Genomic DNA, 144,179 nt, shown 5'->3' with positions numbered 1-144,179 from the left:
TATTTTGTATTGTTTTGCGTATCTGTAACTGTGTTTGTGAGTGAGAGAGAGTTTTAAAAGAATATTTTGTCTGCACATGATTTAAAATCATAAAATAGCCCTGCAGAGGCAGATCAGTATGTTAGTCATTTTTCTTTTGATTACTGAAATGTTAAACCACTAATCCTTAGCCGTATTTTAAGTGTAACCCTTCACCATAACATACCACTAGTGTTTTTATCAGTAAAAATCAGGGCTGGACTGGCATTTTTGGCCATGGCGGCCCACTATGATTGGTGATATGCCATACTTACACACTACGCTGTTACCAAAATTAAAATAAATCTTAGTTGTACCCTGGAAGAGAGTACCAAGGCTAGAAAATCAATGTGCTCATTCACTTCTCATATATCCATCAGTGGTTTATCCATCAGTGTACGTTAGTAGGCTACACACATAGACGTTGGAACTAGGGGTACGGGGATTTAAACCCGTACCCCTAGTTTTTCAAACATTTTTCAATAAGTTGGCTATTATAATTAAGAGTATTAAACCACAATTCTTGTTATTTGAATGACAGAAATATCGGATCTTAATGAATGGTGCAACACGGAAGCATGATTATGTAATAAAACAGGTGTTTATTTTAGGATCCAGGTGGTGAAGGGCTGTGCGTGCACAGTGTCCCAACAGGGACAGCCCTTCATTCCGAAACCCGCCTCCGAAACCCCCCCACTCTGAAATTGATTTCAAGTCCATATCGAGTTTCCTGCATCAAACACTGCCGCCCGCTCTCCGGCCACACTCGCACAATTCTGAAATTCGCTGTAGGCTACTACAAAAGCTGAAATGAAATGAAATGAACGTTCAGCTCAAAATATGTCACTGTCTTCATTTATTATGTATAATTTCTCTAGCAGCAAACACATTTCAAGGAGACGCTTGTCAAGTCTTTTATACGTGCGCTGTCTGGTGCTGAAATCCCCGCTGCAGCCGCCGCTCCTGCTGACAGCAGACCGGGGGAGAAAAAAAAACAGACATTTCTTTGCTCTTTGCTTTCAGAAAATAACCAGGGTTAGGGGAAGAAAGACCAACGGTCTGTACAGCAGTCCCACTGTGTTTGCCAGGGCATATCAGGCTATGTGATTAGACTGGTTTAACGCATTGGAGCAATTTCATACAATTTCAGACATTTAACGTGATAAACTAATTTCAATTCAACATGGTCATTTGCTTAGAGGATTCAGCTGAAGCATAATGAGTGTTATATGTCATTAAGATGAAGTATTTGCTTGTTTTGTGGTTAATTATGCACATGATCCGTTTGACTCCATCATGCGTCCCTGCAGACATGGACAAAACGGTCAATGCGCAGCCTCCGTTTACTTTGCGTCCGTCTCGTTCATTCAAACTATGTAAACACTGTTGGTATATTCTGCCATCATAACTTGGCTCTCAGAATTCACCAGATTGATGCCTTTAAATCAAATATATACAAAATACAAAAACAAAGCACGCCCCCGGACCCCCCTAGAAGGTTCGGACCCCCCGCCATAGTCTCCAAAAATCCTGTGGGAAACACTGTTCTCCGCTGAGGCTCCTCTCCTGAGGCCCGGTTTCCGGGTTGTGATGCAGAGCCTGTGAGCGTGTTTTCTTTTTGTGTGCTGCTTTCTATAAAAGCGTAGCTTGTATTGTTACTTTATACTGTGTATGAATAAACAGCAGCTTGCCTTATTCAATTTACTTTCATTGTCTGGTTTTATGTTGCTTCCCTTACCCCTAGACTCCTACTGGGTTGTAATAATGGCGTTGGGATGTGAGGCCATTGAATACATTAGCGCATGTGGACAGAGAATCCTTTTCACTATATTACTGATTTGTTCCATTTCACCATTTTTTTAAAGTCACTGTCATCTCCTACGGTCATATCTTGCTTAAAATAGGCTAAACTGTTCCCACGATCTCTAGTGGTACTGCTCCATTCCATCCATCCTAGGGATCAAATAAATAGTAGTATAGTATGGACAGAAGGCTCTGTCTGTCTCCATTTACGCATCTAACGTTGAGCATAAATGAGCCCTTAGCTTTTTTGTCAGTAGTAGGAGGACAGTAAGCTCACCTACCAGCCCTCCCATTACTGCCTGGGGATGTGCGCCCGCATGACTGCAATGTGGAAAGTATGTTTGAAACTTAAATGTCTCCTTGCAGCTATTGCCTCCACTGGAGATCAGCTTTTCAAATGGCAGCTTGTCCAGGGGCCATAAGACCCTTCACCAATTGTTCTTTAACCAGTTCACGCTCTTCTCGTAGGATATATTCTTAAATGTTCCCACACTTAGCCTTGCTGAACTGTGATCCTGCTCCCTTTTAAGATAGCAGCATGCAAGCAAGTCTTTTCCGACCCCCCGCAATCATGGGATGACCAATATGCTCTTGCAGTCCACTAAGCCGGCCGTGTCCTGTGGTTGCACAGCATGCTAATGTTGACACACAGCAGTCAGGATATAGTGATCAAAGTAAATCCCAAGTCACACATGTGAACCCGCTGAGCCACTGGTATGTGGTGGCTTAAAAGCAGAAGAGAGAAAAACAACAAAATAAATAACATACTGTGCTTCATCCAATCATCACTTATGGTTCTTTGACCTTCGATAAAACATTGAGTTAAATGAGCAGTTTCAGTTCCATCCGCACAGGTGTCAATGGGTTTCTGGCATGTATGTGATTAATGAGACTCTGCTTTGTAAAAAAAAAAAAAAAAAAGTATAGTACAACTTCCTATGATTTGCTATAATGTAGGATTTTTGTGAATTGCAGTGAGGCTATATTGTATATTACTGATGTTGTTAACTGAACGTTCATGAATAAATCAATCAATGAGTTAGTCAAACAATTGGTCAACTGAAATAAAAAGGTAAGTATTAATGCAGTAAATTCATATAGAAAGGGACCACACTGTATTTACAGATAGTTTACTCACTAGAGCCAGAGCAGCAGCTTCAAAAATATCAGCTAGCATAGCCTGTGACCATTTATTAAAGTGACAGCAAGTATTCTCCATTTATCTCTTTGTGCCATGCCTTGCATTTTTAATGGCAATCCTGTTCGTGCACTCATGCTCTTACTGTATCTTCGTCTTTCAAAGTAACCTGACATTTCAGCAGGTACAAAAACTGCTAAAATAGTTATTATTATTGACCAAGCTTTGCCAGTTTTTCTTGCTCTACATAAAGATGGTCTTTGATGGTGTCCTATAAAACTCTGTATACTCCCCTAAATTGGATTTTATATAAAATCTTGAAAAAAAGATGATCCTGTGAGGATCTGTTGTAGCAGGAATGATGGGATTTCCACAGCCTCTCTTCAACCACCATGAAAGAAACACTGACGATCATTTTTAGCAGCATTTTAGAGTTGTGCCTCTCCTGCAGCACACCTTTAAATGCCACTGAAATAAATACAAAGCGACCATTTTTAAACCTGAGACGATGCTCCTTCTATCACTCATTCATGCTGTCATATCATTTTTAAAAATCGTTTCTTGTTTATTTTGTGGCTCTGCAGTTCACTCACTCACCACTCTGTTCTGTGTTTTGTGCAATTTTGACAGCTGGCATTTATGTAGCAAACAAGGAAGGATTGAGATATCTGGTTTTACCAAAAAAAATACCTGGAACGGCCCTAAATGCAATCCTGTGGATTGGTTTCTACTTTCGCTTTGCTCTCAAAGGGGAGACCATTACAGTTCAGTATACTGTTAATTTTCTACTATGTCAATTGAGTTGAAGTCACTTGCACGAATGGCAGTGGGTTTATATGCACACTAGTATCTAGGTTATGAGTGTTATTCTGACTGTAAATGGTAAATTGACCTTTGGTACTGCACCTTTGTAGTCTCCCAACCACTCGAGGCACTTTAACACTTCATGCACATACACCCATTCACATACACTGGTGTACAAGGCTACCATGCAATGTAGGTAGGTCATCAGTCAAATCAAATCAAATCAAATCAAATCAAATCAACTTTATTTATATGGCACTTTTCATACAACAGTAACACAAAGTGCCTCACAGAGGTTAAAAACAACAAAGATCCAAACAGAAAACAAAAAGAAAAGAGAAAACCCAACCCTCCCACCCAACAAAAAGCTATTTAGCTCATAAAATTGAGTCAGTAGCTAGGTAAGAATGATCTAGAACAGAGACATAAAATGTATAAAAACTAAAACCTATAGGCTAACTAAAATAACAAAAGATAAAGGTTAAATGAGATAAGAACGTAAAAAGAGGAAGGGTAAGAATATAAAAGATAAATAAAAAATAAATAACAGAAGGATGAATCGGTTATAAGAGGAATTTAAAATAGATAAATAAAGAGATCAGTTAAAAGCCTGATTAAAAAGATGAGTCTTGAGCCTCTTTTTAAAAACAATCACACACACTCACACTCACAGGTATGTGGGATTCACTATCTTTTAGACTGGAGGAGCCAGGGATCGAACCGCTTAGAGGACTGGATCAGTCTACCCCCTGAGCTACAGTTGCTCAGCTGTTATCCTATGCATTATGTGATGTTTTCAGGAGGCACAAATAATAATATCAGCATTAAGATTATTAATTTTCTATCTAGATCACCTTTGTCTAAACGGCCCAAAGTGATTTCAGGATGTTTGTTAGAGCTGCTATTAGTCATAGTGACTGGATCCCTGTTGACCAGTAAAGTAGTTGTTTTAAATCCACGAGGTTGAATGTGTTTTGAAATGCCAAGCGATTCATTCAAAAGCTTCTATTTTGGTAACATTCTCAATAGAAATAGAAATATAGAAAAAAAATAGAAAGTGCAAAAACCTGATAAAGACAACTTCTCACATTGCTAATTTCCAAGACTTAGAGTAGGTTTTAAAAGTGGTACCATAGGCCAGAACATTTCAGAAACTGGTGAGGAGAGATATCCCCAGCATCCACATTGTAAATGATGCATATTTATGCATGCATGACAAGTTACTTTATGACATCCTTCTGTCATTCTGTGAATCTTAATCTAATCATTGTTCTTTTCATTCTCTTAATCATTTTCATGTTACTCATCTCCATAACATTATTATTTCTTGCAGACACTAAATAATGAGATCATTTCATGTAAAAGGACATTATTTCATCTTCTAAAGCTCCTCATGATGCTTCTCATAATACAAGAGTGTGGGTTAATTTATTTTACCAGTATGAAGTCCATAAAGTAGTAAATGTGTTACACATGGCAGATATTGTATTTTTTGTCCAACCCTCAAACAGCTCGTACAAACAAGGTTTAAGGGCAGAACTCTCCAGGTGCTGTTACGGCACAGAGAAACAAAAAGTGAACTCTCAAACTTGAGATTCAGAAACACTTTTAGGTTTGTTTTCAGATTAGCAAACTGTGGGAAAATCCATCCTTGACAAAATGCAAGTTTCTCTCTAAATGCCCAGAGATTACTTCTCTATTGTGCATCAGAGACAAACTTAAGTGCCAACTAGGGATGATCCATAACTGTCAGTTAAACCATTTCACTGTGATGATGACATGCAAAGCTGAACAAATCCCTAGACCTTTATTTCAGAACTGAACATGAGAGTATGCCTAAATGATAATTAAATGAATATTGCCTTAATTGACAAAATGAAGAAAAATACATCTGTGTGATATTGGAGCTGAGGCACACGGGATGCACACTAATGGAAACAGCCATACTAATTGAGCTAAGACAAATATGTGCTTTGTATGATTGAAACATTAAGGCAAATGACATTCTAGAAGTTGGCAGTGAGTAATGGTCATTGATACTATCACTATATTTTTCTGGTTTCAAAATTAAAAGCTACAAGTCAGTGTGCTCGGGTCCCTGATCTGAGAAGTATCTGATTTAGCTGCACATTACCCCAAGACACTAACCACTTATTATGCTGCATGCTACAGTTTTAACATGAAAGTCGTGTCAGTGGTCTTTAATTTAAATAGAAAACACTTCTGAATTAGTGTCAACTCCCCTAGGCTTATGCATCGCCTTGGGCACCAAAAATAAATAAATGCCAAAGCAGCTATATGCATGTGCTACAGTACTATGCACAGCATATAATCCAACCTGAAATGTGCAATTTGCAACTTTGCCCTGAAGTGCTATGTGATCAAAATGCTCATGAGTGCCAGACGTACTCACAGTGCTGAATAAAACTCATCTCTAAGCTAAGGCTTCTGCTTTCCTCTCTGCACAAGGCGATTGATTACAGAATAGTAAATACAGTGTGAAAGATGGCAAAAACTATTTTGTTTATGCCATGCAGGGCAGAAAAAGATCATGAATATTAAATACTTGCATTGCACTGTACTCTCATGGTAGAGGGGGATGGAGAGCAAGAAAATCAGAGAATGAAGGTAAAGGGAGAAAAGGTTCAGAAAAGAAATACAAAAGGAAAGATCGTAGAAAAACTATGGATATACATGTGTTCCTGCACGGTGAAGAACAAGAAACCTTTATGCAACAACAACATGTGGCTGTTAACTGAAGCCCAGGTCACTGAAGCATGTCACACCTTGGATTCTCCCTGAACTCAGAATTTCAATGACAAAACTGGGGATAAAACATTTGTCTCAGAGAGTCCTCCACTGCATGGCTCACAAAACACCACTTGGCATGTCATGTTCCCCCTCTTAGAGGCAGTTTAAAGAATAATTACTCCCCGAGAACACTCCACGGCTCCGATGCTGAACGTGATCTCTGAAGCTGTAAACAGGTCAAATTGACTTTTGCCTCTCTCGCGGGATCCACTCCAAAATTACTACCTTAGCTTCTTAATAGCATCACGTCCCTGTTGTACCAGTGGTATAGATTGAGTTGCTTTGACCACTCTGACAAACACTAATGTGTTTTCAAGGACTGTTATGCCTCTTCTGTCAAACAGTGTAGAGACCATTCTCAATTCCCAAATCCCTCCCCACATGTTTTTAAAATCTATGTGCACAATGATCCTTGGTCAACATTTTTTTAAACATACAATATGCAGTCCAAATGTTGCAAACAAAACTACAAAAGCAGTCAAACTACCCAAATTCAAAATGCAGGATTGGAACCTGTTATCAATTCCACATTAAAAATATAGCCGCAATTCCGGTGTTCAGGCCAGTGTTAAAGTTGAAACCTTTAAAGAACCAGATTACGCTTTACTAAAGAGCAACAGAAAAAGACTCAGACGATTGATATTATATGTCTTAAGCACCATTTGCACACAACATCCAGTCCATGGTGGAAATTTCATGTCTCTACAATGTACCATCTCACAGGTATTTGCAAAAACATTTCCCAAACATTGATACGGGCTTGAACTTAAAAGTTACTGATGTTTTCTTTGTGTCTAGGGAAATATTAGAAAAAAATAGTGTCTGCATTCTATTATGACCAGTTAAAAACAAACACCACTTTTTTGTTGATCTACACGTCCCACGTTTGAAAAGACATTAGCATATATTCCTGCAATTTATAAGATCGAACTGAATTACATCTTGGATTTTGGGATTCGTCCCAATAAAAATCAAAACTTAAGCCTGCAGCTCTTTAGAACATTCGCCCACTGTCTTTATTCAGCAAATAAGTTGCTGTTAAAGAGAGGTAAAGGTCTAGAAATTGGACCAGATTCCAGAAATAAAATTGTGACCAGTTATGATTGAGGCTTACATTCTTACATCTGCTCATATAAAACCAGGGACAACAGCAGCATGTAACAAAGGTAACGTTACAAAATTTGGCTCCATTACAACTCACAACATTCACCAACAAAACAAGTTTTCCAAGCAAATACAACATGCTAACGTTATTAGCGCCAGCCTATGGCATTTTACATGGTATACATTAGCCTAGCAACGAGCGGAGATTTCCTCTGCTCATATGAAGCCCTAAGTATAAATCCCTGAAGGATAAATCACACACAAGACTTAAAATGCTATTTTAGTGGAGGCTTTACTGTCTTCACAATTTATTGTTTATTATCTGTGAAATACAAGTAAATACAAGCTTCATTTCCACTGAGGGAAATGGTGTCAGTATACAGAAACTGACAGGAGGTCTGCGTCACCGCGACACTGAGCGTGAGGTTGGGCGAGTTCAACTTTCTGTCAACAACGGGGGTGTTTTGAAAACACCCCCTATTTCACAGGTAACTTGCCACTGAATCCTACACACTGGTCCTTTAATTATAATGTCTAGCTATAGTTAAAATGAAGCATAACACAGTAGCAGACCCACAAAGTTAGTATGTGTTTTTTAAGATAAAATGTTCCTTCTCAAAATGCTGCCTCATCCATCTCATCCATCTCATTATCTTTCAAAATTATGCTTTTAGAAACTTAAGCTGCTGAGTGACTCGATAAGCCCCCTGAATTTTCACCCAAAATGCTATCAAAGCTCTCATTAATTATTTCCACTGCAGCCTCAACAGCTCTTCAAGAGGAAAAAGAAGTGCAGAGAAAACAAGGAATTCTAGCAAGATGCTGATTCATACTTAACAGATTACAGACATGGCAGGTTTGTAGAGAACGCAGACCTCACAGGGGGGGAAAAAATCACAAGGTCCTGAGCATTCCTGACCAAAATAGGCAATGCTGTAACTTAAGAATAGAAACACAGACTTGTTGGAGAAGTTCATGCTTGAAACAAATGCTCCAACGCATTCTTCTAGCCCAGAGGTACGCCCACAGTATGTAAGAGGCTTGACCTCTGAACGATTCTCTGGATATGTTCATCATAACACGGATATCTAAGTATTGTTAATGTATGTTGAGCTGGAACAGAACAGTCTGATTAGGAGATAGTGGAATGCACAGAGGAGCTGCAGCAAATGCTTTGCATGTTAATCAGCTATCATAAATGTCTCCTACATTGGCACACGCATATGCAAAACCCCCAAACACACCAACGCAAGTGTATAAAATCTGTAAACAAATGTGCACACACATAAGCGCACTCCTACACAGGAACACACTCCCACATAGGTTAACTAATTCAGGCTTGTGATGAGGAGAAGCAGAAAACAGTACTAAGCTAAAATAGATAGGCCCAGTTAAAAGAAAGTCAAAAACTCAAACAATAAGAGTTAACAGTGATTGGCATCTTTGTTGTCAATAACTCTGTAATCTTTCATAATCAACATTATACACAATGAAAGCCAATACGGCAACAAAACATTTGAGACAACCAGTCATTACTGGAGACAAGCATGGCATATAATTATAACTGTCAAATCATTAAAATCACTTTCCCCATGGTTCTGTTTTTGTGAAAGAGTATAGGAAAAAAAAATCTGTTGTGATTGCCTTAGAGCCCAGGCTAATGATTCATTTTCAACAAATTGCTGGCTTTGTTGAGTTGTCTTGATGCTCACTGATTTGCTATTCTGTTACTTGGTGACATTTATTCAGGCACACAGTGGTTCTGACTATCTTGACTTGAAGCTTACTATTCCAAGTATGTGTGCATTTGCCTGCCAAAAGTTCACTCGACATAAATAAAATGTGTCAGTAAGTGGGCGAGCTTCTACTAGCTCTGAGTTGGAACAGGTGCACCAGCTGGCACTGCTGGAGAGAACCAAGTCGCCTCTCTACCTCCAGCTGGTGCTCCAAACTCAACCACCCATGCCACAAATAAATACCCTCAACTTGCATCTTCATCACTTCCCTCTTTCAGACATGCTCCTTTAAACCCTTTTCTTCATCCCTAACCTCTTCAAAAATCACTGGATCCTTCACTTTCCTGTCTATATTTCATCTTCACTGCTTTCCCCTTTACAATGAAACTGTAACCTGGCTAAATACCAATGGTGGTATTGAGGAGGTGGTATTTTGCTTTTCCGCTCTTTAATGCAAGACTCTTACTTGTAATAGAGTACTTTAACATTTTACATGTAATGTTTAGAGCCTACGCTACACTTTTATTTAAAGGTCAACTCCTGCTGCATTTTTTTTATGGATTTTTAAATGGAAACACCCACTCTGCTGTTAGCAAAAAGCAGTGATGTATGGTGATAATGATAACGTAAAAGGACCACCTAACAGAATGCACTTTAAGTTTAAATGTAACTCAGTCAGTTCAAGTGTACACTATTCACCTAGCCATCCAACAGCTCTTTCCAACAGGAACTGAAGCCTTTATATTGCTCCCTTCAAAGCCACCAGACTCCTTTGACATGTCATTTTGCCATGCGGGACACGGGGGTTGTTGGTTTGCGGCATCAACTGATTAGTTTGTTCGTGTTATTGTGTGACTTTCGGATCCGAACTAATGTGGTGTCCACAACAGTACAATGCTTAGCCTCTGTGCAGGTTAGGGGGTTGAAGGAATATAGCTAATTTGGAAAATTGATAGAACAATTCTTAAAGAAGGCCTGGCTCAGTCAAATAATTCATTCATTCACAAAGAGGTACCTTGATACCTTTGAAGTATCAACCGAAATAACCCAGTACGAAGTAGTATTGAAACATCTCCAGTCAAATAATACCTGCATTTGATCCTTTTTGATCGACATCTTTGGTTACAGCCATCTCTAGAACCACTATCCTCCAGGCCAACGGTCAGTTCATCATCTGCTGGGTAAGCATGAGCTACAGCAGCAACTCACATCCAACAACTTGCCATTAAACAGTCCCAACAAACTCACGCCGACACTGAAACGCCTCAACTCGTTAAACCTGTTGATGAAAGTCTTGTGATGCTAACAGTTAGCTCTGTCACTGGGCTCTAGTTCGCAGGGTGGCGAACCCTGCGCAGAGCTAGTTTCAAGCAGCACAACCTGAGGCAAGCTCAGTTTGGTAGTTTGGTAGACCAAGGTGCGCTGAGATAGGTGTGACGGCACAGCAGGGGGAGGTGTCAACAGATGCAGCTTGGCGCAGTGACAGTTTCGTGCCAAAAGGCTTCGCCGAAGGTGCGCTAAAAGCTCGCCAGCTGAAACCAGGTCTACCGTCAGCGCAGGCGGAGCGCAGCTGGTGTAAGCCGACGTTTGGCTGACCGGCGGACAGTGCGCACACGTCACCAAAACCTCACAGGCAGGTTTCCAGAATGTCAGGCACATTAACGATGCAATAAATACCCCCCAAAAAAAAACACTATTCAATGCACCTATCTGCAATCAGCACATAAATATATCTCTATATCGTCTGTCCCGTCTGATCTGATCTGATGTCAGATCAAAGGGGACTGGCACCGTTTGGCACGCGTAATGGAAACCCAGCCTGATTTGATTAACAAAACTAATGAGTTCACATCCCTCTCAGCCAACGACAAACAGCCACAGCATCAGATAGGGAGTATATATTCAGCATCTGTCATCTTAGAAAAGTCAAAAGAAAAGAAACAGAGTGAAACTGCGAGAGAGAAAGAGAGAGCGCATGCGCATGAGAGAAACGCATCATTGATTTACAATTGTGGTGACCTCCTCCCAGGCTACCTTTGCATCATCAGCCCGTGGAGGTCTGCTCGCAGTTCTGTATATTCGGACACTGCGAGCTTGGACCTCCCGGACCAAAACATCAGTTTCCTCCTGGGAGAAGCCATCTGACGCTGCTGCTCTCTTCTGCCATGGCAAATTGAGTAAACTCTCATTACGCCATCACGCGGCACAATTAAGGGCGAGGAGAGGGGCTCATTTGGTTGGTGTGATGTGTGTAAAACCCACTCCACGCCTTCTCTCCTCCCTCTTTCCGACTTACGCAGGTAGGAAGGACGGAGGTGGGAAAGAGGAGTAGCTGCGCCAGCGCACACGGTGTGCCAAACTTGCAAAATCCGCCTGGCCACACCCAGTTGGTGAAGCACAGGTGCGCTGCGCCCGCGCCTCGCCCGGTCTGCGAAACTAGATCCCACTGTGTGTTTGTGGCTAAGGACTCTCATATGGTCCCCGGTGCATAGGTCACACTTAGCAGCAGCAGCAGCCTCAATTTCTTTGGTCACTTGACGTCACAATCATTAATTCAACAAAACATTAATGCCTAACGTTGGTGGCCAGCTGGATTGTTTCAAGAGGTAAAAAAGGGCAAGCAAAATTGGTATTGTAACTGAAATATCCCTGGTTGAATCAATATTGCATCCAGTCAATTTGGAAATTTAATTGAATCAGGACCTTGTTAATCAAAATTGAATCGATTTAGGGAATCAATGGCAATACCCTGCCCTAACCAATTATTGACATTTGCCAATGCTAAATCATCCACGTCCACATCATGATTTATTTAAGAATCTATTTCCCTATCTTTGAAGCAACAACATGATATAACCTCAACCTAAAATAATCCAAAATAATTCCACCACTACCTTAAACCAACATTCTGGAAGGGTAAGAGTCAGGCACAAGAGAGGCCCCATGAGTAATATGTCTAGGGACACCAAACCACTAAATCGGCCCTAGCATCGCCAACGTGTCATCTCCCTTATCCTCCTTCTTCCCTTGCTGCTTCTTCACCTTCCTTTTCCCCAATGTCCTCGCCATCCCTCTGACTGACATTTGCTGCCAAAGGAGAGGAGGAAAGAGTGGAATTCAAACAAGTGAAGCAGTTCCTGTGCTGACAGCCCACTGGCCGTCCATCCAAACACAGGTCAGGTGTGAAATAAGGACTGCTCAACCAGAACTCTCTTTTTTTTTTCCTGTACTGCATGTGTGTTGATATCTCTGTGGTACTGCATGTATGTGGGAATACATGGCTCTGTGCACCTTCATGTGTTTGTGTGTTTTAAGCATTTATACACCCACTGTGTTGATGTATGTGTCTTCAGACTGTAGGTTTCTTTGTCTTACTGCCTTGACAGTGATTAACAGGAGGATCTAATTACATTAGGCTGTGCAACAGTTCATAACACACCAAACCTCGAAATCTGAACATCTCAGTTATTATGAGAGATGACAATATGACAAATGGCTTTGTTCTATAGAGAGGTATTAATGGCAAGTGACTGGACACAACACTGACCTGGTTCTTATTTAGTGAGTGTGGTGTCCACAATAGATTTTTATTACTTTATCGATTCCTGCTGGGAGGTCTCCCCCAAACCCCGTTTCTGTCTCCTCTCCATCTCCCACTTCACAGCAACAAAGGGTATCATGTTGACACAATAAATCCTTGTTGAGACATGCCAACAACTTGCTTGCTTTAATGGAGTGATCTTTGTTAGTGCATCATCAAGCGATTGTTGCATTTATTGTATAGAGTGATTGGAGACTCCTGGATTTTTAGACTTGTGTCTGAAGCAAGAGGTGACAGATTTGACAAGGATATAAAAACGGATTAAAGCGTAAAGCAGTTGGGCTGTAGTCTTAACAAATCTGAGACTGAAATAATGAGCAAGGCCACTGATTCCATTAAGTGAAGTTTAACAGAAGCGTGTGCCTCTGGGAATGATATGCACCCCTGCTGATGTGTAACTGGACACATTGCAGTGTTTATCGATTTGGCTCTACTTTCAAAGGCTGGCTCCGTGGGACTTCAAAACTGAATGGAAAACAAAGGCAGATGCACTTTACCAAAACCAACTGTATGTATCACAAAATAATCCAAAAAATACTCACTAAAACAAATGTCTTTCACAATTGTCAGGAAATTTCCAACAAGTCTCTTGTTTTGTTTATTTACTTGACTCTTTGGCTGATCAGCTGTTATTCTGCCTCCAATCACTCCTTTGAAAGTACAATTTGTACGCCATGGTAACTGCCCCACAACTCCACAACTCAGTCCCTAATTCACCTTAAACACTACAAGCATATTGATGTCTTGGCCTACTCACACCACAACCACCCACCCACCCACAATTCACCGCATATTAGGCAAAAATAGCAGTGCGTTAATAAACAGGCAAATACGCACAAACATGCCAATGGATGGCTCAGTAGGAGGACACCAGAGGAGCCATATGAAAGCAGAGTGGAGCGGCATGGATGTTTGGATTCAAGTGCTGTGGCCTCCTGTGGGAGGCTGCTCACCTGAAAGCCACAGCATACCAATGAACACGCATACACACACCGCCTCACAAACACACTGAGGAATACTTGTCAGATTGACAGGATGCCTGGGGACCTTTCCATTCTGGGAAAAGGCTTACACAGAAGCAACACAGCCAACTTGCATGAGCAAACACACACACACACACACACACACACACAAAAAAAAACAACACCTGCAGAACTTGTCTTAAATGAAATGCTGACTCTCACCATGTAATCATTTATATCTACATCAAAATTCTAACATTTTTTAATGGGGGGAAAAAAGTACATTTCTACCAGATTCTTAAGAATGCTAAGTGGAAAGCCACGCTGTCCTTAAAAAAATTAAGCATTCACTTATTTTAATTGTGCATCAGCATTATTCAGACTAGGTAGGGAGTTGGGCCAAGCTTCTGCACATTCATTTGGCAACAGGACAAGAATTTTCTTTTGAACTGGAAATCAGGTAACAGCAGTTTGTTGGATAATTGGGTTTCAGGGCCAGCTGTTGCCTTTTTAACTGCATTCACTACATTACATCTGCAAGTCAAATTGTTAAAGTGGAAACAGGCAACTTTTAAAGGTCTAGTTTGTAGGATTTAGAGGGATTTAGCAGTGAGGTTGCAGAACTGAAACACCTGTGTCCTCTAAACTGGCGGACACAAAAACACAAATAGCCCTATCTATCAGCCAGTGTTTGATTTGTCTGTTCTGAGCTACTGTAGAACAGCAATTTTCAGGCAATTATAAACCAATAAAAGCATAGTGATGAATACTATATACTATTTCTGCCAACAGACCCAACTTAATCCAACACACTGGCCCTTTAAACTTTTCCCCTCTTGCATTTAAAGGTGATATTTTTTGTTGGTATTTTTCTCAGAGTCTAGCAACTGCCAACAACACAGGACACACTGCATTTTGCTTTTCGCAGTTACTTCAGCTGTTCCACCATTATCTGCTACAGTGGATAGTAAACGCATAGAGCTTTCATTGACACTGTTTGTAACTTGGAATACCGACAGCAGCTGGGTAAAACAACAGCGCTGATCTCTTTCTGTTTTGGTGGTTGCAAAATGGTTGACAAACTTCCTTCGCGCCGTAAATCAAGCCTTCATTTTACAGGGACATCACCCCCTGTGGCAGACAGAATAGCATAGTCAATGAAAGGCTTATAGGAAACCAATCTAAACAGCGATAGTGACATTATTCTATAGCCACATTGTGCAATTAACATTTACTTCACAATGATTAAGCAAAAAAAACTCTATTTCCATTTTAATGTGTGAAAGAAATTACACCTCCTAAATCCTTTTGATCCATTAGTCCTAACATAACATTAATAAAATAATATTTGTGCATTCGTACTGCGTACACCATAAAGTTTTGCCCTGAGGATTCTCATTCGTAAGTATTTAGCCTACGTGTTGTCAGCAAAAGAAATTACAGCAAGTAATTAAAGCTGAGTCTGAAATGGCTTGTCTGTGGAAAGCTTCGCCAAAAGCTTGTGCGTTACTGTTGTGTGTGTTATAGCTCATAACCAAGAGGAATTAACTGCTTCACATACTAATAATAAAATGCTTAATGTACTGCACAAAAATGGCCTGTTTTATCATACATGGTTTAAATCACTTGTATTGTGCTGCATTTTAGTCATGTAAGGTCAAGTGAGACACAACATGAAGACACTGTGAAAGCCTGTGACACACTGGACTGATTCACATAGTCAGTCATACACAAACTGCAACAGACACTGCAACTGAACTCACAATACTATAACTGGAATACATCATGCTGTGCAGGGGTTAGAATTATATAAATTAATGACTTAACTAAATAATTAACTAACACCTTTATATAAGTGCCATACAAGTGTCTCTCACGTCCTGCATTCAAAATTCCATTTAAGTAAAAGTACAAAAGTATTTGGAACAAAATGTATACATTGTTAAAAATAAAAGAATAATGTTTTTCATTGGATAATAGTTATCGATGCCTGAACGTGTACATCACTTTAATGTTAATCACCTGGCAAAGACAGAGCTAATTTCAACTGCTTTATAAACTCCAGGGTATTCATTCATTCATTCATTTATCTTCCGTAACCACTTATCCTGTTAGGGGTCACGGGGAGCTGGAGCCTATCCCAGCTGACATTTGATGAGAGGCAGGGTACACCCTGGACAGATCGCCAGACTATCACAGGGCTGACACATAGAGACAGACAACCATTCACGCTCACATTCACACCTACAGTCAATTTAGAGTCACCAATTAACCTGCATGTCTTTGGACTGTGGGAGGAAGCGAGAGTACCTGGAGGAAACCCACACTGACACGGAGAACATGCAAACTCCGCACAGAAGGGATCCCTCACTTTAAGTTCGAACCGGAAACCCTCTTGCTGTGAGGCAACAATGCTAACCACTGCACCACCATGCTGCCCCCAACAGTCTATAATAATCTATAATAACATACTGTAATTTATTAGATGACTATATTTAGTATTATTTATCTTAATCTGCAAAGTAACAACCCTAAATCCAACAAAATAAATATAAGGGGGTAAAAAGTACAATTTTTCCCTCTGACATGTAGTGGGGTAAAAAATAAAATGCAGCAAGAAGAAGTGAAGATTAGGAAATGTTTTTATTTCTACCACTGATTCTATCAGATAAATACTTAATAAATAAAACATACAATGCTGCTGTATGACGTTGGTTAGCATTTAACAAAACCATAGCCATATCAAACATGTTGTGAACATGTACTGTAATCTACATTCATCTGTCATATCAAACAGACTGGGATGTAAGATGGCACTTTGTGTCCTCCTCTGAGACTGGATGGAAACGTCCATGCCAGATCTTAAACGAGCACAAATAAACCTCTAAGCTCTGGTTATATTTACATCCTGTCAGACCCTCCTGCTTTTATATCAGACTTGTTGATTCTACTTTTGAGGTTGTAGTTTAAAGTGTAGATGATTTTTTTTTCAAGTTGCAATTTCTTTTTAAAGTTGTCCTGGCATGACATTAACATGGAATTACCCTTGAGATTGTAATTTGCTGTTAATTACATTAATCTGCTGTGTCAAGTGTAATGCTGCCCTTAATTGGTTGAGAGGAATAACAATCAGCAGGGCTCTGTGTCCTGAGAAGTACTATTAAAGATTCAGATGTTACTCCCCTAAACAGGGAGGTCAGAATTCAGGGCAACTACAGACAAACATTCTTGCGACTGACAGACATTCAGCATCTTGCTCAAGGACACATCAACAGGGAATACATTTACTGACTTGGAGATGAAGAGGCTGCAGCTTCAAGCTGAAGGGCGGGGTTTCAACGTGCTCCACCACCCTGCTGCCCAGAGCACTGTCAGTATTCATATCTGCAAATTGCTTGAGGGACTTGGAGCCCATAAGGCAGGGAGGGGGTGTAGCAGAATGTTGAGATTTTTACAACAGTGTCCACATGAGATCAAGTTAACAGGATGAATTTGGCATGCTCAATTTCATGCCATACTGTGAAAATTACCTAAACTGATCACATTTTAAAGCCTCTCCATCAATGCACTTGCCAGAGTTTTCTGACACCATTGTAGTGCTACTGCCAGCTGAACCCTTTTTACAATGACTTTCATACAGACTACATCATGTCTTTGTGTATTGTGACTTTGAAGGTCCATTGCTATTAGCTTTATATTAACTTTAAAAATTGTACCAGAGGTAGCCCAGTTCATTATCACACAATATTTTAATGGTGGTTTAAAGCAATGGATCTTGCTATTTGGATGGGGAGTGTAAAAGTTGGGGAGTTCATGCCCTCCTGGTGAAAAGCAGAGAGGGGATAGGACAAGGACTGCAGTGCCTCGGGATTTAGTAATTCCACTTGTGTGTGAAAATGTCAGATTATCTTGTAAAAGTGTGGTGATTCTCACTGTCAAGCCTTTGGTTCCAGATGTGGCCCAGAAAAATTGATTTTATCAGCTTTAGTGCAGATTTTAAAAATGTTTAATACAAATGTCAAGCAGCTATTTGGGACCAGTTTTACTATGATAAAGCAGCAGTTATTATGGATAATGTCTGCTTTGGGGTTTTCATAATAAAACATTTTAGCTGTATCTGTAATAGTTATATAATATGTGTAATTAACATAGCATGCATCTTTTACGTACCAAAATAACACACTGCACTACAAGGTTTACGCATGTTGCATGTTGATGAGACGTCAACTTGATGTTGGATGATGGGGAACAGACAACTGCATCCTTGGCTGTGATCCAGCTTAGCTGATTATACTGATACTGGTATTTAATTGGTGTTCATAAATAAATGCAACAGAAAGGGACTGCCTGGTTTCACTTCCTTCCCCACCTCATTCTGATTATAATCCAAAAGACTTTGAGGCATGATGTTTAGGTTGATCAAGATGCATAGCATGATCTATAATGCTGAATATTAAAAAACATCCCATTGCACTGCAGCAGTTTGTTACTGTGTGTATAACTCTCTTAGCAATGTAGAAAGCATTTCCCCATTGGCTATAACAATCCAATTACCGCAAAAGGTAGGAGCTCACTAATTAATCAAAGTTGGATGCCTTTTTAAGGGATTGATGAATTTCCCATCACATGTGCCTTAATTAAACTGTCTTACGGATATGTTTTTTTTTTCCCCTTTAAGGTTGCATTGTGTCTTGAATCATCCCCCACCGCTCGGCATACAGAAGTGGGTTACGTGTTATAATTAGCTTCTAGATTGGCTTTATATATTGGCTAATTTGTCCCCAGAGGATAAATTCAAGTCTTACCGACCCGTGTTTTTTCTCTCCTTTGTTTGAATATGTATACTTAGAAAACAAGATAATTATTGTGATATTGTGTTTTCCTACCTATACACAGCCATTTGTATGAGTAAAAATATGAGTACAAATGTTTATTCTGCTCTTGCTACCAGGGCTGTTGGAACAGATTTTGGTGGTTGAATATAAATCCAATTGTAAAAAAAAATGACACAAATCTAATGCTGAAATTATTTTTAATGTGTATTTATTTTTTTTTTTTAACATTTTTAATAGATGTATTGTATCACAAATTCGAGCCTGAGACCAGTAAACTCTGTGTTTGAGCAAGGGGAAACCCTAATGCAGTTGTCTGGTCTGCCGAGTGAAAAATAAATGTAATGTCTAATGTAATATTATCTGTCTGTCTCACCACCAAGCACTGGACGGGACTGGTGAGAAAAATCCTGCGTAAACTGCCATTGCAACAAGGGCTACAGCAGCTAAGCTACAGCAGCAGAAGACCACACCAGGTGCCACTCCTGTCAGCTAAGAACAGGAATCTGAGGCTACAATTCACACGGACTCACCAAAACTGGACAATAGAAGATTGGAAAAACGTTGCCTGGTCTGATGAGTCTCACTTTCTGCTGCCACATTCAGATGGTAGGGTCAGAATTTGGTGTAAACAACATGAAAGCATGGATCCATCCTGCCTTGTATCAACGGTTCAGGCTGGAGGTGGTGTAATGGTGTGGGGGATATTTTCTTGGCTCACTTTGGACCCCTTAGTACCAACTGAGCATCATTTAAACACCACAGCCTACCTGAGTATTGTTGCTGAGCGTGTCCATCCCTTTATGACCACAGTGTACCCATCTTCTGATGGCTACTTCCAGCAGGATAACGCACCATGTCACAAAGCTCAGCATCTCACACTGGTTTCTTGAACATGACAATGAGTTCACTGTACTCCAGTGGTCTCCACAGTCACTGGATCTCAATCCAATAGAGCACCGTTGGGATGTGGTGAAATGGGAGATTCGCATCATGGATGTGCAGCCGACAAATCTGCAGCAGCTGTGTGATGCTATCATGTCAATATGGACCAACATCTCTGAGGAATGTTTCCAGCACCTTGTTGAATCTATGACACCAAGAATTAAGGCAGTTCTGAAGGCAAAAGGGTCCAACTGGGTACACTGGGTAGCAAGGTGTACCTAATAAAGTGGCCGGTAAGTGTAGAGGATGATTGACTTTAGTCACTACACTCTGACATATCATGCATAGCTATCCTTGTTTTTCAGTGTAAGTAATTCAGTCCTTGACTGCAGCATGCGAATACTTGTTTGCCTGTGGAAACAAACACATCTTTAATAAAAGTGTCAATTACATTTCACTGTCTCGTGGGGGTGAAAAAGGGTCAGTGATGAAGCAAAATTCGATCCAGGGAAGAAATAATAAAATATTACAAATGTAAGATAGCACAATATGCCAATGAACTCAGGGAAATAGCACTGCAGGGCAAGTCTAATTGAGGTTAGAATATTTTAAACTTAGTTTCTTTTGAGATGTGAGGGGCACACCAGCAATGACTTTTTCTAATTTGTTTCAAGCAGAGCAAATTGTGCTGATGACCTCTGTGACCGTGCAAAGACTGTAGGTAGGTCTGTGTTTTATTGCTCTGACTACCAATCTCGTCTTTTATGCGACCCAAAGGAGTGAGCCTGATCACAGGAGTCTGTGTTTAGTGGTCATCACATGACTGGTTATCTATAGTGGAAGAAATTAGGAACACAATGAGCGATGAGAGCGTGGGAAGCTGAAGGTCACCTTTTGTTTCATAGAGCCATGTGACAATAGGAAATTAGACTAGACCTGATCTGTTCTGAAGTCATTTTCTTTCCATTAGGGCTGTTCAGAAAGAATCACAAAAAGTGCCACTTCATACATTGAAATGCAAATTCACCTAATTAAGTGGTTTGTTCACATTATCAATCATTCGTTTCAACCTTTTGCTTGTACTTTGCTGTCATTCATCAGCTTCATTTCTTCTTGAAGCAAGGAAAACAACACCAGAAAACCTAATTTGTAACTGATGTTGAAAGTTTTCAACACTAAAACGGGTTTATTGTGCACAAAAGGAATATTTTACATTATGCCTCGAGAGGATCTGCTCAGTCAAAAGTTTACAAAGGCCCAGAAGCACAAATTACTCTTTGATTCCTCAAGTCTACTGACAGTGTGTGTCTTGCTTTCAAAGTCAGCACTCGAGAGAAAAGGGAATGACAGGCTAAAACTCTGTTCAAATTAAGAGATCAGGCAAAGACAGATCAAGCATTAAATGAAAATATGTCAGGGAAAAACAAACAAACAAAAACAAGAAAACAACAAAGACAACATAGAATGTGTAATATTATTAAGGCACAATAAAGTATCCTAAGCCGAGAAAATTCATAAAACAGCCATGTTGGCTTTAAAAATAACTGCACTGAGTTTGTAGACCAGTGACTGATAGATTTTTTGCTTTGTTGGAGCAACTCTATTTCCCTCGCTGCAACCCGGCTTGTTGTCGTCGCTGTGCATACATGCACACATTTCTGTTGCTGTAATATGGCCAACGCGGCTGCAGGAGGATCAGAGCAGCCAGTTCTGGTCAGAAATGATAAAGGAAAAAGCACTCTTTGGAAATATTTAGTGAAGTGAACAAAGCACGCTGCAGACGGCAGGTACAGCCCCTCCCCTCACTAGCAGCTGAGCAGCTGGTGTCGCCAGCATCAAACTAAAATATAACTTCTAACGTTAATGTGGGAGCTAAGCAGAAAACTTTATCAGTCATGCCCGTCTGTAACATTAATAGACAATGTTAGTTTAACAGGACAACACAATTATGAGTGTCTGAAAAGTTATGTTAACTGCAAAGTCACAGATTGAAGATGAAAAAACGTTTGGTTTCTCCCGTAACCCCTGGTTCTCTATTGAATATTTTCCTGGGTATCGATATCGAGTTTGAAATTTCAGTATCGTGACAACCGTAGTAGAGAGCATCTGTTAAACATACACATTCTTTTAATGAAAGGGATTCTGCACCCAAAAATGAAAATTCAGCCATTATCTACTCACCCTCATGCTGAGGAAGGCTCTGGTGAAGTTTTGGAGTCCTCACATCCCTTGCGGAGATCGGTGGGGGGAGCGGCTAGCACACCTAATGGCTGACGGCGCCCCAGACTAACGTCCAAGAACACAAAATTGAAGCCACAAAATACCTCCAACATGCTCATCCGTAGTCATCCAAGTGTCCTGAAGCCCCGACATAAAAAGTTTATTTCAAAAAACATCATTTGAACTCTGTTTTTAGCCTCACTGTAGCCTGTAGCTCTGACTGCTTCTCTGTGCTCCGCGCTCACGTGTGCGCGCTCAGGGTGATCTGTGATGCACGGTCTCTGAAGAGCAGCAGTCTCGTCATTACTGATGTCCAGATTCTCAAGTGCAGGCATCACCAATTCCCAGTCTGAGCAGCAAAGACTTTCCTCACCCGTTGGCATTGCTTTGCATTTGAAACAACTACACCACCAGGTTTCCAGTGCTCGACTCCGGTATTCTGCGGCTGGCTGAGGGTTAGGCTCATGAGCTGCGGCGGCTGCTTCGTCCAGTAGCCTGAGTTCCGTGCGTATACTCGGGCTCAAACAAATACGGCTCAACAAAGAAATGCTGTTCCTCCTCAATTTCAAAGTCTTCAGACATGTTGGGCTGTCCTTTGCTAAAAGACTGTAGTGCAAATTATCTTTTAGCTACTGTGGTTACCGTTGTCTCCCCCTGCAGTGAACGTGTCACATGATGAAAACACAGGTAAGCAAAGCTCATGCTTTCGCTGGTCTCGCACAAGCGCGCACACGTGAGCGTGGAGCACAGAGAAGCAGTCAGAGCTACAGGCTACAGTGAGGCTAAAAACAGAGTTCATAGTTCATATGACGTTTTTCAAAATAAACTTTTTATGTCGGGGCTCCAGGACACTTGGATCACTACGGATGAGCATGTTGGAGGTATTTTTTGGATTCAATTTTGTGTTCTTGGACGTTAGTCCTGGGGCGCCGTCAGCCATTAGGTGTGCTAGCTGCTCCCCCCGCCGATCTCCGAAAGGGATGTGAGGACTCTAAAACTTCACCAGAGCCTTCCTCAGCATGAGGGTGAGTAGATAATGGCTGAATTTTCATTTTTGGGTGCACTATCCCTTTAATCCTACCTACCTTACATTTTGAAGAATATTGTTGTGAATGAACATATTCTCTGTCCACAATCCTGTTGCTAAAAGACAAACTTTCCCTTTGTTCGATCAAACAGAACATCTGAGGGTTTTTCTTCTATTTGAATTATAAAACATATTTTTTGTTTTTTGGTTCTCTCTCTTTAAGCAGGGTGAAACTATAAACATCTCCTGTTACATACTTATAGGAAGTGTCATGCTGTCATTGTGAATAATGCTGGTCTGTTACTGCTTACATAAACAACCAAAGATGGATGTGACGGATCCCATTTAAACCCATAGATCCCTTAAGTAGTTCTCCACCTCAACCCTCAGAGAACTGCAACTATGGCCCTTTTGCATTTTAAATGCTGCTAGAAATGTGGAATGCTTCAGAAATATTTCAATAGTGCTAACCCATAAATGTGGGCTCTGATTCAATTTTCTGACAATCCACATGAGGGATTTACTCTGTGTAAGACGTCTTGTTGAAAGCTTTTCTCCCGACTTCTCATTTCAGACTCCCATGACACCCCAAAGAACAAACACAATATTGCCAACATAGTTTTACAATTGAAGCTAGACACCAAAATTGGTAGATGAGTCCAGGCGAGAGACTGTTTTCTCTTATTCCTCGTGTTTTGGGGCACATGAAAGAAAAGGTAATGCTTTAGTGTTTTGTATTGTATCTTCATCTGCATCTGTTCCAAATGCATGCTGCCTGAGCTTGCTTCAATAGGAAATGTTATGCTGTCACCATGAATAAACCTGATAACAGCATTCCTGTGATGGATATTTCAATCTGGGCCTTGAGTGAGAATAAAAGAGAAGCCTCCCGCAGCAATAAGTAGGGCACTCACACTGTAATATATTTAGAAATGATTCTTTTCCCTTCCTTTTGTTCTTCTTTATTATTGCAATATGACAAATCATATGTCAACAGGACAGAACACAGCAAAGTGTGTGTGTGCGCACTCATGTGTGTATGTGTGTGTACATATATATGCTATTATGAACAATTTGTGATTTGTGAGCAAGGATTAGTTATAAAAATGTGGTGCCTTATTAGGTTTAACAGCCTTTTTGCTTTTTGTAAGGTGCACACTTTGATTCCCGTTTTTTTTTTTTTTAAGAATCTGGTAAGTTAAACCACATTAGTGATGGTTGCACTGGAATCATGAATTTTAAAAAGGCACCAACTTTGACTTTTACATCTAGGTCAGGGGAAATTCTTAACTCTGAACTGCAGCACCTGAACCTGATCTGTGAAGAAAGAAAATGTCATCAAGTAGTTTGAGATTTAAGAGAATTTATTTAAAAGTTTAATGGTTTCTTGTGATGAGACTTTTGGGATCTATAAATAAAGTAAGATCTCATCTGTGTATATACTTATTCTTTGCCTTACGTGGTAGTTGGCATATTTAATATTGTGTCTCTGGACAGCTGCAACAGGGGAGTTGAAGGCAAAGATGAGAAAAGGAGAGTCCTTCCCCCCAAACTCTCCCCCTGTACTGTAAAGTTTGTGACTGTTGCCCTAATTTAATGTACTGCCAACAATGCTAGACAAATTGAGTATGCTTTATGAATCAAAAGCTATGTGTCATCATTTATCTGTTTGCTGATAATGTGCATGAGGTCATAATGTCAACAAACTCAATGAGGAGAAGATGAACTATTAAGTACTAGGGGTGTAAATCACTAGTTTCATCATGATACGTTATCATCTCAATTCTTTGGACAACGATTTAATATCTGCCAATATTACAAAGTCTGCCATGATACAATTTCAATTCAGTGAGATTGAATTAATAGATTTGAGACAATATTATCTGCCCATTTAACACAGTCAATTACAGAAGAAGCTGCCACCCCCATCTTTTTGCTTTTGGCCAAAAATAACACATAAATAATGTAAATAACTGTTACTGATTAAGCGCAGTAAAGTTTACTTTAAACTGACACCGCTAATAGGGCTGGGTATCGATTCAGATTTTCCAGATCGATTCGATTTGATTTTCAAGGACTCAGTTCGATCCGTTTCACGATTCGATTTGATTCGATTCAATTCAGTTCAATATCGATTCAGTCAAGTATATTTCAATTATGATACAAAATTTGCTTGGATAATAAGATATTTTCTGAGAATTAACGAAGTATATTTAACAAGGAACCCTCTGACCTGGTGCATTACTATTAAAAATACTGTTTACATTAAGAATTGACCCCAAAGCAGTACATTAGTCATCATGTACTTTAATTTAACATTACCTGACCGACACATACAAAATAAATATTTTAAGTTAAATCTAATCACAAGGCAGACACTTTAAATGAAGTGGCTACAAAAAATATAAACAAAGACATCCACAAGTTTGCTGCCTGTAACCGTCTTATAAAGCTTTTGTGCAATACACTACAGTGGCTGTGATGCACACACTGTATCAGAAGAGCTGTATATACAATATATGTAGGTGAACCCTGCAGCAAAGTGAACCCTCTTCCTCAGAGAAGATCATTGCCTCCCAGTTTGTTCCTGGCGGCAGAGCAGAGTGAACCGTCTTTCTTCTCAGAGGATCTTTGTCCCATGAGAGTAGGCACGCTGCTCTCCGTGTCTGTGTAAACAATGTTCGCTGGCGATTTGACAGTCACTAGAAGCACATTATGACCCTTTGTAAAAGTTTCTGTGTTGTACATGAGCTAATGTTAGCGGCTAAGGAAGGACTGAGAGGCTGTCCAGTGTGTATGTGTGTGTGTGTGTGTGTGTGTGTGTGTGTGAGTGTCTGAGGAGCGTCAGTACATTAGCTTGTTAGCCGTAACGTTAGCCTTGCTGTTTGTCATGTTAACGTTATCGTCGGCAGCCTTGAATAGCTTGTAAAGCTTTAGCATAGTTAGTTAACACATTTGTTATCGGCCCATGTGTTTACTGCTACAGAGAATTAATATATCTTTGGTTTATTTGCACAATGTCGTCCCTCTGCCGTCTTTTATCATGCTTGTTGAAAACAGTGACATCAGTGGTCAACTTCTAGATTGCAGGACTCACTCGCTCACCCCTCCCGTCGGGTAAATGACGGTGGCCTCGTAGGGACAAAAAGCCTTGCGCACGAGTTTTTCAGGAGTAGGTCTATCTCGTGACAAGGTGATTATTTATTTAGAAATCTAAACCATGTTACGATATTGTAATGAATCCCTCACGAGCAGGAGACCAGAGGAGCGTTTGGGAAAAAGGCCAGTTTATTTGAGCACTCCAAAAACTACAGTAACACTCCAGGGGGTAGAAGACTCCGCCCCAAACTCTGACTCTTCTAGCGTAACAGAAACACTTCATACACACATTCTCATTTACCATACTGAGTGGGGACCCCCTCCCCTCTCTGCTCCGCCAATCTCCAGCCCGCACACTGACTGACAGCGTAGCCGGTAAACAGAGCTCAGCTGTTCATTTAGCCTAGCAATATCTCCGGACTATAGTAGCTGCAATGGACGACTTTGAACGCGATTTTGAAGAGTTTCTTGTAGCAGACACAGACCCAGAGCCATACCTGTTTGAGCTGGAGCATACAGATGAGGAACTCCATGTGTTTGATGCTGAGCGGGCGAGAAGAGAGGCTGAATGCACAGAATGGGATTCGGTGCTACCATCTTTGGGGAGACATATCATCAGGAGGAAAAGCGCCGCAGAGAGTGCATCACAAGGAGTGAAGTTGCGTCTTCTTTTCCTCGCAGATGACGGTTCGGGTTCATTCTCTCCTGTTGCGTGGTAAGTGTGGTCCATTCGCAAACTTTATAACTAAAAAAACTTTTCACTACTCTCCACTGACGAACTACTAACACTCTCTGCTGTTTCCTCCTCCTTCTTCCTTCCTTCCGCTGTCTTCGTTGGTTTATTTATACACGCGAAACGCATTCTCTGGCTGGCTGGATTGTCCGCTCGGTCTGCCGTACATACATGGCGGCACAAGATGGCGACCTCTCTAAAGCAAGGCCCTTGCTATATATATGTATAAAAGCATAATTATAAGGCTACGAAAACCAAACGAATTTTATTTTATAGCGATTATACACTTATATAAACATATTGATGGGTAGAATATCCAGATTCAGATTGACAATAAACCATGCCAAATATTACACACTGGCCCTTTAATGAATCGATATTGTGCCATTTAAAGGAAAAACGATTCGAATCGATTAAATCGATTTTTTCAACCCAGCTCTAACCACCAACACACATAAAACAGCACATTGGATAAGTTAACGATCATGGCTTTCTGCCAGAAAGCTCTTTATGGAAGAAATATTTTTATTTTAACCCAAACCATGATCTTTTACCTAAAACTTAATGGCTTTATACCCCGAAGGCTAATTTCTCCCAACAGCCATAAGACATGGATTAATAGCAAGGTAATTTAACAAAGGTATAAAATTCAGCTCAATAAAAACCATCAAGGTTCATAGACATGCCATTTATGTTAAGTCCAAAGATAAGTGAGAGATCTATGTTGTTGTTTAATGATAATCAATCTGCCATCTGGGTCAATAATGGTCGACTTATGACTTCCATGATGATCCCATCGACTTACAGATTTGAAGGAGAAAGTGGAGTTGGATTGGACACACCCTCAGGGAGCCTGCAACAACCATCACCTGACAAGCCCTAATGGAATACCCAGGGAACAAGGCAAAAAAGTCGCCCCAGGAACAGCTGGAGATGAGGTGTCTCGGCAGAAATGTGTTGGAGTGGGGTCGACTGGGGATACTGCAAAAGAACTGCCAACAGCCGAGTTAGGTGGAGGCCATTTGTCAGTGGCCTAGCTCCCTAGAGGAGCAAAGTGTTTAAGTCAGGTATGACTTCATGGGACTTTTTTATGAATCGATATGGACACACTTATTCGCCTTGAACTGTAGTGAGCAGAGAAAAAAGCATAGGCCTAGGAGTACATTTATCTAAATTAATACTTTATTCCTTTTAGCATGAGAGCCGACACTGCATATGTTCCAGTTTGAGAATTTAAGTGGGGCAGTGATTAAGGGTTTTTGGGATAATCGTCCCGGTAAGTATTTGCCCTGAGTAATGTATGTTTGTGTTTGATTATGCAAGCTTGTCTGTGTTGTACGTGTGTGAATATGTGTGTCAGGTTGAAAAGATCTTTGATTTTAGCATGCTGGCAGTGTCAATTAAATTAAGACAGAATAACAAGTATAAAAAATTCAAACTTATAAACGAACATGGTGCCAGATGATATGCATCTGAAAGGTATCTGTTCACATATAGGGCACTGTGGGGATAGTCTGGTACTTTTATGTGCTTGAGAAGGAAGTGCCCAGGGAAGGTGGTTCACATTTGTTGATTTGTCTGTAATGTTTTGTGATGGTTTGTTCATTCCTGGTTATGACGTCTAGTACATTTCAGTTCCATTCCCTCGCTATTAATCAGTTTCTTGTGTTTGAAATTTTCAAGGTCTGAGACGGTGAACTTGGTGGAAAGTGATCTATTTTATAGTATCCATAGGGGAGTTTGAGTTTTCATGGCGTTTTATCAGCACTTCTGTGCTGTCAGACGGGCAGACAGAATGTCAGAGAAAACCAGATTATATTGCATGCTCCCAGTTTGTAAATCCAGTCTGGTTTCTTTACATTATGTGTTTTTCTAATTAATTATTTTCTCTTAAACGTTAGCATTAATATAAGATCACATAATGTCCACATCCATGTGGTGTTTCATGCTATTTCCTGCCATTGCATTGCAGTGCCATATGTTGTTCAATGGTTGTGGCTGATGGTTCATTTAAAGCACTTGGCCTGTGATTACCAACACCTGTTACTTAACAGGAAACACCTGTGTTTGCTTTATGCTGATAGCCAACATACTTAAATATTAGTATGAGCAGATCAAAAATACAATTCAAAACAAGAATTCAGAATTCCATCTGAATTTTAGCCTTTTTTGTGGCACCATTTTAAATTTATTCTTATTCTGCCATGCCTGCCATCTCTAAATGTCCTTGTCTCTGTCCTCAGCTTTCCTGACATTCCTGAGTAGCACTTGCCCCTCATTCCCCTTGATCAGTCATTCACTGCATATACCTGAAGTGCATCCAAAGTATCTCAAATTGCATCCATGTTTCCCTCACTTAAGTCTTTTCCTTGCGTCTTAGTCCCTCTCACCAGGGATGCATGGAGAGAAACAAGGAAACCATGCGAGGAGAGAGGAAACAAGGAAATATGTTTTTAGAGCAATGAGATATCCTTTCCTCAGAAGCGTCACGTGAAGCGATGTCCATTTCTGATGATGACAGCTGAGGCTGATCGCAGCTGGATCGGCTTTAACAGCTGTAAATACTTTAAATGGAGTTTGTGTCTGCATACATACAATGTGCTAATACAAAAAAAAAGGCACACAGTTATCACTGCCAGAGCAGCAATATTTCCTTTCTGTTAAACACACACCCACACATGAATCACCTGTGCTCTGCATTTATATTGTGTCTCGCTCAGAGCACAGAGCACATTTATATTATCTAGGCTATTCATTATTTGCATCCATACTTACTGATTTTCTGAATGTCAATTCATTATTTAATAACCCAGATTATGATTATGTATTTTTAACACTGGAAATTATTTATTTGGCTAATTGTTTCAGAACAAATTTAAATTATGTAATTCATCAAATCCAATGATTTATGATTTTTAATGATGTATAAATGTTTCCTGCTGACAGACACACTCTCTCTGACTTCAACCATTTTCATAATGAAAATAATGCAGTAAATAACAGATCGAAAAAGAAAAAGTTTTCTAATAAATGAAGAAAGTTGTTAATAGTCATTTGGTTGTTCAGATTTTTAACTAGATAAGATAACAAATTAAATATGAAACTTGTGAGTGATACACTAGAGTTTAATTTGTAATGCGTCTTCACTCCGGTAGCGATGTAGTGATGAATCAGATCAGTCTGATCAGCTGCAGCGTGTCCAATCAATAACTAATATCCAATCAGGAGGGTGTCGGCCGAATAAAGACTCATGTGAAGTATGCTCTCATGTATCCTCCCCTCATCGCTCCTCAGAGATTCCTCCTCACTCCTCAATCCTTGTATCTCCTCAGAGCAGAAATTAAGATTTAGACAGCCTTAAAGATGGAGCACAAGAACGAGGATCAAGGAAATATAAAATAAGAGACTTGGGATGCACCTCTGCCCTCCAGCTTAAGTCATTCGCCACACCATCTATCGTGCCTCGTAACCTAAAGATGAAGACCAGGTTTTGGGCCCCATGCTGTGAAGAGCAGGGTTTGGTGTATGTCCTTCCAGTTGCAATTAAGTCTGATTCATTTTGTCACATGAAATTGTGAGGGTCTATAATGTGCAGCTAGTTTGAGCTGGTGGGACTGACCTATTAATGAAATAATAAAAGCAGCTCAGAAGAAAGATTTCTGCTTGGTGGCAAGGAAAGTGCCAGAATGTAACGACAATTAAGTGTTTAATAGGAAGCTGTATAATTTACAGTTTTGTGGATAGCTGTTGTTAGCACGCTAGACATACTCCTTCAACCCATTTCCTGCCTCGCCTGCTTTTTGTTTTTGCCATACTACACAGGTTTTGCTCTGTGAAATCTGGTCTGACTGCATTTTCAGTTCCAGCCCACAGCTGATGATCTCTGCCTGCTTCTGACTTTTGCCTGACTGCTCCTGTTTTATTTTCACTGACCACCTATTTATTATCGACCCTGCCTCTGAACAAAAATCAAGTAGATTGGCTTTTTATTCTACCTGCATCTGCCTTTGCACCCTGCATCTGGGTCCTCACACAAGGCCTTGTTCACATTTTGACTTGTAGGAAAAGCACAGGTGTTACTAATTACATTATCAATGTCCCAGGGAGTCACGCAAGTGTGACTGTGAGTCAGCATGCACAACACCAGGACACTGAAACTGAAGCAGCTCAATAGAGTTCAGCAATCATTAAAGGTATACTTGTCGGTTATTGTTTGCAAAAAACTATCACAAGTGAAAGTGAAAGCCAACCCCAGCTTTATACGCTTGGCGATTTGCCTCACTATATTTGTGTTTTCGGCACTGCTGTGTGCGATTTTCGTATGGCCACATCAGCCAGCCCTACTAGCCACAGACCAACATATTCAAAATCTGTATACACTGAGTCATATCATGCACTCATTGTCTTTCCTTTGCAGCCCTACTTATTTCCCCTGTAATATACTGGCCTGCAAAGCTTTATCAGATCAGCCTTGGTGCTTTGTTACTTTCTAACACGCAGATACACATGACGGTCCAATGTCTAGATCACCAGCCATCATCACTGTCTGTCCTACACTGATAGGAGGCTGATACTGTCCTGATGCTCCAGAAAATCTGGAAAGCAGGTTAATCATTACACTTGTTAGCCTGTAAACCACAAGTCACATTTAGCTGTGCGGCATTCGCTTCTTGAGGGGGGCATGATGACAATGCGCTGAGATACTGTTTATTTATATCAACTTACTTTAGATGACGCTTTTTTTTCTCTTTCCAGTTATTTAAGCTCATTTTAGTTAAATACTGTGTTCATGTCATGTTTACATGTCAGCTTTTTTAGGCTCTCTGTTCACATGGATAGTATGAGATTCATAGAAAAATCATTCAATAAGCTTTATCCTTCGGTGTCATAAGTAGTGCTTCCAAGATAATACCAATAATTTGAATGAGAGACATAAAATGCAACAGCCAGTTTTAGTCAATGCATATAAACAAACTGCAGTGAGGATGATTCTAGTGGTCCTATGATGATGATGATGATGATGATGATGATTATAATGCAGACTTATTCACTGCAGTGTGAACTCTGTGTGGCTGAGGCCCGAGACGCCTTATAAATAGGCAATAACCAATAATCAAAACCCAGCATAATGCAATTGCGGCCTGCTGGAAGCAGGCATGCTGAGAATGAGTATAGAAGCAATGGCTGACGTGAGCCTGCTGCCACTGATGAGCAGTGAAGAGGGGGCACTCAGCGGGAACCGTCTGTGCTATGGCGCCATTGCACCATTGGCCAGTTAAATGGCCAGGCATCCAGTAACCAAATGGCCTTCAGGAGGAGCCAAGAGGGTCTGGCTAACTGACCGAGTGAATGACTCATCCCGCACAGCCACATGGTTTAATCAGAGAGCACACAAACATGAGGCTAGATGCTGTGGGGGGGATGCGAAGCACATTAGCATTCACATCATTTGTCACATAACCATGCATGCATAGCCTATACCACACTCACCTCATCACATTCAGCAGGACAATCAGCATGCGCTGGGTGGCAGTGGACAGTTACTGAAATTTCAGAGCGTGGGGGAAAACATTCACACTGTAGACATTGTGAAATAAAACACATTTGGCAACTGTATCAGGACTCTGCAGTGCAAGCATTGCCAACATAGTTTTACAAATCATTTGGGCGTACTGGTGCAAGTGACTCCAACTTCTGACAACAGGGTTGGCAAAATACTCAGATTCGCTGAGCTTCACCACAAACAAATCTGTTATTGGATCTTTTATCACTCCAGTCTTCACCTCTTCTAATTAGCAAAGGTCATTGTAAAAACAAAACATTTAGGTTACAGGCTTCACATTTTTAGCCGTCACTGAGCATCACTTTCATCACCTACAAATGACAAAACACCTCAGGTCGGATTATATCAGCTGTCACTAATTAGAGTTAATTATGTGAATAACTAAAAAGGCCAAAATTGAATTTGTGCTGACTGCTACAATTGGGTAAGAGTCTGACACTAAAAGAAGGCTAGACAAAAATAACAAAACAGAATTGCAGGCTATTGTAACAATTGGGGATCCCATCAATAATCCGGTTAATGAAGACAGGGCTTAAAGCTGAGAAAACAATTTAAATCCCTGGTGTGTTATATCCCTATGGATTGCTATTAAATTTTGTAGACATTCATGATCCCCAGAGGATTGATTCTATCGACTTTATCCTCTTACTATTCATCTCGCACCATCATCTAATCAAATTTTCAATTTGACAAATACTTTGGTTTCCACATCCCAATTAGTCTCAGCTGTACATTGTGTTAAGCACGAATTTGAAAATGTTAGTATGCTAACTCTCTTAACTGAAATGGTGATCATAGTAAATGTTATACCTGCTTAGTAGCAGTATCTTTAAAAGTGTTAGCATCTAGCTCAATACACTACCGTGTCTAAATACAGCCTTAAGCGGGATTTATACTTGTGCATTAACTCTAGTATGCAGAGCCTATGCCATAACCTACACATGTGGCATATGCCGTTGCGAGAATTTATAGTTGAGCAGTGGTGTGTCTGTGTCATTCTGCAGTTACACCTCCAAAACACTAGTTGGCAGCAGGGTTTATGTGAAGTGATGTGTTTAGTTGACAGCGACAATTCCAAACACAAGTACACAAATCAGCTTCACTATAACTCACAGCATTCACAGACAAAGCCCTTGTCTTTTGCTGGACACAATCTCCCCACAAATACAACATGCTAATGTTTTTAGCACAAGCCTATAGCATTTTACATTGTATAAATCAGACTAGCGGCTAGCAGACTTTTCCTCTACTCATATGGAGCCAGGGACAACAGCAACATTTAACAAAGGTAACATTACAAAATTCGGCTCCACTACAGCTCACAAGGTTCACTGACAAAACAACTGTCTTATACTTAACCCGTTTCCCAAAAAAATGCAATATGCTAACATTATTAGCACAAGCCTACGGCATTTTTACATTATATAAATTAGCCTAGTGACGAGTAGAGATTTCAGCTCATATGAGGCCAGGATAAATCTCACACAAGACTTAAAAAGCTACTTTTTGTGGAGGCTTTATTGTCTGCACAATTTATTCTTTCTTATCTGTGAAATCAAAGTAAATAAAAGCTTCATTTCCACTGAGGGAAATGGTTTAAGCTTACAAAAAAAGACAGGAGGTCTGCACTGCCGCGACATGTAGTTACATCTTTTGGGGAGATGCACGTCAGGCTTCGGCGTAGGATCTACGTCAACGCAAAGCCTATGCCATCTGCGCTTCATCAATTCAACACAAAAGTTTAAATACTGCTCTAGAGAGCTGCTAGAGTGGCTGTAGAATTTAGTCTTGTATGATGCAAGGGGTTGGCCTAATAACCTCAGAAGCTATGACTGATCTCATTGCATTGGATGACTGGATGTTTGCAAGCACCACAGGACACAGGATAAGCCTTCAAACATATTTTGATAGTAGTTTCAAAATCATTATGAAAATGCTTCCTTTGACATAGCTGTATTTTGTACACTCAGTAGATGCCAAGTACATTCTCACAGGTGCATGATGCACAAAATGGATTTTTCATTTCATGGGACCCTAAATATAATCCAGTAAATAAAAGAATGAAAAAAAAAATAGAACACTTTCCCCTGCATCTGCTATTACTGCTACCACATGAGCCTCCATCTGAATGGGTATAAAGGAGTTCAAGGACTTTCTATTTCTAAGTTGTATAAGACTAACTGACAAGGTGTTGTCTTGTGCTCATACAATTCAGTCTTGATTTTTTTAATCCCCTGGCATTATCACTGTCACAGCTAAGATCCATCCCATATCTCATTACTTTCTTCAGTGACTGCATATACAATATTGACAACCCGCAGTTAAAGACTCTTTAAAGGAAAATGTCAGCAGCAGGATTATTATTATCAGAATTATTTAAAATGCATGCTGCGGGAAATGTCACTGACTGACTTTTAATCATCTACACGCAAATAAGGATGTTTATTTGTGTTAATGGGTGACTCCTTACGCTGGAGAATAAAAAAAAGGAAGGGAATCAGGAAACCAAGATTAATTGTTTTTTACTGAGCACTGTCAGTGGAAGAATTGCTACTCTCCCAAACTATGTCTTAGATACAGTGATTGGTGTTTTGGTTTTTGCGTTCGATTCAGGACTGCTTACAAAATGAGGTGTCAGCATTTCAATATATTCGATCACCCTATTATCAACCAGTCCACGGCATTGCTTATTCATCTTGGTGATGGAAGGGCTGGGAAATGTGGCTGTGTCTATTTGATCAAACACTGGTATGTTACATCTGTTATCTGTCATGCAGAACCTCAGTGTAGGAGAAGGAAAATACAACCCGTCCAAATATCATCATGGATGTCAAAATACAGCCAGAGGGAGACAAAGCATCAAATCAAAAATAATGAAAAAAAATCTCAAAGGAGAAACAAAATCGGTTACATAGTGCTCGCTCTTACCTTTAATTTTATGTCCAAAGCAATAACATATTGTCAAAGAGATGCCGCCTGCCTCACTACAGAAAGTGAACGTGTTTGGAAAGTAATGATGAAAAAAAATATTAGATAAAGCAAGAGATATCAGCTTACATAACACACATGCTGGCAGGCTGTCAGGAACTGCCATGCTGCCATATCAACTGTTCTCATGCACATGATGAATGTCCAAATCCACCATACAGTCTCAGATCAAATGCTTTAATTGGAATCGTATTTCAATCAAGTTCTGACAGACAGGCAGCCATCCATTATGCAAAAACTCCACATGACAATGTAAATGAAATGAAAGCAATACACTGTTCCATGTTCACATCAATGCATGTATGAATGGTTTTAATAATGGAGGAGCTGAGCAGCAGGGAACACTGTCACTGGCATCTGGAATGTGGTCTATTTTTCAGGCACGTAGATATTTGCTTTAAAAGTCCATTTTATGCAGAATTAAAACTAACAAAATGTGATTAAAATGTCCCATAAAACTGCAAGAGAAATGTCATTTACTTTAATCAAATGTCTGTTAACTGTGTGGGGTAGCAGGGAATGAACTGAAGGCTTTTAAACACCAAATCACATGCAGTACAACATGTTAAATGGTTACATCAAGGACTCGTGATTATAGCACTTTGTGTTTTCCTTTTATGTCTCACTGCATATAAATAGAGCCTTGTTGACTTAACTAAGGCAACATGCTGTGCAACACAACCACCATCTGTAATGCCCGTTTTACTGTATGCAAATGAGCAGCTCACACCCACCTTGTTCATTCACAGAAAAAATGTTTAAAACAAATCCCCACTGTAAATCATTCTTTAGAGGATTCGATATTCACATCCTGTGGGTTTGAAAGGTTCATTTTAAGAGTTTGTGGCTTGGTCCTTCACGGTGAAAAATAAATAACATTTTTTGATATGATAATGCTATAGTTTAGGTTTGATTAGGTTTAGACAAAGAAAACATTGGGGTTTGGAGGAGAGCTTCACTGCCATGGTGCAACAATAAACACTGACCTCGTCCCTATATTGTTGCTGTACTGTCACCTGACCTCTTCATTTGCTCCTGTCATAATTACTCTGGCTGTTCAAAGACATAATCACAAACTGAAAAATATCCTGCTACCCCAAATAGACTAAAACTCTGACATCACATTCTATATTTTTCTAAACTTTTTTTTTGTTTTATATTTTGTTTTGGGTTTTTAGACACTACAGGTAAATAGGATCAAACTTTTAACTAACAGCTCTCACAATGAATGAAATGTCTCCACTTGATTACTTAAATTAGGACAGTTTTTTGATTAAAAGTATTCATATTGTTCAATGTTTGCATATGCAAATTAGGTGTTATCTAATTAAATATGCATTAATTTGCATACATTTCCAGATCAGAAGTCTGAACACTGTAGGCCAGGTTCAAAAATCTTGTTTAATGCTGTTGACATACTATGAGTCAGAGGTTTGTGTCACTCCATAAATTGGAAAATATTGTTGCCATTGAAAAAAATCTATTTTTGCCATGTTTTTTGGTATAAAAAATTAAATCAATCAGGCTATGAATAATATTTAGACAATCCCCTTTGTTAAAACCTTAACAAAATAGTTTTGATAGGAATAAAACTAGAACGTCTGGTGTATGAAAGTGATATTGAAGCAAGGTTTCTGGTTCAGAGGATGAGGAAAAACTCATTTTTTAAAAGTTATTTTAAAATTTCATGCATCTATAAACAAAAAATAATACACAAAAGGTGAATAGGGTAAATAAATGAAAAAGATATCAGCACTGAGCCTCCCCAGTTAATTAAGTATTATTTTTTGTATTAGTTCTCTGAATTTTTTAATATATAAAACAAACCATTATTCAATTTAATATGTGTTTTTGCATAAATTGTCAGAACAGAAATAAACATGTATTTTGGACATTTTCTTTTTACTAGAAGAAGATGTATTTCATTACTTCCTCGAGGGGAAATTCAATTTTTCACTCTGTTGTATATACACACAGGCCAAAAATACATACACATGACCTACACATACATTAATGAGAGATGTCAAAGTGACGGGGCTGCCCATGGATGGGTGCCCCAGGCAGTTGGGGGTTCAGAGCTTTGCTCCAGGAAGCAAATTAGCACCTCTCCAGCTATCAGTCCATATACGGAATTGAACCCAAGTCCCAAGACTGAGCTACTGCCGCCACTAGTCTGAATGTCCTGTGTTGTTCCTGTGTTACGCAACAAATATAGCCCAAAATCTCAAACTTGACCAGTCCCTTGACCAACACCTGTAGTGTCTCCCCTTAAGTGAAGTTTGTAGGAGAGAGTCAGTGCAGCTCGGAAACATCTCATATTTCCATATTCATGTGTAACCACAAAATAGATCTAAAAATAACCACATTTGTCTATGTGTGCACTGCCTTTATTATCATGCCTTCAGATTCCAAAATCCCTGCTAATGCAAAGAGATTGTGGATCTGTTCTCCCACACATGCATTCCTGTCTTGTGCAGTTTTTTTGTTCTCCTCGATCCCTCCAAAATGAAATCAATCAGAGGCGCAGAATGCCTAACTTACTGAAAAATATTTTTGGCAGTGTAAAAGGATTTTATAATTATAGACTTGCTGGTGTTTTCAATACTTGGCATCACACGCTTTTGAAAGATTAGGGACAAACAAGAATGCATGTGAGTGTGTGATGTCTATATTTGTCTATAATCCTATTCAAGCCAATTTGTTCACTAAACTTAAACTCACTTAACTAGGGAATAAAAAACATTTTTATTTCGACTGGCACAGATTGACACACATTCGCACTCTATCCTAAAGATGTATTTATAAGTGCAGCTTAACAAAGAGATGCTTTGGTTAAGATGTTCATCAACAGTCATTAAGCAGTTCCCAAAGCCACGAAATTAATGTGTTCTTCTGTCTTTCCAATAACTAACTGTCTTCTTCTATGCATTTAATGTTGTGTAAATGAGGCTTCCTGCCACACGTGCTGTTAAGTGGAAGTGGAGCTATTTCGGACATCTCCAGCCATATAATTTAGCGCTTATGTGGCTAATGTGCAGTTTCCTCGGTTTTGACAGACAGACAGGTTAGGTTCAGCTTGTCTTTCCTATCCACACAGGCAGATTAACACGTAATTATACAACATTTGTGCACAGCAAGGGCACCCTGTGGGATCCACCTGGCATACGAAGCCCACGGTGTGGGTTTCACAGTGCCTCTCTTCCTCTACACATGCTACTCACAGGAAGTGGAGGTCATGTTAAAAGATGACCTCATCCTCCTGCTACTCCATGGGCTTTATACTGTATACTGTACACCAGTGACGATAACGTTATTGACGTCTGTTTTAGAAAGCAGCGCCAGAGGGGGTTTTTGGAAGGTTATCTGCAATTTTCCATCTGTGCTATTTTTTGGTTGTTTTTTGTTATTTTTGTCAGGGCACATGTGCTGAATTCCATCAGTGACTGTGATAAGATGGGTTGTGTTTATGGACACTGGTCATCATCTGAGCATTTGTGTGTACTAAATGACTGTTTGTTCTAAATTGCCCCATAAACGTCTGGACATGGATAACTGCAGTACAGATTCGGTGATAATGATCATCAAACACCCCAGAATATTCTGTGTCTTTGTTTTAGTAACCCCCAACCCATCATTTGTCCACAGCAGGGCTAAACAATCCTCCTGCATGTGTAGTGAGAATAAATTTCACACCAACTTATTTATGAATACATTTTGCAACCTCTCCATCATTACTGCCAACAAGTTTGACATTTCATTATGACCACTGTCAACTCATCAAAATCTCATTCCTTCACATCTGTACTACTGACAGGTAGGTTAACTTCTGTTGTTGTGGTCCCACTGCAGAAATAACCAAACACATCATTTTTCAGCAAGTGGCGGAGAGTTGCAAACAGAGTGTCTCGAGTTTTGATGAGTGTCTCATATACTGGCTTATATTGCATTTTGTGACATGCACTTATTCTGCATATCCTAAAAAATGTATTATCACAAATTAGGTGCTGCGAGAGAAGTCCTTGGAGATCAGGGCAGCCTGTGTGAACCGAATATAAATGTTACGTTTCCATTTCAATAATGAAGGTACAATACAGAAAGAAATAAAATGTCTCATATTTCAAAGAAAATACAGAAGATCTTGGCTTCTAACCTGCCCTTCAAAATCTTTTTTGTTTTTGTTGCCCCTTACAAAACAACAAAACAAAGTTATATTTTCAGAAATGGTGGATTACAGTATCAACGTCATCAGTTTCCAGGCTAACAACGGTTTGTTTGAGTATATGCCAGTTTGACATGCTATGGTTCTTGGTGTATGAAACACACCAGCATGCCTTACTTATGCCTCATAGACATTCAACTTGCCAGTGGCTTTTGCTGGCATACGCCAGAGAAAATGTGGGTGCACTGATCCTGAAGGTGTGTGTTTGTGTGGGTGAAGTCAGCAGATGGTGAAATGATGTGAGAAACCATCTGGACTACCTCATCTACTCTGTGTGTGCACACAGATATATTGTTTATATGTTAAATGTAATGTTCGTATTTTAATGTTGAGTTTAAAATCTTGAGTCATACAGATAATAAGGTGTAATCATAGAACATAAGCTCTCTTGGAAACCTCACATAGCACAAATCTGAGCAGAGCAAGCAAAGTATGCTGGATCATAAGGCACCCCAAATGTTGCTTTTTTATTTATCTGACCAAATTTTAGCAACTGTGAGAGTGGGGCAACACATACACTATAAATAAATCTGTTATGTATAAGACAGAAAGGAACGATAAAATTTATGGAGTCAAAGGAACATAATAACAGTGTTTTATTAAGTCATGACTAATAATTTTCAAACAGAGTTTGTTAGTTCTGTATCGAGCTCAGATAACTGTGGGAAATTTTGCAGGCTATATCTGTGCTTAGATCAGGTTGAGTTTGTTTTGATGTGTGCACATCTTAAAAGATCATCTACAGTGTTGGCGAACCATCCAAGGCAGACCTAATCTCTACAAACAGATATGTGCATATGTATGCAGAATCTGTAGGCAAAGGGACATGGGTTTGGTATCAGAGGCGTTTTGGTTTCTGTTTAAAGTCCAAGTAGTATTGACCAGTCAGGTTAAAGCAGCATGTAAACAGTCCGTGTGGGAAGGTAAAATGCATTGAGTATCGTCTATGGACAACCTAGCTTTATGTTAGTTTTTTTTATATCAACTGCATTCATATGCATATATCTATTAAGAGAGATTAGCCGGCATAACTGTCGCACAAAAGAGGAAGTCTAAGCCCAGATACCTGCTTGCTACACTGGATCTCCCATAATATTGGCCTAAACCCCCAAAGGCTTATCTTTGTCAGATGATTGTCGATGGGTTGCGAGATTGACGCAGACCACTTACTGTATGTTATCGATTTATTGTGAGAAAGTGGCAAGTGATAAAAGGTTTATCTTCTCCTTGCTCCTGGAATTATTTTTGTTAGAAATTACAATTTATACAGTATTTCTGTAAAGCAACTGGGGGCAAGATACACATAAGAATAAAGATATCAATCAACTGCTCTTCAGAATTCAAGATTGTTACTAGAAACTGTGACCTTAATTACCTGCGCCTTCCTCTAATTAGCCCTACTGGGCTTCTTGACCCTGAAAATGTAGGTTTAGCCTCAAGATTAATTAGCATGGGCCATATAGAAGCAAAGACAATAAATCCACATCGAGGTCATTCTTGACAACTACAATCATCAAGAAAGTTTTGCAATTCTCCAAAAGATAAAATCTGACTAATGTGTGTCTGAACTGCACATTTCAATCCTTTATAACAGCTGCTTCTGTAAATACATTCATGAGGGTGTATTTAACTCCTTTTCTCCACATGCACCTCTCATTGTCTCTTTGCTTCATCAGTAGTGACCTATTTACATAAACTCTGGGCAACAATCTTCCATGGTTGGCAGCACATATATAAACTACACATGCTGTTACATTTATGCTTGCGCTATAAATGTTTAACATCAAAGGGCATGTGATTAATATGCATGATCAAGGCAGCAAAGGGGGTCGCATGCTTCACGGAAACGGTGAACTGGAAAGACCATCTCGTGTGTTTTGTATGCAGGTGCATATGTCCATGTGTGTGCTTTGCCCTCTAGTCCCTCTGGCCCTTAGTTGATAAATAGGCATTTGGCTTTGATAACTGGTATCCATTAATAAGAGAATATACCAAATGGGTACATCTATCATGGAGAAAATGGCCTGTTGTTTGATATTTACTTAAGTCTGAATCATTAGAACAGACCAGCTTAGCCTTATTGAAATTCATATTGGCATTAGGATGCAAAAGAAGATGTTTTTTTGTCATCTGTTGAGAATTCTTCTGCCAGTCTGAAATGACAAGCAGCGGGTGGAGGAGATGAGTGGCATGGCTATGAGCGGAGATTTTCAAATGGCTGCAAAAGCCACCTGGTGACAGACAGCGTGGCTTTAACCCTGTTTCCCGAGCAGAATCAAGCAGACGGAACCCATTTTAGGATAACTAGAAAGAACAGGATGTGTATGTGCGTCAGTGTGATGTCAGCATGTGTTGTCAGAGGAGGGTGTATAATAATGAGAGAATAGATGGTGGTAGGTTTTTTAGCTCCCCTATGGAAAAATATCGCCTGGATGGCTAGGCACAGTGTGTGGGATGGCTCTGTTTTTTTTTTATTTCTCTCACCTAAACTCCTTTTGTATTTTGGTCACTTGCTGTGAGGTGAAATAGGGACTGTGTCAGCAAGCATCGAGCAGTGCATTGAAATTTTCGTGGCGAGGATAACTGGGATTTGCTCAGGATTTGTGCTTTGTGTTGTTTCTGTGGTATGAACACATGTCCTTCAATCTCAGGTTTCACACTCAGCCACAATGACCCCCCAGAACAATAGAGTTGGGTTGATTTCTGGTTTTGCTGGTCTGGTCCAGTGTACAAGCCTTAATCTGTTTGATTTTATGCAAATGAGCTGAACAGGCATTTATCATTATGATATGTTTTGGCAGGTTTAAAAGCAGCCTCCATTAGCAACCTCTGCTGATGACATCACAGTGCCAAAACCAACCCAGACTGCACTGGTAATGACAGCATGATTAATACAATATAATGTTTCAGATTTATAGAGCCACTAGTGTCTGACAGGCCGTGTGCAATTTAGTGCAGAGCCAAGGCCAGTATTGGTTACATGAAAGAGATCAAATTTAGTAGAGGAAGAGTGGCGCACGAAGCACTCAAACGTTCATTTGTTTTGTTGTTTTGGGTGATGAGAAGAGCTAATATGACAACATTTCAGATTTGTAGCCGACCAAAGAGGTCTCCTAACTGGCTGCATCGGGGGTGTCAGTGGCTCAGTGGATAGAGCAGGCGCCCCATGTGCAAGGCTGTTGCCGCAGCGGCCCGGGTTCGAGTCCAGCCTGTGGCCCTTTGCTGCATGTCATTACCTATCCAGTGTTTCCCACAGGACAAGAATCTATTCGTGGTGGTGTGGTCCTAGGAGGGGGGGGTATTAAAAATATTTTTCAATACTCATCTGTGTGAAGAAGTAAACATCCAACGTCAGAGTTAATTACTAACGAGCAGAACCACACGGCCGGGCTCCACCGGCTGCAAACCTACGTCACGTCAGCGTAGCGTCGCGGCGTTTTCATTTGGGCTCCACTGACTGTGTACGGAAGCGACACGTAGAGATGCCAGCGGGGTTGTTTACTGTTTGCCAAGCCGAGAGGCTGCATGTAGGCTGCATGAAATGTTAAAGCATTTTCCACCAAAATTATTACATATATTTGAGTTATCTACAAGTTTACTGTACTGTTTGTCATCTACTCACTTTCAAATGTCCACCACAGACATTTACACAACGTCACGGATAAACATGGGTAAATGCATGGAAAAAATCATCACATATCACCTCTGATAATGGTTTATTCATTTAAAAATACATTGTGCTCGTTTAGCACACTATTTCATATAGTTTTTATCTGCTGGAGGGTCGCGTAGGGGAGCATAGCGTGACAAAAATAGGAGAGCCGCGTAAAATAGAGAGTTGTCGCGCAACAGACGGGGGTTGTCGTGCCGCTCCCGTTGCCAGTGGAGCCGCTGTAACTGATTAAGAGGGTGGCGAGCTGCTACGGGACTCGCGCTGCAGTTAACACTACTAACGGCGTGAGTTAATGTCTCTGCACATGTTGAGCTTCCACCTATGTTAATACAGACACAGGCTAATAAAACAGCTATAACATGATGAGTTAGAGTTGTTTGGACCACTTTTGGACTTGTTTGCCCACATATTTGTACCGAGAGGTCTTTGGATCCGTTCTGCTTCTACGTCTGCTTCTTCTTCTTCTGGTGGACCAGGTGCGTTAAGTGCGTCTTTACAATGCATACCGCCACCTATTGCACCGGAATTGTAACGACAAACTACATTCACAGACACTGAGTCCCATTATAATGTGTTTATGAGCGAGGTCGAACAGGTAGCGCCAAAAGCAGAAAAATCTATATGTGGCGGAGATAATTTATTCGTGGCGCACCGCCACAGATAAATGAATGTATGGGAAACACTGCGATCTCTCTCTCCCCCTCTCACACTTGGCTGTCCTGTCCATTAAAGGCAAAATGCCCCAAAAAAATCTTTTAAAAAAAAAGATTTGGTTGCATCTCCAATCTGATCCTCAGCACACCGCTGATAGCTACGTAGTTTGTTTACATGATGTAACTGTGCATATTTAATGGATTCAACACAGACGAAGAGCTCCGATGTAACATAATGTTACGCAATGGTCAGACGCTAGTTTTGTGTTGGGACAGTGTCATTAAGTTCCATTCGGGAGCGGCTGCTGAGTCAAGAATCAAGAGTCAAACTTCTTTAAAAATGACCCAAAGCTACACAGTCCCTCCAGGATTTGTAGGCTGTCTTTGGGATTGTTGGCGGCCTGAAAACCCTGACTTCACGACAGCTTTTCTGAATTGCAGGGGCAGGTAAAAACTGCAAAAATAGCTGTGATGCTGTTACGGATTCTGGGCTTATTATTATGAGCTTTCAGTGTTTCCAACAGAATTAGAATCTATTTGTGATGGTGGGGTTGGGTGGGTCAGGGACGTCAACAGCTGACTGCAGACATCCAGCACTGAAAGACTGTCCACGTGAGACAACTCCTCCTGCTCTCTCTGCACATTTAGCACAAGCTAACACAGCACAACATGATCTCATCCCAACTTGTCATATTTTCTCGCTTGCGCAGTGCAGGAGTGATTAACATTCGACACAGAGCTGTTAATCTCATACAGACACTGAAGTGGCTCAACTCTGTCAATAAACTTGTAAAGAACCATTAGGTAACGTTAGCCATGTGATGCTATCCAGGGTTTTGCCTTAATTTGTCAAGCCTATGTTTTCACATGTAGCACAAAAAAACTACAAATATATCAGAGAAGAGAATATATTAAATATTAATTAGATATTAAATTATTAAATATTAATTAATAAGCCAGGCATTGTTGGAGTTTCAAACTTTTGGTTCTACTTCAAAACCATCACGAGGATTTGGGTCAGGTGCAAGGAATAAACAGCTAGTAAATACCAGGTGTGCCAGTAAATTACTCAGTAGCATCAATTAGACTGATAATGTCACAGTCCTAAACTGTAAGCAACATCTGTCAGTACCCAGTGCTCTCAACATCATGTGAAGTACTCCAGTTCCTAAAAGGCTTTTAGACCGCTGCTCAAGGAAGCTTCATATCTGCTAATGACAAACAGCAAATCATTGTCCATATGTTTTATGTGCAATGATCTAACTGACATTATAAAACGATCAAACTTACAGACAAATCATGAAAAAGGTAATTGATTAATCCACATTTTCCAACAAATATGAAATAAAAATATTGGAAAGTTGCAGCAATAATCATGTTGAGATCAATTATCCGCAGTTCTGTTTTTAAATCAGAATGGATTTATGGCAAGCGATACTATTCCCAGAAAGAAATCATTTTAAATTCACAGGAAAACCTTTGCTACTACCAGTGTTTATTAGGCTTTTGGCCTGGAGTTACTTAACAGTTCCTTACAGTGGGCTGTGCCTATTCTGGGACCAGAGCGATGCATTTAGCAAATGCGTTTTCTCCTCCCAGGCTAAACAAATGTGAGGTGTTTTATCTTCACTCATTGTAATTCTGCACCTCCCACACAAGGACATCAGCGGTTATGGCAGGTCTGTACTAAATTGTTGTCTTTCATCCACCAAACTGTCAGAGCGCTATAGTGCACTTTTTAGAGGTATGCTCTGATGGCTCATGACTAATGGCATCCCCCCACCCCAGCCTCTGATAATGAATTTCTTCTAATTCAGCCCGTTTTTCAAACAATGCTGTATGCCTGTGAGTGTGCATTTGGGGATGCATTTATTGTATTAATGCAAGGCAGAGATCAGTTTCTTTAAAATAGGTTGGTTTAATTTCTAACTTTTCAGACGATGTGCTTTCTTGCTACTTTTTTGTGAAGTGTCAAATGCATGTCTGTATTTATGTCAAAATGTGTGTTCAGACGTGAAGTTTTCCAGCTGTGAAAGAGTTTACAAAGAGAAACATTTTGTCATTTTCTTACGAGAAAAAGTAGTATAACTCCCCTTCATAGCCAGTGGTTGCTGGAGAACTTCATATTGCTGTACTTAAATAATTTTTTTGTAGGTGAACTAGTATTTCATACTCTCTAATGAACAATTTGTGTGCACATTTTATCAGAATAACTTGTTATTCACTAACAAACAACTATGGGGTGTCAAAGATAACACCACAGTGTGTCCAACAGCTGAAACCTGAGGTATATTCATGACTTTCACAGTTTGTTTAGCATTCATATGCTCCTAGCAACGAAAGCTAGCCAGCATAGAGCTGACACAGAGTGCTGAAACAATAAGTGCATTTCCATTAACCCTAGAAATGCACAAAAGGGGGGGTCGCGTAGGGGAGCGTAGCGTGACTAAAATAGAAGAGCCGCGTAAAGTAGAGGGTTGTCACGCTGCTCCCATTGCCGGTGGAGCCGCTGTAATTGATTAACTGGGGGGCAAGCTGCTACGGGACTCGCGCTGCAGACGTGTCGTGCCGCTGAGCCCAGCCATACGGTCCCTCGCCACCTCCTGCGTGCCTCGCTCTCAAATGACTGTGCATACTTGTTGTAGACTTGTGATACGCAAGCTTTGCCTCACAGAGTTTGCACTGCACCTCATTTTCGTTTATTTTGTCGAAGTTGTTCCACACGGAACTTTTTGATGAATGAAGTAGTCTCTGCATGTTTCTCCTGTTTGTAGAAGAGCATCAAACTAGCTGGTAGCCCATCTCACACCACTGTAGCAATCCTATACTGCCCTCATGCGGTTAGGAGCTGAATTGCATGTCAAATAAAGGGGGGGAAATAAGACGGCGAATAGTAATAGTCGCATTAAAAAAAAAAGATTTTTCAAAATAAAACGACTATGCGAAAATTCAAAAACCGTGACCCATCCCTAATTGGAAACACTTTTTCACAAATGTACGTCACTGAACATTCAAGTCCTCTGTGAATTCCTCGTGCACAAATAAAGTTTTGAAAAAATAAATAAATAAATTCCTCGTTCACGATGCTCTCCCAGAAATCCTTTATTCATGGTCGATGCCACACATAAGGACTTTGGAATACCACTCGCTCTCATTGTCTTCGGTTGTAGACTACTGCAACAGCAGCAGTGGGAACTGAGATGATTGTTCCAGCTCGCAAGAGATTTGGAATGTCCATCTTACTTCCGCAAACAAAGTGGAGTCTCGCAGGACGAGATTTTAAGAGAATTAGGGCTCATATATAAAACACCTTTTAATGGAAACACCTGCAATTCGCAATTGTACTTTGTCGAAACTTTAGAAATATCGCATTTATTTTGTGCAAAACTGTAATGGAAACGCAGCTAATGTCTACTGTGGCGTCAAAACTGTATGGGTAGGAGGGTATGAAGGGGGCACTGTGACATTTCGGTGAGACAAAAAGTAAGGTAAGTAAAGTAAATAAAGTAATTTTGGGCCCAATTTAGTAAATGTTCAATTGTTTAGTTTTGTTTGGTTGCGTGTTTTAATTTGCATTTATTGTTGTTGTGTGTTTGACAACATGTCATGCCTTTTGCCTGCTGGGCTCAACAGTATCACAAAACCTCATCACAAAGTCCTGTTTAAATGCAGTGGTTAAAGCTACAATAAGTGCTTGTCCTAACATTAATCTGTGCTAAATGTTTTATGGCCCCAGTGCCTACTTTGCACCATACAGTCTTTATTAATCTTCAGACTGAAGCTGTGAGTGTGCAAGTATAACATACTAATGCGATTTATTATAATTTGCCCCTAACCTTTTTAAACAACCTTAAAATGTTGCCATTTGCGCTCCATAGCCATACAAAATGTCACAGCAAACAGAGAGGACTTCATCAATCCATTTAGAGCATTTCAGTCTTTGATGAACATAAATCTTAATTCAAATGATGATTTATGTCCAAACAACATGTCACATAGTGCAATCTCTCCCTGCTACATCCTACATGGGCACCACGTTACTTCTTCAATGGTTAGTGAAGCTCACTATGTGCAATCAAAGTGACTTCAAGCAAAATATCTCTCCCTGTCATAAATTAATCTAATCTTTGCAGTTCATTCTTCAGCGCATACATCAACGCTCGCATCAATCATGGTGTGCATACTTTATGAGTGAGCCATTTGTGAAGGCACATAGTGGCTCCTTTTTTCTATGCAGAGGAGCTCCCTGCACCAGAGGAGCATCACTCTTTCTTACAACCTACAGATGCTGGATGCTCACTTCATCTTTGCTATGCACATGGCACAGCATGTGGGCAATGCTTTAGATAGACAACTGGAGAAAATCCATTAGAAAAAAAAATGTGATGAAACAAGAAAGCTGAAAGAGTGGGATGAAGTGTTAAAGAGAAATAAATAGAGGGAAAGAAAAGGAGTGTGACTCACATGAAGAGAAACCGAGAGGGAGAAGGCAAGACAGAGACAGACAAAAGGAATTGTTAATATGACTTTTTTTGGCTCTTGTCAATACACTGTTGCTATGGCGCATGTACAACATTAAGGAAAATCTTGGATTTTCTTCCAGCAAGAAGAAGCATAGCCTTCCTGCACACTGTAGCATAAAAGGTTCAAAGTGATGCAACACAAGAAAGTGGCACGAACACACACAGAGACAGGCACATGCACACACCCACACACACAAATAAGCCCATCATTAGACGGATCATTGTGTTCCTAACTTAAACACAGCCTGTGGTCTTATTCAAGCCCAAATCAGAGGGTTTGCACTCTTTGCTACAACAAATCCAACTCTATGTTCGCTGGCTGAAAAAGTTAATCAAGCTCCATGTTTTTTGTTTGGTTGTTTTTTTTAATAAAATGGTAATTCACCATTGTAGCCAAGAATCCATTTCATTCTCTAACCAGAGAACAAATATATACAGTACATTGTGTAATCTGTTCATCCAGTGCATGTTGGAGCTGGGGTGATTTCCTCGACAAGCGAGCCAGCAGCAAGACACACACAGAAGCACACACAATCACACGAGCACACACATCGGGACTGGCTGACAGTATCTTCGCTCTAATCAGAATCTTAATTAGTCTGCTAGCAGCGTCCCATTAACATATATTCCTCCTAATTAACTAAGGACACACACATACAGAAGGGGAGAGGCTGAGACAGAGAAATTAAAGATGTTTCTTGAAGTCTCATAAGATGAGGAAATAAATTAACAAAGCAGAATAACAAAAGTAAAGCTTTAATCTGTCAACCCCGTTCTGCCTTGCTGACAGAAAAAACACTCAGCTCAGCTCAGTAGCTGTGGTGGGCAAAGACCTTGCCAACCAAAGTTAACAGAAATTAAGTTTTATCATTACAGCACTCTGTTCAGGGGAATGTTTCTGGCCTTGTAAAGAAAGCCGAGTTATACCTTTGTATGTCTGCATAGTACCAGACTATCTCTAAACACAGGACGGACACCAATCACATCACTGACTGAAAGGCCTCTGACTGAGAGCCAATGGACAAGAGCAGAAAGATCAGGGAGGTCATTGGCACAAACTATCAGGGTTTATGAAACTAAACTTCATGCATTGATGAAAGCCACAAGCCAAAACTGATAAATCCAGTAAGTCGACCTTGAGTTAAGAATTTGAGAAATGAATTATCATTCAAACTACACCTGTGACTTCTGTCAACCCGACAAGATGACAACAATTTTTATAGTTCTGTGTTAAGTGGCCTGAATCTTAGTGTCTAAACATGGGTGTTGTTGCTTTCTGTTATGAACAATGACTTTTCAGTGATTTATTTTTTTTATTTCTTAGCTTTAGCTTGTGGTGCTTGATTATCAGTTGTTATGCTAGTCTGTTCCGTAACTGTCATAAGCCTTTATCTGTTACATATCTAACATCCATTCATTCATTTTCTGTAACCGCTTAACCCCTTGGTGTATGCAGGGGTGCTGGAGCCTATCCCAGTGGACATAGGGTGAGAGGGGCTTTTGCCGTATACAGTTCGCCAGACTACTGCAGGGCCAACACATAGATTGTGGGAGGAAGCTGGAGTACCCACAGAAAACCCACACATCCTTATATGCTATGACCTTAGCAATAAGAATCCTTTAGAAAGAAAGATTAATTAGACCTTGTTTATAGTGGGCTCAATTATGTACGGTAGACAAATGTGGTTATTGTACAGTGGTACTTATCATTTATAATGTGGAACCATATTGACTGAAGGCACAGTTTATAATTTAATGTAAACAACACCTGTCATAACTTATTAGTTTTCGTTTTGGCCTACAACCTGCCATTATTTGAACAGGACTTCTACTCAACAGACTAAATACTAAATCAGCTTTTTTTTCTGACGCTGTTGTTTGGATAAGTAGTAAAATACATCAATTTTTTTCACCCGAGGTTAAATGGATAGATAAAAACTGTGACTGAGTCACTTTGATGAGACAATTTGATTATTTATGTGAATACACCTGTTATTTTTATAGTCCTGACATTACTGTTTGGGTCTTTAATTAAATGTAAAATCCACAAATACTAGATGGTTGTAACTGATTTATCCAGTTTATGCATTGCTCCCCAGTCTCTGCTATTGTGTTATTTTTATAAAGTGTACTGGGTCACAAAAGAGGCTTCAAAACAAAAGACTAATTGCGGATATAGGAAACTATTTGACTGTTTGGTCATACAGTATTTCCCTGTGTATCTGTTGGAGTCCATATAAGCTCCCTGTGGCCAAAGGTACTTCAGTGGAAGGTACATTAACCACACTAATTGGTTAGTGTTGCTAGAATATTCCTTTGCAGTGTCAAACACAACTCACACAGGCTATTACTAAAGTGAAAAGCAGGCTTTTATATGAGAGAAAAGACACACACTTACTAACCAAGGGGTCACCAGCGACCGCTTTAGCTAGTTAAAAGCAGCTTAGCATTAATGTTACACCAAAACAATGTGTAACTTTGCACTTTGTCAGTATGGACATGCTACACATGGCTAGCACGGCTAGCTTCTCCGCAATTTAACCGTTAAGTTCATTTTACGGACGACAGGAGCACCAATAATTAACGTTAATTCAAATTTACATGCATGGTAAATGACAGAGATAAAAAAAAAGTGATGACTTCTTACCTTTGAAGCCGCCATTAAGTCCAGATATGTATCCACTCCTCTGGTATTTATACTCCTTTAGTCTGTGGGGGTCCACCGGTCAAAATAATTATAAGAGTTTCTCATAAAAATTAATCCAAGTTGTGAATCAGTCCTGTAAAGTCCTTAGCTAACTTAGTTGTCAAGGGAAACTGCAGCGCTCCAATGGAAAAACTTCTTTCCCGTCCTCGCGAGCCATGTTCGTGGATGTGCTTGTTTTTCTCACCTTGCTGGCCACAAAATAATAGCGTCACCAAGCTATTCTGTGTGTGTTTTTCCCGGGACATCCCGTGAACTACAGCAAGCGCTCTCACTTCGAAATGCCAATCAACCGTTGTGCTGTCATGGTAAGACGAGCTGTGATTGGCGATCAACAGGTCAATCACTCAGAATTGTAGCCAATCACGTCTCTGGGCCACGTGTGACGTAAAGTAGTTTAGGTTGTGTTAAACCACATCATGCTAAACAAACGCCTAAACTAAGGCCTGATACACATTTTGGCCTTCAAGTTCTTCTGTCATAAACTTTTCCCTTTCCGTAGGCTATGCCAAATAGATGAATACTAAAAAATAAATACATTAATTTAAAAATATATATATTTTAGCACACTTCCGGTGTCTCAGTTTCAGATGCAATTTCTTACAATGTCATGCTTTTATATTACAAATATCCTTCAGAGGTGAGTCACCTTCCGCAATAAAGCTGGTGTGATATCTTGGCTGAACAAACATTAGTTCCCTTTGTTAGTTTAATCTGAAACACCGGATGATTTAGAAAAATGACAACGTGGGTTCTCCACAGACACACACACACACAGGCTGTGGGTGATGACCAAAAAGGGGTGTTGTGGGTGAAAGATGAAAAGGAGCATTTTGCATTAGACTCTAATGTCTTTGTTGTAATGCCAGGCCTGCCTACAGTACTGTGTCATGACTCATGTCCTATCCAGAGCCACCAGAGCTCTATTTCTTCAACACTGTGGCTCAGATTCAAATTCAGCACCATGCTGTGCTCAAATGAAAAGGCGATGCAAATTTGAAAAGATCCATGTTGCCATGGGATGCAGATTCTTCTGATTAAGCTGGCTTACGCTGTGCTACATATGCAATTTGAAAACGCACATTATAAGCTTGAGATGGTACGATATCTGCCAACAAACAGCTTCCACTGGAACCGACAGCTGTTTTCCAGAAACTATACTCTCTCATTAACAGCTTCATGTTAGTAACAGGATTTGAACCAGCACAAGACCACCAGGAAACAGATCACACATGGCACTTTTTCAAAACAGTCAGTTTCCAGTGATTCAGCATTCCCATTTGTCACACTGGGAATCTTTGATCATGTCCACATGAGGATGCCTTAGCATGTGTAACATGGTGAGAAACTTTTCATCTGTTTGACTGTGATATAACGGTCCATAGCTCAGTTGTTTCTTGACAAAACCATCTTTCAAATATTGCACCAGTATTAAGACAGCTGTAGAGCTATCACACTATTCTATCAAAACTCTCAGAGTAAAATTGAAAAGACCTCACATGGCACAGGATGCACAGTCTAAATTGCTATAATAAATGCACGTCTATATTCAGTGGCTTGATTAAACTGTATTTTGTTCTGAAAATGAAGAAGAAGAAGCAATATTAGGTTGCACTTGTGCTCGGTCCAGTTTCTCATTTGGCTCCAATGAGTTCAATAAGTTTGTATCAAGTCTGAGGAGAAATTGTACATCAAGTCTTACATCAAAGTTTATTCAGGAATGATTGGAGTGCACAACTCCAGTGTGACTTGGGTCTCCAACTCTGAATGCAAGTGAAGGACTCTATATGTAAGATAAAATATTTTTTTATTTTCTAGACAAAACTACGTTGTAAAAAAAAAACTGTCGTTCCATCTTAAGACCTTGACAAGCAGCTGTATTACATTCTTACAGATTTAATGAACCAGGCTGTCAGGCCTCTTTGCTAGGTTAAAACCTCCATAAAAAAAACTCACATATGAAATCACTTTTTGATTTCGTTCTTTGACCTTTGACAGCACATTTCTGCAAAAATACACGATTTAGCCTTTGATGGCAGTCAGACTTGCCGTGCTATACAAAGGCAACAACTGCTATTGATGAGAGTCTGTTAACACGGGGCTTCAAACTTGGAGAACAGTCGTTTGTTATGAATTATAAAAGAACGCTGCAGCTAAAAATTGATCAAAACCTTGATGTGAATTGAATGTGTGAACTCCAACGCGCAGTGATAAATGTACTTTTTATTTTCATCTTTTTCCCATAGGTAACTGCTATTGCGTTGCTTCATTGTGTTAGGATGTATTAGAAATATACCATGCCTTTAGAAGCTATGTGAAAACAGAAATATTAAAATGGAAGTATTTATGTAATATTGATGAGTCTCTGAGAAGATGAAGATCCCAATACAAAGAGTCTGAAAGTCTGGCTCTATGTTGGATTAATGTGAGACACAAGCTGCCTCTGATTCACATTTAGCAAGATGAGAGGAATTTGTACGTAACTTTGCTCCAAAGGTTCAGTCAAATTAAGATCAACTTGTGAGAGCTGATCAGCTATGTGACCGCTACCCTGCAGAACGACTTTTTATTTGTTTGAACTGTTCCCATGCAGTGTGCTGATATCACACAAGCAGTAGTAGCATCTCTCAGCACCAGATAAGCATTATTTCCCTCGACATTTTAATGTGTATTACTGATCTGTGTGATGTGAAGCCTCGAAATTGAAATGCAAATGCATGAGCAGCGGTTTGGAAAATTTGGCCACTCACTGCCAGAAAGTGTAAGAGTGACCTTGTAGCTACTCAGCTTTGGAAAGTTATTTGAAAATCAAACAAACTTTGGCTGTCAGCATTGAGTCCACGAATCACATAAAAGTACAACTCCTTTAAAAACTCAGTACACTAAATGTTACCATATTACAAAGGCGCTCCCCATGTCATATATTTTAAGTATAGTTCACTTACTGGGATACAGAAAAAATTACAAGTGTACGACTGGAGGCAGTCCTAGACTGTAGGGGAGCTCCAGGCAAAAAAGGCCACCAAGGCCTTCTGCTTTTCACTTTGAAACCAAATTCTCCGCTATCTTTTGGAGCCCCCAGCCAGATTATATCTCTGTTTTCCAAAACATTCTCACTCCAACCTTGTCAGGTATTGACATTTGGTCATGGACTTTCCATGTCCAGATACGGCATGCAAAGTACCCTGGGTGTGTTGGTTGCTGACATTCTGGGATGCCCTGTCAAGTTCTGCCTGTTACATACATTGTCTTCTTTCAGAGTAAATGCACTATGATGGTATAACACCACAAACTGACATTTTTTTCTCTTAAACAACGGACGCATGTGTTTAGGTTTAGCCAGCAAAACACATGGTTAGGTTTAGGTAAAAAGAACAGAGTTTGGCCTCATAATCTTACAGGATGCATACACTGCAGTCCATGGTGAAAAGGGGTGTTTGCTGAACCCATCCACCACCACTCGCACCTGCCCCACTTGGGTATTGCCGGGTTAACTTTCATTCTTGTCCTGCTGCATTTCCCCCTGACGCCACTGGGTTTTGTTAAACTATAACAGCGACGTTAAAGGACAATTTTTTTGCCGGTGTCTGACACCGCAAGTCACTGTCAACTTCAGAGTGAGACTGGATTGGTTTTTCAACTCTATGATTCAGAGTGTCATGCTGTACTGCAGTACAGCCTGGCTAAACTGGCTATCGGTGAAACTTGAAACTAAATCATGTTGTCAACTCAAAATTTGCGCTAAGATAATTAGCCAACCTGTGGCACACTTCTTTCAGGCAACCCACAAAAAGAGCATGCTGAGACTTGCTAACAGCACGTTAGCTAGTCACCTCGCATGTTCTAAACAGTGAACTTCTGCCCTCCAACAGGCAATTCAGAGTCCCTCCATTCAAATACAACAGGCTAAAAAAATGTTTTTATTCATCAGTTTATTCTGGCGCTAAACCAAAATCAGTGTGCTGCTAATTAAGATCTAATATCTAATAGGATATTTTGTAATGTGTTCCATGGTCATGACTGTTCTGTATGCTTTTTTGTGGGTATGTGCTGTTTGTGTAATTGTACGTCTACTTGTGTGTGAACTAATTGATCTGAGCTATCTGAGGATGCAAAATGTATTTCACTGTACACTGTAAAAAATGAAACAAACTGACAAGTTGTGTCATATCGTATCGTATCCAACACATCGCATCATATCATATCACATCGTATTGCATCGTATCGTATCATATCATCTCATATCATATCGTATTTCATCGTATCGTATCATATCACATCATATTGCATCGTATCGTATCACATCGTATTGCATCGTATCGTATCATATCACATTGTATCGTATAGTATCGTATCACATCGTATTGCATCGTATTGTATCATATCACATTGTATCGTATAGTATCGTATCATATCGTATTGCATCGTATCGTATCGAATTGGATTGCATTACATTGCATCATATCGTATCGTATTGTATTATATCGCATCGCTGGTCGAATCTCCTTACTTCTGTCATGTGATCGGTGAAATCTGACTCCTGCTACTCTCTATACAGCAGAGACTTTCAGTTTAGAATTGTAGCGACTGCCGTCTGATTAAGTACTGATAGAAAAAGAAAAGCCTTGGTGGGGGTGGTGGGCCAGTAATGTAACTGCTGTATGCCCAAACACCATATAAAACCAGTGACACCAACTACCATGGCAAGCCTGCCAATATCATGTCATTGGGGGCCCTTTATCCCAATTTTTTTGAGGGTGGCCACCAAGCATTTGCCTGGTTTGTCTCTCCTGAAGGGGCAGCAGGTACAACAGCTTCTACACATAATTACATGTGATCAATAGAATTGTATGTCCTGGATAGAAGTCTGGAAATCCTTTCATCCAAAATGGTGGATATTTGAGGGTGACAGGATAGGGAAAGTTCTCAGCAACTTTGAGGGAGATTTAAGTTTCATGATGTTAGAACCAACTGTACACTTAAGGGTTCCCTTGTTTGATGAAATGCAAAAACAAAAAGCTGATTTATTTTGGGTGGATGATGGTCAGAAGTTGGAGTGGTTATTTAAGACTGAGGTTTTTAAGACTGCTAATTTTATTTTCAAAGCCTGGAATAGAAGGCAATCCTTGCTCTTTAAGTGAGATATATCAGTGGATTAGATTCGGGTTCACTGTCCTAATCATGAGGACTGTTGTGTTTACATTCTACTATTGTACATCTGTATTATTGTACATTTGTTTCGTATCTTGGTTGTTTCCAACTTGTATGTTTGATCATTGTTTCTGTTTTTGAGATAAAGTGTCTTATAAGCCCATAAGGGCTGGGCTTCTTTGAAGCTTGACACTTAAATAAAGAAATCAAATCAAATCAAATCAAAATGTACAAATGAGTAACGTCTCAGCTAAGACTTTGAACTGACCCCAGTTAGCTGTGTTGTTTTTCAAGCAGTGGTCTGGTCTCACTGGAATGTTTTGGTGATCAACAATACCCACATTTAGGAGGGGACTTGGATAAAGTGGTGAACATGTTCGCCCCATCATCAGAAAGTTTTAGGTGCTTTAGTCTCAGTTTTCCCTTCCTCCAGTTTAGTGCAGAAATAAACGCTTGCAGATTTAGAACTGTATACAATATTTATTGACAATGTATTCATTTCCATAGGTTTTTCATAATAAAGACAGACACTGACTTGTACAGGGCTTATCTTTGAGAAGGTACAGCTCTGGGTTTCTGGGAATGTTCTTGTGAGTGGCACATACAAGGATTTTTCAAGGTGCAGGGTGTTGAGAGGGTAAGAAGGATTGATGCTCCTTGGAGTGAAGTCCAGGGCAGCAGGAGGCTAAGGCTTCTTCTGTGAGTGTGTGCAAACATACACTGTCACCAAGATGTGTCATTTAGGCTTTTAGGGATGTCAGTCTGTCCTTGCTCTCCAGAGAAGACTCTACTGTCTGATGAAAACCTTGCATTTCCAAAAACACCTCGGCTTTCCAGGAATGAAGAGAGAAAAAAAGCCATTTTCAAACCATTTAGGACAGGATTTTGTAAGCATACATGTCGTTGAGTTTTCAGAATCCCGAGACGATAATATAATCATTCTGTATAGTATAAATGTGAAAATTGCCAAAATTGGATTTACAAGGTTTTGCCAAACAACAGTGTTTGCAGTTTTTTTTTTACACAGGAGTATAGAAGTATAAAAATATATGAAACCAAAAAGCGTTGTGAAGTACAAACACATATTCAAAGTGTAGAACTTATGAAGCAGACCTTTCTTGCCAGTTGTTGGTGTGCTTTGGAAACACTGTCTGGCCGACATACATCCACTACACACTCTCACACTCAAATACACCATGTCATACCACATACGCTATTATTCTGAAGATTAAGAAATATATTTATACTGGGTAGGTTGAGACATTATATGGCTGAGGTGGATTTAGTACCTTAATGACTTTTAAAGTATTCTAGGTGTTTAGTTTCTGTCGTTGTTGAAAAAGTGTGCCGTACAGTAAACATGTACCGTGTACAGTATTTAGGGACTCGTGTCGAACAGAGAAAGCAAACACATTAAAGAGAAAACATCTGAAACAAGCTCACTAAGGTACTTTTCCTTAAGTACAATTCTTGGGTAGAAGTTGTAGTTAGTGGTTGTAGTGTTGTTAGCGGTGTGATTTGTGCTGACCTGAGATGGTTGACTTTCGGGGTTGATACGAAGGCATCGCTAGCCTTTTTATCACTTGACCCTTTGTGTGTGTGTGTGTGTGTGTGTGTGCACGTGTGTTTTAAAAGGTGGTGTACATTAAGCTGTATTGAGCTGATCATTGGTACAAGAAATTGTATACTTTTGCTGACACATTGCAGCAAATACATGCTGCAAAAGAATATCAACTACATTCATGAATATATGTTACATTTTGGCAAAACCAAAGAAATGTGCTTTGACAAACAGCAAAAAGAAACAGAAAAATGATCAAGTGACACTCTAAAATAGACTATTTACATAGTTTCACATCAGCCTTTGCATTCTCTTAACATTACAGTATGAATTATATCGAAAATGTCCTTTTTGTCTTTTTCATTGAACGCTCATAGGTAATTATTTACAGGAATAATATGCTCCAATTGCTGCTTAATAATATACTATCTCATATATACATACTTTTTAAATATGTGGTTTTTTTTGGGACGTGATCCCAAATTTGAGTTCAACTCATTGTTATTTTTAGAAAAACATACAACGCCAATAATCAGGTTTCTAGAATCTATCTGGATCCCTTCACATGTGTATTTTTTAAAAACTTACAAAAACACTGAAAATATGAAAGATGGGATCAGTTTTGTTTGAAATATTCACCAGAACCATAAAGAAACTCCCAAAACAAAACGTAATTTACTTACTATGCGCAGTTCTCAATAGCTAGATCAACACAGTGTGAAAATTTCGATGAGTAACATGTAAACACCAGTGAGGTTATTGTAAGTTCCAAGAGTTAAACACAAAGTTCAATCAAAGTTTACATTTCAGTTGTTGGGCAGTGCTTGTGAAAATCCATCATTGTGTCATTATTAAAACAGGCGTAACTGTTATGTAAATGCTTTTTAGAAAAATGTATATATTTTAAATAACATCATTAATATTCGCAATACCAATCATCACACTCTTTTTTTTAAATAAATTAATTACATATGTATGTGCACTCATTTGTATCAAACACAAAAAGCACAAATGAAATGAAACAATTCAGTGAGAAAGGAGAACGTGAGCAAAAACAGAAATATCAAGGAGTTACTACGTTACAGAGCATGCACTGAGACAAAACTCTATGTGGCTACATTTTAAGTAAACAAGTAGAATATTAATGTTAAAGTGTTCACTCACACATTCACAATCAAAATGAATGGCAAACCAGCAGAAATTAACCCTTGGAGTGAGATCTTTGTTGTTTTGGATGATCTCAAAGAACCATGTGAGACGACAGCTTTAGTTGCTAGTTCTGATTTTACTGTGATTTCTGAAAGAGTCACCTTCTCTTCCTTTCTATGTCTTCATCAGTGTCCCTGTAGATGAGCCTTTGTCCCTGACAGTGACCCTCACTCTGTCTCGAGACGTTGCATTCCACTCTTCGATGAATGATTTGCGTACGTGAAAAAGAGGCCATTAACGCCAGAGTTCATTCATACGGACAGTGTGAGCAATTCGATGGGGAGAGGGATACGACACTCTTGTGAGTTGCAGCCCTAGTTATATTTGTACATTTTAACCTTGTTGTAACTGAAACATAAAGCGTGATCGTAGTCATATTGATAATAATAAAGTTCCTCTTAAGACAGCCCCCATAAGCACCAGGTATTAGAAGAACTACGGTAACAGCCTCTATGGCTTTGAAAAACTCGTGTGCAAAGTCTTATAAAATCTACCTTGTGTACATACAGTCAAAAGCACAGCATCGTTAGTAAAATTTGGATTTACGGCTATGTCCTTTTATGATCATCAACCCATTTTTTCAATCTGGAAACAACGCATGACTGAGAGGTTTGAAACCTATGATAATTATAATAATCTGGTTTGGGAGGCAGATATTGAAACTCACTGATAACAAAATGACAAATCATCTGCATAGAAAAAAATATTTAAAAAATGGTGTCACAAGCTGATATTTGAAGTTTTTGTGCTTTCAATGCATTCTGGCCTCTCTGTGGACAAATGCAGTCCTTTTAGCTTTACCATTCAATTATCATTTAACCATGAAAGAATTGTCATAGCTAATAAAGTGCCTCCTTAGTAGTTGTGAACCTTTTCTTTTTAATCAGTGTTGTAAATATATATCCAAGAAAGTGAGATAGAGAGCTGGAAAGGGATTTTTTTTGGTCATATAATCCCTATATTGAAAGGTGATATTTACATATACTAAACTACTTTCTTCAGACACAGTCGTCCCTCAAAAGCATCTATGCCGTGTATATACACATAGGGGTAAAGTCTAATATTAATAAATATAATAATATATAAGTACAACCAATTTGGCTATGGATTTTTTTCTTACATATTTTGCGCTCTCTCTTTTTGTTCTTTACTCTCCTCTATCAGACACAGTGGACAAAACACAATAATGACAATTCAAATTGGCTGTTTTAGCTTTATCCTTCTTTATATTATGCCATTTTTTTCCTTCAGGAGGCTTCTTCAGTGCAATCAGAGTTCAAACCTGGAAGTTTTGGAATGCTCTTAGTTGATATTAGTTAATACCGCCCTATTAAAATAGTTGACGAACTGAGAAAATGCTTACAAATAAATTATATAGTGCTCCAAGTATATTAAAGAAAAAAAAAGTTGATTTTAATTTTTTTTTTTTTTTTTACCTTACATGATATTGTAAATTGTAAGCTTCAGGCCCTTGTAAGTATGAAATTAATTCTAGTAATACATTTCGTGTCTTTGATACAATGAATCTTAAAAAAATCCTGCTGACTTTAAACTCACTTCAGCACTTTTTAAGTAGTGCCAGTGAAAGTAAATGGTCATTTAAATATGTCAACTTGTCAATTAGTATTTAACTAACATGATATTTTGGCAATGAATTGTGTATGCTTTAAATCCAACATAACAAAGACATAAAAAAAACTATGCAAACATTAAAAAAATGGCAAGATACACAAATCACAAAATATGTAAAATTTTAAACAATTACTCAGGAACAGGCACCTTATATGTTTGTAATCTCTCTTTTATAAGGTTTTTTCGTGTTAGCCAGCAAATGTGGTATTCCAAGATATGATGGATCCAGTCCTGAATATAGTCATTCAGTCCAGTTTACAAGATCACATAAAAATGAAACAAACCAGATACAAACAACAAATGAGCAACATATTTTGCTGTTTGTTCTCGCTGATGTCCTTTGTTTCTTTTAGTTGACGTAATAAAGCCAGTAAACAACATTGAAGAAGGAGAAGACAGTTGGGAAGATCATCCTCGACCATTTGTCAATAGAGTTTACATCAGTCAAGTCTGGGATGTTGATCTTTAGTTGTGAAGCGCGCCTTCGTAGTCGGCTCTTCTTTTGAGTCATGTGGCACTCCAGTGTGTTTCGGCCAAAGTTGTGCCTGGCCAGTCCAGCTTTGCGGTACTGTAGAGTCGAACTGTCGTATGTCAGCATGGTATTGCGTGGGTCGTTGAGACCCAGAGCGAGCTCTGAAACGCCCATGTCGTTTTTGATGTCCAGGGTGCCCAGAAGGATGTTTTCATGAGGGTCCATCTGGAAAAGAGTCAAGTTTGCCCAGTGTATTATCAACAGCATTTTTCTCTAATAAACCACATTTTACTGCCAAAATTGTACTTTAAAATGGCGGAGACCATACGAATATAACCCTTAGACTATATTAATTAACTATGTTTGCCATAATTACATGTAATGCAAAAGGGGGTCACTCCCAGTGACAAAGCTAGAGAGAATTTTCATTACCTATGGATTGTTTTAGTGTCTTTCAGCTCATCATTTTGGTTTTGCCTGCCCACATACTTGCCAACCTTAACACCTCAAAATATGGGGAGGATTTTAAAACCAAAGCAGGGGTCTGTGGTCCCTCTCCCAAAACATCTGAGTTTCAGAGACTTTGTTTCCTGCATTCTTGTGACTTCTATAGAATAAAAACGACAGAAGTTTAATTTGGTTTAGTTTTTGGCTCATGCTCATGATACAACAGCAGAGTAGGGGGGGCCAGGCTGTGGTGTTGGCCCATGTCAGGGACCCAGAGTTGGTTGTCCTGCCTGGCCCACACACCCCTGGGTCCTGGATGCCCTGGTGCGGCTGAACTGAAGGCTTATGGTCTCTGGAAAACAGTTGGGTACCCCTCCATGGTGGGGGAGGGTAAGCTGGGTCCCCACCAACCACTGAGGCACGAACTCCCCATTACAGAGTATCACTTCAGACGATCGGCTCAGAGACAAAGTGTCCACCAGCAGCCTCGCCCAAATCATGCAGGCTGGAAAAGTGCCCCTCTCCGGCCCAAGAGCGTTGGAGATATACCAACGGAGGGGAATCAGCACACTTTTAAAGTCTTGGCTTTGGCTTATATATGCTGTACAGTGTCAAAATAAGTTATGATAACAAAAAGGAACAAAAGGTATGGAAATTTGACATAAATTCTAAGAAATATGGGAGAATTGTGACCCCAGGAGTCTCTGGAGAAAAATGGGAGGGTTGGCAAGCATGCCTGCCCAGCATCAAACAGCAGACAGACAGAGTTAGTGACTAGCTGATGACCATAATGATGCAGCTGGATGCTAAATAGCTGGATATTTCCCTCAGGAGTTGGTGAAGATCAGCTCCTACGAATACTGGAGTAATAGCAGGTGGCTGAATAAACAAATCAGCCACAAAAAAGTTTTGCTGCACCTAAATGCCCCCCAAAATAGTTACTTTAACAATAGTTTTTTTCAGTACCTTATTCTTTTGATCGCCGAGTCCAATAGCTGCATCATCCACAAAGATTGGTTCCCACATGGAGTCATGACCATCGAGATCCCTTTGTTTCATTCTTGCATACAGAGTATCGTCTCTGCCAACTACATTCCCCACCAGCCACTGCAATCAAACAGAGTCGCCATGGTTACTTGAGCAACTGAAAACTAGTGGAAGGAGTTTGGCAACAATAAACATTATATGAAATAATTAAATCCTTGTGTTCATGAGTAAATGCAAATATGTGTGGGCATGAACTTCTACATGTCAGTGTGCAGCCATGTTTATGGTTGCCATTTTGCATCTCTGCTACTAAATATTTGGTTCATATCAGCTGGGAGCACAAACTGGGAAAGTGAACGCAACCTTTTCTATAGAGACAAGGAGCCAAGTGGCTCTGAGACCTTCTTTCCCTCTGTTTCAGCTGGCAACATGTCTCATTTGGATTTCAAACAGGGTTAGTACAAGCTTATTAGGCTGGCTTTACTTGGCACAGTGAAGGCAAGAAACATTAGGTCAACCCTCCATTTGAAGTGGTGACATTTCTTTTCTTTGCTAGTAATTATTCTGAGCTCCTTAGACAGCTTTATGAATAATTGAATTCATATTCCACCGCAAAGTAAAGGAAATATGTGATTCCGTGAATCTAGAGCAAAGAAAACTGCTCTCATTTGAACGGGTGAGAATGTAGGGGCTTGTGTAGAGTATATGCTCTCTGAAAAATGTAAAACCTTTTCTAAATAGGAAATGAAATGTAAGTCAACACACTTCAGAAATAACCTTAACTATTCTTACCTTATTCGGATCCATCCTCATCTTTTCATTGTTGGCTGTAGTTAGTTTCTCAGCTGCCTTTTTCTGACGCTGAGGGCCCCTTCCAAAGAAGATGTAGTTTACCAGCGCGTACTCCAGCAGAGCCAGGAACACAAAGACGAAGCAGCCCATGAGGTACATGTCTATGGCCTTGACGTAAGGGATTTTGGGGAGGGTTTCTCTCAGGTGGGTGTTAATGGTAGTCATGGTGAGCACCGTAGTGATACCTGGAGGAGAAAGACCACATTCATTGCATTAAAACAGAAACTGTATGAATAAAGAGTGTTAAAACTTTAAAAAAGTATTACTTTAGGAACTACATATCAGCAGTTGGAATTATTACATCTGTCTCACGGATGATAGGCCTAAAAACAGCGCCTGGAAGAAGATCAGCTCTGCACTCAGGATTTCAGATAAATAGGCTATAGGGTGCTTGTTTAGGTTGATTAGCAACCTCAGACTCAACCTGCCGCTGGGCTCTTGAAAGCTGGCAAAGAAAAGGCACAAGAGTAGCACCCATCGCCCGACCTTTTGTTTTCCAGGTGGTTCAAGACACAGCCCCTAATTTCCAGAGCTGGTACCTGCGGTTATTCCACAGGCTAGTTAATAACATGTCGGGCAGGAAATCCAAAGTGTGGGATCATTTTGAGAAGGTGAAGGACGAACCCAAGGTGATATGTAAACTCATCTTCATTGGTCGACTACAAACATGACGTATCATCTGAAACATGTCAGTAGCTACATGCCCATTAGCCACTTAGCACAATCATTACTGCTTTGCTGTCAGTGTCATTAACAGGCGGCTCGCTCAGTGTGTGACGTGCACTTGTAGATAAAACATATGTGGGCATCTGGGGGACTAGTCGACTAATGGCCCTAAGTGACAACTATCGGTCGACTGCAAAAATTCTTAGTCCGGGGCAGCTCTATGTGATGCACTCACCAATTTACGCCTTGCATTTTTCTCTTTACTGAATCACTAGCACCTGGAACTCTTAGTTACTGTGCTCCTCTGATTTACTGTGTGACAGTTTTAATCCTTCCAACTGCAACACATCTTTGTGATCTACTTGATACCATGTCTGTGCTTGATTATGCCTGCCAGGATCAATGAACCCGAGGGGCTCACCCCCACAACTTTAAACCATGCATCTAGCTAAAAGACGTGCACCTGAAGCGCCGCAGCCATTTGAAATTCAAATGTCAACCTTGGTCTTGTTCATTAGCGGAGAACTCCTACTGAGAAAAGTTGTAGACAGTTTTCAAAAAACCCTCGCCCAGCAGGCTGTGGGGATAGTTACTGTCAGACTGACTCTGCATATCAATGTGTTGAGTTTGTGCTTATTATGAGTGACACGCTAACTCTTGCTGCTAGTAATTTCATTTCATATTCCTGTCGTTTAAGCAAAGCACCAGCTCTTGGATGTAGTGTGCTTACAATAGAGGATGTCTATGGTATTATCTATATGCAGGAATTATAAATGGCATGAGAGGCCAGATTCCAAAGCTTAAATATTACTTTCTCAGCTCCTATAGTGCGCACAAATCCTCCCACACGCACCTGTATATTGTACTCTAGCACACAAAGCGTGATTACTTAAGGCAATTTCCATTGAGGGTCTCAGTAAACAATTACTAAATTATTTTACAGCTGTCACAAAGCTGTCAGGTGACCACCGCTCAAAATAGGATTCAGGCAATTTTCACAAGCTGTTGCTGCGAGAGCTTAACAATACCAACAAAGGATCCCTGCAGCACAGTGGCCATGTGATTCAGCCATTACAGGTCCATTTTAATGCCTAAAAACCAGGTCAGAGTAGAGTGGTTCCTGAATCTATTGTAGACTGAGGGGTGACCAAACATTTCCCAACTCTGCTGACCCGCCTCCATTATGGAGCATTACCCTTTTTTTCTCCCCCTTACTAAATCCCATGCACGCCTTCCCCTCAGATCACTAAATGCAGCTCAGTCGTCAATCAGCGAAATTGCCTTGTCGACTAAAGCGAGGGATGGGCAGAAGGATGGATGAATGGATGAAGCTGGGTAGATGGAGCTGGGTGAAAAGAAGACAGGGAGCTTTCGATAAACACGGGGTAAGCTAGCAGCTCGATACAAACCTCACAGGCTACACGGGGTTTACATAATCGAGGATGACGGGGGGGAAATTGTGACTTCCAGAAAAGAACAGAGGCTCTGGAATCAGAGTGGAAACAAATCAAACTGGTCATCCATCACAATACGTCTGTGGGACACAGCAACATGTGTTGGACTGGGATGGATATTTGACCCTGTTAGCACCCACAGTGACAGTAAAAGAAGGGAAACAAAGGGTAGTTGTGCAGTGCTGCTCCTTAATGATTATATAGGGGCCTTGTCTTGAATAAATAAAGACACAAAGAACAGTAATCAATCAATTAATTAAAAGACCTGTATGAATACGACTCTTTTTCAATAGTAAAAAAGGCATGGCCTTCACAGCACAGCAATGTTAATCTGTGATGATGACTATTGTAGGAAAAGTTTTACCTGCAGCTAAGACATTGTATTTCAGATGAGACACAGGTCAGACAGGTCTTCTGCAAACTATTGATTCTTCTTCTGTGAGTTTATTCAATGCTTAAATTTGCCACAGATATTCTTGCCTGTCTTAATGTGAAATATCCATTAATCTTTTTTTTTTTAACTCAACACATCACCCCGAAGGTTTCTTGTCTCTATTTGCCCTTCAAGTGAATGATGTGAATGCTATGAGATAAAATTCAGAAAACAATATATATATCTATGTATAGCTTCCCCCAGGTCACTCTATTTTAGTGCCAGTGCAATCTTCTTTTAACTTTCCACCCATATGTCCTGTCAGTCTGTCTATATTCGTATTGCAGGCCTCACCCAGAGCCACCCTGGCAGCAGAGGCGTCGTAGTTGATCCAGAAGGAGACCCAGGACAGGATGGTGATAAGTATAGAAGGCATGTATGTCTGCAGGATGAAGTACCCGATGTTTCTCTTCAGCTTAAAACTAAGGGACAGACGAGGGTAAGCACCTGCGGAGAGGGGATGGGGGGAAGGAACAAAAAAAGAAAAGCAAGCAGAAGCAGCATTAGGTGACACATTTCCACAACATTTGCCGCAGCTGTCAGGTCTCCAGGACTATGTTTTCTGACTGTGCCATTTTAGAGATAACTCTCCGGTACAGTGAGTATTTTGGGATGTCCTCAAGCACAAGTTCAGAAAAGTCGTTAAAACAACAAAACAGGTCATTTACCAGAAAACAGTAATGATTTCTGCTCTGCCACACATATGGTATAAAGCTACGGATAATTTAAGTGCTAAAAGTTTTTTGACTTTTATTTTTTAACTGCAGGGTAACAACATCATGCTACCGCTGCCTTTGCTACTGAATGTAACCATAAATTGAGCATAGCGTTAGTTCAGGCAGGACACGATGTCAAGCTCAGCTCACATTCCGGCTACATCCGTCTTTGCTGCTGCTCTTACTGTCTTAGGCTTTCCATGTAGGCGCATGGAAGGGCAGGGAGGTTTGCTCTCTCTGCCTAAAGCTTTCCTCATTTGCACGTGGAAGGGCAGACAGGTGTGCTCTCTCTCTGCCTTATGGCTTTCCATGCATGCATGTGGAAGGGTGGAGAGGTTTGGTTCACCTTGAGCTTTTCCACGTAGGGGCGTGGAAGAGGCTTTTTGCATAGGCCTGAGGAAAGGCAAAGGGGCCCCAGAACAGAGCCATACCACTTAATATAATACTGCAAGTGGAAATACAGTTTTCTTTGACTAAAGTGTTCCTGACTGAAAATGTGTTTTTCTTTTCTTTTTATTAGATTTTTCATATAAAGCACATACATATATAAACAAACAAAGCCAACCAACACAAACAACACCGACACATAAAGACAGACAAGACAGAAAAGTATAGAAAAGAGAATCCATACAAAAAGAAACCAGCTAAAAAGATTAAACTTTTCTGCATATACAACTAAGAATGAATAAACTAATATGTTTTAAGAAAGAGATTGTACAGCAATGTGATAATGACATCGACAGATGGAGTAAACAGTCACTGCCCTCCAGCGATAAGCAAGTCAGAGTTCTTGGAGGAAAAAGCGACATGGTTGCCAAAGTTGCCAGAACTTGTCCGATTTATTATTGAGATCATGAGTCAGTTTCTCCAGAGGAAGCACAGCTGATATCTGTCAACCGTTGGGACCTGCGGAGCAGACTATCGCAGCAAGATGCAATTTATAGCCAAGTATAAAAGAATTATTATCAGTGATTCGACATCCTTATCAAAGACGTTGTCTGAAATATGGTGTAACAAGTAGAATGAAGGAGTCAATGAGAACCATTTGCCCATAACCTCCTGAATTACAGGCTTATTAAAAGACCTGAATCACTGATTAATAATGACCTTGTTAATTCTCATCTTGCACTGGTGATGTCATTTGGGGTCACATTTATAAACATTTTATAAATGAGACCCTGGGGTCAGAGTGTGCACCAAGTGGCAACCTCCAGGGCTGAATGAATAATGAAGCCAACAAAGTGTCAAAAACTGCAGTTCCTTGAATGGCAATTTGAGGGTGGCTTTGTAGCGTTAGTAGTTGTGAGGTGAAGGTGTGGTATTGAGGTCCCACGCATACATCCATGCGGCTCAGTTGCAAGTAAATCACAGCTGTCAATCATGATGTGACACCTACTTTATACAGCATCAAATAACTAATTAAAACCAAACCTATCAAAAAATTAACATCTGTGTGTACATCAGTGTGATAAGAACTTTCTAAAAAGACAGAAACCATCTTTGGAAATTTGTTTGTTTGGCCTGTGTTCCATCCCTTCACATGGACAGGGCAGGGTTTATGACCTATGCTGCAGCCAGCCACCAGGGGGCCATTGAGCTGTTCTAGCTTCACTTTTGGGGAGCTGCTATGTCGCCCATTTTTACCGTTTATGGTTTCAGCACTACTGTTCTGTGGGGTGTCTGAAAAATAATACCATAAATTGTGTGGATATTCTAAAATGTAGTCTGTGCTCATTCGGCAGTTCTCCTTCTTAGCTCTTTTATCAACAATAGTCTCTCATCCCTGGGTCGTCCGTTGCAGAAGCACTCAGTAAAAAGCCACATTTGTTGTGTCCACTGAACTGAAGCATCAGCTATCTCCAAAATTACCTGCTCTCCACTCCCTGTGTTTATACACAATATTGCAAGAGGTTTGATGGTTTGTCTGTTGAGGGTCTTCTTTTTTTCTTTTTTGCTTATCCTGCTCTATTTGAAATAAGCCCACAGCAGGGGTTTTGCTGAGGGCAAATTGTATCTCCTCACATATTCCTCTCCTTAGGGAATGGGCTGTATTTTGGTTTGAGCTGCATTACAACTGAATGGGGAAAGGCACCACATGAAGAGTGAGAATACACTGCAATATACCAGTTTATTGGAGAGTCACGCAGAAACCGGAGAGGGGCGAGGGAGGAAGATTAAGTCTTTTTAATGAAAGCACAAACATCCCACCAGCCTCAGCTCCTTTTTGAATGTCACCACTTAGATGTGCTGTTTCATTTAGCTAATGTTAGCATGAGCTGATGAGAGAATCCCTGAATTATTTCTTTATGAAGCGAGGAAACAGCTTGGGCAGAAAATGACAGGACCGAGGTACAGCGGTGGATATTTATCATTCATGAGGGCAACAATGACATTGGCTATCCTTGGAGTGAAAGATGACACTTGTATTGGGTAAATGCCTGGGCGTTTTGTGCTGAGGTTTGCATCTCAGGCTGCCCCCAGGTCATTCACTCCATATCGCAATAGACAGCGTGTTAAAAGGGAATCCCCCGTCTTCCGTATCTCTGCATAAGGCAATACAATCAGGCACACTACAGGGACACACTGGAAAAGACAACAAACACACACACACACACACACACACACACACACACACACACACGCACACACACACGCGAGCAAACATTGTGCATTCATCAGGAAGCATTATGTTATTAATAGGGATGTATGACCCCTGCAGACAAAACAAGCCCTCTCATTGGTGGAGTCTCCACGTTCTTATCGAATTAGTGTTCTGCTCTCATTCTGTACAGTACCCAGAAACTGTATTCAGCTGAGCTGCTGTCCTGCTTACAATTGCCTGCTTGCATGACAAATTCATGAATATGAAAATGCAGAGCAGATGAATATTTCATTGTATCAGACAGCATTCTTTTTGTTTATTGCTATTAAATAAGTCATGGTGTCTTCTGTCTCCCAGGACGGCACTTCATTCCAAGGTCTGTATGTGCGTTTGCACATTTGCATAACATTCTGCATTTCTGGAAATTAGTGGATGCCGTTTTTCATATCAGTAAGTGCAAACTGTGAAATGAGTCAATATTTATGACTTGCCGTATTGTCCCCTTTGCAGCAGCGTAATGATAATGAAATGAAACCCTAAGAGACAGGAAATAATTAACAGGCTTTTTTAAGGTAATAAAGGCAAAGTATTAACATTTAAGTGTGTGCATATGCACATATATGCTTCGGGGTGATATTTATGTCAAGGCTGATAATATAGGATTGCATTGGGATGTTCTACTGATTGTGTTCAGCCCTGCACATTCAGCTATGAGTCATACAGTGTTACCATTACCTGTGGAGAACACGACATTCTTTGAGATGAGCTTATGATCCACAATGGAGAACTGGGGCAGTTCGATCTTGTCCACCCCCGTCACGGCGTTGTCTCCTCCGCGCCAGTAGAACTCAATGTCATCTGTAGTGTAGCCATCTGAGATAACAGAGCACAGGAATTACTGAGGATTGTTAGTGGTCTGTATAGTATATGTGTTCATAATCATGTCCATCTGGATACCATAAAGTCCAGTTAATTTATCACTTTGCTTGATTAGGTTTGCATTTGTCACCATTTTACATTCTGCTGACAGCAGACACAGTAACTGGTCTTTGGTTCACCTACTTAAGATATATGACATTATTCACAAGGAAAGAAGGTCTGTTATATTCTACTTTGTAGCGTATAGTGCAGTGGTTCCCAACTGGTCCAGCCACGGGTCCAGATTTCTCCTTAGTCATCATCTTCCTGCTAGTTTGCTGTCTCTGTCAAGTAGCTGTCTATTAGTCACTCACTCTACAGCAGGAAACACTTCAAAGTGAAAGCTATGTGCTGGAAACTCACTGTACTTCAAATTAACATGTTTTTAAAAACTTGACGTGGTCGCAAGTCACTTGCGGTCCAGTCAGAATGGACCTGCGACCCACTTCTGGACCTCAAAAACCAGTTGGGAACCGCTAGTGTAGTGTGTAGTGTTTTATTGAGCTACAGACATACTGCAGTAAGTGTAAACAATTAGAACATTTATTTCCCCTGACCGATTATCCTGTTGGGGGTGGCAGGGTTGCTTAGAGCCTATCCCAGCTGACATTGAGCAAGAGGCAAGGTACACCTTGGACAGGCCGCCAGACTATCACAGAGCTGACACATGTGTGGTCATGGACTTTCCACTTCCACATACGACGTGCAAGGTGCCCTTTTTTCCATCAACAACAAACACACATGGTTGGATTTTGGTTAGGTCTAGGCAACAAAAGCACATGGTTAGGTTTAGGAAAAAAGAACAGGGTTTGGCTTTAGAGTCTTATGGACCGTGAACACTGCTCTCTAGGGTGAAAGTTGGCGTTTGTTGGACCCATCCACCAGCCCTCCTGCCCGCCCCATTCAGACTTCTTTCGTCCTTGTCCCGCTGCGTTTCCCCCTGATGCCGCCGGGTGCCATTAAACTATAACAACAACCAGTTGCGTATCGTGCCGACGTCAAAGGATGCCTTTTTTCGTTGGTTTCTGATGCAGCCACTGCCTAGCGCCGGATTTCGACAACTTTGGAGTGAGAGTGGGCTCAATTTGCAGTTGTTTCCACACAATATGATATATAAGGAAGTATAAGAGAATAATTAATTATAAACAGGGTCTTATAGTTTGATATATACCTAGGTTTATACAGGATTGATACTGGATTTTTCTTTAATATGGTCAATATGTTGTTTCCATGTTAATCACAATCACAATGCCTAAAAATGCTGCTTAATTAAATATCCACATCAACTTCTTGTCAATTTCCAGAACCACAAATTACATTTTCTTAATACTGAGAGACAGTTGTGTGTATATGCATTTGCAGTATAAGTATATTTGCTTGTTTTCTACTGTCACAAGTTAACTGATCCACTGTGCCAGATCCATCTCTCTAACAGTTACTTGCGTGTTGTATATAAAGAGCAAAAGGTGTTAGCTAATTTAGACTGGTGGGAATGAATAGAAGTAAACCTGGTGTCAAATGTTATGCAACTAATAGCAGTTGTGTGTGACTGTAATTTTTTAATTACTGTGGGTGAATCAAAAATCTTTTTTGTGCTTTGACACTTTTTCAAGTAGCTACCATCATGACACAGCTCACCTACCATTATTACCATTTTATATTCATAAATATTCACTTGTGTGCACTTGACACTACTGAACAACTTTTTTAATGATAGTTCAGAAAAACATAACACTGAAAACAAATGTACAGTAGTGATTTTTGTTAACTGTTTTTATAACCTAGATGCTTAAGTACGCACACACTAAACACATTCAGTTGCCCAGTACAACCACAGTCTATACTGGGCCGTTGAGCAGCTCCACAACAGTTCCATGCTTTGTTCAAGTGCACATCAGCATCATTATCAGAGGGACCCTACCATAAGCAAGGTACTGTACTCTTGACAATAACTGAATTATGGAAAATACTGTTAAAACCATAAATTATGAAATGAAGGTGGAAGTACAACATTCTATACAGTCGCTGACGGAAACCCTCATATATGTGAGGAAATATATATGAGTCAACTTTATTATGTTTTGTTCCACGAGCAGCTAAATTATTAAACACCAAGAGCAAGAATGATTAAATAACCAGGCTCGGAATCCATTTTCATCTCTAAAACCCAGTAAAATCTGTAAAGGGACAAGAAGCAAGTCCATTAATATTAATCGGAACCAAAGCTTCTCGCTCTTTTGCTCTCATTTTGGCCCAATCAGTGGAGACATGGACAGCAAGGCAGCTAGTGGGCAGGAGCAATAAATGATTGAGTAACACGGTTCTCTGTAGTTATAGCTGAAGACAAGTGCTGTTAAGAAGAAGGGAAAAAAAAAAAAAAAAAAAAGCCAACAAGAAAGTAGAAAATTTTCATCAGACCATGAAAGTTGGCTCTTGCATAATCGACTGCCCACTGTCTGCTCTAGTGCAGTTGACATGTCTGCTGACTTCGGGGCATAAGAGCATTGGTCTCGGGGAGAGGAGAGGAAGGAGATGAGGAGACGAGGAGCGACAGGAGACAGCTGGGGTTAGAGCACATCTTTAGAAGGTTGGCTCACAAGTAAAGCCAAACTGAAACTATGTGAAACTCAATTGAAACAATTTGCAAAGAGATTAGATGCTTCTTTCAATAGTAATGGAGTTGTTTTGAGGGCCTTCCTGCGCCACAGCAGAAGTCATAAAATAATAAACCATGGTGGAAAGGTGTAAAAAAAAAAAGAGCCATATGAACAGCAGGCAAGCATGTATTAAAACACGGATAGCATTATTGCTTCTCCATATTGGCATTCTCCTGGGCGACAGTGGGTTGAGAAGTGACACAGAGCTCATTTTTAAAGTGCAACAACATTAGATTGCTATATTCTGTACATAGCGAGCTACAGTAGCAGCGCCAGATTATCTCAGAGTACTGACAGCTCATCACCACGAGTGTATTGAAGTGTGAACTTGCTCAACCGAGAGGCAGGAGGCCGGGACTTGCAATACACTTTGCTGCCTCAAGACAAACAACTGAATATCTTACATCATGAAACTTATAAGAGTGTGTCACTCTTGATGTGCATGTGTAGAGTTGCATTTTAGGTAACAGCAGGAGATGGGCGAAAGAACAATCGGGAATGTTTTCGACATGCAACATAATCTTTTGTGATGGTTGCAACAGTTGTTACAGCTGCATGTTTGCTGCAGTGGGGATTTGCATGCATGTCAGTAGCATTTGCCTGAGTGATTATTATTATATTATCTGATTGCATGCGTGGAAGTTTTTTTTTTGTGTGTGTGACCATTACTTTGTGGAATGCCGATGATGGGGAGATTTAGCAGCTAAAAGTGAATTAAAATGACTGTTTTGCATGCTATGTACAGTGCATGTGTGTGTGGGATGGCGGTGCTGACGGTGCCGTGCTAGATGACGAATGAAAGCGTGTTTGACAGAACAATTTAGAGGGAACTCCCACGCCGTTTCATTGATTAGTGCATACAACATAAAGCGTTCCACCACCCCTCCTCTCCTCCTCTCCTCTTCCTCCTCTGGTCTCCTTTTCTCCCCCACTCTTCTTCTCTAACTTGTTCCATTTTTATCGCCGCTTTCTCCCAGCACTTTTTCCATTTGATTACACTCCTCTCCTTCTCGCCTCCTTATTTCTCTGTCATAACTGCTATTATGTGTCCATCTATCTTTCACTTTACCTTCCCTCTTCTTCTCCCTCCACCATACCTTGCTCTGCCTAATTAATACTTGTGTGACCTATTTAGTTGCTCTGAATTATTAACACAGACTCCTCAGTGGCTGCTTCCATCACCCTCACACTCTGACATCTCTCCGTCCTCTTAAAGAAAGACTTTGGTACTTGCTGTGTTCCAATAAACTCCCAATTTTTCTCCTCAAAATTTATATCCAGAACTTTCATCTACAGGACAGTTTGTGTGGTCACATGGCGTCATCGTCATCTTCACCTCACATATGAGGTAATCAATAAATTCTCTAAATGTATTCCGAAGGAATAAGGAGCCAAAGGAAGGATGGAAAAAATGAGATTAATGTGTTCTCTTCTCTCAGTTCCAGTAAAAAAGCCTGGCAGCCGCATTTTGAAACAACTTGCAGACGATTAAGTGCTTCTCTACTAAGTGCAGAGTATAGGGAAATCATATTAGTCAAGATGGGATGAAATAAATTCAGGTCATGTCAGGGGCAGACAGAAATAACTTAATTTTGGATACATTTCTTAAGCGATAGAACCGCAATGGAACAACCCCCCTTTACTTGAGATACAAAATTTAAATTGGAGTCAATGTGTTCAGTCGCCATCGACTGTAATGGACATAGTGGCTGTGACTCAACGTACTGGTTTGTGAACTCAAGCTTCAAAGCCTTGAGTCTGGCATTTTGGCCGTCGCCATCTTGGATTTTTGGAGCCGGAAGTGACCATATTTGGATGAGAGAGTACAGATAACCTTAATGCTGGCTGCTACCTTACACGAAATTTATAGTTCTGCGTTGAATTGACGCGTAGGTTACGAGCCTACGCGGAGCCTACGCTGTAACCAACGCCATAGCCTAACGTGCACCTCCCCAGAATTGTAACAGTGCGTCGCAGTGACGCAGACCCCCGGTCTGTCGCTGTATACTGACACCATTTCCCTCAGTGGAAACGGAGCCTGTATGTAGGCTACTTTTAGTTCACAGATAAGAAACATTAGATTGTGAAGACAGTAAAGCCTCCACTAAAATAGCATTTTAAGTCTTGTGTGTGATTTATCCTTCAGGGATTTATACTTTGGGATTCATCCAGGTCTCATATGTGAAGAGGGAAAGATCTCCAGCCGCTAGGCTAATCAATACAATGTAAAATGCCATAAGCTTGTGCTAATAATGTTAGCATGTTGAATTTGTTTAAAAAACGTGTTTAGTACAGGACAGGTGTTTTGTCAGAGAACCTTGTGAATTGTAATGGAGCCAAACTGTGTGCTGTTACCTTTGTTAAATGTTGAAGAGTGTTAATAATGTTAGCATGTTGTATTTGTGGGGAAAATGTATTCAGATTAACACAAGTGTTTGTCTGTGAATGCTGCGAGTTATAGTGAAGCCAGTTTGTGTACTTGTTTTTCAAATTGTCTCTATTAAGCCATGTTTAATGTGTGTTTTGAATCAACTAAACTTTACAGCACTTCACAGAAACCTCTGCCGCTGACTAGCGTTTTGGAGGAGTAACTGCAGAGTGACACAAACACACCACCACAGAAGTAAAAATGCTCACAACGGCATAGGCGATGTGTGTAGCGTCTACGCACAACCATAAATCCCCTTTTAGTTTAGACGAGTCATTTACAGCCATTGTTAACTGTGATAATACTAATGCTAATGCAGTGTTTTGCTATTGAAACAATAGTAAAACGCCTCATTTTCAAGTTAAAGTCTGGCTCCATATTCCACCAATGGCTGTGGGAGCTTGGCAATGTGATTCAGGCCTTCGAAATAAACTTGCCAACAAAATGAAAATCTGGAAAGGGTTTCTCAACAAATGGTCTACAACCTAGCAGAAGTGAATTGACTCATAACTTATGTGCTTGACGTTAGGTGACGAGGTCTTATCCATGGTGCATCACATCCTCTTTTTGTGATATCTATATTGGCCCTCCCTCGTATACAATTATAAGTTGTGTTCTTTCAGTGTGTGCTTTTGTGCTTTTTCACTTTATTCTTAAAAACACAATAAAAAGACTTAAAAAAAAAATCAACAAAATGTATGTACCAAAAACAACTTAACACATAAACTTCTAAGAGGGTATTCTAGGACATCAAACACCCTGCAAGACCTTTTTTATATGAGCAAAATACAACAATTTACTTTCACGAACTGAAAACACACTGAAATAGCAACAGCTACAGTTATGCCTATACTGTGTGAGTCTGGGGCTACACCCTGACTACATTACCCATTCAAGGTTGGTAGTAATTTGTCAATGGACGGCACCCACCTGTCACTTAAAGCGACCACTTCCTTAATTAGCTGTAATCGTAAGCTTCAATAAAATGTAAATGAGTAACTTAGATAAACATTCATCACCTGTACGGGTGTCATGAATGGGGGAATTAGCTATAGAGACCAAAACTTATTTTGTACCAGGCTGTAAACAAGTTTATTTCTTGCTGTAACATTTGGGTGTCCATGGGGATTGATTAGCTTTTGGAGCCAGCCTCAAGCATTCAAGAAAGTGTCGTTTTTGGCACTTTGCATTGGCTTCATTTTTCGGCCCTTGAGGTTGCTGCTTGATGAAAACTCATTTCAATAGTGACCCCCTGATCTTTCCTCCTGTCTCATCACCAGCGCCAAAATATATGAAAATGTATGGGAGATCAACCATTAAACCTACAACAATCATTCTCCTTACAGAAAGCCTTTGTGTTTTGCACATTCCATGAGCTTTCCTTTTGCATAACCTTGTGGCAAACTTTACTCAACGATATATCTGAGGATCTAATGGATAAATAGCCATGCACATTGCCAATCCCAACAGGATGAAACCTTTTGATTTAATTGACCCCATGGCTTTTCCTCTGGCACCCCAGGAAAAGCTCTTCAATTTAAGCAAAACATAGAAGAGCCAAAGAATCAATGTTGTTAGTTCCATTTAGCACTTTTGTATCATAGGGTGTAAAGCACAATGCAGCCTCTCCAGGGGTGGCTAACAAGAGTTTACAAAAATAAATTATGTATCACATAAGCAACTGCCAACACACAACAGCTACACTCAGGATGCCTTTGTGCAAATGGTACGCACATCAGACTCAATGATTTAATCTGGTTCTCATAATTTGGATTCCATCTATTTCAATCCACTCAAGCTCTATTGTTTCTACAGTTCTGATGCTGACTTTGCCATCTTTGCTTTCATTCGTGTTTGACACAGATGTATCATCCTGATTCCAATTGCATGAAATTCACTGAAAGGAGTGAAGACAATGAGGTTGCAAGACAAAAAAAAAGACGTGATCTGCAGTACATCACAGCCGAGACAACAGAGTTAGGCTACAGTATATCTATTAACTATGAAACAATGAAAAGAGAAGAGGACATCAGCTCATAGATTACTCAGTGGCATGAGATGCAAACTCATCCCTCCAGTGCACCCCTCCCTTTCAAAAAAAATATATATGGGTGTGACAATATGTATTTTACGCCAGCACAAAGGCCTCTCTCATGGATTCCAAAGTCTGGGAGCGTTGGCAGGCCAAAAATAAATGAAATTGTTCACGATATCATCAGAGGAGATAGCAATACAATACTAAAGCTATTTAACTGGGACTCTGGCATATCTCCCTGACCAAATCTGACTCCAGGCCTTTTTATCAAGCTTATGAAATAATGTCTCAGTTGATTTGTTTTAATGGGCAAAGAAGGATTTTGGCGGGAGATAAAACACTGGCTTTGATATTGCTCTAGGCAAAACATAATCAGGGATAACAAAGTTTTTTTTCAACTTCTAAATGGTGCTATGAAACATCATATACTGGTGATAAAACTTAGAAAATAGCGCACTGTTTTTTTTTAATATATAACAAACACCATTGTCATTGTGACATACATTTTAAAGGCCACACAGACGCGCTAACAACAATCGCAAAAATGCCTTTTTATCTGATTTTCTTCCCATTTATAATGACAACAGATGGCTTTTTATGATTACAGTGTTTACAAACCTCGCTGGAGAACAGCCCCTGAAAATCAAAAGATGTCACAACAGATGTCAAACCTAATTTATTCACCATAAATAGTACTGAGAATTTTGGATGCTGCGCCACCTGACAAGCCTTTAGACTAGTCCAGGAAGCACACAGGGTGTCTGGGGGAGTGTGTGTAAATGATGAGATCCATGATACATATTAGTGTCCTCTGACAACACAGTTGGACCTAACCAGACCTGAAGCGTTTATGATGCATGGTTTGGGAAAACTGGCTCTGTCTACATTTACTGAGGGAAGAGCGTGTCAACCTCATGCTTATTAATATTAGGCAACGATTTGTGGTTGATGTTCACAGACACATGATGGACACATAAAGATGTCCACACACACACACACACACACACACACACTGGCACGTCCTATCACCCCTCCCCGAACACCCGCCTGCCTCTTGCTCTCCCGTGCGAGCTGAGAAGGCTACTACTCCACTCTTAAATATGTCTCAGATGAATTTTTGATTCCATGCAGTTCAAAGCGACTTTAATGTTATTCCTGGTGTCCAATTAAAAATGTCTTCGAAACTTTTGCAGTACACAGTAAGCCGCAGCCGACTGCATGCCTGGACAGGGACAGAACATCTGAAGATAAGATAAATAAATAAGCCGCGCAAGCCTGAGTGTAGAAAAACCATTCACACCCCAGAGGATGTGTGCGGTTTCTAAAAATGGGCTCTGATGGGCACAGATAGCATGAGAGAGAGATAGACTGCGGAAGTGGCTCTGTCCATATGATGTGGATCGCTGGTGCAGAAAATATAACTATTACTTGGTAGAGATGCTGTAATGAAATGATAGTTTCATTGTGGGCGCACAGCAACTGTGTGAAGTAACAGTCATAATGTGCCTCTCAGTCCCCTCTCAGTGTATACAGGAATAAACAGAGGTGTCTTTGTCTGATGTGTGAGGATGTGATTGTATTGGTGACTGCAAATCTATCTTAATTTGTGTGCTCTCTCTTCACTTAAATCCACAATTTTGCAGTCTCCTGAAGAACCATCTGCGGTCACACATATGCTAACGCTAAAGATGCTAATCAGGGCAAAAATGCTTCTATGTAGTATTCAGTGTTTACCATCTGAGTGACCCTACTGTCGGTATGATTTATTGAAAAGGTGCACAGCTGCTGCACTTGTGAAGTCAATGTTAAATCTTGAACTAGAATTGCTTTCCGTGAAGGTAGGGCTAATGTACAGCAGTGTATATACTGTACACCGTAAACTGCATGACTGTAACAGTGACCCAGAACATCAGGAGGTTTAACCCTTTTGAATTATTCAAGGAACGGTATTTCCCCGCACTGAGGTAAAACCTGGTGTGGCCTACTACGCTAGCTGACGTCCTGGATTATGCATGCATTATAGAGATGCTGAGCAAGTAGTAACAAAACAAATGCAACGTGACAGGCCTCGGCTTGCAGAGTTATAAACCCAACCCTTATCCACTGCTGCTGAATGTGAGGTTGAGGTAGTGTGGTGTTAAAGCTAAATTTCCTCGCCTCATTTCAAAAAAAAGACAGCAACTGCAGTGTATCTTTGTTATGAAGTCCCTGGAGCAGCAACAACATTAAAGATAACAGCAGAGTCTGAGGAATAAGAGAATGTGCGTGTGCATCCTCTATTATATAATGTCTTTATATCCAGGGTTTAGCCATTCCTATCACATATATCTGTCGTAAATATAGCCTATGTTTACTAATAACCAACACAGAGCTCTACGTGACTTATGAGAAAAAAGTTAACACACTGTCTTGAAGCTTTCCCTGCATGATGAACTTAAAATGACAGAGAAAGAACCTGAGAAAACTATATTAAGAGAAGATTTTCTTAAACTAGACAAAGAGCTTTTCTTTCTAAATTGGCCACACCCTGTGTTTTACAACATTATCTTTGCTGTGTGAAAGGTTTGGACACATCTGGAAACACTCCTATTCCTATTCCATGACCAGCCAAAGCCATTGAAACACATTGAACAGATGTGGACATGATCGCATTTGTTGCAGCAGTTTGTGGAAGTTAATGATTGCATTAAAAATTGGAATATTGAATGTAAAATGTAGTTTATCTAACTTGCGCTTATAGTTTTTAATCTACCTACTATAGTATAATTATTTCAAGGATTTATGCAAGATTGACTGTTTTGAAATTAACACTAAAGTAAAGCATTTTAAAGTAACCCTAGGGGTAACCATGACCCCATTTGAGAAGCATTGCATTCACCTACTGGTCGCAGCAACCAGGCCCCAAGGAAGGACGCTGGGTTATAAGACCAATTGTCATAGTGACCAATTACATGATGCCTTTGGGCCTAAAAAGACTTTCACCCACAGACTTACAAGTCAGTGGATTTCTTTAGTGTCACAACCCCTGCAAAATGACTAGCTTAACTATCAAGATTTGATTAATTTGGTCCGATAACATTTCGAAAGTCTAGAGGAGCTGCAGGATTAAATCATTTTATCCCCATTCAAAATAGAAGAGAGCTAAACCAGAAGCTAGCCGCTTTTCCAGGGCTCCATGTCATTGGTCCGACAGCCCATTGGTCCGACATCCCATTAGTCCGACGTCCCGTTGTTCCGATATGTGATTATACTAGGCTATACTGTATTTGTGTACCATAGAGGATCAGCAACACAACAAAAGTAGGCTACTGATCGAGATACAAGTGTCATAGAGAGAAGAGAATGAAACACCATAACCTCCTGTTATTAACTCTGGGGTCGGGGTTGTGTGGGGAGCTCTCCACGGTGCTGAACGGCTCCCGGCGGGCGTATTTCTGCCTTGATGGTGCGCCGCGACCAGCTCTGGGTCAGCTGGGAAAGGCTTGAGGCGGAGCAGGCTCACGGCTTATGTGTTTGCCACTTTCTTTTTTCATTTAAACCCACACCATGATCTTTTCCTGACCCTAACCAAGTGGTTTTTGTGCCTAAAGCTAACCAGACCTTAACCACAGGGCATCATGATGATTTCGGAACAACAGGACTTCGGAACAATGGGTTTAATATGGTCGGAACAATGGGATGTCAGACCAATGGGCAGTTTCCCTTTTCCAGGTGGATTGCGAAATGTAGTATGTTGTGATTGCTCTGTGTGCCCAATGTGGAAGATCTGGATCATTTTATACCTGGGAAGTTTTTGGCTTTAAGCGCCACTGAGCAACTTCCATAGGAACAAATGGGACCCTGCCTCAAACACTGTATCCAGCTCACTTTCTACTATGCAGCAAAACACCAACAATGACAGTCAAGAGGAAGACTGCAACCCAGCAAATGGCTTTGCAAGCGCTTTATCCAGACCACTGAAATGCATTCAAAAGATTTGTTTGCACTCAAGGATACACACGTGTGTTATGGTGAGTGACAATGAATGTATATAGCGCTATGGAGTTTATATTGTGTTTACATCTCTGTGTTGACTCCCTGTGTGATGTTTTATTCTGCTGTTTAAGTGGCAGATTATCTAATTTCTGTAGCTTAATGATGCTTGTTGCACCTGCTGCAGTGTCCAGAGTTCTTTTTATTTATTTTTGGCCATTTTTGTTCAATTGCTTGAGTCTCATCCTCTTTTCTAGTTGATTCTAGTGAAGTTTTTTTTTTGTTGTTGTATGTGTCTCTTCTGTGAAGCACTTTGTGTTGCATTTTTAATGCAGGAAAAGTGCTATACAAATAAAGTTTGATTTGATTTGAAGCTACATTGCAGAAGGCAAAGCTATAACTGATCTTGTATGTACAGGTTGTGTATTGCAAAGGAATTTATCATTTGACTGGACTGTAGGGCTGTGTGGTAAGATGTGTATATGTTGAGATGTTAATGCACTTTATTTTGTAATATAAATGCATTTGTCTTTTTGATTTATAGGTCCATCATATAATACCCCCTTTTCTCTTTTAAAAGTGTAACACAGTGTTTACTCAGCGTATTTTAACTGACCTGCTTTTTATTATTTTTACACAGGTGACTTTACCTTTACTTGAGTATATTTTTTCTAAAGTACTTTAACTTGAGTAAGATATTCTAGTCTTTCCACCCAGTGTCAATCAGACTCCCTCTCTGTCACACACTGTTGTGCAGTGTTTATATATTTATTTGTTAATCGTTCTTATTCTTAATTTATTTATTCTTGCAAAACTTGCAAACCAAAAATCTGGGTGAGCAATCTGTGAATCCACAAAACCATTAGTCACAGGCAGGGAGGGAAAAGTCCCTGGGCTATCCAGACTGAATCATTTACATCTCTCCATCAACACCACCATAAGCACGAGGTTCTCTATTTTTCCCTTTCCTCCATCTGTATGAACGTCTCATATATGTCAAATGTGCTATGAATGATGACCGTACAGGAGCTGGTTCTTGTCCATGCATCAAGTCCTAATGTGACAGAAAAATCATAAATGAGAATTAAACGGTACAGTCAGGGGGAAGTGGTTGGCATAGTGGCAAAGACGCGTGCGTGTGCTGAACGATGCAGTTAACAATAGAAATAAAAACATTTGATGCTGCTTTCTGCAGGCTCAGTGCAGCCGTAACATCCAGTGCGGCCTCATAAGAGTTTGTAATATTCTCCTTTACTCAACAAGTGATAAAACAAGAGGCTTTTCAAAATGATTAATACGCTATTGAGATTTTTTTGTCCCTTGTAACTTGATAATGATGACAGATGAATGAATTTTCTTGTAGTACTGGGAACAACACAGTGCCTGTGCACAAAATATCCGTGCTGATACAGCAACAGCCAGACTGAAAGAGCTTGTTATTGTGTGATAAAAAGCTGGTAATTAAACCAGGGTCAGCAATTTAACTCTTGCCTAATACGATTAAGGAGGTCAGCATGAAAGGATGAAAATCGGATCCATGAATGAAAGATCTTGGACGTTACATTCAACCTGTCAACGCTTGTTAATTACAGGCATCAATACTGTGCCTCAATACCAGGATATTAGGAGACATTGGAGCAATCACACTCACCGGAAATGAGCAAACAGACAGACAGAAAGCAAAATATGAAATTTTATGACACTGGCAAATGTGTGAAAGATGAGAAAGAAAGATGGAGACAAAGAGAGACAAAGGGACGGAAGCACACGTGGATACTAGGATAGTGAGAAAAGACACACTCAGGGGTCTTGAGAGTAGAAAGAGCACAGCTGCATAAAAATCAACCATCCAACCCAATGAGTGGAGTTATCGAATGCAACACTACATCTAAGACGATCCAAACCAGCAGAGATCCCCGACTGCTGCTTCATGAGCCCCTCAACTCCCGAGGCTCAGATGAAACAAAAGAGAGAGCGTGCGTGTGTGTTTTGTTCTCAAATTTCTATCTGCCGGGCACATCACAGTTTCAAGTGCCTGCGATGTACACACATACTGTACACACATACATCTATGCATGCACGCACACACAGCCACACTCGCATGGCTGTGGTTACAACTCCCCAGCCAGTGTGTTTTAACTTTAAGCCTGTCATCAAATTAAAAGAGAAGGATGTGTGCTCGGGGTGCTGATGATGAGCCATGTTTTGAGGCACGCTCATTTGTAAACAGACAATGGGCCTCTCTGTCTCCCTCCCATCATCCCCTGAACCATGTTCAAACAAGTAGTTTAAATGGACACTGCACCATATGAGGTAACATTTGCAGTTACAAGCTCTACACCATCTTACCAGAGTCATACCAGGTTCCCAATTAAGTTTGATTAAGGCATTTTTGCTCATCGCGCCCCTTTGCAAGTGAAACTGTAGATGACAAGTGAGCAGTCTTGTGTATGGTAGTATCAGCATGAAGGTCATCCTCTCAACAGTATCCTGAGCAAACTGCTGCAATACTTCCCTAATTTCTCTGTGGTCTGTGACCTTATGTGCAGGATTGGTGTTTCTAAATGTGAGAATAAGACAGTGAGCACAAGGATTTTTGTTTTTCCCTTTAGATTACGAGGCAAAATGTTCCATATATAAAAAATCTCAGTTCTTTTGCTATAAAATATTTAGAATCTGTGTGGTAGTCATATCATTTGTGCTCTCTGGCATATATCTTTTTTGGGATTTGGGAAGATACCAACTCTGTGTGTGTGAGTTCATCCATTATCCAGGTATTCCTGACACTGTCTGCCATGCCTGCATGCCACCTCAAGCAGAAGGTTAAAGGATGTTTGAAAGAAAAATATCAACACCTGAAGCCATACAGGAAAAAAAAAACTTTTGCAACAAAAATATGACTATTACTTGTTGGCAGCCTCATTCTAGAGACCTAAGCAGGGCTGGGCAATATGGCTTTAACATAATATTGTGATATTTTTAGGCGATATGCAATATATATCTCCATATTTTGAAATTTTGAAAGAGAGTGGAGTGACAGAGTGGTACATCCTGACAGCCGAGGTGTTTCCTATCTGTGCAGCCGAGCACCGCAGCACCTCCACTGGCTATTACATTCAGACGGTCCCGGTGTTTCCTCTGCAGGCTCCACTTCACTCAGCTGCCTGACAAACCCGCTGCTTCTTCCCACTTTAACCTGAATAACAAACCAGGGCTCGGTGCTCCGGTTGGATCCAAATGGAGAGCAGTGGCTAGCTGGGAAGCTAGCGGAGACTAACTGGCTGCGCGTCCCTCCATCATGCTACGGCTAACGCTCCGCTAGCCTCACAGCTAGCCCTGGTTCTCCGTTTGGATTCAAACGGAGAGCCGGGGCTAGCTGGGAAGCTAGCGGAGGCTAACTGGCTGTGCTTCCCTCCGGTCATGCTGCGGCTAACGCTCCGCTAGCCTCACAGCTAGCCCCGGTTTGTTATTCAGGTTAAAGTGGGAAGAAGCAGCTGGTCTGTGGGCAGCTGAGTGAAGTGGAGCCTGAGGAGGAAGCACCGGTCAGCCCCGGTTTCACTACAGGCAGATTCACTCGCTACAGGGGCGAGGGAATAAAACCTGAACAGCCAATCAGAGTGATCTCTTTCACCGACTAGTTCCGCCGCTGATTCAACATGCTCAATCAGCAGAGAAGTCGCTGCCGCCAACGCCGAAGGGCCTACGGTGCGGGACACACCACAAAAACTAGGCCGACAGATGCTCACCGACGGCCCGACTTTGGTCGACGGCCAACTGTCAGCTTGGTGTATCAGGGTCTTAAAGACTTTTCCCCCCACTTGCCCTCTACTTGTACATACCAGTTCCCGTAGCAGCTCTTTTTCTCTGCTCCTATGGCAGCTCGACTCCTCTCCTCACCACTGATGTACAAAGAGAACTCTGTATGTGTTGCTTTGTCTTGTGTGTGATAAAAAAGAAAGAATACATGAGGAGTGACTTGTTGTTGAGGTTGAGAAATATGTGGAGCTAAACGACTCACAGTCCCGTCATTATAAAGACAATGGCCAAAAACATATTGCCTGGCGAGTCATAGCTCTGGTTGATTGGCAGTTCAGGTAAGAAATTAAGTTTAATTAGGTGTTGTCCACACATGATTTTAAACTCATGCATCGGTGGAGTATGTACAGACTAGTACAGGTTGTCTGTTGATGAGCTGCAGTGCAATGCGTCCAGTGTGGTCTAGGGGCTGCATTTAGCACGCATCACAACATCCCGAGCTGTGGTGGCGCCAGTGTGTTTTCAGCTAACCTGGATGCGCAGGAGTTTGTGTGAGGCATTTGTTTGTGAGTCTTTCTTTTCGGGTGTGTGTCTGTGAGAAGAAGACAGCCAAAAAACTAAAGCAAGTCTGATGTCAGTGGCTTTAAAATGTCATAGTCATAGAAATTTTATACATCCCACATGGAACAAGTTGCAATACATCAAGTATAATCCATCACCCATCCCTAGACCTAAGGAACATCCTCAGGCCTATGATATTAGCAGCTCACTAGGGACAATGGTCCCTAATTTCATGTTCACTGGGGGTTAAAGCAAGTGAGAAAAGTCTCTGGCAGAGATTCAGTGATGTTGTATCTTGCCTGGACAGTTCAGATGTGATAAGGAGCTGTGATGCCAACTATACTGTCATCAGTAAAGCAGAGGGGAAGGCTTGTATAGCTGGCCTGAGGTCACCTTGTTGTACCTGCTGAAAAACAGGTTTAATTGGTTTGTCCCCTCCTGGTTCCCTTCCACCATTTGCCCTAGCAGCTTACACACAAGAACATTTCTCATCCTATTCCACATCTCTTTCACACTAATCTGCCACAGCTTGATTTCAATTCCCTCTCGGCTGGCGTTCGCTCCTTCCTAAATTTTCCTCTTCAGTTTGTTTGGGCCTCTCCACTGCCAACCCAACTGCACCTACGTCAAACCCAGATGTCCTTAGTTGTTTTTTATTGAGGATTGGTATAATGTTTGTTTTATTTTAACATTTGGAATAAACTAACTGTTTTCATGGGATTTCAGAATTTGCTGCAATATGCAATAGAGTCAGAACAGTTATGGCTTATGTGCACATCATGCACCGAGCAAAAGACATTCTAGTCCATTAGCTGGCCACCGTACAGCAGAGCCTTCATGCAGTTCTGTAACTCACAGGACTCAGCAGGCTGCTGCTCGATAAATGGCCTGTATCTGAGTACAGCACATTTTGTAAAGTGGCTCTGGAGCTGTGTGCATCCTTAGCCTTGCATATAGAAAGTTACAGCAAGTATACTGTTACTACAAGCACGTTGCTGGTAGTATCAGGCTCCTGCTAAACTTCACTGCTTAACTGCATTGTGTAATTTTGAGTTGAAAAAAAAAAAAATCTTTAATTGCCTCCTTTTGCTCCTTATGCTCTATTTCCCTCTGTACACCAGCACCAGCTGTAGGCCTTCCAGCTCACTTGCACAATTGAGTGTAACACCCTTTAACCATCTCTACATGGGAACTACATTCAGATGCATGTGCAGTTATGCAGTTGAGTTGTGACTGAGCTGGAGCAAGTTTATCTTGGTTTGTAAGCAAATTTAATTTCCCCCCTGTTGATAGATGATTGGTGAGGGCAACTCTTCTACATCTCTACTTTCATCTCTCTCCAGTGTGCTAGAATGAAGGTAAGGCTTTGCATGCTAACAACTGCTCCAGTGACAAATAAAAAGGAGAGAAGACGTTCATTTGAGAAAAGTGGACCTGCCATATTAGTGTCTACTAACAACACCATTAGAAATTCTTAAATGAAACTATAGACATCCTGATCTTGATTTTGTTTTGTTGTTCGACCTCCTCCTGTGTACTCTTGAGTCTTTCTAATTAAAAAGCTTATATCTCAACAGTTTTACCACAAAGTATAACTTTCTTGACCTTAAAATTTATGTTTTAAATTCATTAACAACATATTTAGATTTCATGTCGCAACTCAAACGGGAACAAAAGATCATATTGCTCTCCTCATTCACTGCCATTCATATTTTTTCCGATCTAAGGTCCCATGAGCTCTACTGGAAGGGGCGTGACTTCGGCACTCTATAGCTGAGGAGCCTGGCTCAGACTAATGATTCATGATGAGACAAAATCGTTTTAGAACATTGCAGAAAAAAGTTGCAGCGGTGTAATCTGGCCATGTGAGCTTGACTCAAGCTTGACTCAAGATGGTGTCACCTGCAACTAAGCTGGTCAAATTGCTGGCAGCTGGTTTTAGAATGTAAAGCTTGTCACCTGTTTTTAACAGCCAGTCGGCTTGTAGTGAAGTCTGCTGGTTAAGTCAAAATGACCGCAGACGGCGTGTTTGCTTGCTCCATCCCCGCCGAGCCCTCTGTTTCAATTCTCATGGTTTACCGGTGTCAGACAGTGGGTCACTACTGCTGCTCGCTGTATGTGCTTATGCACACCCCCACACACACATTCTCATTGACCAATTAATTGGTGCTGACTATATCATTGTGACATATTTATTACGAACACAGTCCATCTGATGCTCGTTTTGTTTCTCTTTTTTGCTATCTCATTGCGACTACAAATGCAACTGTAGCCAGTATCTCACTATCACTGTCCTCATTCATAATTGAAGAAGCTACAAATAATATTCAGCCACAAAATAAGGCTGAAAAGCTGGAAAACAGAACAGAAGTACAGAGAGCTGTTGCATAGATATGATACACCATCTCAGCAGGTTTTTAGAACGTTGCAGAACAGCGCATTGCAAGTAGATGCATGTTTCAACTCGTCTTGTTGTGAATCTTTAGTCTGAACTGGGCTTAACGCAGCTGTCAATCATGTCAACCATTGCTCGAGAACTGAGCTCAAACTGTCCAACTAGGCAGCGCTGATCAAATATGAGTCAAGACCTCGTAACTGCAATGTTTTCAGGAACATATTTTAGTGTACTGTTAAGCTCTAAAATGTTTCTGAAATTATTTAAGACAAGAAACAAGCAATGCAGTGACAGAATATTGATTACTATTTGATCAGTGCCGTCTAGTTTGATCTTTTGACGGCAGTTCACCAACATGACTGACAGCTGCATTAGGGACAGCGGCTCTGATTGGTTGTTTTTGGTTCGCCAAGGTAGATTCTAGTGAATCCCATAGGAAGCAGAAGGAAGAGGAGAGGGATATGATTTTTTTTTTCACAGATTATCCGTCTCATTTACTTCTTTCAGCAACAGTTTCAGCAATAATGACACAAAATGATTTTTATAAACTGTAGCTTTAAAACCTGTCAGCTGTGGTTAAATAGTAGGAGCCGTAGAGGTACTGCAGCACCCCTAGGACACCCGTTATGATGTACTGCTTGTAAACTGCTGTCATTTTGACTGGGCTGACAGCATTAGCTCTACTTTATCACTTCAGCACATATGACACAAAATAGCTACAACTATTAGCTGGTGTACAAGATGGCTGATTAAAATTATGTTACCTCGGCTCCCACCATTTTTTTTTTCTAAAGTCTGCGTGCCACATCAGAGTACCTTTCTTCTCAGAACCAATTTTTGTGCAATAAAAACAGCTCTATAGGATTTATCTGAATTGTTGCAATAGTTTCTTCCTAGAAGAGCAGTTGGGGGTATATTTAGGAAGGAAAGAATGCCTCGACTTTTACCAAGGGAAATAGAGTAAATTGGATGGGAAGGATTATGTTGAAAATATTAAAATTCTGTGTAAATCCTTGCACTGCAGTATTGCACACATTGTTGGGAGCCAGTGTGGGCCCAGTCACACAGAGCTCATGACAGCTAACTGAAAAAAGCTGCGGCCTTGTGAGTCTTAAATAAAGGTTTGAATGAATATTGAATAAATGGAGGTAGTACTCACAGCTCTCTATCTCCAGTGTGCAGTTTTGCTCATCCAGTGGGTACCTTCTCAGGTCCATCATACAAGCGGCGGTGGTAGTGATCCTGAAAACACATGACACAATGATACTTTCAATACACAGCTTTGTGGTAGAATTTGACAGGCAGCAAACTGGAGTTGGAGAAGGAGAGTTTGTTACTGTCTTAACTAAGTTTATAAATGTCTAACTTTTTGCACCATATCATGTCACAAAATTCTGATGACCATTCATCATCCGCTTAACCATGAGTAACTAAAGACTTCAAATCTTCAAACCCCCACAGGTAAACGCAGGAGCCTTTGAGGGTTTGGGGGTGGTTGCAGCAGTGGTGGGAACTCCACTGGGGATTACAGGGCCGAAGCTAATCCTTATGTCCCAGTTTTAGCATTGTTTGGATAATCCTGTGGGTCCTCTGTCAGGCCCAACCTGAGATGCGAGTCACAGCAGGGATCAAACTCTGTGGGACAGCGGTGATGGCAATAGGCCGAAGATAACAGTGGTCTTGTTTGTGCTCTGACGAGTGCGTGTCATCATGAAATATGTGGGATGAGAGGGAACGTTTTACAACCCGGTGACATCCCAAAGACTTCACAAGACGAGATTATTGCTCGTGTTAAATTCTGTCAGTAATACGACTTCCTTAAACTAGCTGTTACAACAAATCTTTAGGGCAATATATAAATACAAACAAAAATAAATGTCAAAAAGCCTTATTTAAGTGTGTATTGTCCATCATGTCCTCTGTCATTTGATTGACAGTGCTTTGCTTTGTGAACACTGTCGTTGAGTGTGCAAAGTTGTATGAATAAACAAGAATAAAAGACATCGTGGGAGGTTCTTTTATGTTTGCCTCCACTTAGAATTAAAGTGCCTTTCGTGTTTGAAGTTCTTAACCCCTGAACTGTCACTTGAATGGGAGGAGTATACTGAGTGCTGGCAGAATCAGCTGGGCTTTGGTAAACTTCAGCACAGTCATTGACGTTTCTTCAGCATGAAACCTAGGATGGAAACACTCTTTGATTTTCTGTCTACATGAGCAATATGAGCCAATGCATCAAAAATGTCGAGCACATTGTTAGAAATGATTTCAGCACTGTTTGAATTATTTGGCACTGAGCTTGTCTTTATTTAAAGAGCTGCTTCAAACACGACTGTGATTTTTTTTTTGACAAAGAAAACCAAAGTCAGTACCACATTTTTTATAATTCTGCTTGAAGTCCTGCGCTAACTTGTGATGCCTTCTTAAACCAGATACATGCTAAGAAATGATCGCAAAGGAAACACAGCAGTTTAAATCTCTATTAATTATGAAATCGTTGCTCATAAAGCTGATCTACGTTTAAAAAAGAAACACGTCGGCATGGTAAGTGCTTTTATAATAGCTGCAAACTGCAGCAGCCACCGAGCTATATCCTTCTACTCTACTGCCCCGATCATATTTTGTGTATATATGTCAGCATAATAGCATTTAGCCTTCCAATCTCTATCAAAACAAATAGACAGGGATGGATAATACAGGATAATAACAGCAGCCAACCATGAGTCAATAGATAAGGTTATGTTGTCCATCAGACTTTGTGAAGGGAACATAAGGACGAGGCTGTGAGTAATAGGCTGCCATTCTTTCCCTGGCTCTGGTCTTGTGTGAGAACTTGACTCCCACTGAGGGAGTTGCCACAGAGCAGCGCAGCATGGTGGGTAATCGTCTAGGCACACCTGACAACATAGATAAATTTGTGCCAGAGGAGAGGCTCATCTTGAGTCCAATCCTCTGTGTTACACAGCAGAGATAATCACCTTTGTGTGTCTTTGTGCCTCTCTCTCTTCTGCTCTCCGCTCTCCTCGCTCGGTCGCTCTCACGTTTCCATTATTCAGACCAACAGCCGCTGCAGTGCCAATCTTTTTGCATCTCATGATCAAAGTATGTTTTAAAATCCAAGCCATCCAAGAATCATTCAATTGTATATTGGACAGCATTTGTCAGCAAGCTTTTAAGATAATGACGCAGCAGTACGACAATACTTTAACAAAGCTGTTGTAGTCATTCTGTCTTTTAAATCGTGTGCGACCAAGCTCACCGCAGGCACCATATGGTGAACAGGTGGGACCACACCTACCTAAATCAAAATAGTCCTTGTGGTATATTCAGTCAATTTGAGGTCAAACCAAAATCAAGCAAAACTCCTTGCAAGTATGCTCACTCACTATCTCTAGATGTCATTGTCTGGGTAGGTCAATTGAGTCACCAGCTGATCACAATCAACCAATAGCACAGCGACTCACCTTTTCTCAGTCAGCCTATCATGTTACCGCTCCTCGTTTTAAATATGGTTCTTTCCCTGCTGTAGTCGTGTGCGCCCTCCACCTCCCCATCACCACTTAGACACCGTATACATGCCGCGCTTTTTTTTTCCATTCAAATTCATTGTTTTCAATGAGTTCGACTTTTGGCAACGTGCACCACGTCATGTGACGTGGAACAATTATTCACAGCTGACAGATATCCTTCCCTTCTTCCATAAATATCAGTCTGTGGTAAATATGGAAGAGTCAATCATTTTGGGGCAGAGCTGCCAGAGCTTTACATCTGTCTCATGGACGATATGCCCACACACAATAGGCCTACACACTTATTAACAGCGCCTGGAAGACGATCAGCTCTGCACTCAGAATTTCTGGTAAACGGGCAACAATGCAGTACTTGTTAAGGTCAAGGTCAAACACAAGCTGCTGCTGTGCTCTTGAGAAGTAGCTCAAAAAAGGCCCAAAAGTAGAGCCCAGCACCCGACCTCACAATTTCCAGGCGGTTAAAGACGCAGCATGTATACGGCCCCTTAGTCTGTACAGATTCATCAGCCTCATCTGTCCCAGCAGTCAGCAGCCTCAGAGTCATCAGCCACCACCTCCATCACTGTCTGGACTCCATGAGGGGATTTATCCTGCTGCCGCTTAGATGTCCTTTGATCACAAAATATCTCCCTCTGGCGTCCAATTGCCAAAGACTTCTGTTAAATCTTAATCAGCACAAATCATTAGTTAATTAATTCTTACACTCTTATTCTATCTTAAATATTATCTTCACCTCATTCTGTCTCTCCTGACTGAAATACAGTCGTCAATGTTTCCAAAAAGAGCAAAAAAGGGATCAAAAATCTAAAGGATATTGTGCCTCATAACACAAGTCATGACATGATCTTTTCGTCACTGTTTTGGCTGACATGAGGCTGGGTAATATGAGGTAAACCACACCTTTAACATGAAAATGAGTGACTTTGTTTGCATTGTGATGGTTGTAAAGGACAGATGAATTCACATCCAGCTCATAGATTATCAATTTGGTGGAGATTATAAGGTCTAAGACGGCAAGTAAAACACTCAATGTCATATATTTTTTTAAAGAAGGATTCCCCCAATATCAGTAGAAATACTCATAACTCTTTTTCTCTTCCAGTCTGTCTGTCTTTTAACTATTGCAACTTTTATGATGATGTTAATAATCATCCTAACTTTTTGACATCATGTTACTTTAGCAGAGTGCAAAAGCTACAGAAGGTCTCCAATTAAATTTGGGGAACATACGGTTTATGGTGGGTGGCTATTAAGGCTCATAAAGAGGAAAAAATAATTATATTGGTCATTAAAAGGCTGTTTTCCTCGCGAGCAACCTCTTGCACTCAGATAACAAATGTCCACTGGCTGTTTGTTCAAAGAATTTGTGTTTACATTGAGTACAAAGTGTACAACTTCAACAACTTCTCCTACAGACAGTCACAATGATTTATTTTACAAGCCTATTTTGATATTTCACTGGCAAACAGCCTGTTTTGATGGCTCTGTAAATATCCACATGAAGTGAGGGAAGTAAGGAAAAGGAGACCACAGGAGTGAAATGATGAAACGAGAGGAGATGAGAGAATATTTGAGGACAGAGTATGTCAGGTGAGACGGTGAGGGGACTATCATAACGGCGCCTTTTAATAGCAATAAAGAAGTTCAAAGGGAAGAGTTCTAGCATTAACATGCTGTTTCATATTACACACCTCGGGGGTTTCCACCCCCCAGAGTGAGACGGGAAGGTTGTTTGAGCCTAAGAGGTTTAGATGGATTCTCCTTTTCTTTCTTTCTTGTCCCCTGTCTTTGTCAGCATTTATTTCTCTCTCTGATGGATTTGCTGCTGGTGATGAGGCTCTGTGGCTTCCAAGTGTTTAACCAAGGAGTAAATTGCCAGTTACTTTCTGGCAACTTTGTGATCTCTGTGTCAAGATGGAGTCAGCGGCGTAGAACTGAGAGCAAGAGCCTCTGGCAGAGTCTTTAAAAAGACAGTGTGGGAAAGGTAAAGGTTTGGTATGTTTGTGTGGGGTTATGTGTGCGTGTTCGTGCCCCTGTGCATGTTTGTGGTGTTGCTGTCACTCTGTGGATTTGTTTGTCTGTGAAGGTAAGTGCCTGTTTGTGTTTGCAGCTGTCTGGCTCTCCATTTACCCTCACATACTTTCCCCTGCTTGTCCCATCCATTAAATGATGCACAGCCGCATTTCTCGCTCAGTCTTAGTGTAGTCCTTGGTTGCCTGGTTACCGCCTGAGGACAGTGCCAACCGCACCAACTGAGCCCCATATGTTGCATCACCTGCAGTGACCCTCCATATTTACCAGATTGAGCTCGAAGACTCTGTTCCTGGATGGATCAAACTTGTGAGGTCAAATCAGGGCCAAGTAGCCTGAAGGGTTTCCACAGCAGTCATTGGGATTCAGCCCAAGTAAATGTGTTGACTCTTGGTCACATACTTGGAACCGACACACAGGACACACATCTACTTTTCCTTGAAAACAACATATAGACACAAGAGTGATCCGAAGATCTAATGCTAGAGCACTGATGGGTATCGTGGAGTGAAGAGAAAATGAAAAGGCAAAAGCCAACCAAGCAGCAGTACAAAAATAAAAAAGGAGGGGTTAAAATTTGTACATGTTCATACCACTTTAATTGTTTGATTAAATTGCAATAAATACAATAAATGTAGATGATAAGAATACATGTTTTTTTGGGTGGGGGTGTGAGGTGGCACCAGGGGAAGCTTGCCCAGGACGCTGAATATGCTAGGTCCGGCACTATCTACAGTAGCTTGCAAGTTACTTACAAGCAGTGTGGGAAAGATGAGCCAAGTTTGAAAGTTGTGTTTACAAACCATGATCGACAATTCTTGTGGTATATAGCCCTGTTTCCACCAAGCAGTACGGTACAGTTCAGTTCGGTACACATTTTGTCTGTTTCCACTGTGAAAAGTTGTGGATGGTACCAGTGGAATGGTTCCGTAACGTCCCTATTTTTGGTCACCCCTTCTGTCAGGGTACCTAGCACACAGATCTGTTACTTAAAGGTGGAGCTGTGAACACTGCAGTCTGTTGATTGGTCAGTAGCCTGCGGTCACTCTGCTCAGGGCTGAGTCATGGCTGGTTTTGTAACCACTGTTCATACCGAGTTTTACATTAGTTTTACATTAGTATATTGGCCTCCCAAAAAACACCATTGAGAGACTTCAGCTCATTCAAAACTCTGCAGCTCGGCTACTAACCAGAACCAAGAGCAGAGAGCACATCTGGCTTCCTGTTACATTTAGAATTGATTTTAAGGTCCTCCTCCTTGTATACAAAGCCCTAAATGGGCTGTGACCAAGCTACATCGCTAATTCCCTTGTAAACTATTTGCTTCCTAGAACACTGTGATCATCTGCTGCTGGTTTATTGGAGGTTCCCAGCAACAGCTTTGTCAATTACGCCCCACAGCTATGGAGCACCTATAGAGCTAAAAACGTATCTCTGAGTTTTCACTGATACAGGTCTGAAACTGTTTCTTTCTATGCTTTTATTTTCTTTTTACACTTCACCCTGCTGCAACTCTTTTTTTTACTTGATTTTATGATTTATAGTTTTACAATTCTATGATTTTATGAATCTGCTGTTTTATGTACATTCTGTCTATTTTCATGCTTATACTGCCCTTATTGTAAAGCTCTCAGTGCTGCATTTCTTGTATGAAAGGTACTATATAAATAAAGTTTATCATTATTATGAGTAAACTATAACTATACAAATAAAGGATGTTTTGCTGCCTCTCGCAGCAGCTGTAGAGAATTAACTTATTTCACTGAGCTGACTGCCGTCGACTTTTGAGGTGGAGCGTTTACTTGTAATGTTGCTCAACGCAAGAATTGACGACGTGAATCCATCAACACACTTTAAATTTCAATGTGAAAACTTTGACTATTACTTTAGTTGTTTTATTTTTTGTCTCTCTTGGATGACATACACTTTTAGTGGATCTTCAAACGTTAAAAAAAATATCTATCTATCTATCTATCTATCTATCTATCTATCTATCTATCTATCTATATAAAAATTTCGACTGCATTATGTGAACTGTGTGTATTCTATTTCTCACGTGGAGAAAAAAAAAGTGCCACAGAGCGTTGTTCCTATGGGCTCCGGCAACACTAAACCCCTGAGCTTGCCTGAGAAGGACTTCATGCACAAACGTGCTATTTTTAAATATCCCACTGAGAGAGACTTTCACTGCAGTCTGTTCTATTTCCTTTTTGAATATGTTGGTGTGTAACCTCGTTCGGCGAACAATAAACCAGGTACATCTAGGAGGAAATACATTGAGAGCTGGACAGAGCAGTGAGTGACAACAACCCCACATCTTTTAAGGGTACTGTTTGCAGTGGAAATGCTAAACGGACAGAGGGTCTTGGTACCATGTCTGAAGGGTTACTTTTAGTTCCAAAGGTACAACAGTGTAGTATTTATAGTATTCATTCCAAGTTTTTTGCCTTTTCAGAGAAAATCAACTCTGCCCCATACATGTCCGTGTCTGAAGTACTGTTTTTGACATACTTCTACTTTACTTGAGTAATATTATATTGTATTGTATGTCTCTATTTCTACTTTTTACAGCAATATTTTCTAGTATTTTAGTTACTTGTAGATTTCAATTTTACATACTTAGGATAAGTTTATAACTATCAGGCTCCTCTCCTGTGGAATCATCCTCCTGTTACGGTCCAGGAGGCAGACACCGTCTCCACATTTAAGACTAGACTTAAGACTTTCTCTTTGCTAAAGCTTATAGTTAGGGCTGGCTCAGGCTTGCCTTGTACCAGCCCCTAGTTAGGCTGACTTAGGCCTAGTCTGCCAGGGGACCCCCCTATAATACACCAGGCACCTTCTCTCCTTCTCTCTCTCTCTCTCATGTTCTGTTACTGCATCTCACTAACTCTGCCGTACTGTATGTCACTAACTCGGCTTCTTCTCCGGAGCCTTTGTGCTCCACTGTCTCTCAGGTTAACTTGACGTGTGTGGTTGCACTGCTGCCGTGGTCCTGCCAGATGCCTCCTGCATCTATTGCACGTCTGTCCGTCCTGGAAGAGGGATCCTTCCTCAGTTGCTCTTCTTGAGGTTTCTACCGTTTTTTTCCCCTGTTAAAGGTTTTTTTGGGGGGAGTTTTTCCTTATCCGCTGTGAGGGTCCTAAGGACAGAGGGATTTAATTGAACTAAACTGTCTCATGATGATCGCATCCAAACTCACACTGGCTGTTAGTTCCCCTATGCTTTGTACTTGCAGCGCAGTATTTTTTACATTGTGCTACAGCCACACGCTTTCATAAAGGATCTGAATACTACTGCCTGCATATTCTTTACAAATGTCATTCAGGGACACAAAATGCACGACATGCCAGAGCTGCATTATTTGATATTTAAGATAATGATAACTCATCCTCTATAGCCAGCTGGTTCCCACCTACAGCCGACCAAGAAAACATAGGGAGTAGGATGCCCACGGAGCCAAATCACTTGGCTGCTGTAACACTAATTACATACTCAACAACAACAACAACAAAAATATCACTGCTATTTATTGTTGGAAGGCAAAATATTATGTTTGACATTTACTGCCTTACATTTAATGTTTAGTCAACTCGATATTGAGTATTCAAATCAGATTTTATTGCCGTGTCCATGCGCTCACCACTCCTCAGTGACAAACACATAAGAATATGCAGGCCCATCCTGCAGCAAATAACCCCGATAGAGAACAAAGACGACCCTCCTTCAGAAGTGGCCTACCTGTCTGAAAAATACAGAGAGGCACTTTTGTTTGTTATGATTTGCTTTTGCATCGTTATTATACTTCCTGAAGTCAACTTCAGCTATTCACAGTTGTTTCTTCACCGGTAAAAGAATGCCCTTGAAATGGTGGCTTTAATTTTGAAGATCAGTGTGGAGGTGGTACAGATGTGTGCACATGAATGCATATCAGCCCACAAAGAGGGTCGGTGCTGTTTGCCCTTTCGCCACCATAATGAAGCCTTGGGATGAATTGGCAGTTCAGTGATAAATACAGTAACTGTGTGTGAATCTTCATCAGCTATTTATACATTCTCTGTATGTGTGGCTTTCTCTATTATCAGCATCTGTGGACTCGCTGCATTCGATTACATTTCCAATAAAGAGCCTCACTAAGAAGATCCCTCGCTTCAACTGCATCTCACTGTTTGCACTAACAGATAATGTAGCCACGATTTCCTTATTACAATATCTATATGGTAATGCTGTGCCAATTTAAATATTAAACATGATGCACAGATTACTACTGTATGAGCACCACTATGAGCAATGGGTCAGACGTAGTAGTTGTAGGAAGAACACTTTTTTTCCCTCGTCACACGCACCTCAAAATTTTGTAATGATGGGCAAAAACAAATTACATTCCCAGAGTCTGATCATCCAAACGTGATGTGATTTCTTTAAGTTGATAACGGCTGTGGCTCAGGTAGAGGTAGCGGTAGAGTGGGTCGTCCACCAGTCCACGTATCCTATCCACAAGTATCCTTGATACTGAACCCCAAATTGCTCCCAATGGCTGTCCGATTGGTGTGTGAGTGGTTACTGTGTAGCAGGTGGCACCATGTATGGTAGCCTTGGCCACCAGTGTGTGAATGTTTATGTGTGAATGGGTGAATGTAGTGTAAAAGCACATTGAGTGAGTTTCTGCAAACCACGGATTTGTTACATGTGTACATTACTTTGTAGTGGATACCTTGAAACTTAAGGTTTGTCAGCAAAGCTGTAGTGAAGGTGTGGTTAAGTTTGGGCACATAAATCACTTAGTTTTGGTTAGGAAAAGATCACGTTTTGGGTTAAACACCCACGTTTGGTGGCACAAAAGCTGCTGGTAAATGCTGCAACGTGCCAATAAAAACATCCAGGTTTGGTGCCAAAAGCACTGATGGAAATGCCACGAAGGGTTGCCAATAACCAACTGGTGTTGCTGGTTTTAAAGAGTGGTCTGCAGTGGTCTGCAGCTGGGCAGGTGTCTCACTGAGGTGACTCTCAATCCACCATCCCCACCACCTCCTAATGACAAAAGTCATAATATATAACGTCATTTTAGAAACGTTAACAGGTGTAATATGTGCAAATGTAATATATTTGTGGTTTTCAGAAACATGTAATGCAAACATTTTCTTCTGGCAACTGGGCTGCCGTCACTCCCAATCAGTTCAATTTTGTAAAACTTTTACAGAAAGTAGAACAATAATGGTTCACTTATGTACCAGGTAACTTAATGCTTGTCATCACAATGGTCGCTGTTTTTCACGTTGCTGACTCATTGCACTCAGACGGCACTTGTTTCAGGGGGAGTTACATACTGCAACTGTTTCTTAATGAAAAACAGTTTGTCCAAATGCTCACCATTACTGTGCAGCATCTCCGCTGGTCGCCTGGCAACCTCATTAGGACGACTGTGACCCTGGGAAGTCACGACGCCTGGCTGTTGTTCACTTAGAAATACTTAGAAATAGTTCCAGCACATAACTCCACGTAAAACCACAAATTGGCTTCTTTACATTTCTCTTTGTGTACGGACTAATCAAACGAGACACGTCTTTGCTGGTGCACTTTAGAGGTGTTTATTAGGCGTATCTCTTTTTTTAAACTTTAAATAAAGTCATCCTATTACCCTACTGCTTTCAGTTTTTATAGCACTAGCTCTATTCTCAGTACACAGACTGGCATCAATATTCTCATTGTATTCTCAACTAGCAAATAAGTGTATTTCCCAAAATGTCAGTGCTCAGAGAAATATACCAACATTATCCCTGAGCTGAGATTCTGAATCACTTTATTTGTAGTTTCACATATTGTTATTCACATTTGTATCCTTATCAGTCAGAATGTAGTGATTCTAATTTGCATAACCCCTATTATTATTCATATTTGATTTTCTTTGGTGTATGGTTTTACTACTGGCTTCCGCAATAACCCATTTTTCATCTCAGGGACCATTAAAGTTTCATGTGGTCTAATCTAATTTATTGGCATAATAAATTAAATAACTACATGATTTGTATTAGACTCCAGGGGGGACAGTAATATGCTGTATCTGCATGTGCTGCGTTGATTTCGGTGCACTCATTGACATATGCAAGATCCCATGACCCAATTTAGGATTTGGAAAAATCCGGTCATCCTACTTACATGATATTGAGTGTCAAGGGTGATGGATTTCTTCTCCCAGTTTCACTCTAATCCCACTTCATCCAAAGTAATATTTGCACTGACTTTAGTCAGAACTTGGGCAGTGCATGGGAAATGTGGAACCCATATTCTGAGTGATTATGGATTTTTCATTTGCATATTGGATTCAATGGCTGGGTTGATACTGTGGGTTATCTGTTTCAACTCAAATGGCCTGACACAGGGATGATTTTTTCTATTTGAGTTTTATTTCAGCATAATCTGACCCTCGCAATCTGCTGTTGCCTCTCTAGCTGTCTTCTGTGCTCTTTTGTCAACTTTTGATGTTCAAGGCAATGAGCGTGTCGGCTCTGATGTAACAGCGACGCACTTCAACGCAACAGTCAAACACTTAAACAATGATTAAATGAGTAGCGGAAGTTGCTGAAGTTTCCAGTGTCACATTGATTTCCTCGGGGAGTGGCAGTATTTAGGGGACAGAATGTCCAGGATGTCACCGACTTACTTTAGAAAATTCCTTTATTCCCAATAAACCTTTAAAGATTAAAAAACCGACATCATCAAACAACTTCTAACTCATCAAGCACTCCCCTTGATGCTGTGTTTACTGTGTGTTGGAATCTGATGTGCTACATATTTATTTTTTTTCATCAAATCAAGCGTCTGCAAATTACTTGAAACCGGCTATGATCCAGAAGGAATGGTTATGTCGGTAAACCAACTGTAAGTTTGACAGCAGGATTTGGCTTCTACCAGGGGACTTCTGATTTAATCTGAAGGCAATAAAATGTATCAGACCGCAAAAGAAATAATTCCAAAAAATCTGATTCTAATTGACTTTGCACTCGTGAATGCTCTGGCATAATTGAACACTGCGTTCAAGTGAAGGTCCCTTGCTCCCTTGCAATAATACACTTAGGGATCTAATTATTGTGCCTTTGTTTGGCAGAAAAGTCTTCAAGTGGGTAAAATCAGGAATATATTCAGCGTCATTCTGACAGTTTCTTTTCCTTTCTTTCTTTAACTCAAGGTCTTAGCACTTGTTCCATGAAAAGTAAAATGTGATTGTTGCTGTGAGATAGAGATCAGGATTTTAGTCCAAGTAGGCAAGTAGCTGCCAGATGGATTATGTGCTGCACTTATTCTTCCTCCTTAAGACTTGTATCATTATCTCTTGCTCTCTTCCTTCTTCTCTAACTGCAGCACTCACCATGTCCAGCAACTGTTTACCCTTTTCTTGCCATTCCAGTATTCAGAATCACGTGGACTTCAGCAAATTTCTCCCATCAGTGACAGAGATGTTTTTTTTGGTTGACACAAAGGCCGTAAAATAGACACGATGTAACTTTATGTAAGAAACCGGAGCAAACTACAACATGCTGAACACTGTAACAGGGCACTGGGTGGGTAATGAAGACAGACAGCGGTGATGAAGAAGACCAAAGAGAGCAATACTGACAAGATTTCTTTCTAATCCTCTCTTTAACACCCCTCTCTCTCCTTCTCTGTCTCATTGTCTCTCCCTCGCTTTATTTAATTTCACTCTCCCGCAGCAGTGCCAACGTGCTGCCATGATGGCCATTAAGATGTTATGATTTTCAATAACTTTTTATAGTTTGGGCATCCGAGGCCTATTTGCAAAATGAACTGATGAGACATCAGTGAGGTGTGAGAAGTGCACTGTAATCATGTTAACTTTGAGAGGTTGAAACTCGGTGGAATGGGTCAATCAATTTATATTGTACAATTGGGGGTTTGTTTCTGGCAACTGGAAAACATATGGGACGTGTCATATTAACATTTCACACCTGCAAAAGCTTGCGGAAATATTCTGAATGTCATCTAAAGTGGTCTCCCAGAAGAATATTTACAAAGAAAAGGTCAAACCTGATTTTTCTCTCAAGTAGAGCTCCAGTCTTTGCAGCCCTGACAAACAAACGCGCTCTCATTGTCTGAGAAACTCAGTCTGAGAGGATCGTAAAAATTACAAACAATTGTTCACTGATAGAGAGCATGATTAAGATGTTGATGTTTCAATCACCTGACAAAATTTCATTCAAAGTCGAACTAAAATCAGTGTTCAATTCATTATTAGCTGGAGAAAAAGGAGTCTATGGTGGAGTATATAAAATGTTCTTTTTCTCTCAGCCTCTGAAAGGGTGCATAGAGCAATAACAGGAGAACAGAGAGAAAAATGAAACAAACTTGTGCTGGAAGCTGCATGGCTCACAAGTCAAGGTGAAACTGTGTTTTGTTAAGTGGTTAATGATGGGGGAAAATGAATGAGCAAATCTTTTGAACAACTTTTTTAGTGTGCAGTACGCAACGGGTCAGCCTGTCGAACGTCTGAGTGCTCATGAATCCCAGACTTTTCCCACTCACTGTACTGCTTACGCTGCCTGATATGGAAAGTGAACAAGAGACAACTGAATCAGACTCGAGTCTTTCACCTGGGAGAGCAGTGTTCACGTTCCCCAAAATTACAGCCAAACCCTGTTCTTTTTTCCTAAACCTAGCACGTGCTCTTGTTACCTAAGCCAAATGACAGTGCGTCCCATAACGTCAACAACCAACGCATCAAGGGTATCTTGCATGTCGTATCTGGATGCTGAAAGCCCATGACCAAACATTGGTAAGTGACAAGGTTGGAGTGAGAATGTGTTGTCTGAGAACAACTTGGATGTTACAAAGAAGATGTGATGATCATGTTGATAACAAAGAGCGAAGGAAACAGATCAGGTGAGCCATGAAATATGATTGGGAAGTTGTTTATCAGATTATTCCAACACCACATAAATGGAGCACAAGGCTTCGGAGGTAACTGGGATGTCTGCTACCTGCCCCACGAAGAAAACAGGTTGTTGGTCAGTGACATTTCTGTAACATCACATGGAGCATACATAGGCTATTAAGTGGTATGCTGGATAAAAGAACTAAAATGAATATTCTGTCTTGGTTAATGTAAACTTATAAGTGATGGCTGGTAATGCATAGAAGAGATGTTTTGTGGGCAGGTGGCACTAGCTTGAACAGGCAGGTAGTATACTGACACCATATTTTGCAAAAAGTATAACAATTTTAAAGTTTGATACACAGACATGTATCAGCTCAAATGAACCAATACTTTAAAAAGAATCACTCCGCCCATCACTATCAGTATCATTGAGGAGTAAGCATAAAATCCGTACCTAGACTGACCATGATGGCATTTGCAGTAAAGTTTTGAGACTAATGTGTTGCAGCTGACCAGCTAATTCACCATCTATCCTGCAAACTGACATTAAACTACAGCAACACTGCATTGTTTCCCAGTGGATGTTTGTTTGGTCATTAATTCAGCAAGCCGTGCTGTAACACAAGACATTTGTTTGTAACTGCAGAAGGAAACATGAGTGGGAAAACTAATGTAGGTTGTTCAAAGTCTGGCCCCTGTGTAGCAGACTGCTGTGTAGCTGTTTGTCATTGTGACCGCCTGTCCATGATAGAATGATGAAGTGACTTCTTTACGCAAATAAACACTTTAAAAAGATTGTATAAAGATTTTCCATCTGAGAGAGCATTCCAATTATTTAATGCAAAGGGGCACAACGATGAAGTCTAGATTTCTTTCTTTTAGGGTAAAGATTATTTTCTCTACATGAAACGCAATTTACGGAGCAAATATGCCTGCTGCAGCAGAACAAAATACCCACCAAAGGTTGAACTTTACAAATGCCGTTTTTACACTTTTGGTGATGATAAAAATTATGCAGACTTTGTAAAAAGAGTTGGAATTAGTGTTGCAGAGGCCTCTAGTTGGTGTTGTGCACATGTCCTGCAAATGAGGACACAAGTAGGTCACTTCATCAACATTCTAATTTTCGCCCGGGGCAAAGATGCACCTCACATCAGTAGTTTTCTTCATCTGGCTCTAATGAGCTAATTACCGACTGAGTCCGATGCAGCAATCATTGACTCATTGTTATATTAAAGTTGGGAGAAGTTTGTTTTTTTTCCTCCCAGGTTGTTTGTTTGATTTTGAAGATAGAAAGTACACTGACAAAAGATTAACTGTGAAGTGTTTGACAACATGAAGCAGAAATTACTATAATTTGTGCAGCGTAGTCTATCATTATCTGGTGCCGTACTTTGGCAGCATGTGGGAGATATTATGGATTCTTGGGTTTATTTGCACATGTAAACACTTTGTGTTTGTCGTGTAGTCAAAAATGTTGTTTCAAGAGATTAAAGTCTCACCTTAGACCGTACAGTACGGTGCCGTCCGGGTGCAGTCGGATCATTCTGTTTTTCACTGTGACTCCGTGGACAAATGATTTCTTGTCGTTGAGGAAGTAGGTGTCGGGGACCCAGAGCTGGTCAGCCACCCGGTTATCTAAGGTCAGGTTGAGGGGGATCTCGGAGTAGGACAGCCGTTTGTCTCGCCAGGCCTGCTGGAAGTACATCGTCAAAGTGTAGTCCTGAAAGTGCACAGAGGGAGCAGAGGAGGACAGAGAGGGGGGAGGGAGGGAAGGAGGGAGGGGAAGAGCCAGAAAATCAAAGGGGAAGGAGACAGATGAATTGGCCCGGGAGACGGAGGAAGAGAGTTGGGTAAAATAGGAGAGATAGGGAGAGAAAAGAGAGGGAAGACACAGTTATTCCAAAAAAAGCGACCATTTTTACTGCCCTGTAACACTTTCCCATTGCAAGCTCTTAGATTAGACCAGACTAGGCTTCAATATTGGATGAAGTTCACTTAAAAGCAAATGGAACAGTAGGAGTACAGGCCAAAAACTCAGTACAAAGCAACGGGGAATTCCTTCTTTTCATAGAAACATGAGGTTTAAACAGACAGTGTGAAAGAGTGTGTATGTGTCAGAGAGGGGGGGGAAGACAGAGAGAGACAGATGGTTCGGGTCTGGTTAGTGTGTGTGTGTATGTGTGTCAGTTTGGGTCTGGTAATATATGATAAAAATATGTGTGCAGCTTGCTTGCTTGGTTTATTAGTGTGTTTGTGTGTATGTGACATCCATACAGAGAGAGGGAGAGAGAGACCACATGTTCCGAACAAATGAAAATAACCTCCAAGCAACCTTAAAAATCTGTTTTACAAAATATCTCCTATATGCTCTATTTGCTTTGACAGTAGCTGTCTTACTGGGATTAAGTATTGCTTCTGAAATGAGCTCACTGCGTTGTTCTTGCATAACATATTCACCCATTTCCGTATGTTTGTCCTCCCACGACTAGAATGGCAGACCATCCTCTCGCATCACATCAAGTCGCACACAGACAGCACATCGCCTTTGAGGGACTGTATACGTCCGCTTTACATAGCAGAGTCAGACATCAAAGTCTATTGGATGTAATATGCATGTTTGTCTTTATCATAGGCATGGGTAGGATGAAGAAGAAACGTGCTTGTACTGAGACAAGCTTATGTGTATTTTTTTTCATTCGAGCATGTAGAGGCACACTGTGGAATATTTGACCAGTAGCTCTGTTTCAGAGCGATGCTTTGAGTGTTCTTCTGCATTATTTGTTCGTCATGCTTCACAAGCACGTGAACAAACATATGCACATGTGCATGCGGGGAGATGCAATGATCATTCTGGCTATCATGCAGTTTTACTAATCAACAGTTGGTGGCAGTATTGTGGAAATAAATGTATCACTGCTCCTGCAAGAAGTAACAAGCTAACTAGCAAACATTAATGTATCTGTGCAGGTCTCAAAATATTTAAGCAAAATATTTCAGCTTTGCAAATGATTTTTTTAAGATTTGCCTTTAATTGAAAGGACAGTATTCAGAGAGAGAGAGGGGATGACATGCAGCAAAGGGTCGCAGGCTGGAATTGAACCCATGGACGCTGCATCAAGGACATTGCCTTTGTACATGGGATGTCCGCTCTACCCATTTAGCTACTATGTGAAGAAACACACTGAATTTATACATTAAGAGTTCAGGCAGGGCACGATGTCAAGCTCAGCTCACATCCCTGCTACATCAGCTGATCTCAAACAGCCCACTTAACTGATGGAGCAGCTGATTGATGGAAGGGAGTCAGCTGATAGATCACATGATTCCTTTCAATGCAACCAATTGGCGAATCTCATTCAGGGCGCCCTATTTAAACTGCTCTGGCCTGCCTACTGTTGCTGCTTCCTCTGCAAGCTGCTCTGCAACCCGCCTCCACCCCAGCTCCTCCTTTTCATGCTGTGTCTGACTTATTAAATATAATTTCTGTTTGTCTTTGCTGCTGCTCTCTCTGTCTAAGGCTTTCCATGTAGGCACATAGAAGGGCAGGGAGGTTTGCTCTCTCTGCCTCTGACTTTCCTCGCTTGTGCGTGGAAGGGCAGAGAGGTTTGCTCTCCCTGCTTTAGGCTTTTTGTGTAGTTATGTGGAAGAGGCTAGGGAAGGTAGAGAAGCCCCAGAACAGAGCCATGTTGCCCAATATACTACTGCAAAAGGACATAAAGTTTTCTTTGACTAAAGTGGTCCTGACTGAAGTATAGAAACGGATCGCCAGATAGACCTGCATCTTTCTCTCTCTTGTTCTCAAGTGCAGGCCAAACTGTGATCCAACTAAAATGTTTTCAGAAATTGATTTTAGGTCACCATTTTACTCATGGATGTATTAGTTTAACTGTAATTAAAGATGTGGCGTCCATACTGTTTCCTGTGGGAAAAAAGTCCAGGTTCTTATTATGTCATCCACCAGCGAGAGTGTTGATTGGTTGGGCACAGCGCAGTGCATTCTGGTAGTTGTAGGTTTTCAGCACAACCAATTTCAAAGGTATTTGCCTGTTTTACTGCGTGGACAGCCTAGTGTTATGAAAAGACCACCTTTCAAGCAGTGAAATAATTGTATAATGGTATTTGCATACAAAAAAAAAAGAAAAAAAAATACATAGACAGAAAAGCTAGTAAATTCCATATAATCTTAAAATTCATATTCAAAGCATTCATAGCACAGCATAAAATTCAGGGTTGGACTATACATACAAAGACATATTTTCTGTTGTTATGATGGCACACACACAAACAAAACTCCAAACACATACAATAGGTTAATAATTTATACACAAATAGAGGCAGTTTGATCGCTCGCAGTAAAATTCCCTGATGCTAAATCTAGGACAGGATAAAACAGTCAAGGCAGCAGTCAGATGCTCATGTAACTCACTGAAGTAAGAAGCCTACCAATCATCCATGAAAAACTAAGTTAAATAAACTTGCTGTCTCAGGGAACTTTTTTGTCATGACTGGCACATCCACTTCCTGGCAAAGAGGCTGAACATGCATTTTTGAATATGCCCGTCGGCTACAGATCTGACATCCCACAGCACCTTGGGAACTGGAGGCTTGGATATTGACTGGATGGAGTCAGGAAAACAGGGGCAGCTTTTCTCAGCGAGGCCCTTGTTTGACTTAAATAGGTTTTGTCATGTTGTTGTTGTTTGTACCTTATTTGGCTTGGGGTGCTGACAGCCACGAGTTTAAGAATTGAGTTTTTCAAGAGGCATAAATAGTATAGTGGCAATTCCAGCGTTCAGCACTGTAATTGGACTTGGAATGGGGAAAGTCATTAAATTCAGGCTTCAAAATGTGTGGGATTGATGGACCTCCCATTTTTTTCATACATGAAAGAAACACTAAAATGCCTTATTTATGTTAGTGTGAGGTATGTGGAGGCTTAATGACAGGTTGGATGCCAAAAATGAGGCAATTTGCAGGCTGGAAATTGTAACGGTCTAATATCTGGGTGGCTTTACACTCGCACCAGCGGATCCTTGGCTGCACGTGCTGCCCTCCCAACACTTCCATCCCTGGTCGACGGTTATGTAACAGTTCACACTCTGCTCTCTCTGGCACGCTGTGCACGGCAGCACATGTGGCTGAAGAGATGCTTGTTGCCATGTAGTCCTCCTAAACTACCTGCGCTACACTCATCAATACACAACATCAAACAGGAGGGTTTACTGTGATGTATGAAACATCAGAGAGACTTTCTTGTGAGCATGTACACACATCTATGCACACAAGCACACGGTGTCTCTTCCCGGCACATTGAAAGTGACATCTATCGTGTGTCTCGCTGCATCCCATCTATAGACACATCATTATTTTTTACATGCACTATGTATCTTAAAGGTATGATAATCCCATGCATGTGTGTGTCAATTCATTCTATGCATGTGAGTGTGTGTGTTTGCTGTGTTTTAGGGATCACAGCCAGGGCAGTAGAGGGATAAAAGAAAACAATGCAGCTGTGATTTTTCACCTGGCGCTGTATATACAATATGTAAATATTACAATGTAAAATATGTCATTGCAATACTGTATGTAACAGCACGGATTAGATAACATGCTCATGATCTTGTGTATTACATCACTTGCCAGCCTCAGCGCTCATAATAGGCATCATTTGTAAAGGCCATCAGCCATTCTGGCATATGAACAACTCTGCCCACCACTGAGTCCACTTTGTGAATCTGAAGTGCTCTTAAGTAGCTGTGAGATGTTAGACAAAAACTGACAGCCATGGTGAAGTAAGAAGGTGCCATGCGGCGTGTGGCGTAATTATTAAAGGGTGGATGTTTCCATTGTCATCCCTGAGAGCTATTATTACTGCAGGCCTATCTACTTGACGATGTTGTGGTTTGCTTTGTGGGACGGGCTCTGTGGAGGTGCCACTGTGGCTACTTTACTGTGAACATAAAGCTCTCCTCAAAGACAGCAATAGTGTGCCCCCTCTCTTTCTCTCTCTCTGTGGGAGGAGGAGGTTGTAAATCACCAGAATAACTGCAGCAGCTGTGTGCATGTAAGTGCAAGGGAGGCTGTCATAACAACAGTCATAATGAGCATCAGTACATAAACTATGTCGGAGAGAGAAAAGAGAGAGCGGGAGAGAAATGGAAGGAGAAAGGAAAGGAGACAGAGAATGATGCAGGATGAATGATGTTGGATTTATGAGTGCAGAATATGCTGTACTGCCAAGCTGCCAAGCAAAGGACAATAGAAAGTGATCATTATATTCTCGCACTCAAAGCCACTGCAGAATGTGAGAAGCCATTATAACTAATAACTAATATCCACTTCCACAGCATGCTTCCTGCTGCGTTAATGTTCCCTCATTTTGAAGACTTTTTGTTAAATACATTTCTTGCAGATCGTATTAAATACACAAGCTATTGTGATATGTCAGTCAGTCAGTTAATCAATCAACTGTCAGCTGAGTCTTTTAAAATCTGTAAACCAGTAAAGTTCTGGGGAAAAAACAACAGCGATGAAAAAACAAACCTTCAAGAAAGGTATCCTTTATGTAAAACACCTGTATAAAGTATAGTTAATGCTGCTGCTCAGCACACTTGACACATACACCCCAGCTACAACATCATTAAAAGCCTGCAAGCGTGCATTCCACCGCTGTACCGCTTTAAGATCATCTCTATTCGGGGTGCTGACTTCGCTCACCTGACCCACTGCTGGCGCACACTGTGAAAGGCACTGTCATCAACACTCTGCCATAGCCTGTAGCTATCTGAGCGAGTGAGAGGCAAATTGAACAGCCTACAATTATTTGCCAATGCATACTGAAATAAGTACTCTAACCTGCTCTGTCATCTCATGTCATCTTACCTCAAGCCACAAATGGGAGAAAAGCCTCAATTAGTCATAATGGCCAGGGTTCATTCTGATATGAAAGCAGTTCGGGTCGAATGTAAGCCTGGAACTGATATTTACACTGACTGGAAAATAGTTAATATGCAGATTGTGGAGCACGAATGAAAAACTTTAGTACAATGATTAGTGAAAGCACCTGTGGGCGGTGGTACAGTGTTCAGTGGGAAAACTAAACTCTGAAATTAGAGACTGAAATATTATTTTTTTACTGAAATTTACACATCGGATGAGAAACCCTAACACCTGTAGAATCACTATGAGAAAGTGTTTGGAGTAACTTGGTTAAGTATAAGTCAGGATAAAAGCTTAAAGGAGCAGTGTATGGGATTTAGTGGCATCTAGTGGTGAAGACTACAGCTTACAACCAGCTGAAACGTCTCCCATGTGCCAAGTATGAAATCTCACTTAGGAATTCTTCAGAGTTTATTGTTCAGGAAGTTTTTCTGGGAGCCAATTTATCTGTGGAAGTCCTGTCCTCTCGAAAACAAACAGACCCAGTGATTAAAACCAGTGTCCAATAGTGTTCAACTTGTCGTGGAGTGACTGCAAAGTGACCAAAGTGACCCAAACGGCCCTATCTAGAGCCAGTGTTTCGTTTGTCCATTCTGGGCTACTGTAGAAACATGGCAGTGCAACATCGTGGACTCCGTGGACCCTGACCCACCCTCTATGTAGATTTAAACAGCTCATTCGAAGGTAATAAAAGATTCTTATTTTCAAGTGACTGGACCTCCGCTGGACCTTCATGGTGAAGATGGAGCTGAGCCCGAAGGCGAAGCTTTCAATTTATTGATCCATCTACGTCCCAACCCTCATCTATGGTCATGAGCTCCTAATAGAGACAGAAAGAATGAGATCGCAGATACAAGCAGCCGAAATGATTTTTCTTTTCTTGTGGCGTGGCTGGGCTCAGCCTTAGAGATAGGGCAAGGAGCTCAGATATCCTGAGGGAGCTCGGAGTAGAGCCACTGCTCCTTTGCGTCGACAGGGGTCAGTTGATGTGGTTCGGGCATCTGATCAGGATGCCTCCTGGGCACCTCCCGTTGGAGGTCCCACTAGTAGGAGGCCCTGGGGCAGACCCAGAACACGCTGGAGGGATTACATATCTCATCTGGCCTGGGAACACCTTGGGGTCCCCCAGGAGGAGCTGGAAAGCGTTCCTGGGAAGAGGGATGTCTAGGGTGCTTTGCTTGGCCTGCTGCCCCCACGACCCAGCCCCGGATAAGTGGATGAAAATGGATGGATGAATGGATGGATGGTCGGATTTATAAGTGTTTATACACTTAAGAAAACACACTTATTATATTATATTCCATTTCTGTCAATATATCCCCCTAAATCCTACACAAACCTAATGACAGGTAGCAGCTGAGCAATGTAGCAATGGCCACCAACTAACAGTAAGATGTAAGGTAAGCTGAGATGCGGGAAGTTTAAAGTGACTGCTCTATCATGTAAATGGGTGGGAGCTGGCACTCTAGGAGTCAGCCCTTGATGGGTGACCTCATGTTCCTCCCTGGAGCTCTATGTTTCTTAATTGAACACATAATCTGTGACAAGGCCTCAACCCACACGCTCTGTAGACCCATCCAGATGACGTGTTCCCAGAAGTGCTCCAGCAAACTTCAACTTTGTGTTTCATTACTGAAAGGGCACATTTTACAGCCAGAGTCACTGTGTGGGCAGATTTCTCAGACAGAGGCAAAGATTCCAGACAATGTGGTATCTACAGTACATGCTGGGTCAGTCAGCCCTTCAGGCAGCCAAATTGTGCAAATACCCGTATTGGCATGTCATGCCATGGATGTTACAGCTTGAGTCTGACATGATTTGACTGCCACGAATGCCAGAAGTGTTAGTAACCTCCTCACATTGCTCAAATAAATAACATGTCATACACTTTGCACCTGTCAAGACTTCCCTGCACCATTAATTGGCCTTAAATATATGAACAATCCATAACGGCCTCAGCCTCTATGTGTAGCATTATTTGCTCAGTAAAACAAAAAATCCAACTCCTTTTTGTTGTTTTTTTTCCCCCCAAATACATCAGCAGTGATAAACAATTGGAAATCAAAACAAAAAAAGATGTTCCAGCTGCCCACTCTGACCTCGTCAGCCCCGCTCATCCTCCAAGCTGCCCTGTCCACTAACCCCTCACATCTCATCCCCACCCCCGCACCACATGGCTTCTCTTGGGCTGTGAACAGCATGGAGAACTAATATTGGACTTTTGTAGTTGGACTGTTCGAGCCCTCCAACAAATCCTACTTTGTGTATGTATTATTGTTCCAATTTTGTTTTTGTCTTGTAATTGCTAAATTGTCCCTGGAGATAGACTTTCTTTTTTTTTTCTTTTAATGGCACGTCCTAACAAACTAAAAAGCAAAACATGTTGTTGTAATTGTCCTTCAAATAAACACATACCAGTATTTTCTGATCTGCTGCTGCTGTGGTTAATATCTGGTTGGGTTTAGGCTTAACTAAAGAGGCTATAATCAGTATTTTTACTATAAAATGGATCACACCCCTTTGTATAATATGAGAGGGGTCGCTTGTGGGGTAGGCGACATGGCCCTAAAATCATATCATGATATTTCAGGGTATTTTTGCAATAACAATATTCTTGACAATATTACAAATTAGTAAAAAAAAAAAAAACAAATTAAAAAAAATTTAAGAAAATTTAATTGCAACAAAATAAGTGCTTGTCTGTAAATATTCAGTAAAAACAAAACAAAATGTATACAATATTAATAGTTCAACAAAATAAGATCTGCCACAAATTACACATATAAACAGCTCCCAAATACAAAAAATGTACCCTGGGTTTATCTATATATAAATCAACAGGTGATTTCCTTCTCTTTTAGCAAAATCTTGATGATCGAGGTGTTGTTTTTTTTCACTGGACCTTTATGCTCTGCCATTTCTCCTCTTATCATCATGCTGTGACAGGCTGTTACGTCTACATCACCAAAGGTTCATGACAAAATAACTTTGACACCAACTACCGCGTGCACACAGTGAGAGAGGAGAAGGAGAGACGCTGTGCTGCTGCCGGAGGAGCTGCTGAATGAGTTCCCTCTGAGTGGTAACTTGCTAAAAGAGTCTGAGAAGTTCGGGACTTTTCATAAACATTCAGGACGCCACAGTTTATTCCACACCTTTCTGAAGCTGCTCCTCTTTTTGGAACCAATACAGAATCTGTAATAATTTTGCTTTCAGCTGCTTGTTGTTGCCATGGGTAACAGTAGGATATCAATATGCCAAAGAGTCAAAATATCGCGGTACTATTGTGAATGAGATGATATGGCACACCCCCTAGTCGCTTGTAATGAAGAACCCATGTCACCCAACTCTGCTGTTCCCCATAGCTCTACTGTTTTTAGGTCGCTCTTATACACTGTTCATATGTGTATCTATGAAAAATAATGCACCAAAATTCAAACATAACGCACATAGTTGACAAGGCTGTCACCATGTGACAAATGTGCTGACAGGAGTGAAGAAAGAATAAGTATATGGAGAGAAAGTCAGCATGAGGAGACTGGTTGGGATGGTGGATGGGTCAAACAAACACAGAACTTTCCCCAAGGATATCAGTGCTCATGTCCCAAATGAAATCAAGTGAACTCGGAGTTCTCTCAAGCTCTATATTGTAGGCAACTGGACTTGCTTGAGTTTCTCGAAGACGTTTCACCTCTCATCCAAGGTCAAATGTGACCTCAACGACTCTGTAAGGGTTCAAACCCACACAGAGTTTAGATTAGAACTGTTAGAACTGAACAAGCCTCTTGGATGAGAGGTGAAACATCTTCAAGAAACTCAAGCAAGTCCAGTTGCCCACGATACAGCAATTAAGATTACCATGGCCTGGATGACTTAGAATGACCACATGAACTATGAGTTATTTTAAGGTACATCGTCACCAAGTCTCTTTTCCTAAACCTAACCTACATCATTTTACTTGCCTAACCTACGTAACTTTACATTAAATGTGTAACTTTACGGTAAGTAGGCCTACGTAACGTGACGACACCCAACTATGTTTTTTTTGCTAAAGCTAACCTATGTAACTTTGTTGTTTTTCCTGGGAGGTGGACAAAAGGAAAGTGAGGGGCATACTCAGAGGAGCAGGATAACGGACAGAGAAAAGTTCGGGGTGCGATGGGAGGAGGATGAGGATGGAGGCTGAAGGCTCAAGTCTATATGGAGAAAGAAAAGAGAGAGGGATCAAAACAAGAATGGCTGAATAGTGAGCACTGGTTATATATCTCTTTCTTCCCACTTCCCTTGAAGCCAGTTTTCCATTTCAGAGCTGTGGAATGGTGTGGTGGGTTTGCTGGGAGGGGGGGTGTGGGAGGGTTTTAGAGGGGGGTAAATGAAAGGCACTGGAAAGCTCAGTGGAGCAGTGATGCAAATTGCTTTTATTCTCATAGCTCTTCACTTCGAGTCTCTGATTTCAGCACCAGCAATGACCTCCCTATGCTGCTTTCTCCCCCCCTCCCTCTTTTATCCCTTCCCTCATCTGCCCCATCCATTCCCCTTTCCCTCTCTTTCATGTTATTTTTTCCTATTTCATCTCCCATTTTCCCCTCATTCCTTCGCACGAGTCTCCCTCTATTTCTACATATAGCTTCCCCTGCTCTCCTGTATTCCCTCTCCACCTATCCATCTCAATCTCAGAGGAGCTCCTGTTGCACCTATTTGCATGCGGTGGGAAAAAAAGAGAAGCGGGAATAGATTGGTGGTGTGAATGGCGTAGATTATTACCACTAAACAGACCCAGCCGAGGGAGCCGCCGAGAGAAAAAGACAGGTGTTAGATCAGCCTCTGAGGTGCATTATGGGTTCAGAAGGGCCCTGTATGGATTCAAATTTGAATATCTCCTCCTCAAACCTGCCTCTATAAAGCTTTGGAGTGCTCATTCCCAAAATTGGCACGTTTTCCATGCAGGTAATGGCACTCAATCCACCAAATGATTGATTGGCAATTCCTTTTTTCTTTTTTTGGGGAAAAATGGTGAATCTGAAAGAGGTATATGTTGCTTTAAATTGTTTCTATAGTGCTCTGACCTTGAAGAGTGGCACTGAATCCTAAAGCAGCCTGCCTCTGAATCCTCCTCTGCCTCTATCCTCTCTGTGTCCGTCCTCCTCTCTCCTCTCCTCTCTTTGAAATACCTTTAGTGGGGAGGAAATGTGATTCCTCCACCACTCAGCCATATGTCCATACTGCACTCTATCATCCGCCTACTTCAGTTCCTCCCAAAAAGCCCTCCAACAACAAGTGGCTTTCAATTTCCTGTCTCACACGGACGGTCCTCATGCTGTCAGCGTCAGGGTGTGAGGAACCTGGCATAGGGCGCAGCATTTCCAAAGAGCCCTAATAATAAACATGCCTATCCTCACAGAGCTGAGTGACATATATCCCCCTTCAGTCTCTGGAGATGTGTGTACAGAGTCCTTGGGCTTCAGCTCTGTATCTGGAACAGCTTGTGCACTGCATGTAGTAAATCTGCAACAGGAAAACATTCAGGGGTTGCTGCAGGGGCTCCATTTGGCCTGTTTGCTCTGGAATAAATAATGTTGATACCTTCTAACCTGACAGTCAGACCGACAGCTTAAACAAAAATCAAAAAAATATACCAACATTGATTAAACAAGAAAATATCTATAACCAAAAGGCCATGTTAGATACGTTTGAATTGCATAGCAGCATTACTCTGACCACAGCTCCTACACTGGGTAAACTTTTCTTATTTTTCTTCCCTCAAGACCATTTTCTTAGTTTATGGCATGTCGGAGACTAGATGATGGATTTCAATAATGCCCAGACTCTTGTTTGTTTACTTGTACTTCGTCCAACCTCCCTTTCCATCACACTCCTCCTCTCCCTCTCTCTCTCTTTGTGTCTCTTGTCCCTCTTTCTCTGCACATATCCCCATTTTCCTTCAATACTCTTTCATCATTTACTCCGGCATGGACATAGCTTTCAAGAGAGCTCGCCGCTGAAGGTGAATCAAATTTAGAGTAACCTTTTTTTTTCCCTTCTCAGAGCTCTCCCAAAGAAGCAGAGGTTCACAGCTTTGCCAGTTGGCAGTTGTGCAGCTTAACTGACTACATACAATTTATTAGAGTCGATTGGAGCATCTGCAGGCCCTTTTGTGTCCCCGGAGAGGAGCAGAGTGGAGTGGCAATTCGGAGAAGGGGGGGGGGACGGGACGGTTGGTGGTGGTGGGGAAGAGAGGAGAGGGCAGAGTAGGACGCAAATTATTAGGGGGGCTTTTGAATCCCACTGGAAGACAGGGGGAAGTTGATGGAGGTTTCACTCTCAGCTGTCATTCAAACTAGACGGAAGGTTAGCCGGCCAAAGAGATTGGAGAAAAAATGAGTCTTTGTCTGTGCATGTCATTTGTCCCACTTTACTGCTTCTCCTGCTTGAAATCATTATAGATGTGGGTGCACGTACACTGCATGTATGTGTGTTTTTGAGCCATTCTGCAGCTAAAAACATGTATTTCTGCCTGTCTCGTGCTGCTTATGCTTGCTGTCCTTTGGCTGCCCCTCGCACACAAATACATTGATCCACCAGAGGAACCCACATCTCATGCAGTACGGGAGTCTGGGGAACTGAGGAAGAAGCTGATTGCTATTCAAACAGAGTACCAAGAAGCACACACCACATATACACATTGTTTACACTGAGATAATGCAATATATAGACATCTGTAGATCGATGGCACGTAAAGTGGTTATCAACCTATATCTGAGCAAATCCAGTTTGTCTATTGTGTATGTCTTTTTTTCTCTTTGTCCATGTACAGAGTTGTGTGAGTCCAGATTTGACAGCCTGCATACAGTATCTCCTTGAGCAAGGACACCCTTGAAGAAGCAATATCTCCTCACAGTTGGACTGACCTACAAGAGACGCAGGGGTGCTTTAGGAGGGTGGTAGCTTCAGTGTGTCTGTGTGTATATATGTATGTGTGTGTGTGTGTGTGTGTGTGCAGGTGGCAGTGACACAAGGATAACAATAGAAACATGGTATTGTGGAGAGTAATTCAATCCATCTTCACAGTGCTACCTCGCAAAAACACAAAAAATGATACTGATGTGAGGGACATAACATGGCTGGCTGGCTGTAGAGTCATTCTTCAATTCAAACAAATACGTTTTGTTTGATCATTCTTTTCTTTTTTACTGTAGGAAGTAAGTAGCTTAATAACATACAATACAATTCAATGGCTTTCAATTAGTCTGGCTTGAATGAACCCACTGGAATCGCCAGATATAGCTTTTGAGAACTGAGGTATGGTGCTGAGAGGCAGTGTTTGTTAGCAGTAACTAGTTACATGTCATTTAATTACAAAATAAATGTACTAATCTTTAGTACATTTCTGGGCAACACGACTCAGCAAAGCAGCTGGGACAAATCTGGGTGCCACACCATCACCATCAAGAGTAGGATGTCTTACAGGGAGCAGTCCCTACACCCAGACAGGTTCCCTTCACTTGGCAGTATGCGCTCAAAATTTGAATCTTGTTTTTGATAGGTGCTCTTATTTGAATTTGCACCACCGCTGGTCTGCCAATAAAATCCAGTACAGTCGAGTTTGCTGTTCCTTCAACCAGCCGACGCCAAGTCGGTTGGTGTTGTTGTCAGACAACAAAGCCTTTCAGCACAGGAAATTCAAAAATATTTTCCCTCTGAGATCAGAAAATGACTGTAAGATTACTGTAGAGTGTAAAGCGTGTTTACCAGCTGTGAAAAAAGCTGTCAAGATTAGAATAATCTATGTTTTAAGGACTTTGAAGCTTGAGTACCCAATAATCAAATAGAATAGGTTATATTACCTAAATTAAACAATCAAAATGGTCACATTAATTATTTGATATTTAACAGGGTAACTTGTTATCTGTAACCTATTACATTTTAACAGTACCCATTACTGTTAAGAGGGATGAGTGTTCTACAGTCAGTGCTGGAAATGGTCAAACTTCACCATGAAAAACCTCCTTTGAAAGTTTGATAATTTATTATAAAAGAAGTAGTCCTAATGGAAAAAGTTTGAGTGGACGTCTGTAGAATATCCAGAGTACCCAGGACATCTGACATTTGCAAAGTTTTTAAATGTCACTCTTCAGCTCTTTAAACACCATAAATGAAATTGCATTCACTTCCACTCTATTGAAGTTGTGGCAGAAGTTTCATCGGCAGATTGCACTGTCACCTGCTGAAGGTGTACAGGTACATACAACATATATGAAACATATTTATTTCAATAAAATCAGCCCTTTTATTTGCATGAGGACAAAATACACTCACCCGCCACTTAATTAGGTACACTTTGCTAGTACCAGGTTGGACTCCTTTTGCTTCCAGAGCTGCCTTAATTCTTCATGGCATAGATTCGACAAGGTGCTGGAAACATTCCTCAGAGATGTTGGTCCATATTGACATGATAGCATCACACAGTTGCTGCAGATTTGTCGGCTGCACATCCATGATGAGAATCTGTTCCACCACATCCCAAAGGTGCTCTATTGGATTGAGATCTGGTGACTGTGGAGGCCAATGGAGTACAGTGAACTCATTGTCATGTTCAAGAAACCAGTGTGAGATGATCTGAGCTTTGTGACATGGTGCGTTATCCTGCTGGAAGTAGCCATCAGAAGATGGGTACACTGTGGTCATAAAGGGATGGACACAGTCAGCAACAATACTCAGGTAGGCTGTGGTGTTTAAACCATGCTCAGTTGGTACTAAGGGGCCCAAAGTGTGCCAAGAAAATCTCCCCCACACCATTACACCACCACCTCCAGCCTGAACCGTTGATACAAGGCAGGATGGATCCATGCTTTCATGGATCCAAATTCTGACCCTACCATCTGAATGTAGCAGCAGAAATCCAGACTCATCAGACCAGGCAACGTTTTTCCAATCTTCTATTGTCCAGTTTTGGTGAGCCTGTGTGAACTGTAGCCTCAGATTGCTGCTGACAGGAGTGGCACCTGATGTGGTCTTCTTCTGCTGTAGCCCATCTGCTTCAAAGTTCGATGTGTTGGTTCAGAGATTATCTTCTACATACGGGTGTACCTAATAAAGTGGCTTGTGAGTGTATTTTCCATTAAAACTTTACATGTTAAACACACTGATTAAAGTATTTAAAATTTGGTTTCATACAACAACGCATAATAATAGTTAATAATAACTTGATGTGAGCATCACAAAGCCTTAATATCCGTAGTACTCTGGAATCAAAGTGCATCTCACACAAACCCAACACTAATCCTCACAATGTTATTTGTTTTTCCACAGAGATGTTCCCCTCCTCGGCTCACCCTAACCGACCTCTTTAACTTGTGAGAGGGATCAAGATTATAGGCTTGTTTTTTCATTTCCTTGCCGATGGCAGTAAAAAAAAAGTACAGCGTTTTCACAACAAGTCCTCTTTTTAATCATTGTTATACTTCGCTACTAATCAAATAGAGGGCAGACTGGCTGCATTTTAGTGCAGAAAACTTAAACTACATTGTTCTATATATAAATGAAAAATATTCTCCTCCTCCTCCTCAGAAGAGGGGGTGATAAAACACAAGAGTCAACTACTTCCTCCTGCTTGTTCCTGGAGAGATCTCCCATTACTTACCAAGCAATAAAACACTTAGGACTGCAATGCCACAGACATGTACAACACACTTAGGAAGTCCTGAGAGCATCAGCGTACAGAACATAACCACATACACAAATGCAAAGGGGTGGACATACATTTCTTGCATGAAATTTCCATGAGTGGGAGATGTGCAAGTGGGAGAAATTACAGTGTCCATAAGGAAAGCATTTCAAAACACTTACATGCGTGGCTAACCTCTCATCCATTATTTCCTCTTTATCTTTTCCTTGAATTCACTCCCACAGCTGACAATAAAAGGCTGAATAATTTAATAATAAAAGAAAAGCTGGAAACTGTTTCAGGCTTCATCTTTAGTATAGATGCTGATGTAAAACTCATTTTAATAGCACAACAGAAAACAGCACTGCCTTCATTTTCCCAGCTGCACCACTTCCTGGTATCAAAAGATCGACTGAACTACAGAGGAAGCTCTAACCTGAGACCCTGAGCAACAGGGATGTGGTTTTTATTTTTCTGATTGCACTGTAGTAAACAGCACATTTCAAACTGAGCTCAAATTGTACTGTTAAGTCACTGGTACATAACATATAAGTAAAAATGCAGGCAACTGAAGACAATGAAGTGATGGCAAACGTATCACACAAACCAAAAGCGACCGCATTATCCCTCTCGACGCTATCCGCTATCCCATTATCGGCTCTGAGTGTCATGTTCACCTGCTGTGAAAACCAATCCACACCCGCCGTCTCTGCTGTTTGGCCATTATCAACTTCTTGTATTTTGACAAGCTGTGATGAAGCAGAATCTAGTCCTGGGCTCCGCTGACAACTGGCAGCTTCCACACACTGTGAAATCTGTGTGCTATTGCCAAACCACAGTGACCTGCAAGACCAATTATAAGACTTTGATGACAAGACACGACAGCAGAGCCACGTGAATAAATCTATTCAGCTTGTAAGAAACACGCACACTCTAAACACACTTTCTCTCACACAAATCAAATACAAGGACCTTTCAAAATGCTCTGCTTGTCTCTGTTTTGGCCTGTTATCCACTGTAGCATTATCAAACCCTCCAAAATGGAGCTTTTTTGAAAATGCTCTCCACTGTGAATACAACTGCTGGCCACATGTAAAGGGGGAAAGTGGAAATTAAAAAAGTATAATATGATTTCATAACACATGGCATGTACTTCTACACAGTTGCATCTCTAGCCTGTTAACCAAAACAGGTTTTGTTACTAAGCAGCAGCAGGCCAGAAATAATTAGGCTGTATGAGCCAGTAGCATTCATCAAATCACTATTTAATCACTGTTTAATACTCATAAGCCTGTTTCCTCTGTGCAGTACGGTATGGTTCAGTTCAGTTCTGTACACTTGTTTCCACTGTGAAAAGTTGTGGATGGTACCAATGGAACCGTTCTGCACTGTCCCCATTTTTGGTCACCGCTCTATTGGGGTACCTAGCACACAGATCTGGTACTAAAAGGTGGAGCTGTGGACACTGCAGTCTGATTGGTCAGTAGCGGAAGGTCACTCTGCTCAGAGCTGAGCTGTGGCTGATTTTGAGGCTCATGTAACCACTGTTGATACTGTGGAGAGATTTATTACTGTTTCTATAAAATAAAATGTTTTGTTGCCTCTTGCAGCAGCTGGAGTCGGAGAAAAAAAATGACTGTCGCCAACTGTTGGTGACTTTAAAGGTGTAACGTTAACTTGTCATGTGACTCAATGCATGCGGTGACAATGTGAATCAATCAACACACATTAAATTTCACAACTTTGACCATCACTTTAGTAATGAGTGGATCTTCAAGCATTTATATGTATTAATTTCATCTGGATTATGTCCACTGCATATATCCCAATCCTCACTTAAAGAAAAAAAAGTGCTGTGGAGCGTTGTTCCTGTGGGCTACGGCAACACTAAACCCCTGAGCTTGCCTGAGAAGGACTAAGTGCACAGACCCGCTATTTTTAAATATCCCATGGAGAGAGACCCTCACTGCAGCCTGTTTTGTTTTGTTCTGAAAATGTCAGTGTGCAGCCTTGTTCTGTGGACAATAAACGAGGCGCAGACTTCCATCTGTGTCACCAGTAATGAGGAAATACAGCAAGTTGGATGGAGCAGTGAGTGACAACAACCCCCCCATATTTAAGAGTACTGTTTTCAGTTGAAATGCTAGGGTCTAGGTACCATGTCTGAAGGGTACTTTCGGTTCCAAAGGTACTATACTGAAACTGTTTGGTGGAAATAGGGCTTTACAGTCATCTGACAAAGAAAACAGACAGGTATGTCAATGACAACAGCTGTGTTACCTAATCACTTACACTGAAACACAAAATATGTCATCACAGAGAAAATGAAAGGCAACCAATTCTCCCAGCTGAGACCAAATGGAGCAACTAGCCATGTTTGTCATGGCTTTAATTTACTAGTCTTTACTAGACTTGGGGGGAAAAAACAATCAAGATTCAGACATGAACAGGTCAGGGATAAACGTCTATGAATCCATAGAAAAAGGCACTTCTCATAAACACAGATTGTTTCCTTGATCCTTTTTTCTAGGTGAGTTTAGTCTGTACAGTGCAAACAGGAAGTGCTAGTAGTCAGAGCTGCATGACTTTTTATAACGTGGATATGCCGACATGTACACAAACATACTGCAGGAAAAAAACAATGTAGGTTAGTGGTTTTAAGACTGCTACTCGAACATTCAAAGAAGCTTGTCCTCAATAACTTTTAAGCTTTGTCATGTAGTGCAGGATGAAGTTTAACTGACGATGCCCAGGTATTATTTTCACCTATATGTATGACCCTACCTGCCTGGCATTTTGGATGACTTGACAGTGGACAGGAAGATGACAAACTGATGCACACTATTTAAAATACATGCAAAATGATAGCTTATTACATTTTTGTCATTTCTCTCTTTACTTTTTCTTCCCCTCAAACAAACTTCAGATCAACTTTATATCATCTGTGCCTTCTCCCATTACATGCACCACCTCCAATTTATGTATTTATTCATGATCATGCAATATGGCACCATGCGCTATTATGGCACATTTTCCTCTCATTTATTATAGCCGACTGCTCATACCAACTTTATTTTCATCTGGGCCTCCTTCCATCATTCCAGTTTTTAATAAAGAAACTGGCCACACAGCCTTTATTCAGACTCAGTTCAGACTTATTTTTTCTTTTTGGAGTAAATCGTAACACAAAATTAAAATAGATTTTTAGATTTTTGATTTTTTTTTCTGTCAAATAAACAAAATAAACACACACACATTTGCTCTGTTACACCCCTGTTGCTAGACCCTGGAGTATCGACATTGTTTTCTTGTCTGATAACAAACACTAAACCAAATACACGTACCTGCACACACACTCACACACTTAAGGCACGCACACATGATTTCGACCTCTGTTAGGTCACTGCGGGTGGATGAGCCGAAATGAAGCAATCTCACTCTACTCACACTTTATGGGATATCATACTGAGTGTGTCAGTCTGAACATGTTACCTTGATTAACAATCTAAAAATAGCTCTCACACAATGATGAGTGTTATCCTCCCCACACAACACAGAGCAGTTGCTTACCAACAGGAGGCAGGAGTGGCAGAGTGTCTAGATGTGCTGAAAGCAACGTGCCTTGGAGTTTATGAAAAGTGGATAGTTTTAGCTAAACTCATCAGTAGTTATTGCTAAGGTTGAAAACACTAAAAACACAGATGACCCTTTATTCACGTTCTAATCCTTGACTCTTTCTACATTCCTCTGCCCTTGACCTTCTCTGATCTCTCTGTACAGCACGTCCTTTTCTTTAACCTTAATTAATTCATAAGTGGTCTTTGTGAACTAAAGAGTGGAATCACACACCTATAATAACACAAAGCCATTCTTCACTTTCTAGTTTTCATCCTTGGAGATATGTGCGCACAGCAAACTGTGAGTGTCAGAGAATGTACCATTATTAATACATAAATAAGCACCTGACCCAGAGCCATATCAGCTCTATGACTGAAAGATACTCCAGTCAATACTTCCTCAAAGCCAAATAGTTGTCTGTGAAAATATAACACTGATCAACACTGTAGGTTATGCTGTCTAAATAGACCTTGAGCATTTGGTTTAGGTCAGGTCTTCATGTCTTTCTATGTTTTAGGAGCAGATTCATAAAGTCCCAGGATAGCAGCAAATTGTTTTCTCAAGTTTAAGCATTTTAACTGGTACGGACTAGGGATGTAACGATTACCGATATTACGGTAAATCTCGGTTAATTTTTACACGGTAAGAATTACCGTTTATGTTTAAATTAATTGCATTATCGCGGTGGATTATCAGGATATGTAATAACAGCCTCATTCAAGTCTCGCGATGCAGGCGCTGCGCGAATGCGTAGCATGTGTAAACACAAAGAATGAAAACATGGCGGAAGGTGGTGATAGCGGCACTCAGGACATTTTCCCCCCAACTAAACGCACAGAGTCTGAGGTCTGGGCGTACTTTGGGTTTCTGAAGAATGCCGAGGGACAGCTGGTGGAGGACAACTATCTTGTGTGCAGAACATGCAGAAAAAAAGTTGCTGCGAAGGATAACATTACAAATCTGCTGGCTCATCTCCGTGACCATCATCCACAGCTTTACAGCCAATACAAGTTATGCTATGCAACCGTCAGTTATTGTGTGAGGGACTTCGGTTTTACTAAGATTGTCATAATGTGTAACTCTCGACGTATACGGGACATTTGAGCCGTATCTGTCCTCCGAAACAGCTACTAGGTTTTCCGTTTTCGTTTTAGACACTTAGGAGCTAATACTAGCTGAGTAGCTAATAGCCGTATTAGCAGCTATGTGCTAAGTGTTTCAAAATGAAACAGAGCTGTAAACACTGAGCGGAGGCGACAGAATATAAACCGACGTAACGCTAATTGAGATCAACTATGATTGAATCACTATGATTATGGTTATTGTATGGCGAGCTAGAATCGATATAGACGGCCAGTTATGCTTTCTCGACATAAGCTCAAGGAAACAACATAAAACGCAAGAGCCTTAATGGGGGCTCTCGGTTTTATAAGGTTAATTAAATTCACTGCTCACAGTCTTGACCTAACACACACACACACACACACACACACGAGAACATGCACTCCTTTTCTCAAACAGGCACTCCACTCACTCACATGCACACTTCTAATGTGTGAATTATTCTGTGTAATGATGACCATTGCCCTTGGGGTTTTTTTGGTTTCTCCTGCACATTTGTGATCTCTATTCTATACATTGTATGTTTTTTGTTCTACTCTTGCATTGTTTTGTTTTATATATATTTTTCCTCTTGTGCTAATAAATAAATAAATAATATATAAATTGTGTACATATTTTGCTGACTGTTAAAATGCACCAGACAAATAAGCTTTGCTCCTGTAATGTGTTTACGTATTTTGTTCATTTAAAATGAATTTTTCTGTTGCTGTGCCAATCCCTTGCCCCTTTAATGTGAAAGTTTCATTTTAATATAAGATTTTGGTTGTTAACATTTCAGTATGATAAGGAAGTTACAAGATTTAGTGAAGTTATTTCAATGTATCTATTTTTGGACATTTTACAGCGCTTAAAAAAATATCGCAATATTATCGTTTACCGTGATAATTTGGTCACTATAATCGAGATATCAAATTTTCCATATCATTACATCCCTAGTACGGACCAAGCATCAACCTCTGGCACTGAAAAATTAAGCCAATGAGGAGGTGCCAAACACTGCAGTTCCTTGAATGGCCTTTTTTTTTTTTAAAGATTATTTTTATGGGCTTTTTGCCTTTATTGACAGGACAGAAAGTGAAATGGGGAGACAGAAAGAGAGTGGGGACTGACATGCAGCAAAGGGCCGCGAGCCGGATTCAAACCCGCAGCCGCTGCAGCGAGGCGATGCCCCTGTACATGGGGTGCCAGCACTATCCACTACACTACCGACACCCCTTGAATGGCCATTTGAGGGTGGCTCCAGAAGTGAGTCAATCCCCAAAGACTCCAATGTTAAGATGCCCAACTTTACAGCAAAAATAAACATGTTCACAGCCTGGTTAAAAGTGGTTTTGGCCTTTATAGTTAATTTCAACATTTATGACACCCGAACAGGAAGTGAATTTTTATATAACTCATCGATTTGTATTTTATTAAGACTTAAAGTTAAGCATTTTTAAGGGTGGGGGAGTTTGAGTGACAGGCAGGTTACAAGGCATCGCTACAGTCTATGAGTCAGATCCAACCCTCCAAATATGGTCTTTTCTAGCTTCCAAAAATCAAGAGGGCGACGGCCAAAATGCTGAATGTGCAACCCTGTCTCACTCCAAAGTCACTGAAATCTGGCACTTGGGTAGTGACTTGCTCAGTCAGACAGCTGTTCTTTAATGTCAGCATGATATGCCACCGGGTGCCGTTAAAACTATAAGGGGGAAGCACGGCGGGACAAGAATGAAAACAAGGTGGCCAGAGTCCAAGTGGAGCTGGCAGGAGGGGTGGTGGAAGGGGCCAGCAAACACCGACTTTCACCTGGGAAAGCGGTGTAAGCGTTCCGAGAGATTATAAAGTCAAAACCTGGTTTTTATTTTTCCAAAACCCAACCACGTGCTTTTGCAGCCAAAACTTAACCTTGTGCGTTTGTTGTTGAAGGAAAATAACATCACATAGTGCTTTTATTTTGAAAGAGACTGTATGTAAATGATGCATTTCCTGTGAAAATGGAAGTGTATTTTGAAAGACAACAATGCATGTAACAGGCAGAACTTGACACAGTGTTATAGAAAGTCACAACCAACACACCCAGGGTACCTTTCACATCGTATCTGGACGTGGAAAGTCCATGACCAAAAGTCAATGTGTGATGAGGTCGGAGTGAGGATACGTTGGAACTCCAGGCTTTAAAACAGGAGTCCACAAAGCAATGGGTGACATCAAGGTAGCTACGGCCATTATTTTATGATAGCTATGGTGCAGACACATATTTGCATCTTTTTGTGCCACCCCTGATAGTTTGCCCTTATTTAACTTTGTTATGCTTGGTCTTCCATGAGTGAATAATGGCTAATGGCTCTACACATGGTAATTAGCTGGTTCACACTGAAGGTCATCACCTACATTTAGGTTAAATTCAGCGAGTATGACTGGTATTTGTTTCACAATAGCAACTAAGCCCAAACTTTGAGCTGGTGAGTATAAGCACACAACAGCACACAAACAAATATACCAGTGGGGCTAGTGAGCTGTGAGAGGCCTCCCAAAATGGAGGGCCAGCCGATTAACCCACTTCGATTTGTAACTCTGTCTAATCCCCCCGCAGCAACAGGGCCCCGGCCTTGTGTCATTACCAAACAGGCAAAGGGAATGCATAACTGAGAGAGAGAGAGACCAGGGAGTGAAGAGGGAAACAGAGGGATGAGCGAATGTAGCAGAGGAGAGTAACATCAGCTCGACACAGGACAGGTGTGGAAATTATTGCCCTGCAATACGTGAGTGGCACAATGGCAATATGCTGTTAATTCCCCACACTCTGCCCACCGACAAGAAAACAAGATGCTGCTGTTTAACAGTTAGACCTACAGCTGCAGGGAACGGGCTGTTGTCTGATGGCTAAACATCCACCCCATCATTCACTGTCACAGGCAACAGTGAATCAGATGCCTAACTAGTGAGCTTGTTTAACCTGGGGAAATTGATTACACGCCTTCCTTACCCTGACATTTAGAGCTGTGTTATTAATTGTACAATAAGCAATGTCTGTGACATTAATAACGACTTAAGCAGTGCATCTCTGTTGCTTCGTGACAGTGTGTGTGCATATGTGTGTGTAAACTGTCATTGGTGTATGTCACTTCATTTGTTAATGTTAGATATTGTGCCCAAAAGATGTCATTTGAGTCGTATAACAAGAGTCAAAGCAGCAGGAATGTGGAGTCCAGATGATCCTGATCAAACACGTGAAGAATAACTTCACATACAACAAAATGTTTCTGCAGGGTTCTTATCAGGGATTAATGCAGTCTGTTTTAAACATTTTAAAAAGCTTGTTTTGCAAAACCCAACTGAGAAAGCACTTTTTTCTATGTCAAACCTGATTATTCAGTTACATAATTGTTTTGTCCTTCTGGTGATTAAACAGTTTCCTGATAACCCACTCCAAGTTTTCTGACCTTTAGTATTACTGTTTCAAATTTGGATTATCATTAAAATCATGCTTGATTGCTGTGCTTTGAAAAACTTATGGTTAATACTGCCCAGCATCAACCAAAGTTTGCAGCAGTCTCCCAGACGCAGGTGCAGTATACAGCATACAGCATACAGCATGAGTCTGTTCTGTTCCCTTGTTTACAGAGTGGGCGTGCAGCAGGCAAACCCAGTGATGCTGCCGGTCCCCTGTCCTCATCTACAGTGACCCAGTCGCTTAGTCGCACAAAAAAACAACAACAACAACAAGCAAACATGAAATTCTATTAGGAGCTGCACCTCGTCAAAATACATCAAAACCCATATGACTGGACCGTAGCAAGCCAGGCAGGAGTCATGTCACAAACCAGTCACAGCCGACAGATATCTTACCCTTCTTCCCGAAAAAACAGTTTGTGATAAATACAGAATAGTTGATCTTTTTAATGCAGGACTACCCAGAGCTTTGCATCTGTCCCAGAGACTGAAACAGGATTTCAGATAAATAGGGTATACAACGCCGTGCTCTTGAAAGCTGGCACAAAAAATGCACAAGAGTAGCACCCAACACCCAACCTCGCGTTTTCCAGGCGGGTAAAGACACGGCATCTGTACGACCCCTAATTTCCAGGGCTGTTACCTGCAGTTATTCCACAGGCTAGTTAATAACATGTCGGGCAGGAAATCCAAAGTGTGGGATCATTTTGAGAAGGTGAAGGATGAACCCAAGGTGATATGTAAACTCATCTTCATTGGTCGACTACAAACATGACGTATCATCTGAAACATGGAAGTAGCTACATGCCCATTAGCCCACAGCGTCATTAACAGGCGGCTCGCTCAGTGTGTGACGTGCACTTGGAGATAAAATATAGGCCTATATTAATGAAGGTTCATTAGCAGGGTTCAAACTTAACTTTTTGGCTTACTAGCCAAGTGGCTAGTATGCTTTAAAAATCTACTGGCCAGAATTTTTTTTCACTAGCCAAAAATCATTAATAGCATTTTGGTATATTTTCAATGTGTTATTACTAATACACTCGAGCAATTCTCAAATGGGAACGCTTACATTGGTTAACTGGCCTCTTTGTTGTTGTAGGCTCTTAAAATTCCCTCGCTCCGTGTTTCCAACTGTTGCAGCCAGTAAGCACAGACACGCAGTGTGCCGGTGGATCTTATCAGCCTTTAAAGGGCGTGAAAATGGCGGACTGCGGATCTCCAACTACAAGCTCACGTTCTAGCTCCCACTTTGCGGCATGTTGTGGGCTTGAAGATCTTGTTGTACGACAACGGCGCTCAACCAATGACATCACATGACCCGCCCAAACAAAAATAGTGCTGCTAAATTTCTCTGTGATTTTCAATATAAAAGGTGGTGAAATGACTTCCGTGTGTATCAGCAGATAATACTGATAACAATTGCAATTTTGGTCACAATAATCTTGATGAGCAATTTTCATACCATTCTCCACATTGTCATTGTGTCCATGCAGTTACTTTCACAGGAACCCAGCGGCTCTGTGGGGCTATATTTAGGCAAAGTGGTGCTTTAAATGAAATGACAAATAACACCCTATAGATAGTGTTTACCATCTTCACCATGTGAGTAATGTGTGTTATATGTTAACTCTTGCTAATAGGACTAAACACAAAGTTCAACTGAGACCCACTGTCCTTCGTTCTGCAGGTATTTCATCGCACACCAAAGTATAAAACACTCTGAAAATTTGATCTGATGATGGAGATAGATGGAAAGTGAGAGGATCAATAAAGTTATTAGAATTCATCCTGAGGTGACATGAACACTCATTATATTTCCAAACAATCCATCCAGTAGCTGTGGAGATATTTCACTCATAACCGAAGTCGCTGAATACAAAATAATTCAAGTCAGAGGATCACAAATAAATACCTGTAGGTAGACAGATGAAAAGTTGAGGAGGCAAAGCAAACAATGAGCACAATCCTCGGAAATACAACAATGAAAAAGAGATTGTGGCGAGGCTGCAAACTGTGCTGGAACATGGAGGAAAAGTACATTTAAAGAGTATTCACAGAATGAAAACCCAGAGTTTGGGCAACTGCAGACACCTGTTGTACAGACTACTGATGAGATTTAAAGAGATATCCACAGTAAGAACAGAAATAATGGCTGCCTAACGCTTCAGTCACCATTTTCTCAGACATCTTTGTACACACAGCTTATGAGATTTTGACTGCACAAAAACCTGAGGTAATCTTGTCATAGCGACAGCTGCTCCGTCTACCTCTCCTCCCTCCTCCGCCTCTGCTTCCTCTCTCTATTCCCTATTTTATGAATTCTAACCTCTTTCAGATGCGCCTTCCTCACCTACCCACCAACTGTTGCTCTTGAACCAGTCCTGTTAGGCACCTAACTCATTCACCTGCTCCACCCCATCTGTTGTTGGCTGCAGTATATATAAAGGATATCTCTGCCAGATCGTCTATGTTGTCTTGTTGCCTTACTGCTCTGTTTTCTCTGTCTGTACCTGTTTATATATGGCCATCTGCCTGCCGTTTTATTTACCGCCTATAACCCTCAGTATTTTGGATTTGTTTGCCGTATCTGATTGACGTTGTTTCCAACTGTTAGCCTGCCTTTTGAGCAAACAAATACTTAATACATCCAGAATGTGTAATCCATGATTTGTGATCTGGTGTTTAAATTATTTAGTAGTAGTTGTACGCTGATTATATTTGCAGCCCAATTCCAAGAAGATATTCTTCGCATTGCACATTTCTGCAAACCATGAATACATTACATTTGTATTTTTCATATGTAGCATCACATATAGATCAACGTTTCTTAAGCAATGTATAGTATTTGAGCTGATTTTGTCACTGCGAGGTGGTGGTGATGGTGGATGGCAAATGGCATGGCACTTAGGCGAGACGACTGCAAAGCTACGACTGCCAAAAAACACTGGTTGTTTTTTGGCAACCTTTTCCTGCATTTCCCAGCGGTGTTTGTGGAACAGAACCCAGGTGTTTTTCATGAACAGATGGTGCCATTTCCCAGCTTGTTTGAGCCACCTAACCTGGGTGTTTTTCCAACACATTCTGACTTCAATCTTGTCACATATCGACGTTTGGTCTCATGGATATTCCATGTCCAGATACGATGTGAAAGGTACCCTGGGTGTGTTGGTTGTTGAGGTTCTGGGACATCATGTAAAGTTCTGCCTGCTAAATGCATTGTCTTCTTTCAAAATACACTTTCGTTTTCACAGGAAATTTAACATTTACATACAGTCTCTTTCAAAATAAAGACATACATCAGTGCAACAACCCAAATTGACTTTTTTTTCCCTCCAACAACTTACACACATGGTTGGGTCTAGGCAACAAAAACATGTAGTTAGGTTTAGGCAACAAATGCATGTGGTTAGGTTCAGGAAAAAAGAACAGGGTTTGGCTTTACAGTCTTACAGGATGCGAACACCGCTCTCCCAGGTGAAGGTTGGTGTTGGATGGAGCCATCCACCACCCCTACCACCTGCCCTACTCGGACTTTCACTGCCTTAAATTTGTTCTTGTCCTGCCGCATTTCTCCCTGACGACTATAACGGCGACCAGCCATGTATCATGCTGACATCAAAGGACGGCTTTTTTCACCAGTGTCTGACGCCACAAGTCACTGCCCAAGCTCTGGATTTTGACGACTTCGGAGTGAGACCTGGTTGGTTTTTCACCAACTGGTTCCTGCTTTTCCAGTAGTTTCTGTGCCACCAAACGTGGAGGTTTAATCCGAAACATGATCTTTTTCTAACAACGACTGTGTTTTTGTGCCTAAACCTAACCACACTTTCAGCACAGTGTTATTGAGAAACAGAAAGTTTCAGTGTATCCACTACAAAATGATGCACCAATATAATGTACCCATAGCTTGCAGCAATGTACAATGCATGAGGACCGTTTTTTTTTTTTTTTTTGCCATTTATCTTTAAAGACAAGGATAGTGTTAATCAATAGATTTGGTTTTGGTTTAATACAGTGTGTTTTCCTAGTGAATATTTACAGGTCAGTGTGTGTGTGGTCGACTCAAAACTGCCATACTTATATTCAATGAAGAAACATGTCAGCCAGAGTGTTTCATGTATATATGTATTAATGGTTTTTGACCAGCAGCGGAGGTCTTAAGCTCAAAGCAATAAGCTCAAATTGATAAAGCCTCCTACGTTATTGCTCCAGGATATGAACTATAGACAATATTACCAGCAGGCAGCTTTCAGTCCTGCAGAGACTTTGCTTTGATAACAAACCTTTTTAAAGTGAGTCTGACTCACAGCCTGAAAATTCATAATGACATTATATTCTTGTACCTCATTCTTATAAATTCACATTTTTAAATGCTGAACTCACATTCAAGTCACCAGGAAATTGATAAAGTGCTCTGACGTACACACGACAAAATGCCAAGTCTTTTGGCTGCGCCCACACTCAGAGCAATGAATGCTGTTACCTGAACTTATCAGCATTCCGGTGGTGGAGACAGGTGCTCACACTGATCTAATGTGTAAGGTACGGTTCCTCTCATATGAGGGGGAGCTATAAAATGCCACTTTGTTGCTGCTTTTACATATATTTACCCTAGATTCCTCTTGCTTGTTTCTCATCCTCCATTTTGAAAAAACCTCCTCTTGTTTCCTTCCTTATATTAGCATCATGATCCTCACCATCATCACAGCCACCACCTTCATCATCATTTACATTGAGTTAATTGGCTCTGCTAATGAACAAACACCTACCCATATGTTATGTATTGTCACTGATGGCATAAAAATCCTATTTTCAGTATACAAACAACCCACTTAGTGTCTGTCCTTTTGCTGCATTCAAGTGGCACACAGTGTAATCTAAATGGATTACTAAAACTCTGTAGGGAGGCACATGTATCTAAACCTACCCGCATGAATAATGCAAGTTAGAGCATGGGTTGTTTCAGCACTCCACTCACACAATTCATCCACTCCTCCTTCGCTCCCTCCAACATCCCTTGTGACTTTACTCTGCACAAGCTCGCTGTATTTTCTATATTTATATGTAATGTATACAGCTCCTGTGTATGTTGTGTGTTTCTTTTTCTTTTTATGAATCTGTTGATAAGTGTAGCAGGTTGTTGCTAATCTCTTTAGGTAGGTAAAAGGAAGCCAGGTGGAAAAGACATTGCTTGATGAAAGGGCTGTAAAAGAGAAACAAAAAATTACACAGTAAGTGGGCTGAATATATTTTGCCACCTCAGGGGTGCCACGCATCAATGCCTAGTAAATAAAGAACTAAAATAGACAGGCAGAAATATAAATGTTCCCTACAAATGCTAATGGTATAAGTGGACATAATAAACCATCACCTCGATAACTGTTTTCAGACTTGATATTTGTATTACTGACCTCCATGGCAGCTGGAGTTAGAAATACTGCATTGGTTATATCCATGCATTGGACAGTAGGGAGGGAGCATTTGATTACTTTACAGTTAGAAAAAACATTCAGGTTACGACCTTAACCTACTAAATATACTTCTGTATGACATTCATGGTAGAATCACCAAATCATGGGGAAGGTCTTTAAGGGTGCTTTCACACCTGCCCTGTTTGGTTCAGTTCAATCAAACTCAAGTTTGCTTTCCCTCTAAGTGCGGTTTGTTTGGGCAGGTGTGAACACAGCAATCTCACTTGGGTGCGCACCAATACAACTAGACCCAGACCTTCTTGAAGAGGTGGTCTCGTGCCGGTTACAAATGAACTCTGGTGCGGTTCGTTTGTGGTGAGAACGTGTTCTGACCTGGATCTGAAGCAACTGCAGTCACATGACACATTGTTTGCGTTAAACATGAGCATGTTACAGTCCTGGAGGATTATTAATGTGCACCTCCTCCTGTACTGCCTTAATATGCACATTCAGCACATCCAATGCATCAAAACATTGTTTTCTAGTTGGAGCCGCGCCTCGTTTTCAAACTGTATGCTTTGACTAAAATGAACAATGACAGCAATATAGTCCACGATGAGCAGCGCTAAAATCAACCTGCGTAGTTGTCCCTCCATTGTGACATTAGAAAGTGTCACATTTATCTTGCAAGTGTACTCTTCTTCAATGTTTGCTTTACTTTCTGGATTTTTCCCACATGGAAATTCTGACCAATCAAGAGCAGCTTTCTCACACAAGGCATTTGATCTGGTCTGCTTGTAAATGCTGCCGTGAGAACACAAACCAACTCTAGGTAATTATACTTTGTAACAAAATTAGTCCCTGATCTGGACCAAAGCAAGACAACTCTAGGTCTGAAAGCACCTTTAATCTCCAACAATGTGCTTCTATTCACATGACCTATTCAGTATACACAGCAAAACTTGCTAGATATCGGCAGATCACTGACATATTCAGGCTGTTCTCATTCACTGGTTGTACTTACAGCTATAGGAAGGAATGTGCTATAATTCGTATATAACCCATGAAATCATGAGCTAGGAGACTGTGATCACATGACATGCGCTGCACACTATCTTCCACCATGACAGGAGCAAAGGAGGAAGTCAGGTGATGTAGTATAAAGGGCAGCAAAGTCCATTTAGGGATGCAGTTGGGGTGGTGGACGTGTCAAACAAACATAGGACTTTGACCGAGGAGACCTGGGTATTGAGTTATTTAAAGTTACATATGAATCATCACATCCTGTGACATAATTTAACATGACGATGCCTAACCATAATTCTTTCCCTACGTGTAACTATAGGATCACTAATTTGTTAAGATATCAAATGAACCGTGTGCATAACTTTTTGTAACTTCACTATTTCCAAAGCATTCAGGGCGGACTAATTCAGTGTAGAAGAATTCTACATGTTGTGTCTTTAAGTAGTCTGCTTAAAGGCACAGTATGTAAGATTTAGGGGGATTTCATGGCATCTGGCAGTGAGGATTGCAGACCAGCTGAAACTTCTGCCAGTTAGAATTACTTTAGACTTCATTGTTCAGGAAGTTTTTACAGGAAGCTTAATTATCTGCAGGGGTCTCTTCCTCCCCTGAACAAACTTACATGGTGATTTAAACCAGTAAAAACACTGAATTCCGCCATTTGACATTAAATAATCAGTGTTTTTCCGATATTCTTGTCATGGAGGGGCTGCTAATTAGAGTGGCCAGTGCAAAAACATACACACATGGAAATGCAGGAATGCAAAAAGCCCTATCTAGAGCCAGTGTTTGACTTGTCCATATAGAAACATGACACTGCAACATAGACGAGGACCTCCTCCCTCCATAGAAACGGCTTATTCTAAAGTAACAGAAACACATTATTTTCAGGTGATTGTAAATTTAAGAAAACATACTTATGTTATATTCCATTACCGCCAGCATACCTCCCTAAATCCTACACACTGGACCTTTAAAGCTGTTCTACTCAACATTTTTAGCAGTAGATCAAATGACTGCATGTAATGTGAAAGGGGCCGCTTGTAATAATAAACTTATAGAGAACTATCACCCAACTTTGTACTTTCCCTCAGCTAAACAGGGAATTTTAGCATCTTTCAGCTAGTTGTTTTGGTTTTATGGTCGAACTTTACTATGTTGACTACCCTGTTTCCAGCCGAAGCGTGGAGAAAAAGCTTTGACAAACCCACTGGATACCATCAACTCAGCACCGCACTGCAAACAGGCACAGTTAGCGGCTCGCTGGTGAACACAGGGGAGAATTTAGCATCTTAAAAGGATTTAGGACTTGATTAATTCCAAAACAAGCTAAACAAGTGAATAAGCCAGCTGTTTTTTGGCCATATCAACACTGGTAGGTGATGATAGGTTGTGTTTTCCAGTTGTTCTGCTGCTCACATGTGGCCAAAAATAAATAAGCTCATACTGCTTTACGTTTAAAAGTTTCAGCATACGGTAAAAGTGCTCATGCTTGCATCCAGTGCCTCTGAGATTGTGCGATTGTTCTTGTGTAACTCTTAATAATGAGTAATCCCCACTGTTTTACATCCTTGTGACAGCAGAGTTAGTACAGTGATTCTTCCAAGTTGACACTGCTAACAGGACGTTTATGATTAATAAGTCATCTCATCTTAAAAATTATTGTTCAATTGTCTTCTTAATATTTGAATTTTCTATTGTTTTCTTCCCTTGTAACTTTAATTTTCCACGTGCATATATTAAATATGCAATATGCATTAGTGCACCGCGCCATAAGTCATCTGCTATCCTTCAATGTTTCTCAAAAACTATTCAAGCCAATTTTTAATGAAATTGTTTTGGAGCAGGACCTCGGAGATGAGTTGAGGTTGTCTTTTAAGTCAGAGCGATGTATCATCTAACCGGAGCAGTGAAAGTAAATCAATACTGTTAGCATTAGAGCCGTGGCTTTCTTCATACACTATGCTCACTCCAGCTCTCTCCATTACAACACCAAGTCAAATCCTTGCTGAACCCTGGTTGGGTTTGTCTCTGCTCTGTGTATTACGTAATTTTGAACAGCTACTTTCCTGGAGGCTACGTTAACACTCCAGTTTACGATGAAGCATGACCGCAGAATAGCAAGGGATTAGGATTTGAGAATGTGTGTATGTACATGAGAGACAGAGAGAGAACGTACATCCTCACTAGAGACTTTCTAAGTGTATAAGTATGTCCACGGCCGCCCTATATGTTAGCTGGCTTAATATAGACTGTGGATAAGAGAGTCTCTTCAAAGGACCTCAGTAACTAAAACTTTTAATGTAGCAGTTATGAGTGCTGTAATTACCCTTTACAGCCAACTTGAGAGTTTGATTGGTATGATTAACTGTTCCATATTTCCAAAGCAAACTGTATTCTTGTGCTCATGTTTTGTTTGTGGCTTCTATTTGTGCTTCATAATACCCAAACCAACCATCTCCAGCTCTGTGGATTACAATAATATCTTAAACTCTCCAAAATGCTTTATCACCCGTGATTACATCTGGGGACGAAGGTCAATCCCCATTTGCTCATTAGCTTGTTATGAGTTTTAAATATAGTGTGGAGATCATTTTAATGGTTTGACAGTTCATTTCACAATAGGACAGAAAGTTGGAGTGTATTTATTTTTCCCCAAAATTGGGATGCGTTTCAGTCTGTGAATCTTCACACATTGCCTCTACACTCTCATTAGTTACTATGCAACCATCATGGAGCAGGAGTTTGGAGATAATTTGAATACTGACAAAGACTGCAGTCATCAACCCTTGTGCATAATTTTGGTGAAACCCAGCCAGAAAAAAGTGTGTGCGCTGTATCTAAAGTGACACTCGTGTCTCTGTATCCTTTTAAGAATGTAAAATTACATTGAGTTCATCATCTTTACAGATTAATTACATCATTAGTATCATTAAGATTACAATGAGCTGATTAAGATGAGCTTTTCCTCACCATTGCCATTATAAACTGGGCGTTAAATGTTTAAATCTGCGCCTTGAAAATCTATTTAAATCATATTGACTTATCATTTTGGCTGTCTACTGCTCATCAATTTACAATTCTGCCCACATCAGCAAAGGACTATTGAAGTCTGCTGTGAAATAGATCCAGACACAAGTACAGATGCAAAGTTAATATCATTTTAAAGCTTTCAGGTCCGGATGAGATCTTACGTAATACCGCATAAGTGCTTCCCCAATCTTCCTTCCTTTTATTATCGAATAGCAAGGAATGATCCCCTGCCTTTCAGCCAACATCCATTACAGTGTAACCATGTGTATGATATATAGTATACGCCTAGTTTTCAGTGCAATCTTGATGCATTTATAGCAGACATCCCATCAGAGACATCCTCTGCTGAGAGGTGGAAATAACTGGGTGCAAAAATGGGGGGCTCTGAATTTCGCAGTCCTTCTCCAGCAATCAATAAGCTCCTCTTGACCTTTATGTGCATCAATAATGGTATTTCTGCCTTTTGGAAGAGGATAAGAACTTTAGTTCATCCTCAGACAGGAGTATTTCTTCCCCTGTGAAAACTGTTGGCTTAGGATTCAAGTGCTCAGGAGCTCAACCAAAAGCAAATATTGAGACTTAAATGGTAGTGGAAGAAAGTGCACAAAAGAGAATTGCTTGGAGGGAAAAAAAGAGAAAGAAATCAACTTATTTCTCTCGATGCCTACTGTTTATATTCTCCGTTCTTCTTTTGACCGGTGCTTGAATTGAAGCTCGCCGTGCCACTTGCCTCGGGTCAAATGTCTAACATGACATTGGTATTCAGTGTGTATGTCCCTCTCTGTATGTCCACCTCTGAGTCACGCAGAATGAACCCTCAGCAGCACTAGGTACATGACCTTCTCTCCAACACCAGCACCGCTCCTGGCTCTCCACATGGTAACGTGTTAATGTCAGAGCTCTCGCTCCTATCTCTCTCTCTCTCTCTCTCTCTCTCTCTCTCTGTCACATACATACAGAGGTGAAAAATTTGACTCCTAGGTCTTACACGATCATATCCTATCCCTTTTCTCCCTCGAAGGCCTCTCTGACCCTGACACCCAGGAACCAGTGACCTTTCGTGGGTATGTAATGAATGCTTCAGCCTCCTCGTTCCGTGTCTGGCTCCAGGCCTAAGTGACATGTAATGTAGTTTTCTACATGGTATACGACTCAGTAAAGCCAGCTGTTCAGGCCAGTCATTAGTATTATGGACAGGAGGAAGACAATTTTCCAAATTGGGCCCCTCATCGACACCCACTCTCACATTAGTTGGTAACATAGGTTGCTTTGGGTCGTCTAATTTCTAGTTTGCTTAGCTTTTCACTTTTGCCCCGTTCAGCTTCACCTGTCATGCCTGGTGCTTCTTCACACTCTGCTCCTTTCATTTTCTTCTCTCTGTACCCCAGCTTTTATTTTTGCGGCCACTGATTTTTGGTGAGGCATTTTGACTTAGCTAGTTCTGCACATCATTGATAATAATACATTTATTTCTCATGTAAATACATATAACTTGGACTGTCAGTGATATCACTCAGTAGTAAATTGTTGTATTTGCTAACATTTAAGGGTCAACCATAGACTTTTGGTCCCCCTGGGCCTTGGGCCGGGGTCATCTGAAGTAACCTTGAGCAAGATACTGAACCCCAAATTGCTCCTGATGGCTGTTCAATTGATGTGTGAGTATGTTAATAACTGAGTAGCGGGTGGCACCTTGTATGGTAGTCTCGGCCACCAGTGTGTGAATGTGACTGTAGTGTAAAAAACGCTTTGAGTGGTGGGATGATTAGAAAGGCGCTAAACAAGTGCAGTCCATTTAACATTTAACCAAGAAAAGGTAGGATGTTTTTTTTTTTTGGATGAGGCCCTCAACATTTTAAGTCCAGGTTGTGCATTTGGACATCAGGACTGCTTACGTGACAAATTCTGGAGAGGACTCCATGTCCTCTGGGCGACTCACGCTTGAAGGCTTGCAGACTTAGAGGTGAGCTAGAGGCCTGTATTGTTTCTAAAAGGGTTTTCTGCTCTGTGACATTGGTAACAAGGTGCTAAAGCAGATGGTTTAAGACAAACCTCTTTGCACTTCCTTATTTTAATGGCCCCGCTGGAAATATCAAATATATACACTATGATACCCCAAGTTCATGCCTCTGCTTTTAATGTGAGGCCTTCAACAGAGAGCAGTGGTGGGTGATGGAAAGATATATTGCTAATACACACACCAAAGCATGGGTGTCCTGCTCTGCTGTAATGGCTAATAGGACACTGTTGGATACATCCCTCAGTGACATCTCTCCATTATCCTCAACCCTGTTTCTCATCTGCTCTCTAAAGAAAGTACACAGGGTGGTTCTATCCCCGCACCAAAATAAGTGGCAGACAGAGAGCCAGATGGGGGAGAGGAAATGGAAGAAAGGAAAGTGCTTCTACACCAGCTGCTATCCTGAAAAGTGGTTACATTTATAGGAAGGGGAGCAGATCAAAGATGCCGAAACCATTACGCACACATGTGGCCTCTTCTTTTCATGACACTCCAATGGGTCAGGTGGTAATGACTCCCCTTTCACATTAGAGGGTGTTTAGTGGGCCAAAGCTGACAAAGGAATGGGATGATCAAAGACGCTGTGTGGCACTGGCTTTGTGTGTTTGGATGGAGAGTGGGATTTTTTTTTTTGTTTGGCCATGTGTGTGGGTGTGTGTGGATAAGCCCCGGCCCTGACGCACTGCTGGGTGGGAGTAATGAAGCTGGGATACGCTCTGCTTTTTTTTCTGAAAGTTGCAGACCAGAGGAGATGAAAGCAGTGGAGGAAATAGTAAACAAAGCACAACAAACTTTGGCTCATGCTGTAGGACATGTACTGCTATATACCATGTTCTTGCAACACCATGGCTACAAATCTTGCTTGTGCCCTCTTCCCTTTCTCTCTCTATTTCACTCTGCTTCATGCCATCTAGAAACAACCAATACCCCGACTATAAACATGTAATTGTTGCCTGGCACAACTGTTGGGCCATTTAACATGACAAAACTACACTCCATCTTGCTGCACAACATAATACTAACAGTATTTGATTCCTGGTGATACATCCCATGTCCAAACTGTACTTGCAGGTACTCTTTAACATACATGCACAAACATAAGGGTAGCTTTCAAGCTCTCGCATTGTCACACAGGGAAAACATGGCTTTAATTAAGAATTCCAGGCCTCCATATAGAGGGCCCTGCAGCCCTGCATTGTGTATGTAAGCGCCTGCGTGTGTGTGTGTGTGTGGATGTATTTGCCCACGGTTGGTCTTCTGGGTAAATACATGCAAATAGACACAGCATCATCTGTTTCCTCATCTCATCTCTGCACATCAACATAGTCAACAGGAGCACAAAGATAACAACATGAGCAACAGCCTTTGGGGCGCTGCTGCCAAAAATATTCCGGCATGTAATCATTCCCTAACATCACAACATGACTCACATCGCAGCTAGCACCACCAAAACAACGGCAACAGCAGGGCACATCTGGGTAAAGTTGTGCATGGGAATAGTAGAAGTCACAAGAAGACACAATGTCACAGAAAGATGGTAATAGGACAATAAAAATCTCATGCATATTACCATAAATATCAATTTTTTGCTCACCTTGTCAACTGTATCATAAGTGTCAACAGTGACCTTCCATGGTGATAAAATGCAGCCTTGGGTTTTTCCTGTAAACTGAGGTGCAGTTCTCACATCTCATCACTAGGAGGTGCACTTGTATGAAGCAAAACTTAATCTCCACTCCTCATATCCACAGCTCTTAAGTTCCTCCACTGTCACTATGTCTACTTAACCCTTATAAACCAGCAATAACAAACAATCTAACACATTCCTGAAGCATCATAAATGCCAGTGTGAAATATTGCCAGGGTGGAGACAGACATGGGCTCATACAATAACTTCCTGTAAGAAAGTGCTGATTGGATTGAACTCTGATTTCTCCCAAAATATTGATGTGAAGTTAGTGATGCCTGGCTGTGTGCCTGCTCAGCAAATAAGGCAGCAATCAGCTTAAGAGACGAAAACAAATCGACCATCTATGTTTGTCAATCAATCTCCAAAGCCCCAGAGAGGTTGAATTCATGCCACCAACCAACCCCCAAACAAAACCATCATTGCATTTGAGTCCTCAAACCCACAAGTCAATGCGAGTGATCGAGGGGGAAGACAGGGGAAGGTTTCCCCTGTGGTTTGGGAAGGTATTCCCCCTGGTAGGTTTCTGCTCAGCAGGGGATCATTAGTCCGGAGTGGTCACCCATTGTCAAAGTAGAGGTGATAATGGCCTACTTACCATATTGACTTCTGATACCATGTCTATGCTGGCTATGTCTATATTCATCCCCACTCCAACCGGAGGACCTATAGGACAGATCAAAACAACGGTAAGCAACAAACATACTGTACATCAGGTGCAGCCTGTATGAGTCACTGACACATTCTACCAGAGATGCTTGATAAATGTGCGTGATGAAAACACAGATTAACACTTGTGAATTTAGCTGTTGTCAGCCGGATAACAGTTTACAGTGGTTATTTTTGGGATTAGATGCGCTGAGCTGCGGTTCAAAGTGCTGGTAATTCCCCTAAAAGTTGTTGACATGAAACCACCTAGCCCTAAACATGTCTCCGTCGCAGTCAACACCTGGATAAGACCATGGATATAAACACAAATGGGCACCTATTTGTTTAAAATGCCAACAGACGTGCACTGGGAGTTCAGCCACCTTTTTTTTTTACTATAGTAATTGATGATTTAAATAAATGTGCTGGTGTATTGTGTTGTCCACATTCATCTCCAGCCACATCTCTCATGTGTTCTCACATTATATCGCCACTCTGGGTTGTTTTGACACATTATACCTCGGTTGTATCCTGTAACGTGTCCCAGACTGTGGCAGAAGCCGATAAGAAATGTGTCTCTTACTTTCCGAAATTGCAGAGATAATGGAGTCATCGGTGATTATTCAAACACTGTACTATTATACGGGCTGACAAGGCGCAAACTCGGACAGAGTTGGTGATAATACGAGTTCATTTACCTCCGAAATCTGGCCTCAATCGTATATCATAACCTTTCAACAGCCTATCCACCGTTTCTTTAACCAAAGACATATTGCTAGGGTCATTGACACCGGCACTATGGAAGAGAAAGGAGAGAAAAGAGGTGCACAGCAGATTTAAATACGAGACATTCTTGGACCTTAAAGTGTCCAAGTATTTTCCATGCCGTCTGTAACACAGTCACACTTAGAAAAAAATGAGTGGAGCATCCTCCGACCCTCTCACACTTACCTTTGGGCGCACACCGCGGTCACTACGAGAGGGAACAACCAGACGCAAAAGCACCTCATTCTTCTTATTCTCAGCACTGCCATACTTATGTTGTGTGTATTTTTCTTTTAGTGAAGACAGACGAGGTCCAACTTATTCTTGCCAGTGCAGTAATTCCAATGCCGGGCGCATGCGTGTTCCCCACCACAACATCAAGAAGAAGCAGCGCTGCTGCTGCTGATGGTAGTGGCAGATGTAGTACCCAAAGCCACGGAGGAAAAATTTAAAGGAGAACCAAGTTACACAGGGGCACACGGGGGTCTCCCTGGTTTTCGGTGTGACTATCACGGTGACCGTGGCGAGGGAAGTTGGTGGTTCGATTCCACGGGGGCGAGGTGGAGGATGTGGGTGGGGTTGTCTTTCTCCGTTTGCGCTTTAGACAGCCGTCAGCCGACTCATCGAGCTGTCCCTGAGCAAGGCACTTAACCCCGCTGCTCCGGCAGAGCTGCTCGGGGGATCCCAGCGGAAGTCTGGACAAGACAGCTCTTAGTGTAAATGTATGTAACTCAATGAGCGTGAAGCAGAGCAGAGGAGGAGGGAGCGTTCAACTTTCACTGTATGAATCAGTGCGTTTCCAGGCTGACCACCAACCCAAACTTTCACTCTAAAGCGTAATGCATGTGTGAGACAGCAATGAGACCGATTATTAGACTGTTATATTTGCATGTGTTTATGCAAAACACTGATACGGCTGAGTGACATCAGCCTCTTTGTATGGGTGTGAACGTGCACGTGAGGCAGATGAACAAGGGAGATGAAACTGTTCTTGTAACTTGTAGTTTTTATGAGTACTGTCAGGCGGCTCCCACGGGAGAGCTGAGGGAGCACATCACATTCACCGTCTGTTCACTCCTTCCAAAAAAAGTAAAGCAGACAAAAAAAACTTGGTGACTCTGTCCGTGGTGCTGAAATCTGTAACACAGTCACCCCCTCTCTCTCCGACTCTGTCCAATGTGCTGAATGTGCTCCCCTCACTCAGCACCGCTCCCTCTCCACACGGGGGGGGGGGGGGGTTCCGTGCTATAAATGCATTCCCGCACCAACAGTTGCTCACGCATCGATTTCCAAGCATTCAGGCCTCTGACGAAAAAAACGAGAAGCGTGGCTTAATACTCTGAGCGGCGCGGTGCCAATGCAGCGCCTCGGGGCTGGAAGCGGGATGCATGGAGCAGAGCAGTATGCACTGAAGCCTACACTCGGCACATCTCTCGCAGCCATGCACGCTTGTGGCTCCACGCACTGGTAAGCAGGATGTGCGCCACTGTGTAAACTCGGACACGAATCGTCATGGATATGGTGGGATCAGAGGCGGATGCTAGAGCAGTGAGCCCTGTGTAGGAGTCCTACAGCAGCTCTGCTGCAGCAGAGAGGAGAAGGGGACAGGAGTAATCCTACCAGGAAGATGCCAAATGTACTCAAGTGTAAAATCACAAGGAGAAAAAATGATGATTGTTCTCACTGTAATCAATTTTACTGTGAAAAAATGATATAAAGTTCTGTACCGTGCGTGGCCTGATGGGGGCGCTTTAAAATATGAAGAATTTAAAAGTCAAATAAAACACACTTTGAAGTGGGTAACAATAATCAATATTTTATTTCCGGCCCCATTACACAAATTGCCAATATATCTACAGGGGGCTGATATTAAATTGCAGTGAGACAAAAATTAGTTTGGCAGCTGCAATTTTGGCTTTTAATTTGTTTTATAAGCCCCCACGTAAATCCAATTAATATGTATGCATTTTTTTTTACAGTATCTTGCATCTACCTGGAATTTTTGTTTCATTGTGAGAGAGGAAGCAGGACAAATCTGGGGCACTGCGTTGTTTAGAGATTAAAAATAGGTCATAATAAGTTTCTTCCAATAGCTTAATGCATAGCAATGTTCTGATTTAACCTAAAGAAGTACAGACACGTGCTTTTTCTCTTGGCAACGCAGTTTGTCTCTGGTACAGAGCGTGTTGTCATGGTTTTCCAGTCTGTATTTCTTGGCATATTAAGTCATTTTGTCCTTTCAAGTGATGCCTTTGCACAGATGATTTGACCCCTGCAAAGCTTTGAATACTCACACATCAAAGTGCTTAAAGGCAGACTTCTTTTGCAGCTGACAACTGGCATTAAACCTAATATGA

At 40.9% G+C, this 144,179-nt stretch overlaps 1 protein-coding gene and 1 long non-coding RNA gene across 2 annotated transcripts in view; both read right to left on the bottom strand.

The window, feature by feature from the left end:
- The window catches only part of LOC125898097 (uncharacterized), a 172,251-nt gene extending 120,971 nt beyond the window's left edge, over window positions 1-51,280 (bottom strand). Inside the window, exon 1 of the long non-coding RNA XR_007450583.1 lies at window positions 51,040-51,280. This is a non-coding gene — a long non-coding RNA (uncharacterized LOC125898097). The remainder of the gene's footprint in view (window positions 1-51,039) is intronic.
- A 5,517-nt stretch (window positions 51,281-56,797) lies between these two features.
- LOC125898083 (gamma-aminobutyric acid receptor subunit beta-2) lies at window positions 56,798-142,522 on the bottom strand. The gene is made up of 10 exons (XM_049591729.1): window positions 142,009-142,522; window positions 141,756-141,853; window positions 141,008-141,075; window positions 103,951-104,171; window positions 89,160-89,242; window positions 70,014-70,151; window positions 66,255-66,407; window positions 63,348-63,592; window positions 62,535-62,675; window positions 56,798-61,346 (listed from the first exon to the last, which is right to left on the bottom strand). Exons 1-10 carry the CDS (start codon window positions 142,089-142,091, stop codon window positions 60,999-61,001), a joined length of 1,578 nt encoding a protein of 525 aa, XP_049447686.1. The 5' UTR covers window positions 142,092-142,522; the 3' UTR covers window positions 56,798-60,998.
- Between the last annotated feature and the right edge of the window lie 1,657 nt (window positions 142,523-144,179).

This window comes from Epinephelus fuscoguttatus, linkage group LG12, assembly GCF_011397635.1.
Source record: "Epinephelus fuscoguttatus linkage group LG12, E.fuscoguttatus.final_Chr_v1".
NCBI classification, from domain to species: domain Eukaryota; kingdom Metazoa; phylum Chordata; class Actinopteri; order Perciformes; family Serranidae; genus Epinephelus; species Epinephelus fuscoguttatus.
Note: the sequence above shows the minus strand (reverse complement) of the source record. Positions and strands in the feature narration are given on the sequence as shown.

Coding starts and splice junctions, on each gene's coding strand:
- LOC125898083 (XM_049591729.1), bottom strand. CDS start 142,091: ATGGCAGTGCTGAGAATAAGAAGAATGAGGTGCTTTTGCGTCTGGTTG. Junction 66,408..70,013: donor GAATGTCGTGTTCTCCACAG/GTAATGGTAACA, acceptor CCCTCTCCGCAG/GTGCTTACCCTCGTCTGTCC. Junction 61,347..62,534: donor TCGGCGATCAAAAGAATAAG/GTACTGAAAAAA, acceptor ACTCTTTTCCAG/ATGGACCCTCATGAAAACAT.